The 144,179-nt window shown below is 35.6% G+C and overlaps 1 protein-coding gene across 1 annotated transcript; it reads left to right on the top strand.

Moving 5' to 3' along the window:
- The first annotated feature begins 30,961 nt into the window (after positions 1-30,961).
- On the top strand, positions 30,962-137,541 carry ADGRL4 (adhesion G protein-coupled receptor L4). The gene is made up of 16 exons (XM_046645735.1): positions 30,962-31,216; positions 32,551-32,700; positions 88,572-88,724; positions 95,196-95,345; positions 96,079-96,146; positions 96,960-97,139; positions 97,251-97,434; positions 98,519-98,635; positions 102,590-102,795; positions 108,090-108,263; positions 109,575-109,778; positions 111,865-112,085; positions 112,215-112,281; positions 134,146-134,237; positions 135,597-135,765; positions 136,125-137,541. The coding sequence occupies exons 1-16, from the start codon at positions 31,195-31,197 to the stop codon at positions 136,185-136,187; spliced, it is 2,220 nt and encodes a 739-aa protein (XP_046501691.1). The 5' UTR covers positions 30,962-31,194; the 3' UTR covers positions 136,188-137,541.
- The last annotated feature ends 6,638 nt before the right edge of the window (positions 137,542-144,179 follow it).

The following is a 144,179-nucleotide window of genomic DNA, read 5'->3' as shown; positions in this document are numbered from 1 at the left end:
CATATTATCAAGTCCATGCCAACATTTTCTTTAGGAACCACCCAAAATGCTGACTTACAAGTCCAACACGGCATGTTGGAACTGGGAAGAAGTAAGAACTAAGGACAATTTCTAGGAAATTAAGTTAGACAAGACACTACTGGCTTCTGGGCAGGAATAAGTCAAGTTTTAATTAAATTACACTTTACCTGTAAAATAATGTTCTGACATTTTAAAACAACATTTTAAATTAATTTGCTTTGTATCTGCACAGCTTTGAATTTATCATGTTGTACATCAGTAAATTTAACATCAAAAAACATTTTGCTGGATGAAAGATTTTGGACAAAGCATTAACACTCTCTAAAATGCAATGAAACTTGTATTTTGTGCTATTTTTGCTATTATTGACTGAAGTTATATATGTAAAATACACTGTCAAATAAAGGTCTATGCTAATATAGTGGATTATGGTCCTGATGATGATTAATATTTTTTTGCTAATTTAAGTGGATACATTTTCATCCAATTTTAACACACTTTTGGTAGTTAAAACTCCCTGCTTAAACTAGATAAAATATCTATATTTATCAGAGAATTGAGTCTTAATGGAAATCCGTTGACAATAATAAAGCAGTGAATTAATATACAAGTCGACGCATCTTAACAAAGTGAATATACATTGAAGTAAGTCTGGAATTTTGAGATCTAGTCACCAAGAAATCATGGACTCAGTTTTTCTTGTTCAGTAAAATATACGGATTGGATACAGGTCCCCAAATTTCTATCCAGCATTAAAGTTCCAGGCTAATGGTCAGAATCAGAAATGAATATTGTTTTACAGATCACTAACAGCAGTCATACTGACAGTAAGCTGCACTTTTTTTGACGCAAACATAATTTTATATCTATTATCTCAAATGATCCTCACTCCATCTCCAGAAAAAAAAGTCGCGAGGGAGCCAGAGCAGACACTACTATCTTCATTTTACAGATAAGAAAACTAATGCTAAATGAGGCTGCATAATATGCCGTGGATAAAAACAGAAGATGCTCAGCTGGGGCTGAGAATCCAGATTTCTTTCATCCCAAGAGAATGAAAGTATTTCAGGATGACATATTCTCTCAAAAAGAAAAAATCATTGATTATAGAGCACTTAATTTCTATTAAAAGTAAAATTTCCAATGACTTAAGGGATAGATTAAAATATACAAAGGTTGAAATGTTCTATTCTGCATGTTAATACACAAAACTAACCCTATTTATTTATTCTTCATTAAATATTTTTAGCTCAAGGTGCGAAAATGACCATTTAAGGTTTGAAGTATTAGGCACTCCTCCTTAATAAATTGTACTTGCATTTCAAACTGTATATCAGAAATGAAAAATACATATAATTATTATGATGTTTAAAAGTATTCATTTTTCTCTGGATTCAAATATGAGTAAATAAATAATATTCTAACCATAAAACTTCTAGAGTTGAATTGAATCAAGTTTAATCATACTCATTTTATTTTAAAGCCAATTAATTCACTTAATAGAAATGTACTCATGTTGTTAATACCAATTGCTTTTAAATATCTTATATTAATATTTCTTTGATACAAAAGAATAATCATTTCTTGAGGTTGCTTTAAGACACCATGTAAATAAATATTTTAGAAACATGATCTACAGCTCTGTGCCTGAAATTTCATGTTCTATAATATGTCATGAGTTTTGATGTAGCTCATCAAATTTGAAATACAGTGATAGAGACTGTGTATCATTTAGATGTCAAAGACATTTGAATGTTAACTCTTGAAAATTTTCTTTCATCCCTAGTACTGATTTCCTGGTGAAAAAATAATATATTATAATAAATTGCAGGTAGCTGAACAGGTACCACAAATTAAGACACTGTGAATCCTACTTCTTTCAATAAGCTCAATTTAGGTAGAAAACTCATGACAACTGGTAGATTTTCTTTTTTTCTGGTTGAGTGACAGAGAGTAACAGTATATAACTGCCAAAAGTTTATTAGCATATAGACCGAGAAGAGACTATTTTTGATTTGCTAAAACTTAAATTTTCCAGCGCAACTTTAAAACTTATTCCCGCATGGCTCTATTCCTTATTTTAGTAAACTGGAATTGTCTTTTAACTCAGAACATAGTGAATGCATCTATTGCATTTTAATACATACTTTCTATAAAATTTATGAAAATAAAATCTCATCATAATAGCTTTTGAGAGCATTGTGACTTCTTCAATTACGAAGCGAACTGAAAGGAAGGGAGGGAGTGAGACATGCAGGGAGACAGGGAAGGCAAAGGGAAGCGGGAGGGGCGTGGTGGGGAGGGGAAAGATGAGGAAGGAAAGTAATCCTGATGCCCTAATCACCAAACTTACGACCATCGCCTGTATTCCATCTCCTTGAGCACTTTGTCAGTTGGCCGAATGAAGAAGTAATTCACAGGTTCTGTAGATTCCAGCCATGCTCACCTGAATGGAGCCTGGGCTTCCTAGGAACTCACTGAGAAGATAAAACTTGGCAGGACCCATGGGGAAATTTGTTTTATCTGTTTTCATTTTATACCGTCTATCATGTATTTTTGAGGACTAAATGGAAAAAAAATGAAATTCTGCCATACGAGTTTCTATTAAATATCATTTTAGCTATCAGTTGTCACACCTGTTATTTGACGCATTCCAGTCAATTGACATAATTATACATTTTTGCAACCTACATCATTCTATGAAGGCTTATTTATTTTGCAATAAATCCAATTTATTAAAAATTTGGTCAAACATCACATACTAAATATTTGTTACCAATATATTTAAATATCCTTCAGTCTGAATCTATAAGGGATTGATAACATGTGGCTGTTTTTAAGTGAAAACGAGTCACAGTTTTCCATGATAATGTCCTGACAGGTCTGTAGGCTCTCTTTAGCAACATACAGGCCAGCACACACACTTAGATTGAACGCAATTTCAGGAAGTTTTGAGGCTTCCTGCTATCTCTTCACAAACCCTTCCTGGGTTCTGAAGCTCCATCAAACCTCCACAGTCTACCAGTTGCCTCCAAAATTCCATCATTAGACTTGCATATTCAGTATGTCTTTTAGTATCACCCAATATATATATATATATATTTATGTATAATACCAAGCAGAATAAATCTCTTAATATAGCATAAACATATGCAAAGGTAGATTTTAAAAAACGAAACAAAGATTCAGTGAATAATACTTTACTGCTTCCTTATTGATATGGATTCAGAGTATTATGACATATATTTTTTGATGTGATTCATAATTAATAGTAGTATGTCATGTAAAATCTTGTTTCAAAACAGTTCTTGAATTTTTTGGTTTTTGGCCAAATTTTACCTCCTAAAATGACTCATAGTACGAACGTCAACATCACTTTCAAAACCAGCAGCCTATACATTACAAAAATTATGTCCATATATACCAGGTTATATGCATACCTCTGAGTTATTATTATGGACTTCACGGAGATGGCTCATCAACCAATCACATTTCTGACTAGGTAGAATCTTGCTTGAATAGGAATTTCTCAGTGAGATGCTGAAAACAGAAATATCCTTACATGTACATTTCAATTTCTTTAGTCATAGTCAACTTTAAATAATTCTTTAAATGCTTCCATCTTGACTTCTTTAAATATTTCCTGGAATAAGTACTCTAAATATGCACCTTACTGAAAATGTTTAAGATGACTTACTGGACTTCTGTTTTCAAACTCACATGACATCTTATTTAGCTCTTTTTCTTTGGCTGCATCATTGGATAGAGAGAAAGAATAAAAGAGAATATACAAAGATATTCTCTTTGCATATTCAAATTTGTATATTTGTATAATACAAAATAATAAAAATGCTTTGTATATTCAGATTTGTATATTTGTGTAATACAAAGATATTCTGTTTTGAATTTCCCTTTCAAATATTTATTTGATATCATGTGCAAAGTTTTCTTTTGTGAAAAAAAACCATATTTTACATTATCCATTTCTCAACATTCACTTATTAAAAATATATTTGAATGCTTGTGATTTATGAGCACCGTGCTAGGTACTGTAGATTCCTTTTGCAAAAGTTGATAACTACTTCCTTCCTTCATATAATAACTCTCAGTCTTAAATTAATTGAATTAACAGGGTACCACCCAAATTTCCTCTGACAGTTTTTGCTACCGCAAATGCACTTTTCCTAAGCGAGTAGAAAATAGGTAGTGCTTATCAACCACAAAGAATTCCTTAACTGTGTATGAATGGGGACATAAGAATCAGTCTCCACCCTCACAATCTGAGTTTACAATAAATCCTGGAAATTGTGCTCATTTTATCAGGGAATATGAAAGTTGACATTTCTATAGTTAGCCTGCTTATTCTTTAGTGGTGATAGAAAAGAAAAAAAAGGACTGATCTAATCATTCCAGTATTCCAAATTACATCATAGATAGTGACTCTTAAAATGAAAACATTCTTCACAGACCCACTCTGTAAGGTTTATATTCTGTATTGTGACAGAGTATTTTGGGATTGAAAATGACAGATGTGAGGTACATTAGCAAAATGAATAGTCACTTCTTCCCACCAGATGAAGCACTTTTATCACAGCAATTTATCATGAACTAGATAGTGATTTAAGAGGAAACATTTGAACTACAGTATATACTGCAGAGGAAGTTAGCAAATTTGAAATTATGACTACAAAACTGGTAAGCATTTTCACTGCTGATTTTGATATTTTGAAATTAAACTCCATCACTTAAGAGGTGAAGCGGTGGAAAAATACAGTTATCAAAATACTTCAGGTAGAAGTTAGGAAGGAAGAAAGTTTAACCCTGATGTAGTCAGTAATTGCTCGCATTTCTCACCCAGCATTTGCACACCTGTGTTTTCAGGGATCGCTAGGCTCTTTCCACTGCTTGAGGCATTGGTTAAAATTTCCACTGTTCCTGATCAAACATTTTAGAAATAAATACAAGCCTAAATTCAAAATCCAAATGCTTAAACCACAGAGAGTTTTCTACTAATTCTATTTGTTTCATTTCATTATTCTTATTAATAGCTGTTGACGTTCAGGAAGTTATGTTAAGCCCACATGAGTCCAAGAAGAGCTCTAGAGATAAATATACATAGCAAATTCTGATAAATGGCAAAATTCCGAAATGGAAACATGCTTTGGTCAGGGCAAAGCATTCAATCCTTCAGTCTTTCACCCACTTCATTAGACAGAAGGACCCTCTCGTGCTAGGTTCCAGGATGCAGACATAAGAAAGACACAGCCCAGGCCCTCAGTTCACCGAAAAATGGGTACACAAAGACAGACATTTCCTCTTTCAGCCTTTGCATGTCACTGTGAGAAGGTGGCATGCTAAAAGCTGCCACCATTTTGTTACCATTCGAGGATGAAGTAAGAAAGAAAAATTGAGGAGGTCCATTAAACTGAGCACGGTGCAAAGCTTCCTGAGTTCCACATTGCATTTGCAAGCGAAATGAATCTGACAGCGTTACTGACTGGGCAAGAGAATACAAAAGAGTAAAACATAAGTAAGAATATATACCTTCTAGTTATCTCACCATCAACATAATTAAAGTCAGCCAAAGAGGGAGACAGAACAGGCAGGTAAAAATGAGAACCCATCCTTTACCGATCTCTCTAGTCCTAAAATTTTACCCTAAGTGATCCATTTCTTTGTCTTGATATAAAAGCTTAAACGACCTTGCACAGGCTCAGTTATAATTAGCCAATGTAAGAATGCATACCATATACATTATTACATGGTGTAGTAATGTAGTTGGTCAAGTGTAGAGAGGGGTGGTTGATGTGTGGGAGAGGGCTAGAAGCAGGGATACAAACCAAAGGAATGGCAAGAGTAGAAGTGAAGTCAGAATAGAGACCAGATTTGCCTGTGTTATAATTTTGTCTAACTCTGGTCCTAAACATAATCTTTGAGCTAAATTCTCTTTCATTACAGAAAGATAAATTTTATATCTAAAATTGCTTTTCTATTTCTTCATTAGTCAAATCTTTTGTCAACAGGGGGCCAGTTGAAAGTATTCCACAACAGTATTTGCAGGTCTATTATGAAATAATGATTGCAAATTGCTGCCATTATTGAAAATACCACATGCAAGAATTGTGCTTGATATGTATTATCTCATTTAATACTCCTAGCAAAACTATGAGGCTGATATAAAACTATGAGGCTGACCTTTATATTCCCCAATAAAACTAACACTCTGTTGTCCAAGATCACAGAACTTGCAAGCAGCAAAAGCGAGATTCGAACCCAGGCTTTCTGAACACAAAGGCTGTACTTTTAGCTACTAGGTGTGGATGTACTGCTCTGAGGAAGAAACATGTCAGTAAGTAGCAATCTGACACCTCTTTGCTCTAGAGACAATTATTTCAGTGTCTTATTTCTGAGTGCTGAAGTGATCTGTGGTGGTGTTTCTAAATTTTCTTATGGTTCACTCACATGAAATTTCCTCATCAAGAAATGCTAACACTGCTTTTTAACTGAGTACAGACTAAGTATTTGCAAAGATTAATAATTTAGTCCAATAACACCCCAAAATACTCCTATAAAAACGGATCACCAATTTCCTTCCAATGATACACATTTATAAAAATGAGTATTTTTAAAGTTATATTAGGATAGTAATGGTAACAACCTCTCTTGAAATTGTATGGGAACCAATGAGTTAACATTCATAAAATACTTTGTATTCCTAGTTTAAAGTTGCTTGATTTAAAAAATATATAGACTCTCATAAAAAGGTCAAGTATGAAATTTATTGAACTAAAAGGGAGTTCTCCTTTATGTGTAATTAATCATGGAATGTATTGACACGAACTGAAAAACAGTGTGCCTCATTGCAATTCAACCTCACTAGGAAAGTTAAATGAGAAAACAAATTGTCCAAGTAACATCAGCCTAAAGAACACAACGGAACCTAACATAAGCTTAAATGTCATAATTGCCATCATTTAATATTTGCTGGCTGCCTGCTGGGTGGGTATAACAGTGATAAATGCTTTAAGAGTTTTGAAGAGAGAGAGGGCATTATGGGTCAACAGCATAGGAAAAGTAAGTTACATGATATGAATTTAATAGTTCTAGAGTATAGACCCTCTTTCATTTGCAGCAAGCATTACTCACAATTTCATTCTTTTGTTTATATTTTGTTCTTTATTTTTATTATGAAATATTCAATACAGATGAAAAACCATGTACAAGTATATACAAGCTATAAGAATAAACTAGATACCACCATATATCTTGTCTATTCCTCCTGTATCTCTTATTTTTATCTCTCACCCAGAAGTAAACGCTATCCTAAGTTTTTTAAGTATGATTCCCTGCTTTTTATGGTTTTAGCACACATGTATCACTGAACAATAATTTAGTTTACTTGGTCTTGACCTTTATAAAAATGGCATCATACTTTATGTCATCTCTAGTGCCTTGTTTTCTCTCCTCATTACGTTTCTAAGACTTATCCATTTGTTTTATTTATTTTCCTTACTGAATAATATTTCATTCTGGGAATATACTTCAGCTTATTTATCAGTTCTTTTCGCTCTCTTCAGGTAGGGTGTTTCCAGTATTTCGTTTTTTGTTCATTTCGTTTTGGTATTTCAAACTGAGCTGCTATGAACAGTTTTGTATCTGTCTTCTAGGGCTTATGGGCAAGAGTTCCTCATATTACATATCTAGGAATAGAATTGCTAAGGGTGTAGATACTAATTCTTTTTCCTAAGTAGATACGTTAAAATATAAAATTTCACTGGGTCTACACCCATACCAACTCTTGATACTGTCAGGCTTCTTACTTGTTGCCAACCTGCACTTGTCCCAATAACGTTGGAACAACTTTATTGCTGTTTTTTTAAAATTCTATTGGGATTTTGTTTCCAATTTAATTGAATCTATGGATCATTTTTGTAAAGAAATGACAAGCTTATATCTCTTGATTTGTTTTAATTTTCTATACACATTACTATAAGATTTCATAATATTCTCCATACAGCTCTCCCAAATTGTATTATATATGCTAAGTTACCTGGGTTTTTTGTTGATAGTGTAAATGGTATGTAAAAATGCACTTGATTTTTATATATTGATCGTGTATCTAGCCACTTTGTAAATCTTTTTAAAAATTTCTAATAATGCATATACTCTAAGATCATATGTCTATAATAGCAGCTTTGTTTATTATTTTCAATCCTAATACATTGCATTTCTTTTTCTTACCCTATTGGCCAGGCTTTCAGTGCAATGTTTCAAAGAAGTGGAAATAAGTCATTTTTGTCTTTTTTTCCTGAATTTAAAGCAAATGTTATTAATGTTTCCCATTCAGAATATTTGTGTAATCTAAACGTATTCTATTATACATTTTTTTAAAAAAAACAAGAATGAGCATTGAGTTTAATCGAATGATTCTTCTATACCTATTGAGCCCATTTTATTATTTTTTTCTTCTCTAGCCAGTTAATCTGATAAATTCAGTTAAAGATTTTTCTGAAGTTTCATTCTTGGGCTAAAACCAAACTGGCCTTTTCTTATACATCAGTGTATTTGACTGTTACTATTTTTTTTTTGTACTATCTTGCTTAGTTTTCATTTCAGTGTTATACAGGCCTTATAGACTGGGTTGCCTCTTTATTCTCTATTCTCTAAATGTTTGTATAGGATTGATTAAAATGACATGTTCCTTGAAAATTTGATAAAACTCATCTATAAAATTATCTGCATTTGATTTTTTTTTCTGTGAGATGACTTCTAAATACTATGAAAATTGCTATAGGACTATCCCAACTTTGTATTTCCTTAGTCAGTCAAGAAAAACTGTTTTTGTCTTGAAATACATCTTTTTGGCCAAACATTACAAATCAATTGGAAGAAAATGATTTATAATACTGCCTTAACTTTCTTCTGCTGAAAAACCACCTTTCTTGGCAACAATAACAGGAGTTAACCCAAAGTGCTTACTGAAAGTTCTAAGTGCCTGCATATAACTCATATAATCCTTGTAACAATCTTGGAGGCAATGTATTATCATTATGCCATTTTAAAGATGAAGAAACTGAGGCATGGAAAAGATTGCTCAGCTCATCAGTGGTAAAGTCATAAATCACATCTAGACAGATATGCTCCAGAGCCCCAGAGCCCCTGTCCACCAGAACTGTCTGTCCATTAGAAATCCTGTGTTTTAAATCTTTTGTCTTGCATTGGTAAGTTTCCATCTTTCTCTTTCCATTTAAACAATTTTGAGAAAGGTCTTCAATTGGATTATGTTATTTTCCACTCAAGTATGGTGAAGATGTCAGGGTCTGTAGAAACATGGCTGCTCCCATTCTTACCATGTGATTGGAGTGGAATTAAAAGAAGCCCTCAAAATAAAGAAAGTTGTATTTCCAGAAGATGCTCAAGGTTCTGGGCTGACAGAGGCATTAGACTAGGAAAAATATCTGAATAACAGAAATCATGCTATACTCAGAAGAAATCTTTACCTTTTACAAATGGATCTTTGTGTGTAGTAAAGAATTTCACTTCACCCAAAGAGAGATCTGGCCTTTGCCCTTGGTTCCAAGAAGGTAATCGCTAAGCTCTTGGAATGTCTTGCCTGATACAAGTGTATTTTTTTAAGTGGAGGCCTTGGGCCATATCAAATAGTCTATGCCAATGATGCGACTTATGGTGGGGACTTTGGGTTATGCTGTATCAACGTGACCACCAAAGGGACTGGAGAGAAAATTCAGTCACATAGTCTACCAACCGTCTCTATGTGCCCAATATGTAACTTCTGGACACTTAGGCTTGTGTGAACTTCCATGTTTGGTAATGCTCTGTGCACGTTTTCATGCCATTGCTGGAGGAGTTAACACTTCAATGACTCCCCTGGGAGAGGACAACCAGAAGCTCCACTTTGGGAACTCTCCTGGACTCAGCCTCAAGTCTCTCTTCCCTTGGCTGATTTTAATCTGTATCCTTTCGTTATAATAAACTATAACATGAGTTTAACAACTTTTGGTGAGTTCTGGGAAATGTTTTAGTGAATTATCAAACCTGAGGGTGATCTAAGGAACCCTTGAAGCCTGCAGGTGACATCAGAAATGAGAGAGATAATTGCTTGTTTAATGATCTCTCCTTCTAAACTGTGAACTCCAGAAAGCAATAATCTTATCTATCTTATTCATTCACAGGGTTTTTATTCATTTACCATTCAAATTACATGGATTTATTGATTGGTTATTTTATCTGATCATTCAGTGAATATTTATTGTCTGTTATCGGCCAGGTACTGTCCTACGTGCTGTGGGTCCATCAGGAAAGAGTTCAATTAGACCAAAGTCTCTACCCTCATAGATCTTACAATCTATCAAGAAAAAATATATAAACACAGTAAAAAATTGAAATATATGGTTTAATTAGATTAAACTATTAGTTAAAATTTAAGTTAATAATTAAAATGTATCTTCATAGAATATATAATTAAAATATGCAGTAAAAGTAGGAATCAAACATCATTGGAAAATTTGGAGTAGGGGTCAGAAACAAGGCAGGAAACTGGCTCATGGAATTCTATGAAGCCAATAATCTGTCCCTCACAGATACATGCTTCAAGCAACCAAACAGACAACTGTCTACGTGGATATCACCAAATGGCCAATATAGAAGTCAAATAGACTATGTAATTGGAAGCAGGAGATGGACAAGCTGTATTCTCTCTGCCAAAACAAGACCAGGAGCAGATTGTGGTCCTGACCATGAACTGTTAACATCAAACATCAGAGTAAAGCTGAGGAAGAGCACTGGAAGAATCCTAGTGCCAAAATATAACGTGAACCGCATTCTCAATGAATTTAGAGTCCACAGAAACAGCAGATTTGCATTGTTAAATTTAATTGACCAAGCACCAGAAGAACTAAGGACTGAAAACAGAAATACTACTAAGGAAGAATGCAAAAGACAATGCCTGAAGCAAAAAGAAAAGAAAAATTGAGGTGGATGACAGAAGAAACGCTAAAAATTAAGGACAGGTGAGAAGCCAAACTAGAAGTTGGCAAAAGTAGGGTTAGAATCCTCAACACAGTTTTTCAGCAACCGTCATAAAGGGATGAAGAGAACTGATATAATGGTCAATGCAAAGAGATAGTAGGAAACAATAAAAGAGGAAGAACAAGAGGTTTCTTCCAGAAGATTCAAGAAATCAAAGAGAAATTTAAACCTAAATTAGGAATGCTGAACTACCTACAGGGAAGCACACTATTTGATCGGGAGAAAATAAAGGGAAAGTGAAAACAGCACACTGAAGATCTACACAGAAGAGACAAAAGGATGACAGATGCCTTTGAGGGAGAAGTGGAGATTTTAGAAAGTGAAGTGAAAGCTGCCCTGAGAGTACTGGGAAGAAATACATCAGCAGGGGTCGATGGGAGATCCATAGAATTACTTCAAGCCACAGAAACTGAATCTGTCAAAATCCTAAAAAGAATATGCCAACAAACGTGGAAAACAAAACAATGACCTACAGATGGGAAATGCTTAATATGTATCCCAATCCCCAAGAAAGGAGATGCCAAGGAGCGCAGTAACTGTAGGACCATTTCTCTAATCTCCCATGCAAGTAAAGTGATGCTCAAAGTGCTGCAACAAAGGCTGTTACCTCACACGGAGCAGAAATGCCTGATGTCCACGCTGGACTTTGAAAAGGAAGAGGCACAAGAGATCTAATCGCGATTATCCATCAGCTACTGTAGTGCTCCAAAGAATTTCAGAAGAAGGTTCGTCGATGTTTTATAGATCACAGTAATGCCTTTGACTCCATGGGTCAGGGAAAGCTGTGGGCTGCTCTGAAAGAACTGGGCGTGCCTCAGCACCTGATTGTCCTGATGGGTAACCTGTATGGTGGACAAGAAGTCTCTGTCAGCACAAGATATGGACAGACAGATGGTTTCCTATAGGCAAAGGTGTCAGACGAGGGTGCATTTTATTTCCCTATCCGTTTAATCTGTATGTAGAACATATCACTGTATGCAGAACATATCGTATGAAAACCAGGCTAGACTCAGATGTAGGAGGAGTGGAATTTGGTGGAAGAAATAACACCAATCTAAGATACGTAGATGACATCATCTCACTGGCAGAAAGTGTGATGACTTAAAACAAGTCCTGACGAAATTGAAAGAAGAAAGTGCCAAAGCAGGACTGCATTCGAGCATCAAGACAAAAATCATGACTACAGAAGAACTACGTAACTTGAATGTAGCCAACGAAGAGATTGAAATTGTTAAAGATTTTGTTTACCTTATTTCAGCCATCACTTTAAGCGGACATTGCAGCCAAGAAATCAAGAGAAGACTGAGACTTGGAAGGGCAGCAATGAAAGAATTAGAAAAGATCGTCAAGTGTAAGGAAGTGTCATCAGAGACTAAGGTCAAGATTAACCACACCCTCATATTCCCGATTACTATGTACGGGTGTGAAAGCGAGACAGTGAGGAAGACTGACAGGAAAAAAATCGATTTATTTGAAATACGGTATTGGAGGAGAGCTCTATGGATACCCCGGACTGCCAAAAAGATGAACAAGTGGGTCCTAGAGCAAATTAAGCCTGAATAGGCAAAAATGATAGAACTGAGCCTGTCCTGCTTTGGGCACATCATGAGAAGGCAGGATTCTTTGGAAAAGGCAATAATGCAGGGAAAAGTAGAAGGCAGCAGGAAAAGAGGAAGACCAAATATGAGATGGGTTAACTCCATAAAGGAAGCCATAGGCATGAGTCTACAGGAGCTGAGTAGGGCTGTTGAGGACAGACGTTGTGGACATCACTCATTCATAAAGTCACTAGGAGTCAGAGCCAACTTGATGGCATGTAGCAACAAATACAGTTTTTCCGATGATGGTAAATGCTGTGGAGAAAAATAAGAAAGAGAAAGGGGGAAAAACGAGTGATAAATTTAGGACTGTGGTTTTAGAGTAGTCAGAAGGAATCTCACTCATAAGGTAACATTTCAAAAAATATCTGAAGTGCAAAAGCAATATGTCAAAGCTGAGCAGATGACTGAGATAGACAAAGCAATGTGAAAACTAGGAAGGAAACATTTTCAGATGGCAGATTTGTAAGAATAAATTTCCCAGTGAGGACGGTACTGATTGAGTTGAATGGGAGAGAGAGAGAGAGAGAGACAAGAATTCTAGGAAGTGAAGTTAGAGAGGTAAAAATGAGTATGCACTATATAAGGCCCTGTGGGTCAGAGGAAGAACTTTGGCTTCAGTTCTGAATGAACATAGATTGTCATTAGATGATTTTGAGCGGAGGAGGCTCAGGATACAAGTCACATTTTAAAAAGGTCTCTGCCTGCTATATTGAGAACAGATTATATGAGGGCCAAAGGTGAGAAGAGAAAGTCCAGTTAAGAGACGTATGGAGAAATCCGGGAGAAAGACGATGGCAGCTTGGACCAGGATCAAGGTGTTGATGGCAGTCAAAAGTAGAATGATTCTAAATAGATTCTGAAGGTAGAACTCAAAGAATTTGCTAATGAGTTAGATGTTGGATGTGAGCGAGAGGAGCCAAGGGTGAGTCCAACGCTTGTGTCTCACTTGAGTAACAGGACGGAATTGTCTTTAACTTAAATGTGGAAGTGGACACAATTTCAGATCTTTTCTTTGGGGAGATAGAGGAAAATAGAGAAGTTTAATTCTGGAAAGTGTTATAGAGATTCAAATGACATATCTAAGTAAGTGGTTCTTGGTGCTAGGAATGTAGCTTAAACATGAAAAGGATAAACATCAAAGACGGCAGCCTCGTCGGGCTTCGGCTTGTGCAAGGTCACATCCCCATCATCTTGCATAGTGCATTGCTCTTAGGTGCTCAATAAATATTCTACATATGAAGGAACAAATTTTTTATTATGCAAATCTAAAATCCTGCCATAATTTTACCTCCATGGGAGCTGCGCAGTGGGAGTACTTGAGGATAGGGTCAGGAATTTCCTCAGAATGCAACTTTCAGATCTATTAGTTTCTGACGTCTATCCACTAAGTAACTTGCTTCCTGTAACATGTTTGATTTTGAAAGTGATATTCACGTGAGTCGGCTAGGATGTTAGTCAGAAAACAGACCTCCACATAAGTAAACGAGTTAAGTGGAACACAGTTCAGTTTTATCTATTAGAATACCAGGTCATTTAGTGTAAAACAATAACTCTGATTTTTCCATAATTGATAGTGAAATGTTTTCCTGACAATAATAGGCCAAGATATTTGGCCACTTCTTGAGACCACTCCTGGAAAGAGGAAGTTTGTTTTCCTGTTGCTCTGACAGGAAGAGGTGGGTCTGCTTCATCAAAATGCAGTACCAAATTGCATGTTAGGACACAAGCTAAAAAGGATGGGTAAGGTAGTGTATGGTTCTCTTTAAAGTCATAACTCCAAATATACCAAGTTATGTGTGTGCTTATGTGTGTGTCCACGTACTGAGTTTGCACAGCTAAACAAATCTCTTATTATGGGTTGCAGGCAAACCAATTTTCAAATGCTGATGTGACAGGTGAAACAAGGGCTGTGAGATGGGATCCAGACACTGCCACTCGCTGCTAGATGACATTGGACACTTTGTTCTTGCTAGGCCCCAGATCTTCACCTCTAAAACGGTAATGCACATTTAGCTCATGGAGTTATCTCAAAATGTACATGAGTTTGCATCCACCAAATGCTTTAAAGTGGCTGATGTACAGCAAACATTTACTACATGGTAGTTATTATTGTTAATACTATTGTGTATGCAACTTTGTATCTTTCTGTTCTTTACTTAGAATTATACTATACTCTTCTTCCATGTCACTGAACAGGCTTTACAAGCAACGTTTAAAATAGTGTTTGCAATACTCACTGTGTTCAGTTATTCCAGTATTGGGGGTTATTTTTAAGAATTAATACACTGGTCTGTTTTGTTAGCATTATATCATTATGTTGGCATTGTAAAAATCTGAAATCTGTAGATTATTTTATCCAGTTAAAGATCTCTGACTCTATTATATGATTAATGTGAAAAGACAAATCAGTAACTAGTCCACAAGCCTAGCCAGTTCTGTGTCAGAGAATCGAAATAGGCAAATGTATTGTGATATAGCAAATTTTCTTTTTCAAGAAGAATTCTTACTCTACGTCAAAGACATTCCAAATAAACAGAATACGAACATAGTGATACTGACACTGTTACATAGGTAAGTCTTCATCAAAACTTCCATTTATCAGTGATAAACTAAAGAAAAGGACAAACCAGGAAACTGCTCTTTGTAACAAAAACAAAATGTATAGCTTGCCATCAGTAAAAAGAGTAAAGACAGGAAAAGAAATCCTAAAATCTTATTTTAAATGATCTCAAAGTTGTCAACTAAGGGATGTATTATTTCAAGATGAAAGATTTAGAATGAAGTATTTGGAGTTATTTTATAGCCTGTCTCTGCATCATTGTCTTGACGAGTGCAGTCAGAAAGAGCTTCTTCAGCAGCAGGAAATAATCTTCACAAAAATATACTTATGAGTTATCATTGATGGCATTGACAATTTTTTTGATAGTGACTTTTAAAAAGAGGTCAAATATTTTACTGTAAGTATTTCATAATTAAATCTATTTTTTCACTTTATATTGTTTTTGGTTCACTGAAAATACTTTATGGTAACTTATATTTGACTGGAAAATATAAACTGGCAATTTTACTCCATGACATTATATATTTATAATTTATTGCAGTTGAAATGTATCATGTATTACTCTCATTTTATTTTATAAATCCCAAACTATTTATTTATAAAATAAAGTAGCACTGATATTAGCATTTTGAAATTCAAAAAAATACCAAGAAATCAATTTTGCCCCACTATTACTATCCCTAATATTTTTGGCCATATGCTATGACATTGACTGGTGTGGCATCGTTTCCTTAATTATTTCCTCTTTTTTTTGAGTTTTTAAATTGTTTCCAATATTTGAATGCTGTAATTAAAGTGGCTGTCTATACCTTGGTGCACAAAACTTGTCAAAATCTAGGGGGTGTTTGTTGTGTTTTTTTTACAATATATGTAAAGAATGGAAACTACTGAGTCAAAAGGTGAGAGATTTTTAAGGCTGTTGATGCACAGTGAGAAATTGTTTTCAAAGTCAGTTTAGGTGTTTGCTTTTGTTTTGTTGGTTGGTTGGTTGGTTTAATAATTAATTAACTGACAACTGCCAAGAATTTGCAGTACTCGGCCCCTGTGTCAAGTCATTCTTAAATAGTGTTGCTGTGACAATATCCACATGATAGATTTTCATAGTGGGCAGCAATGAGAAAGCACAGGATATGACTCAAAATGACATATGTATAGCTGCACAAGGCAGGCTTTGTCCCTGAGGGCACTCACTGGCTAATGTGGGGCATTCTACATAAGTATCAATGCTGAGGCAGACCATGGTAGGAGTGAAAAGAGAGAAATAAAGCCAGGCAGACTGGGAGAACGAAGAAATTAAATTCCATAAAGAATCATAAATCACAGAGCAAATGCTGTTCCTCCTCACTAATGTGTGCTCATAATGTGAAAAGGCTTTTAGAGTATTCTTATTCTGTTCCTTAATTGATCATTATATGGAATCTTTATTTTATTTATAAATGAAAAACATACTTCAAATTTTTCTTCATGTTTTCCCCCAAATTTATTTTTCAATGAATCTTATCCATATCAACACATTTCTAAGATAATATGAATTGTAAAGAAATAATTTATTTATGATCATGCAAAATAAATCCAATATAGAGCAAAAGACAGTGTGCTTGATAAAAACTATAAAGAGACTTGTAAAGATCAAAATGTTATCTTTTTTAACCTTGAATGAAAATCCACCAATATCTGTAAGCTAACATTATCTAATGACTGCATTTGACAGGAAAACCAGAACTGACAATTTTACAAATAAAGCTATTAGTTCGTAGTATTTTACTTAAGATGTCAACTACTTAGAAACCAAAAGACTTTATCAATAAGCCACATTTGCTTTACTCAAAGCCCAGGATTGTGTGACAAACACCCCAAGTGATAGTAATGAATTAACAAATTTCCCATTATCACCTGCAGTATGCTGGGATGCTTTTTTCCTGTTACTCTGATAAATACTATCTTATTTTTTTAATGACCATCTTCATAATCTATAAAAGCCACCATGTCAACTCTCTGGAAATATTTCAGTAACACTTTGATTGAACAAAATCCTTATGGGTTTCTTTGAAATCAGGAAGGCTTGTCATTATTTCTAATAGATTAAGCAAAGCACTCAGATGGAGTCGTGAGCAGTTAAATCACTCAGATTTGGGCTTGCCACACTGAGGCACTTTCACGCGGCATTTATGTTTTAATCAGAGATGATCTTTTTAATTTAATTTACAGCTTGAGGATCCGTTATAATAAGCTCAGTATGCTTAAAGAATTTAGATAAAGAGAGATCTAACATTAAACCTATTGTCTTGTAATAAATACTGAGAAAACACCTATTTGCCCTTATTTTGTTTTAATCTCTGAACTCAATAAATAAATAAAAAATATATGAAAATAAAGATTCTAATTTTGGATATTTTTGTTGTACTTATGTATGAAAAGAAGTTACAGTTTCAAAAATTTACCTTACTTGTGTCTATCTAGAAATATATGTATACACATACACATCTACACACATGGATACATATATACGTGTATACACATAGGTACATATACACATACGTATACATTCATATTTATATGCGTGTGTATGTGTGTATTTAATTCCCTAAACTGCACTTCAGGGCCATGGAATAGCTCTGTCTTACCCTTATGCTCTTACTTCCTACTGGAGCCTCTGTCTTCCTTGGCTGACAGTCTCCAATCATTACCTACTGGGAATCAAGAACAAGTTAGATCAAGCCCTGTGTTATGTCAGTAAAGGTGCACCTGCAGACTGCCAAGGCAGTGACAACACACCTCTGTCCCCTTCTCCAGCCCTTTCGAATCCGAATCGCTGATAGTTCTGAAAATGTTATCTGTTGGAATTGGGTTTATTTATGCTTAAGAGTAAATCGCAGAATAACAATGACTCAAACACGATAGGAGGTTATTTTTCTCGCATTAAAGAAGAGGCGTAGCCAATTCTGCCAGTCCCGGGAAGCTCCCCTGACTCTACAGTACTCTGGGAGGATTCTAGTTTATCTGTCCACCGTCATGAGGCTGCGACTCTTTCTCTCAGCCCAGGATAAGTGTGAGAGGTCCGACTTTGACCACTGTGTCATAAGCAGCAAGATGGAAAACGCAGGGAGAAGCACAGTCTATTTTGAGGAGGTTTCTAAGAGTGAAATCCAAAGCTTGTGCTTATACCTCAATGACCGGAGCTTACTCTCAGCAGTCCCAGCAGCAAGGTAGACGAGAAAATGCAATTTTTACTTCAGTACACCAAGGTCACAGCTTCAAGTATAGGGTACCATTATTAGGAAAGATGGAAAGAAACATTTGTCAGGGAAGCAACCAGCAATCCCTGCCACACCCTCAATGACAGGCTCCAGTCTGTGTACCATCATTGACAATTATTTCTTGGTATTAAAATTTAGGGTTTATCCTTGCTTACCTCTGGCATTACTGAAGTCAGGAACATGTCATGTCAAGTTTCATAGTGTGAGAAGCAGGACTGCCTGGAACTTACCCTGAAGATCCCTTCTGGGTTGTCCAGCAAGACAGCTTGCATTAGCTTCTCCCTCTCCCATCAGGAGGCAGTTTTCTTTCCCACCCCAACCAGCCACAGGAGGAGTTACAACCTCTCGAGGGCGCTAAAGTCCCTGCTCTTAGTCAGCTACTACCTTGGCTCCCAGGAGTCTGCTTCCTCTGAGGTTGCCCTATAAGAAGGGAGAACAGAGAACCAAGGCTCCTTCACTGGAATCCAAACCCATACAGTGTGTCCTGACAAGCAGCTATCCAGGTAAATTTACAAGCCAAGGGTCAGCAATCAAAGAGACGTCACAGGCCTTCCAGTCTTCCTGTCATCCCCAGGAGGGGGCTGCAGGTCCCGGCCTTTCTGCTGCACATGAAGTACAGACGTACCTTCTAGTGCTTTCCCCTTTGGAGGGGTGAGTAAGAGATCCATCTTATCAGTTGTAGAGAAAGGAATTATCAGTCAATTTGGTCACCAGGAAGTCTGAATTTTGATATCAGCTGTTGACAAAGTTGTCTGGGAAGGTACCTGGATACCTTGGGGCCCCATGGAAGTCAGGTTTGACACTGCATCCCCTAATGATAAAAGCAGAGGTGCATCTCCAAGTCCCACCTGGCTCATTGTCTAGGAAACCCAGAATTAGCCCCTAGGATTGTTTTGGGATGTTTCTGCTTCTCATGCTATAATTTTGAATCTCCAGAGTGTCACACAGATTACGACATATAGTAGACACTCAGTAAAGTTGATTAGAGATATAATGAATGCTTAGAGGATACCCGATGCTACACTGGAAAGTAATATTGAGAAATACATTAATGCTTGAATTATTTGCTTCTTTATTTAAATGAAAAAAAAAAGGTCACCTTTATGTAGATTTGCTGAACCATCAGTATGTATTTTCTCATGAAAGACAAAATCTTTCTATGACTCTATCAAAGGAAATATGGAGTGAGTTCTGCTGGAGTAATGCTAAGAGCCTTTGTCTTAGGAATTGCTCATCAGAATGAAAGCTTATTCTAGGCTCTTCTTTTTAACTTACTGTATTTCTTTCAATTTGATTCCAATTAGCTAATTAGAATAGTTTCCCTTAATCATAAAGAAAAAATACTCATTATAAAACAACTTCTCAGTGAGGATATAAGGGATAAACAGGCCATTGCAACTGGTTTTGAGGCACAAGGAAGAGCAGGAAGGATGGGCAGGGACATTGCTGAGTTTCTTGTTCTGATATAGATATGAGGCCAGGTAGATGAAGCAATGCCTTTGGCTTCAGGACATAAAGAAGTTTGACATTGCTTGGACTTACATGAAGTCACCGGGAGCCAATGAGGATGTTACTGTAGCAGTGATAAATGTGAACCAGAGCACAGCTCTGCAGATAAAGCAGGCACTTCGGAGATATTTATATTCCATTGTTCCTAGTGTCTTAGTTACTTATTAGACATATAGACTACTGCTTTCATTGGATATTAATATTTGGAGATGATTCAGTGTTAGAGTGATTTGACACTCTAGTAACAGATTATTTGGTTGAGAGTTAGATAATATATGGGTGCACCTTGTTTTATTGTGCTTCACTTTAACGTGCTTCCAGATATTGTGTTTTTTACAAATTGAAGGTTTCTGGCAATGCTGTATATAGCAAGTCTATTGGTACCATTTTTCCCAGTATTTGCTCGCTTCATGTCTCTGTGCCACATTTTGGTAATTCTCGCAATATATGAAACTTTTTCATTATTGTTACATTTGTTACGGTGATCTGAGATGAGAGATCTTTGATGCTACTATTGTAATTGTTTGTCAGCACTATGAATCACGCCCATATAAGATGGCAAACATAATAGATTTTGTGTGTGTTCTTACTGCTCCACCAACCAGCCATTCCCCATCTCTCTCTCTCTCCTCAGGTCTCCCTATTCCCTGAGAAACAACAATATTAAATTAGGCTAATTAATAGTCCTACAATGGCCTGTAAGTGTTCAAGTGAAAAGAAGAGCCACATGTCTCACTTTAAATCAAAAGCTAGAAATAATTAAGCTTAGCGAGGAAGGCATGCAGAAAGGCAAGATAGGCTGAAAACCGGGCCTCCTGCGCCAGTTAGCCAAGTCATGAATGAAAAGAAAAAGTTCTTAAACATTAAGAATTGAATGTTTTAGGAAATTAAAACACACTCCAGTGAGCACATGGATGATAAGAAAGTGAAACAGCCTAATTGCTGATGTGGAGAAATTTTTAGTGGTCTTGATAGAAGATCAAACCAGCCACAACATTCCCTCAAGTCAAAGCCTGATCCAGAGCCAGGCCCTCACTCTCTTCAATTCTGTGAAGGCTGAGAGAGGTGAGGAGGCTTCATAAGAAAAGTCTGAAGCTAGCAGAGGTTGGTTCATGAGGGTTAAGGTAAGAAGAAATCTCTATAACATAAAAGTGCAAGGGGAAGAAGCAAGTGCTGATGTAGAAGCTGCAGCAAGTTATCTAGAAAATCTAGCTCAGATAATTAGCCAGGGTGGCTACACTAAACAACAGATTTTCAGTGTAGACGAAATAGCCTTCTATTGGAAGTACATGCCATCTAGGACTTTCATAGCTAGAGAGGAGAAGTCAATGCCTGGCTTCAAAGTTTCAAAGGACAAGCTGACTCTCTTGTTAGGGGCTAATGCAGCTGGTGACTTTGAGTGGAAGCCAATGCTCATTTACCATTCTGAAAATCCTAGGGCCCTTAAGAGTTATGCTAAATCTAGTCTGCCTGCTCTCTATAAATGGAACAACAAAGCCTGGATAACAGCACATCTACAATGTAGTTTAACGAATATTTTAAGCCCACTGTTGAGACCTACTGCTCAGAAAAAAGATTCTTTTCAAAATATTTCTGCTCATTGACAATGTACCTGGTCACCCAAGAGCTCTAATGGAGATGTACAATGAGATTAATGTTGCTTTCAGGCCTGCTAACACAACATCCATCCTGAAGCCCACAGCTCAAGGAGTAATTTTGACTTTCAAGCCTTAATATTTAAGAAATATGCTTGGTAAGGCTATTGCTGCCATAGATAGTGATTCCTGTGATGGAGCTGAGCAAAGTGTATTGAAAACCTTCTGGAAAGAATTCACCATTCTAGATGCCATTAAGAAATTTTGTGATTCATAGAAAGAGGGCAAAATATCAACATTAACAGGTGTTTGGAAGAAGCTGATTCCAGTGACAACATGGATGGACCTTGAGGGTATTATGCTAATCAAAATAAGTCAGAAGGAGAAAGTCAAATGTCATATGATCTCACTCATAAGTAGAAGATAAAAACAACGACAAACACTCAACAACCAAAAATCAAACAACCCAATCAAAAAATGGGCAGGGGACATGAACAGACATTTTTCCAAAGAAGATATATGGATGGCCAATAGGCACGTGAAAAGATGTTCATCATCACTGATCATCACGGAAATGCAAATCAAAACTACACCAAGATACCATCTTACACCCATTAGAATGGCAAAAATAACCAAAACAAAAAGTAACAAATGTTGGAGAGGTTGTGGAGAAAAAGGAACCCTCATACACTGCTGGTGGGAATGCAAACTGGTGCAGCCACTATGGAAAACAGTATGGAGATTTCTCGAAAAATTAAAAATAGAAATATCGTATGACCCAGCCATCCCACTACTGGGCATCTACCCAAAGAACTTGAAATCAGCAATTCCAAAAGTCCCATGCACCCCTATGTTCATTGCAGCATTATTTACAATAGCCAAGAGGTGGAAGCAACCTAAGTGCCCATCAACTGATGATTGGATAAAGAAGAAATGGTATATATATACAATGGAATACTACTCATCCATAAAAATGGATGCTATTGTCCCATTCACAACAACACAGATGGACCTTGAGGGTATTATGTTAAGTGAAATAAGCCAGATAGAGAAAGATAATCTCTGTATGACTCCATTCATATGTGGAAGTTAAACATGTAGACAAAGAGAACAGATTAGTGGCTACCAGGGGAAAGGGGGAGGAGGTGAGGGGTGGGCACAAAGTGTGAAGTGGTGTACCTACAACATGACTGACAAACAATAATGTACAACCGAAATTTCATAAGATTGTAAACTATCATAATCTCAATAAAAAGTTAAAAACAACCACCACCACAACAAACAAACACATAGAGACAGAGATTAGATTGGTGGTTGCCAGAGGGGAAGGGGGGAGGGAATAGGGCAAAAGGGGTGATTAAGCACATGTGTGTGGTGATGGATTGTAATTAGTCTTTGGGGGGTGAACATGATGTAATCTGCACAGAAATTGAAATATAATGATGTAAACCTGAAATTTGTATAATATTGTAAGCCAGTGTCACAGCAATAATAAGTAAGTAAAAGAAGTTGATTCCAACCGTCATCAATGAGTTCAGTGGAGGAAGCAACTGCAGATGTGGTGGAAATAGCAAGAGAACGAGAAATAGAAGTGGGGCCTGAAGACATGACTGAATTGCTGCGATCCCATAACAAAACTTTAAAGGATGAGGAGTTGCTTCTTATCAACGAGCAAAGAAAGTGGTTTCTTGAGACAGAATCTACTCCTGGTGAAGATGCTGTGAAGATTGTTGAAATAACAACAAAGGATTTCTAATATGACATAAACTTAGTTGATAATGCAGCAGCAGGGTTTGAGAGAACTGACTCTAATTTTGAAAGAAATTTTACTGTGGGTAAAATGCTGTCAAACAGCACTGCATGCTACAGAGATATCCTTCTTGAAAGGAAGAGTCAATCGATGCAGCAAATTTCATTGCTGTCTTCTTTCAAAAAGTCTCCACAGCCACTCCAACCTTCAGCAACCACCACCCTGATCGGTCAGAAGCCATCGACAGTGAGGCAAGATCCTCCACCAGCAAAAAGATTACGACTTGCTGAAGGATCAGATGATGGTTAGCATTTTTTAGCAATAAAGTACTTTTTAATTAAGCTATGTAAATTGGTTTTTTAGACATAATACTATTGCATAATTAATAGACTGCAGTATAGTGTAAATATAACTTTTGTATACGCTGGGAAACCAAAAAATTCATGTGACTTGCCTTATTGCAATATGTGCTTCATGGCAGTGGTTTGGAACCAAACTTACATATCTCTGAGATGTGACGGTACATACTTTTTTAGTGCTATGTAGCATTCAGCACGAAGCAGGAAGTTACCATTTAAAGATTCTGATAAGAATAGATTAATTCTCTTGGCACATTACCACTCAGTAAAGTTTTTGCACAGTGAAAGTATGAGGTATACTGTAAATTCAAGGATAACTCTTTGTTAGGATTGAACATTTTGTGATGGCAGAATACAAAATTTATCCATATTGTTGACAGCCTTCTAAGTCCTTCAGAAAAAATAAAAACAAAAAGAAAAAGAAAAAGATGAGATTTAGCCATTCTACTGACAAGAATAGTAGGAAAATGGAACAAAATTAGTATATTTACAGGACAACCTCCAAGACCATAATCATATGGTTCCTCTCAAATGCTATGGTAATGGACCACAGCACAGTGGAAACAAGACACATCACTTAAAAATTGTACACATCAACCTTAGCAATCTTAGCACTGAAAGTATAAACAATACACAATATTAATTTCACCCTTCAAAAACAAGAAGACAGTCAAAAGAGGATTCACGATTTTAAAGTGGTATGCATTATTATAAAGTTTTCAAAAGTACTTTCTTACGAGTATAAATAAAACTTTAATTCTCGAAAATATTGAGACAATGAAGGACATATTTACAAGGTAAATTGCTCACTATAGAATACTGAAATTATTAGAAACAAAATGAAGAATAGTCATAAAAATGAAATCTGGCCAATAGCATAAAATAACATAATAGAAATCAAATAAAAACTACTTAAGAAAGTGTTTAATATGTAGCTCAATTTTTTTTAAGAAGTGGAGGTGCCTAGATTAATGAAAATGTTAACTGCTTACACTGGAATCTTATTTTTATCTTCTAATTTAATTAGATGAAATGCAAAAATACTTTAAAATAGAATCTCAACCTCAGGATTAAAGGGTCAATTATGTTGATAATAATTTAACCATAACTTCTCTCTTTCACAGCTAAACAAGTTGACATCTAAACAATGTCATGACAATTGCAGTTTAGAATTCTTTTCATTTAAAACATATGCATTTTTAGTAAGAAAGTTACTTATAAATATCTGGAAAATCTACATATGAAAAACTAACTCTTCATTCTTCCAATGTTCTAAGTTCACCAACCACATTTGTCACGAAAATGAAATAATGTGAGAATTTTTTCCATATCTTCATGCTTTGCACTTTAAAAAATTTTGCTTACATTTCAAAAACAAGATTCACTTTGAAAACACAGCATTTAAAATATTTTTTCCCTCTCTGGAAATGCATTCAAAGAAAGAAATGTTCTTGGAACCATCAGCAAAACTGATGATCGTCCTAGATTTCCATTACTTTCTTGTAAGGCATTAGAATAAAACAAATGTATTAATATAATTTCATATGACAAGGAAACATTCTTATTCATAGATTTTAAAAATTAAAATATACCATGTTACAAGAGAAAGTAGTAGTATCTGGTGTAATTAAAATTTGCAAAATCAATATCTATCTAAGAATTTTGAAAGGGAAACTAGTGCAACTGGTTTGTGAATAATGTTTAAGACATATGTGAGAACTAAGCTCTGTATCTTAGCCCTTGTTTTAAAATGTTGATTTACAAGTTATGTGTCTATGATGCCTTACATCACCCCGAGACTTTTAGACGAGTAAGGGGTTACCTCTAATGTTGTCTTGTTATTTCTGTGTGGGCAAAATGGTATTAGCAATTGGTTGGAAACAACACTATTTATCTTCATTTACGGTTATAGATGGAGATGTGGGGAAAACTCACGGCTTGATGTCCACTTTTAATAGAAAAATTTTAAGAATGAGATAAATTACAAAGGATTATAAGCTAACATATTTTATTTAGACTTCCAAATAGCTTTCTATTTTTTGAGCTGGTCCTTTCTCATGGAAGGCTATTAATAAAACAGATTACAATAGGAAAATTAAATCTTGTCTGAGATTAAAGATTTGTGACAAAGTAGGACGTAGAGAGTAAGAACAAAAAGATAATTCTCTAAGTGGTAGGAATTAATAATGATGTTCCCTGGAGATTTGAACCAGAGACTTGTATCTTCAATATACATGTTAACAAGAATGGTTGATAGTGAATAATAAGCAGCTGAAATACGCTGACAGTACATAATTACAATATTTAATTTTCCTTAAAAAAATTGAGCAATTGTGGGGAATTGTAAGAAGGTATACTAAACTGGTGATTGAAGAACGCAAAGATAGATGAAACGTAATGTAAAGTACAACGCATTACACACCTAAAGAAATAATTTAAATTGCCTGTATATCCTGATGGATTCTGTGACCTCTCAGGGTATCATTTTGGACAACTCAATGAGGAACAATCAACTGTGAATAAATCAATGCTACAACATGTTAAAAAGCACAGCTAAAAAGTGTAACAATACTAAATAGCAGGTGATTTTAGCATGGTTTCTATTTTAGAAGCAGTGCCCTTTTAAAAAATGAGGTCAGTTTAATATTTTTGTAACATGGAAAAGGTCCAAACAAAGGAAAATACATTAATAAAATAATTTACAAGTCAGTGATAACGCACACAATTAGCATAATGAACTTTTTTTTAAATCAATGTCTGGCTTAAAAATATAAGTTGTTAAGCATGGGTGCTAACTTATAAATCTTTATGAAGAGGAAGGAGAGAGAAAAATTCATAGAAAACAGGGACATTTGCAAATGTTAAAGAGAATAATGGAAAGATTTAGTGAGTTTTCTGAAGGTCACGAAACAATTGAATGACCAGGCTGGGAAGGAACTCCGATCTCCTCCCTTCCAGGCAACGCTGAAAGTTACCAGATGCTTCTTGCACCTTCTTCCACTAAAAAAATTAGCAGCATAAAAGCCAATCAAACCTTTCTGTTCATAGTTTTGGAAACTCAATTTTTAAAATATTCTTTTAAACACTAACTCGAGCTTTATAATTAGAGGATAAAGTTATTAAAAATGCCTAAGTGGAAATGTACATTAAAACGTTATCATTTATATTTGATACAAAATGTTGACAGACATTAAATAGACTCAGTATAGATTAAACAGACATGAATTTCCAGATGGCTGGGTTTGCAAATGGCAGTGTCTCTCTCCTGACTATTTGAGATGATGAGTTTAACAGCAGACAAAAAACATAGTTCCCTACTGTTTGAGAACTATGAATTACTGTACAAATAACTAAGAGTTTTCCTTTAAATTTAAATGCAAAAGATTGAGATTTGCCAAATTCCAGTAACATGAAATACATCTAGAAACTTAAAAGACCTTTTAGGCAAACAATTTGCAGCTCATCTCCAAAAATAGATTTCCACTTTTGATAAATTTTACTATGCACAGTTCTAGATATTTATTGATTTATTCATTCACTCAATCAGCACATTTTTTATCACTTACCTATCCTCCTTGAGGCACTGTGTAAGGTGTCATGGAGGGAAAAAAAAACCTGTTTCTCACCTTCAAGTTCTAAGAGACCAGATTAAGAACCATTAACAGACACGTACACCCTGTAGAACTTCAATCCTTACCCATTCACGACAGTTCCCTTACACTGAGGGGCTGATGTCCCACTTTCAAAAGCTTTTCTTGGTTTCAGCATTGAGTATGTTGCCATCAGATTACTCTTCTCAACCTTACACATAATGCAATTTTCCTTTTTTACCTTTTACGCTTTTGCCAAGTGTCCATCGTTGATGCTGAGCTTGACTAAAACAGACCTGTGGTGGACAAATCTATTGGTAAATTGTAATCCTATTGAGGGTACTATGGAAATAGAGATAATATGAAGGAGTGAGGAACTACCTTAACTAACAAATTGGTGACAAACTTTCCGTAAGTTGAGAAAAGTCAAATGATGTGTGAGAAATGACAACATTTGGAGGTATAGTCACAGAGCTGGCCAAACACTCAGAACCCAATCACGTTATTAACGCTTGGGTGAGGAATTAGATGCTGTCGCAGAGGCCTCGTGAAGGGAGTCCAGACACAGCGTGTGTTTCTTGTGCCAGTTTCTGTGGACACCAGAAATACACCTTTGGAGAATGTCTTCATTTCAATTGTGCATTAATTTCCTATATTTACATGTGTTGAATATTAAAGGTATAGAAAACAGTGCTGACCTGTATATTAATAACCTTAGCAACCCACCGTGATCTAGGAGGGCAGGCCTTATTATTTCCATGTTGCAATAGTGAACGGGGCCCCAAAGAAGTTGAAGAACCTATTCAAGACAAAAGCCAGAGGTAAACCCGGGTCTTCCCAGTTAGTGTGCACTGTCCATGGCGAACTCCAACCTGACCAAGAACCTTTCAGGGAAATCCTGTTTAATTTGGCACGTTATAGACAGACCCAAGATAGAATTAATCACGGATTTGATAAGATCTCACGAGGCAGAATGAGTGTTCATACAGTGCATTAAAACCACAATTGGGTAGGTAGCTTAAAATGACATAACTTCCATGTGTGTAGGCCAAAATCAAGCTCTAAGGGATTATTTTATCTTCCAAAGTTAGACATGTCTGAATGATACCCAAGTGAAGATCATTGATAAAAGGTTAAACTTAAAGTTCCATATTCCTGTAAGAGTACTTCTTTAAAATAACGCTTTTTTCCTCACAATTAAAATATTTGCTTGAATTGAAAATTCCAAATGGTTCTTTTTCAGTAATGTAAAGACAATGGATCCAAAAGTATGCAGTTATCTTATGTCTATTTCTTAAGAAAACAGACTTCTCCAAGTAACAAATTTTTAAGTAATTTTGATTTTTACAAAGAACAATCTTAAAACTATAAGCATCATTAAATACTTCATGCCCATTCTTTTCTCCTGTATTTTCCTGATAAAAATACACGAACAAACTTTTACTTTTTAAAAAGAACACCCATACAAAAGGAAAGATGGGAAAATATTTTTTTAATTCACTTTTGTACATTTTTTAAGCAATCTATTGAAAAGAATAAGATCTTTTAAAAATTGGCTGTTTTCTATTTTCTTTAGAATAAAAATAAAGAGTTAGTATGTGTGGCTGATATGTGGAGTAAACTATTTTAGGGTAATGATTTTGAAAATAGCTATTGTGTTTCAGTTTATAACTTGTCTCAGAAAATAATACATTTCTATACTTATGTCTTTTGAATGATGAGTATATTCAACGACTTCATATGAGGAGTATTTGCAATGACTTTGGGAAAACTAGCTGAATGAAGTCAGGTCATTGGAACTCCTTGAATTTTATATCCTAAAACTGGGCGCATTACTTGTTTCCCTTCAAAGCCAGTCCTCATCCCACCTTTCCTATTTTTGTGAATGCTTGCCACCTTCTTCCGCTCATGCAGCTGGAAAACCTTTACACTCTTTTTGTCTCAAACATATCCCTCAACCTTAGCAAGTCAACCAGACATCAATTTGTCTTTATCTAACCCTTTCTGGAATGTCTCCCTATCTCGTCATCCAAAGACGTCTCCCCTTGTCCAGGCATTTGTAGTCTGCTTCCTGGACCCCTCTGGCTTCCCAGTCTTTGATGTCTCCTTAACATCCCTCATTCAAACAGCTGCCAGAATTTCTTCACTGAATCACTGTCTAGTTTTCTTAAAGGAAAAAAAAAGGAAAGAAAGTACTCTTTAAAAGAAAACCAATTAACAACAGAATAAAGTCCCAAACTTATTTTTCGTGGCATTTAGGGCATTTAAATCACCTTTTTAAACTCCTTGACTAGTAATAACTGGTGACTCCTCACTTTTGCACCACCCTTCTGAGGATGGGACCACTATAGAAGGAACATAGCAAGTTGACTGAGAGTGCTGGCTCAGGAGCAAATAGCCTGGGTTTGAATCAAACCAGTCGCTGAGACTAGCCGTGTGACTCTGGGCAAGTCACACAACACCTCTGTTCCTCTTTTCCCCCTTCTGTTGTGGTACTACTGTCAGGAGGTTTTGCAAGAATTAAATTCAGCCAGAAAGCGTCTAGGAAAATGCAGTGGAGGGCAAGGGAAATGGGTCTATACTTCTGTCATGGTGACTAGTTTTAGCTGTTGCCCCACTAGTTTACAATCTTTTTGGAGTCTGAGGGCCATGACTTATTCATCTTTGTCAGCGTACTCTCTTTACAAAGCAGATGCTCAGTAGATGTTCGTTAGATTAAACAGAATCTGAATGAAATGTGACAGAGGAGAGCCCAACTGTTTAAAGATAAAATGACCTGTGTTGATGGCACAAACATCAGTCAGCTCTTTAAACCAACTTTATTGAGGTATTACTTATAAAATGTACCAATTTTATGAGTACCAATCTAAGAGTTCCGACAAACACACACATTCATGTAAGCACTATTCCAATCAAGACACAGAATATTCCCGTTACCCCCAAATTTTCCTTGGTGCATCTGCAGTCAGTCCCCGCTTCCCACCCCAACCTCAGGCGACCTCTTTCTGTCATTACAGATTAACTGTGCCTGCCATTTACTTTTTAAGTTTTATATTAGAATTGTTTCTATCTTTCAACCTGAACGATCTGTTTCTATATAATCAACTCATAAACACTAACATGCAAAAGGAAAACTATGTCTCAGGCACCACTTGTTCTAGGGCTGGATGGGGGTTGAGGGTACCAGCAAATTGAAAATGGAAAACAGTATTTGCACTTCCATAGCCATTTAATTCTTGAAACTTGGCTTTTTTGTTTTTACTAGGCCGTTTTAGGCACAGTCCTAACCTGTAGGGAAGAGAGAGTATGTCCTTATTTAACGCCCTGTAGCCCTGAATCCCTGTAAGGCGAGGACTGAATCCTGGCCGTGAAGGCCCTGTTGCTGGGAATCAGAGCTCCTGCCTGCTTCTCGGCCCTTCCTTCTCCATGGAAATTCATTCGTGACCAGAAGAACGCCGCGTCCTGGAATTGAGGCTATAGGAAGGACCCCAAGACCTTTGCAGTTCTGGACGCTCTCAGGAGGGACATTTCATGGGTCTCCAGCGCTTTGGCTGTTGAGCACAGGCTTTGAGGACGGCACTCCGGTCGCTGCACCTGGGGCCAAAATGACCCCGCAAAGGGTCTGCAGGAGAGCTCAGGGCTGGTGGCCAAGAGGCAGGGGATGAAGTCAGGGTGGCGTGGGGGCAGGGGCTGGGGCCGGACGTGACCAGCTGACTTAGGACTTGACACACACACAGACACACACACACACACGCACACAAAAGAGGCCGGAAAGTGTCCGGAGGAAGCCCGCGCGTCACGGGGCACGGAGCCGGGAGCCTGGCGCGCCCGCCCAGCCGCGTCCCGGGAACAGGCCCGCAGAGCCCCCGAGTCCCGCCACCGCCACCGCCGCGGCCGCCGCCAATGAGACTCCTCCCGCTCTTCGGTGAGTGCCCGCGCCCGCCGGAGGCTGCGGAGGGGCCCGCGGCGCCAGGGGAGGGGGTTTTCCAGGTGAAGCTCAGGTGCCCAGCGGATCTGACCAAGCCGCCCACGAGAGTTGATGCAGTACTTCCCAGGATGTTTTTCTCCTTGGCCTTTCAACTCTGGAGTTCGATATTTAGGGCCCAGGGACGAAGTCACCTTTTCATTCCTTCTGACAAAGTCCCCAAAGTCTCCGACTTTGACCTTTCTTCTGATCTCCCCGCAAGAAATTTGGGAAACTCCAAAACATTAAGACTTGTGGGAGGTTTCCTGACATTTTAAGGGGACTGCCAGCCCAGACTTTGGGTTCATTTAAAATACTCTTTTGATGATGCTGTGCAGAAAGACAGTAAATCACATATTTGAAGGCGAATTAATTCTGGTTTAGACAGTATATACAGCCCTTTGTGAGGCTGGGATGTAGAATCGAATGTTTCAGAATCTCTTTTTACCAGATAAGGACAATTTATCTCCGATGACTGTTTTCAGAACAATAACTTGCATGATTCATAACTGTTCATCCCCAAGTGGGCTTGTCTTGAGACGGCCTGGGACAACCATTAAAAAATGAGCTCTTACGCTTTTCCTTATCTTTTCCTACCAGCCCGCAAAATACCATTTCCAACTTTGTTTTCAGCACATCTGAAATAAAGTCTTGTTCTCTCACATGCTGCATTTTGTTGGTTGTGTTTGTGGGGTGTTCCGTTTCCAGATCAATCTTTGACCAGTGTGTTGAGTTTTCCTTTAATTTCCCCTAACGGGAGAAAATGTGAAAGCAATTTTATTATGGAAAAGGAAGAATTTAAAAGAGGATTAAAGCACAGAAAAAACAATAATTGCATTTGTCTTCCTGTATGTTATCACTTGTTGCTCTCATTTTAAAATAACACAGATTTGAATTTGAAAAGACCCAGATACTTACTTTACCTTGGTTTCTGCACAGAATCATCCCCAAAGAAGGGAAATTGCTTTACCATCATGTAGTTACCTTAAAATTAACTCACGTCAGGGCGAAGGGTCCAATGATCTAGGAATGCTGCTTTCTTTATAAAGCTGTGTTGTTTACTACATTTTAGCTTTGTGGAGATTTGCTTGATAAACATTGAGATTGAAGAAAAGCATTACTCTTTTTACTTACTTGCTCTGTGCTATTATTTAGCTAAATGCTCCCTTGGGAAATTCTCATAATCCATTTATCTAAATAGAAAGAAAGAAGAGGATTTGTGTTTATTGCAGTCTCACTCAACAATGGGGGGAGTCTTTTCTTTCTGAAAAATTGTGTTTCTCTATTTTCCTTAGTGGGTTTTTCCACTTTGCTGAATTGTGCCTGCCCTCAGAATTGCACCAACACCGCTTGTCTCCCAAATGCAAAATGTGAGATACGGAATGGAGCTGAAGGCTGTTACTGCAACATGGGGTTTTCGGGAAACGGTGTCTCAATTTGTGAAGGTAAACAATCTTCATGACTGCTTTTGGATTTTATTGTAAGATTAAATTCTGATATGATTACTTCTCCTTTGTCCAGAAATTAAGTTGCTTCACATTATACTGTTTGATTTCATACAACTGATTAAAAAAAAGTTTAATTACTGAAACAATAAATTTGAACTTCCAATCTCAAAATTTATACTTGATTATTGATTGTTGATGACTCCACGTATATCTTATCTTTGGTGCGAATATTAAAGAGTGCCTTAGAACTTAAGCTGGAACACTAAGTTGCAGAGAGTCGAGTCAATACTTTTGGGAACTACGGAACCCAGAGTTCGTGAAGGTCAGGTTATACTGGGATGTGTGGCATCACATGCCTTCTTTAGTCCTTGACTACCTAAATTTGAGGATAATGTGAAGAGCTTTGAGGTTTTCTCCTGCATACCCTGAGTGTAGAAATGAAAGAGAAAGAGAGAGAGAGAAAAGAAAGGGAATTTTGAAAATTCGTTCTTTTCTGAAAAAGTGGATCCTCTTTATAAGACTTTAGGCGAGAGGCCAGAGCAAGAATGCCAGAAAGAGTCCTTCTAGGGTGCAGTTTAGCCCATTGACTTGATAGAACACCATCCGATCATCAGATTTAAGTGATTTCTTGTCTGTGGTCCCCACCACCACCTCTGCTCCTGTTTCCTCAAGCCTCGCTCAATCTTTCTTTATTCTCTTTCATTTTTAGCAGAATCTAGTTTTAACTGGGTCAATAGAACAACATCCTGGGTAGGAGAGAGAGAAAAAAGTTCCAAGTCGTATAAATTAGTTTTAGAATATAATTAAATGGCAAGTTCAAATTAGAACTGTGTGGTGTTATACTCCTAAATGTATTTAAGATAACATGGACTTTTTCTAATTAAGCCAGGATATTGTGCATTGTTAATATTGCATGTGTTTGCTTATAGCGTAAACAAGTTGTATCTCGTGATTCAATTTGATAGGCTCTTAAAAAAGATTAAATATGCAGTATAGAGTAAGACCAAGCCTCATCATAATTAGTTTAATGTTTTAAAAATGTAGAGGAAAGCTACAGCTTTTTTATGGTGCATTAGATCAGGCGTTTCTGCTTGTACACACAGCCAGGATTTGTAATATGCTGTTCTACAAGCACTACAAAATTCTTTCCATAAATAATCTTAGATTTTTATTGTATATTTAATTGAATGGCATTATGGCAAGTTGCTAGTTGAGTGACCTTCAAAATCTTGCTGCAAACATATTAGTGTGCTCTCCAGCAATCATTACAAGTCGTGCCATAGTCCTTTATAAGCTGTGTTGTCTTTCTGTTATTCAGATACTTTTCAACTGTCATCATTAGCATCAATAACTTTTCACAATTTGGACCTGCAAAAGCCAACTAGATTATAATCATGTTTCTAATGATTTCTTTTGAAAGTATTTTTCCCATTATCCAGTGTAGTTGTTTTTTTCCCCCACCGCCTAGTCAATGGCCCGCTGAAGGACAGAAAATATTTTCTGTTGAAAAGAAATACTTCAAGACCTTTGGGCCTGCAATTTCTTTTCACAAAGAACACAACTTACAATGGGAATTTTTTTTTTTCTTTTCAAGTTCATTTTTAACTTAAATCCCCTTCTTGTTTAAAGAAAGTTATATATTTACTTGTTTCAATGCTTACTATTTGATGATGTCCTCTTCAAACTACTCAAAGGTTTGTGATGTCTTCTTAAGACTGTTCAGTTTCGCCTTTAATTCACTGATAGAGTTTTGATATTTTTTTCAGTACGTATATTTAATATGTTTCAGAATTAAACTTAAAACCTTGTATTCTCAACTGCTGAATAGTCTACGTTATATTTTGGGTTTAAAAACTCTTGTTAGCTTTTTTCATCTCTAAAAAGATTCCCCACTTTTTCTGTCTTTCTCTAAGATTGGTATTAGGTTAACAAAAAAAAATGACTGGACAGGAGTTTTGTTACAGAGGATGCCTACTTTGGGAGGAATAAAAGTTTTTTTTTTTCTTTTTGGTGTCATTACTGTCATCTTCATAAAATTTGGCTCCCGCAGAGACCTGCCAAATAAATGTTGTGGTAATAACTCAACCTCGCTAAATGTACTCTGTTTGAAGAGGTAATTTTGAACAAGTTGTTTAGAATTTGGATTACATAGTCAAACAGAAACAAGTTTTAATAGTAGTGAATTTATTTCATTTTCTTATTGAATAAATATTTATTGAGCACTTTCATCACCATCATCAGGATAGCTAAATCTACTGTACCTTGAGTCCGAGATATTCATTGGCACAATACCTTAATCTGCTATTAGTCCCATTTTATCTATAAGGAAATAGAGTCTTAGAAAGGTTAAGTGAACATCTCAGTTGATACAATAAATAAGCGGTGGAGCCAAGATTTGAACTAAGGTCTAACTCCAGCGCTTGTATCTTGCTCTTTATCTTTGACCATAAGGCCTCTGCTTAATAGGTACTACTATGCCCTTGGACTGAAATAATGAATAAGAAATTGGCTTTTATTTTCAGTTTATCTAGAGATAGTTACAAAACTGTATTAATCATTTGATGCAATGTTATAAAAGTCATAAATAGAGGTAAATTTGAGATGTTCTACCAACTACAGGAAAACCTTCCAAGTCAAGGTGACATTTAAGCTGAGAATTGAAGAATATATAGTGTTTATCAATGGTATTGACAAAGTGGCAGAGAAGTCAGGCAAAAGGGATCAGTCTTAACAAAGGCGTAGAAGTTGAACATGGATGGTACGTTTTAAGGAGCTCCGAGTATTTCCTGCAGGGTGTATATCACAGGGTGTATTAGTCGAGGGGTCAGGGGAATTAAATCAAGATGTCAAGAGTATGGGCTTTATCCTGTTAACAAAGAGCCATTGGCAGGTATTTGGTAGCTGAGTTACATGATAAATTATGTGTATTAGAAAGATGACCCTGTTAGGGAGAGGAGGAATGGATTAGCCAGGGTCAACCTATAAAAGCAATAGTGACTTTATATTTGTACTTATATTTGTACAGTTTGTGTCACTTCTACCCAATATATCTTCAATTATCATATCAAGCTTTTGAAATAAAAAGTACAGATGGTATCTTTTGTTTACAAACACCCTTATGACTGGTCATAACCAGTTGTCTTGAGCTCCATGCTACAGCGTTTTGTGTCTGAGAGAAACAAACTTTTTATTAAGATTATCATAGTTTACAACCTTGTGAAATCAAATGGGTATCTTTTGAATATTTGTTTTCATTTCTCATCAGGCATTCTGAGCTCTTCTGATGGTTCATCTGCAACTTCTCTTGGCCTTTTACGTTTATTACACTTTTGTAGTATTGAGTTGCAGGAGTAGAGAGTTGAGTAACAGCTGGAGTGAGCATTTTCTTTTCTTCCTTCCCGCTCTCCCCCCCTCCTCTCTTTCTTCTCCTTTCCTTTCTTTCTTTCTTTTTTCAATCCTCAGATGGAAGTTGTTCCTGATTTTTAAGTAATATTTAAAGAATATTTGAAGAATTGGAAATATAGATCACAATAACATTATATATGCATCTTCCTTCACATATAATATGTTACTAATAATCATTGAGGAAGCAAATGTTTTTTGTAAAACCAATGTGTTTTTACACACTCCAGAGGAACTTCTTAGGTAAATGAATACCAATACCAGCTTGAAAAAGTGTGAACTCTGATGTGCTTCTAGATAGCTGTGTGTCAGATTTGTTTTAAAGTGAGGTGCATATTTCCATAGAATTTCTTGTACTGCATGGAAAATGTAACCTATTTAAGAAGTGACAGTCTAAATGAACCCAAGGCTTACATTCCAGGATGCACGATTTCTGTGAACTTCATCCAAATAAATAAAATACCTTTGCCAGTTTCAGAAATCCTTTTCCTTGTACTAGAAATATGACCTCTTTTGTCCGTTGACAAGAAGAGTTACACAATAGAGAGAACAAAATCTACCACAGTAATTAGGTGGAACTTCCTCAAAAATATCCACTCCATAAGATTACAAATTCCTTCAACAGATAGAAAGAGAAAATAAAACAATAAACCATTATAAAGATTTCTTTTAGGCTAACGGGTTTTTTTTAAAAAGGAGAAGAAAAATAGGACTTGTGTCCTTTGAGTTTTGCTGATCAACTCCACAATTTTAAAGTGAAAAACTTCTCTGTTCTGATTTGACAATGTCGTTTTTTCAGTCTGAATTTCAGGAATCATTTTTCTAAGCCATCTTGTTTCATGTTTATCTCACAGGACAATTATGAGAATTAATGAGATACAAACAAAGAAATATCTTGAGATCTCGAAGATTTAATATGAACATAAGATTTTGGATTTTCCCAACTAATTTATAATGAAACATCATGAAAATTTTTCTTGGCGCAGAAGTCTTATTTATTTTTAATCACTTTTTAATCAGTGTTATCGAGATGGATTCATTGCATATTTAGAATCATAAAAGTAATATCAGATAGCTAATGACACAGAGAATTAAACTGAAATAGTAAAAGTTAACACACAGCTTCTGAGTTCTAATTTCAACAGTCGAAAAGTTATTCAAACTTCTGTGTTAAATCAATTCTAAATAAGACACCATCTGACTTCACATTATTAGAGTGCTGATTTTTTTTCAAGTGGAAACTACCATTGTTTGTTTTTACTTCAGCCTACAACATTAATTCATAATGTATATGCTATATAATATGTGTGGATGATGATGCATCAATGGCAATAAAAATTGGGTATCGTTTTTCCAGAATTAGCTTTCATTTTGCATGTGAAGTGAACATGACAGCTGTACTGTCTTATATTTTCTCTCCAGCCATATCTTTAGGAGCTACTACGAAATTAAAATTAAATCAAAATTGTGCTGTATGTGGAATTTGCATACATTTTAATCCTCTGTTTCTTTTTAAGAAAAATACTGGTAGAAAGAAGAGAAAGGGACAATAGCAATAGCACCTTCAATACCAGGAAGTAACTTATGAGTCAGTTGTTCTGCTTTGTTTATTACAGCTCCACTCTTTTGATGATATTCTAAGATTGCCAACTTTATTTTGCAAAACATGATTTTTTGTTGTTGTTCTGGGAATGTCAGTTATCTATAATCCCAGTTTGTAGGGCATCAACATACTTTATAGCCAATACCTAGTTATTTCAAAAGCAAATTAACCTTCTGATTGTCCATTTTCCCATTTTTTTCTCTTCTTCCTTAGTTTCTTTAATGCTTAAATAAGTAACTTTCAGATTTACAGCTTATTCACAAGTAGAGTAATAATATTGATGTTAATTTTAGTGCTTTCTGTGAGCTGGAGACTATTATAAGCACTTTACATGAATTTATGAATTTAATTCTCATAAAAACTCTCTAAAGGCTAGTATTATCCTCAATTTATAAATTAAGTAATTTTCCCAGAGAAAGTACAAACAATTGCCTCATGTGATCCTCAAACTACTCCGTGAGGTAAGTCTGCAAGTAAGGATTGAATCTCATTGAGATGAAATGAATTATTTTGGTTGTACCCCCCATCCATGAATCTGCTTTTTTCCCACTACATTATCAAAACAATTGATTAAAAAGAAAAAATTACGTGGTGTGTATGTTTAAGATACCTTAGGAATAAGTGCATGCAAGTTAAAACTATTTACAAGTTTCAATATCTTGATGAAATTCATAGGTCAGTTACAATTGTTTGACGCCTGTTCGTCCGCAGACTTCAAGGCCAATGTACTCACAATAAAATCAATGAAATCAGAGTGGGACCATGAGAAGTCTACTCATTAAGACTGAACTCCTCAAAGCAGGATCCAGTGCTACAAAAGGGGGCAGTTCAGTGTCCACAGAGAAGGCTGCAGTGAAGATGGTGGCGTTTCCTGGTGTTGGTGATTTCCTATCCTTTTCCCAGAGAGAGGACATCTAGGCGATAGGTTGAGACAGTATTTCCCAAAGGTTACACAGTTTGGGCTCCTGTTTCCTATCAGTGTGTGCTCCCAGGTAAAGCCAAGAAAATATTCTCAAAGGAAACTCTGTGATCTGCGTGAAAGGAACTCTTGAGAGTGAAAATTGATGCCACCTTTCTGCCTACTTTTTTATACCTTTGCTGGAATAATGCCTGAAAAGTGCTGTGCCCACCCACATAGACAGAGAACTCTGCACTCTCTTGCACTAAAGAGGTTGTAATGGCTGGTAGGCAAAACCTGGGCCAAGCTACCCCAATTAATCAACATCGTTATTGAATTATAAACATGAGGGTCATTTAAGGATAACTAGGCATTGGAGAAAGGCCAATAATACAAACACAAAGATGACTAAATAGAACAATTGGCCAGGAAAATGATACTTTTAGGAAGAGAAAAGAGGTTGAGGGAAAAAGTCCAACTTATACTGTCAAAGAAATTCTGGAAAATTTGGCACCCAAATAAACACAACAGAAAAGTAGAATAGGCTTCTACATAAAAAAGAGCTATCACACCACAAAAATACATTCTTCTTCAATATACCCTAAAACCTTTGTGTTCCTCAGTCCCTGGTACCTCCTTTCTCCTCTTGTTCCTCTCCTTTTGTAGCAAGAAGGGTCAAGACAATAAGCTGGTAAAATTGTCAGTAAGGCAAACCAGTGCTTAAAAACCACCAGAAGATTGAGGCTAAAGTCTCCATTCCTGTGTTTCCTCTCCTACAAGGAAGACCACACCTAGAACAGGGAAGCAACAAATAAATTTCTTTATACTTCAGTAGAAGATAGTCAAACTATTCTTGACTCGTCAAGGGGATTTAATCCCCCTTTTTAAGATAACCTAATTTCACCCCTTGTGATCTTCTGCTTTACCTGTGCCCAAACCTCTCCCAAATTCCTCTCCTCCCTGCTTTATCTCAAAGGTGAAACGAGGTAGCCAATGTGTCTTCTAAACCTAATTGCATGATTTGCCTGTGGTTTTTCATGTTATAATGTCATTAATATGGGGATGGAGCCCGTATGTGGTAACCAGGAATAGTGGATTGTTATTGGAGAACCTCAGCTCCATTTGATTAGGCCCAAACTTTGTTTTTGACTCACTTATAACTTTTGTGGTTATAATATTGTAATCGTCTGCAGTCTCCCTATGTTGTCTGTTTTCCAAAGAGATTTACAGAATTCCCTGGCTAATACTTTTGATATAAACCTAACATATTTTTCTCCTCCAGTAAAATATATTTGTCTTCTGATAAATGTTATTCCAAAATTGAGGCAATAACCTATAACAGAACGGCTGAAATATAATATCCAAAGAATTGCAGAACTAAAAAGCTAAGATGAAAAATATGAGAACAAAACTGAGGAACAGAGGACCAGACATGGGGAACCTAATTTCCATCTAGCAGAAGTTCTTACTGAAGAAGGCATCCAACAAGATTTAGCAGAGGAAATAATAAAAAATACGACAATTTTCCCAGAGCTTGAGAAAGACATGAGTCTTCAAGTGAAAGAGCACTTTAGTGCCTGCCTATCTTGGACAGAACGTTTGTGCCTTCACTTCTCATGTTCTTATGTTTAAGGAATATCTATTGATCAATATCCTGCTATAAAAGAGGAGTATAGTTTACTTAATAATCTGTCACTTTTATTTATACATTCAAGTTGATTATTACCTTTATATCCTTGAATAATAATGGAATATACTGGCTGACTTAACATCAGGCTGCTCCATTCCTGGAGCCTAGGGTGAAAATCTATTCAGATCATAGGGACAGAGTGAGAGAAACCGGTTTTCAAAAGGACGTTTAGGTAACTGTTAGCATCAGGGGAGTGAATAGATGCCAAGCAGCCAAAAAACGTAGATGACCACTATAAGCTAAGTTTCTATCAGTTCTTTGAGCCACCATTTCTCCATTCATCCACTTTTCTTTAATCTCTACTTCATTTAATTACTTTTCTGAGACCAATTCTAGCCCAAGGAAGGGGGGGGGGTCACATTTTAGAAATACTGTCATATTATCTCATCATCTTAAAAATAATTTCTCGATCAAAGTGTTATCCTTTAGGTTCCCATTATTGAATCTTTCTTATATCCTTTTATCCCAGTAACTAAGACCCAGCCCTGTAAATTGGAACCTTCCTAGTATCCCCCACCCTAGATTCTCTGGTAATAAGTTCTAATATCACTGAGCCAAGGTCTCCAAACTTGTTATGTACAGACTAGCTCTGTTCAGCTGGGATTTTCATGATAAGTTGCAAAGAGCATCTGAGCCTCAGTTTCTCTGTAAAATGAGCAGATTTCACTAGGATCATTATTAATGTCTCTCCCAGCTTTAAAATTCTTTGATTCTATTATTGTGAGACATTTATTTGAATTGTAGTCAATTTCCAATTCAATCACTTTTGGGGGAAGTAGCCTGGATTTGGGGCTTAATTTAAAACATGAAAATGAAAAGTACGGATTTTGGTCTCTTGCCTCTAAACTCAGTGCACTTTCCACTTTACTATGCTGTATTTTTATCTCCGATCTCTAGAGCTGGCATGACCAACGAAGACAATGCTTTCCTCTACTCCTATGCTTCCTCCTCCCTGCTTGGGACCATGACACATCATGATACTATTTCCTGCTGAGTCGCAATGTGACCTCCAAGTTCTCCAGGCAGATGCTACAAATCAGGAGAGGTTGGCACATAAATGAAACTTATTTTCCATATTTTCTCTGGTGGCTTCCACCCTTGGAAGGAATTTCTGGACCAATCTTCAGTGGGCCCTCTTGTATTACAGTGCTGAAAAGTAAGGTATTCAATATAATATGATGAGCAAAAGAAGTACAATATTGGAGTCACTTGAACCATTAAAAACAAACAAGAAGGCTGTAAAACCTTGATTTTATATTTGCTTCCCTATCAGAGAGATTTAGTTACTGTTATACGTGATTGAGAGTACCCCTTTGAATACGATGGTGTGCGTATCGATTTTAGGGGGCGGAGGGTTGTGATTCACGTGATTTTTTTTAACCAACATTTAACGGCTATCTGGAACAAACTGCCACAAAATGGAACTTGTCCTTGTGTTGCAATTCCAAAAGAACCTTGATGATTGTGTGCTTGTGAGGGTGTGATGAGACAGGGGTGGTGAGAGTGCAGTTGATCAGAGGGGCAGTCTTCTCAGCTGGAAACCAGTAGCTAAATTTCTCCCTTCTGAGGACTACATGTATCTACAGACATCAAAATACCCTTGTGTCAGGCTCAATGGATAGAATAGGATAATTAGTTATGTGTGCTCAGGGGAGAAATTGAGCACTTTCAATGTTGGAAGTATTACAAGTTGAGACTTATTGTCTAAGACCCAATACACATCACTTTCTTTGCAAGGCCTTTCTCATTTCCATCTGTTAAGAATAAGCATTTGTGGAGCCGGCCTGGCGGTGCAGCAGTTAAGTTCGCATGTCCTGCTTTAGCAGCCCCGGGTTTGCAGTTCAGATCCCGGGTGTGGACATGGCACCTCTTGGGAAGCTGTGCTGTGGTAGGCATCCCACATATAAAGTAGAGGAAGATGGGCATGGATGTTAGCTCAGGGCCAGTCTTCCTCAGTAAAAAGAGGAGGATTGGTGGCAGATGTTAGCTTCAGGGCTAATCTTCCTCCGAAAAAAAAAAAAAGAAAAGAAAAAAGTGCTGTTTGTCGTGTTCTACTCATAATTCCTTTTTATTTTTGCATTAATACATAAGTTTTGATGGAGTCTGCCTACTTTTCAATAGCTGCAGGGGAATATCAAAAATGAGTGCTGTTTGAGGACAGTGACTAGTTCTTATTCTTGATTGTGTCCTTGGAAACTACCAAACTGGTTTGGGTCCAATCTGTAAAATACTATGGATTGTTTCTGAGTGACTGCTCTGATTGGTTGGTGCCTCATTCTTATTGTTCCTTACCTATGCTGAATTTATTAATACGTTATGGATCATATTCCTGCTTTGCAGGAATCAGCCCTCAGATTTGGTTGAATTTTATACATTGTAAAGACCAGTGTAGCAAGATGATCTTAGGCATGATCTCATCCCAAATATTTTGCTGTAAATAAAGAGTATCCATTATAGCCCGATGGAAAATTTGCATGAATGATCATAAACTTGACATTGATTTTCTCTGGGCTATCTTTATGTTCCTATTTCATTTTGAGTGATCAATATACAAGACTGAATTTTTGTTAACTTGTTTATTGCTCTTTTGAACATTTTCATGAATTGGGAAGCAGTGTCCTAAGGCAGGATCAGTTGCAATATTGGTACTAATCCCTCATGATGGTCCCCAGTTTTGAGGCACTTTGGTCCTAACCTTTAGTCCCATGTTGACTATGGTATTGCCTTCTGTGTCTTATGTATCAAATATGCCTTTTTCACAAAAATCATAAGAAGTGTGAAATCATTGACACTTAGAAACGTGATATTTTTACTTCTAATTGTATTAGTACTTTGACAGTTCTTTCTATAATTGCTAAAAGGAATTTTAGTCTGCATTGTTGAAAATACTTGTCTCCCATTTATCACTGCTTCCAATGAATTGATCTTTTTAAATGCTTTACGTGAAGCGGTATTTATTCTTTAGTTAACTGTTTAAGATGAAGTTTTATCTTTTTTTGCATTAATATGTACAAAGTTAAGGACTGTTATTAAAATAAATTTTTTGGTTTTTATCAAGCTCTAAGTTTGGTTAAAATAGAATAAATTATCTCATAAATGAATTGGGAAGGAATCCTATTTTCTTGCTCTCTAAATTTGAATCATTTCATTAGAATTTTGATACTTCCATTATATGAGAATTATGAATAAAATATTATCTCCATCCACGAAAACATTTTGTTTAATTTAAAAATATATATTTTAACCCTTCCAAAGAATTATTCACTTCCTTGCTCTAGGAAAGAATCTTTTCATTCCATGTGGCAGTGCTGAAATCAACTAAAAGATTATGTGTTTAGGAGGATGTGGGAAAACTGACTTGAAAAACTCTAAAGGAATTATTTCAGATAATTTTCTACTTCCTGTCTGCTTGAGATATGATCTTATATCCTGTATTTAACCAACCATAAAACATTAAATTGATCCCAAGGATATGAATTTACCTGAATTTACATAAATCTGTATGATTTGTTAGTCAGCTGTATCAGAGAACACCACTACGTAATGTATATTATACACTATTTATACAAATGTCTCAAACATTCAGAATGTTAAAAAACATAGAACAAAACTTATTTGTCTGGCATGAAATATAATTTTCTGAATATTAAAACATTAAGGCAAGATCATTGAAATAGTTCAGCTCCTTTAACTATTTTGGTCCATTGCCATTGAGTATAGGTGAAAGGTACCAATGCTTAAATTACTGTAGTCTCGTGTGTAGTTGTGAATAGAATGTGAATGAGGATATTAGGAGAAAAAAAATTCTGTTTAAAAAAATTGGATATAGAGAAAGAACTCCAAACACCTGAATGTAACAGATGATGGTATTTGATATTCAAGTCGAAGAGTTTTCATTAAAAATGTGATTATCTTGAGTGTCGTTGGTCAGACAAGCTCAATTCCTGCCAAGTTCTTTTACGTGGGATTTACTGCAAGGTGATGCTATTTTCCATATTAACATGATTTTTCCCTGCAATTTTATGTTCAGATACTTAATTTTTATTACCAAGAAATCCGGATTAGTATACAGCTTCATAGATTCTCTTTATAATTGTTTAAAAGTTCCCAAATAAATTGCTGGAAGATAGAATGTCAGAACCATTCAAACCTTGTACTTATTTTAAGGAGGAAATTAACACTTTGGTCCTTTATTTGCCATGGAAAGAGATAATGACTTTCTCTAGGAAGATTAGAATCTAACCAAACATTGTGGGCTATATATAGCATACAAAACCCTGTGCCATTTGTGAAAATGCTATCAGGGAGAAAACCCAGTGACTGAGTTTCTGTACTGTATTTTTTAGGTACACAGATTTAATTTAGAGATTATGGTTTGAAAATAAAATTTACTGTATGAGTGTTTTTGGCTGATAAGAAATTGATTTTGTGACCTTGCTACACATTAATTGAAATATCTGGCAATGTGTCTTGACTGGGTTTAAGGAACCATGCGTTCTTGGAACCATATTATTCCTTCACGTTGAACTCGAAAGTTAATCACTTTGTTACCGTTATAGGAAAGGAAACTACTTTTTGCCACTGTGGGGTCTGAATAACCTCCTTCTATTGCATGACAAGTGGGTTTTACAGAATAGACATTATATTTAGTTGGTTCACTATATTAAAGGTGGAGGCTTTTAATTTACTTAAGAGTGATATTACTTACACATTAAACATAGTACTTTGTATTTTGTAATATTTTAAGGGTTATATTTATAAAATCAAAAATAAGGAATTATGTGCACATGAGCCTGTTTAGACATAAATAGAGGTTACTTGTTATTTAAATTATTCGGTAAATTTTAGAATGTAGTTTATGAGAAGTTACAATAGAATGAAGGTAGTTAGGTTGTCATTGTTCTCCATACGTCTTCAATGTTAATTTATTTAACAGATATTGACTCAGGTTGCGTTTACATAGGAAAAAAATAGACTGCAAAGGAGAGTTAAAACAAATTGTGAAATTTGTAAAATCTTCCCAAGGAACGCCAAAATATATACTTTCTATGAGGGTCTTTGGGAACGATGAAGAAGGCCAGTTATCTACACGATAATTATCCAGCCAAGTGAACCTCTCCGCTTTACTTCTCTTTTGTGGATATAACATCAGAATCAAAATTGGGCCACATTTATTTGGTGACTTCATTTTATTGCCCTCTGCTCAACAAGAACACATCCTGAGTATTAAGGAATTTATCATTAAAAATGTAATTGAAGTTGTATTTAACATTTAGAACTCGAATTAAGGAAGAGTATGCTGTTTTTTGTGCATCTTTGGTAATTAAAGTTGACAGGTACAGACAACTCTATCAATTTTGATGATTGAACAGCGTTTAGGTATTTGTGGGAAATTTTTAGTATTTTGAAATAAGAGAGTTGTATATCCTCTGTATCAAAAGGATTCTTATGCCAGGTTTCTTGATGCCGTATGGAGGATAAGTTCTGAAGATAATTTCTGGACCTTTATAAACATGCAAACATAAAGAGAATGCTGAAAAAACGTACAGCATATCTCTGTTGTATATGCATTGCAGGAGGGCGAGCAGATGCTTGATTATAGGGTTATGTTTGTTTGTTCAACTAATGTTATGTTCATTGCAACAGTTTCATAATGGAATACCATGTGGAGAAGAATCATTTTTAAATGTATTGTGGACTTTGAATTTCGGTTTATTAGTTGACAAATATGTCAGAAAATTTTCAGTAGAGGCATTAATTGTTGTTTTATAGTCAATAATCTCTTTATCCTTACCCTTTGGAAAAAAGTCATGCTTTAAGAATAAAGTATAGAGTTAATCTGAATTTAAGGAATTCTTTAGATTATAACCCTGAGCACAATTTCATTATTATGTTGAGAAGAGAAAGCCTAAGTCTTATCAATTATTGGTGATAGAGTTTTAATAAAAAATTCCAGTGATTCATACATTGTGATCCAAGGACTTACTATTACTAATGCCTTAATATTTGCAGATAGATTCTTTTATTAATGGAAAAGAAATTGTCATTATAACAATATTTAAAATTGAATGGAAATATGATACACTTGGAGAGCAGAATTTAAAAAAAATTTTGGTATATGATAAGTATTCGACACTAGGATATCAAGTACAGATAATAAATGTAAGAGAGAAAAAAATGGCTATTGTTAATTTCAAAGTAGATTTCAGAAGGTGAAGCATTTTGATGGAAACACACTTTGGAAACCTGGGGCTCAGCTTTTTAGATTCAGCAACTGTTGATGGTTTCAACCAAGATGGATCAAAAGTGGAATCACAGCTTATTGTGGGAAGCAGGCCCACGGAAGCAGCAGCGCCTCTGAGGAAGCCATGTGTAAAATCAAATCCTAGGTTTGTCATTTACCAGCTATAAGATTTGGACCAGTTTCTACATATTTGGAATATAAATAGTTTTATAGACAACACCAAAATAGTTTTTGAGGATTAAAGAAGATAATACAAATGCAACACTGAGCTATGGTACCTGCCGTACAGAACGGCCTCAGTAAGTGATAACTGTTATTAATGTAGATCTGTCAGTCACTTTCTGCCAAATTGTTTTGGGTAGGTTCATTCTCTTTCTCCTTTCCCAAGTCATCCAGGAAACCAGATGAAGATCATCTAGGTGCTGTGGCTAATGTTACACATAGAATAACAAGAAGCTCTTCTTCTTTCCCCAACTCTATGAACACATGGCATATGTGCACTTCAGCATATACCTGGAATCAGGGTGGATTACTCCCTGCTCGTCAATGGTTCATTAATCCTTAATTTACATATTAGGTTTGCTGTGTCTGAAGGAAAACAAATTTTTACTTATGAGTCAGCTTTCTTTGAAAAGGGAGTTTCATTAAATTCCTTTGTGCTAATCACCTGGTCAGCAAGGTGAAAGACCAAATTTAAAGTAGAAATGTGTTTAAAAAAGAATCTTGGAACTAAATTCTCTCCAATTTTATATATATATAATAATATACATGTATTTTATATATGTGTGTGTATGTATATATACACCAATAAACAAAATTATATAAAAAATGCCTAGCATTGAAGACATGGTACTTAATGGAAGATATAAAGTACAGTAAGAAACAGATTAATAAGTGTAAATTCTGGGGCTGGCCCCGTGATCTAGTGGTTAAGCTCAGTGTGCTGTGCTTCGGTGGCCTGGGTTTGTGGGCACAGACCCACACTACTCATTGGCCATGCAGTGGAGGTGACCTACATGTAAAAAGTGGAGGAAGATTGGCACGGATGTTAGCTCAGGGCTAATATTCCTCAAGCCAAAAAAAGGTGTAAATTCTCAGAAAATAGTTTATTTACTGTGAATATTTATCATAATTGACTAAAAAATATTTTAATATCCATCTCATTTTTTATTGCTTGAAAACTATAGGGTTTACATGAAAACTTAAACAAAACTCTGTATTATGAACAGGTAGGTATTTTTGTTTTAGCTTAACAAATCTCCCACTGACATTAGTTGTTTAAAAATATTTGAAGGTAGATAGACACAGAAAAATACATAGATGATAGATATTTCTCTATATGAAGTTTCTATCAATTATTATGCAATTTTTTAAAAAGACTTGCAGGATACTTTGGCATAGAGCTCATTAGAATAGAGCAGCATATGTGTGTATATATATGTCTGTGTGTATATATAAAATAGAATCATTTTATATGAAATAAGATTCATTTCTCATTGAATAAGACCATTCTGAGAAAAATGTAAAGGAAAATAATTTTGCAGAGGATTGAATATTTGGCACAGCTTTGCTTCAAAGACAATAATTTGGTGTCTTACCTCTCAAGTGATCTGTATAATCTGAAAGTAGCTTCTTAAACTCTGAGAGAAATCACAGATCCATAGAATAACATCATGAGACAGCACTTATAAGATTTTCAGTGCCTGGAAGAAGTGACCATGTTCATTGATAGAACTGGTTGAGAAGATGATTGGAATTACTCTATCATGATTCTTTATTTCTGTGGTTGTTCAGGCATTCATCAGTGTAATATCTCATCCTGAATAAAGATAGATTTGAATGGAAATATGTCAAAACACCTTTATTCAGTCCAGCAACATTTCTGAGTTACGGTTTAACTTATGTCAACTCAAGATGATCAAATATTTTCTCACTGCATTTGAACCCTTTGTAATTCCTTGGAAACCTTCCCAAGAAAATGAAAAGCAGGGAGGCTAACTTGCAAATTCAATTGATTAAAAATGAAAATTCATCCTTTTGAAACTAAATCTCAACTTAATATTTTGTACAAGCTAAAATAGACCTCTTATACTGGGCCGGTGATAGAAACTCACATCAGGTTCTCTGAAGTCTAAATTTACTTCTCTCTAATTTTTCAACCTGTCATTTCAAAGTTATTATCAAGGAGCTGATGATCAATTTAACTTTTTCAAAATGTCCTGAAATAAAGTGTTTAAAGCCTTAATATAATTACATTTGATTTTCATTACTTTAATTTTGTAATTTACAAGAAAGTACTAGGTTATAACTTAAATTTCTTTACTTTTTACATTTGTTATTTTTAATTCTAATATATTTTGCAACTTTCATTCTAATTTGTCAATATTCCTAAATTGCAGACACAAAATTTGCAGTTGCTATGTAAAACATATTTGAAATAGTATGATAAATAATCCCTTATCATGAATCTAAAAATCTATAATTAGTGTAGATAAATTTTTTTCAACAATAGAGCAATAAGGTTGAATCAAATTGGAAGCTCTTTTGTTTAAGTTATTATTCATTAATTCATGCATTCACTCACTCAAGAAATACTTGTTGAGCACCTTCGATATGTTAGGCACTTTATAAAGGTAAATATGAAGCAATGAACCAGTATATGTGGCCCTCAAGGATTCTAGAAGGATAGAGAGACATTAAAAACACAATGACACAAATTGTCACTTAATCAGTTGAGTGGTCTGAGTGGTCTGAGTGCTTATGGGAGCTTCCTAAGGAGGCAATGTTTCAACCGAGAGTTGAACTGGGCATTAGCTTCATGAAGCATTTGCTTTGGGATAGGAATGGGTGGTAAGAATGATCATTACATGCACTTAGGAAAGCTCTGATGAATGATAAAGACATGCAAAAATAAGTTGCTGAAGTATAGTGAGGGGAGTGCTATAATTGTAGAAGATATATCTAAAAAGTTGATCAATGGGCACAGTATCTAGGGTCCTGATGTCATCCATAGAAAAATTGGACTCTATTTTCAAACATTTGCATTTTTGAAGATCGCATTATCTTCTACAAGGGAAATGAACTGGAGGCCAGCAAAGTGTGGATGCAAGCTCATTGGGTTGAGGTTGTTGAATCGGTGGGGGAGAGAGAATATTGGCTTATTCAAGATTAGTGACCAAAAAGATGAAAGAAGACTGAGAGAAGTGATATATAAATTGTAGGGATCTCTACGTCTTGATGATGAATTGGTATCCAGGTGAGAGCGAGAGATGTGAAGCATATCTCTTAGGTTTGTAGTATAAACAATTGGGTGGATGTTGATGCTTCTGATGAGAAAAGGAAATGTATATGGAGAAAAATGATTAGTTCTGTTTTGGATATGGTATGACTGACAAGTTAATCTTATATCTAAGTGGAGACGATAGTGTACATTGGTCTGAAACTTAGAAAAGTCTTGAGAAAATTTTTGGAGTCATTAGCAGGATGTTGATGTTAATGGAAACCATGAAAGCAAATACAATTACCTATAGAGACCACATAAAGGGAGATCATAGAATGAAAATAAAGAGGAACTAAGCCCAAGTCCTAAGAGACTCAAATTCTTAATCAGTAGAGAAAGTAAGGAAAGTTGACATGGGAGATTTAGAGATGTGGCCTTAAAGGTAGGGAGAACATATACATTATCATTTAAGCTAAGGGAATGGGTACTTCAAGGCAGAAGGAGGGTTCACAGTTTCAAATGCTAATGAGAGGCACAATGAAAACTGAAAATGCCTAATAACTCTTTTAGTAGAGTGATCAATGGTGACATTAGTAAGAACTGCTTTGGTGAAATTTTTATGACTGAATCCAATCTAGAATGGGCTGAGTAGTGCTTGAGAAGTAAAGAAATCCTTTTAAGTAGTTTGGCTATGAAGGTAAACAGAAAAGCCAATGTGGAAATTGACCAAATGTAAAGGCCATTGGAAAGAATTGAGTCTTAGAGAAAGAGTAGAAGATGAGACAAAAGGACTAGAAGAAAGAGTTGATAAAGACAAAAATGGATGGATCTTGAGCATAGGAAAAGGACCCCAGGCTAAGTAAGGGTTTAGGGAAGGAGAAGATTCTGGCTTACTTGTAGACACAGGCACAGGTTTGGCATCTAGAGCATCCTCATGTGTTTCTAGTCCCTGAGTGGTGGGAGACAAAAAAGGGAATAAATGTGGCCTGTCTAGGAAAATAATAGGAGTCTTGTAATGTTGAAAAAGATAATATAGCAGCAAAGAAATTGCACATGAAATAACTAAGCAATGTTTGCCAATGCCTAGAGCAGGGTGCCATATCGTGCTTCCCATGATGCCATGCTTCCTATCTTCTCCCATAGATAATCATCACGATTCAGTCTTAGTTGAGGACGCCATAACAAATACCATAGACTGGGTGGCTTAAACAGCATTTACGTCTCACAGTTCTCGAGGCTGGGAAGTTCAAGATCAAGGTGCCAGCAGATTAGGTGTCTGGTGAGAACACTCTTTCTGGTTTGCAGATGGCCATCTTCTTGTCTCCTCATTCAGCAGAGAGAGGGAACGCTCTAGTCCCTCAGCCCCTTTAAAAGACACTCATCCCACTCATAAGGGCTTTACCCTCATAATCTAATTACCTCCCACAGCCCTTAACTCCAAATACCACCACGTTAGGATTTCAACATACGAATTTTGGGGGGATACGTTCAATCCATAACAGTATCCTTTACCATAATTGGCTGAACATTGCCTTCGAATTTTACTCAGAATGGTGTACTGAGCAATAACTACCAAATAATGAGAATTGGTATGGGAATCAATCCCATTCTAATTGATGATGAAGAATTTTTTTTTTGATCCTGCATTTATGTCATAAATTAGAATTTTTCAGACTGCACATCCTATATATGTCTTTGTTTATTAATTATATTCACACCACTTGAAATTATGAAACACCCTAAAATAGAAATGTGAAAAAGATAAAACATAAATAAATGAAGAAATGTTAACATTTTTTCCTGTATATGAATGGATTGTTTTGCATACATTTTTGGGTACATTTCTGTAGTCTGGAAACAACTGGTACTGATGAAGTCCTCTTTGACAAGTATACCACGGTAGCCTGGTATATATATATATATAGTGTGTCTCTCTTAAATCATGCATGGAAATTGTAACGATTGTGCTTTCTGTTAGATATTGGTTTAGGTAATCAGATTTGCAGCTACTTTTAACATGTTCTTGGTAGTGAAAAATATTCATCTGGGATTGAAAATCTACTATTAAAAATAGCACTGACAGCTCCTTCTAAAATATCCTTTTTAAATGATGCCATCATGCCATGATTTATCTATTTTTGTTCCATGGCACATGTAATGAGATGAAAGTGCCTTCAAGGCATCTTGTTGCTACAGAACACCTCCCTTATGGTCAAATTCATTTTTAGACTCTTTATCCAATCTCTTTTCCAAGATACATTTTTTCTATTTTTGATAATCTTTTGAGGCTTTAACTTAGATTGTTTACAGCCATTTCAAATAGGACACCAGCTGCTTTTAGTTACGATGAGTCAACAACTTGGAAAATATTTGAATTTGAGTGGGAACACAGTCTACATTTGGATTTCAATTTCATTTTATTAGTTGCACATATTATTCCACAGCCCATCTTTTGAAAGTTTGAATAAGAGAAGAAAAAATAATGCATATTGCTTTTTTAAAAATTGACATCTTTGCTGCAGATTTCATTGCCAAAAAGACAGAGTCAATTAGTCATAGTTCTGCTATATGAAAACTTTATGAATCATATTTTTCATATACTGCTTAAGCTTTGACACTCATAGCTTCCACCATTTAATGTTCTTATATGTAATTTTTGTCTTATCTTCATTTAGAAGGGAAATAAGAAATTATGCAATAGCCATCGACCCATCTGAAATTACCATTGGAGAAAGCGTATTTTGTTAGTTATACAAAACAACTAAAAAGTCAAAATTAGGATACTCTTGTTAAATTTATCATATAAGGAATAAACTCTATTCTTTTGTTTAATAATATTATTTTAGAATAGCATTTTGTATTTATAAAAGCAATATATACTCATAAAAATTTCATCCATTTAAAACATACACAGGAGAAAGCAAGACATCACTCAGATCTCCACACCCCCAAACCAGCTTTTGTGTATTTAAAGAACATTATTCTGGGGATCTTTCTATGGACGCCTATAAGAGGATATTATAGATAAGGTAAATGACTGGTAAATGATAGGTAAAGAGAGACATAGATGTATAGATGACAAACTATCATAACAGTTGGGTTATTATTTTACTGAAAGTGCTCACTCATTTTTCTAGAAGTGAGCAGACGACAAAGAAACTGAAACGAAACTGAAAGAATTACTGATGGCAGATTTCTCTTTTCAACCATAAGTGAAATAAACTTTAAAAGAACTGTGTACATATAGGAAAAAATGTATGAATAGAATCAGACTGCTGAGATAATTTTTTTAAGCATCATTTTAATTTCAGACAGTACTGGTTTGCCCATTGCTATGAAAGCTGAATGGATTCTCACAGTAGCACTTTCTACTTCGTTCTTCCCTTTTTACCTGGTTTTGGTTGCTTAACTATTTTTACTTTGGCAAGGCTTATAACTTGATATTCTATTCTACCATAATCCCCATAGAAGTGTAGTCTTGATTTTATGTTTTGAGATTTTAGTGTTTCCTTTGAGTAATTTTCACTATAGATTCTCCATTTCTGGGGATTTAAAAAACCTCTCTTCCTAATTAGCTGAATTTCATCATTGAATATGTTTTTTCAAGAAGAATTTCTGGCCTCTCTATTCTCTACGTTCTTCTGTATTTGAAAATGTCTAGCTGCTCCTTTTATACTTGAAAATCTGTCTGGACATAGTATTTTTAAGTCCAAGTGTTTTTTCATTAGAACTTGCACACCACATTTTGTGTCTTCTGGCAGTGACAGCTGTCATGTCAAAGACTGAGGCCAGCCTAACTTTTCCCTCTCATAGATGACATGCCTTTTCTGCCTAGATGGCTACATTCAAAATTTATCCAGACTATGTCCTGGCAGACATTTTCCCTTTGTTCCTTTTCCTTTCGTAGAATTCTTAATTTTTAGCTTGCATAATTAACTAAACAAGCCAAAGATAATCAATATCTCTTATAACTCTCAAAATACAAGAACTTAAATATTTCAATTTCAATCACTCACCTATTGTCTTGTTATTGTAGTCTGGTATTTTTTTTGTTCCTCAAATTAGTCAATATTATTTTAAAGTAATAGTCATAATAATAGCAATAATAAGAGCTATAAACTGCTTACTTTGTGCCGGGAACTGATCTAGCATTTGTGCTTATATTAACTCATACAGTCTTCATAGTAGCTAGCTTTCAGATGTGGAAGCTGATTTATCGCCAAAGATCACCCAGATAGCTAGTGAGTGGATGGGATTTAAAACCCAGGCAGACCAGAGCCAGAAAATCTGTTCTGATCTGCTACTCTAGCGTCTCTTCGAGTGTACTGTTTGTATAACAAGTGGGTTTAGAGCTACCTGGCTATGTATCCATTTCTTTCCTTCATGTTTGCCATACTTTCCTTCTCTGTTCCATATTCTTTGCCCTGAGGTTCACCACTGGTGGTAAATTGTACAGTGTTTGTTTATCTGAAGATGTCTGTATTTTTTTCTTGTTCTTTAATTTAATGTAACATTCCGAGTTAGCAGACAATTTTGTTAACTAAGAACTTTGAAGACTTGTGATTTACTCTTTTTTAGTTGTGCTGTTTAAAAAGTCTGCAATCATCTACCTTTGTAGTTCATCTGTCTCTTATCTATAGCTGTGTGTATTAGTCAGCTTACATTGCCATAACAAAATACCACCGACTGGGTGGCTTCAAGCACAGGAATTTATTTTCTCCCAGTTCTGGAGGCTGGAGTCTGAGATCAGGGTGCCAGCTGGGTCGGGCTCTGGTGAGGGCTCTCTCCCTGGCTTGCAGATGGTCACCTTCTAGCTTTGTCTTCACATGGCAGGAAGAGAGAGAGAGAGAGCTCTCTGACGTTGCTTCTTGTGGGGCACTAATCCCGTCAACCCAGGGTCTCACCCTCATGACATCATTTAACCCCAGTTACCTCCCAAGAGCCTCATCTCCAAATATCATCTCGTTAGGAGTTAGGGCTTCAATATATGAATTTTGGGGGACACAAACATTCAGTCCATGACACTGTTTATAAGATCATCTGTTTATAGGATCATCTCTGTAGTTTCACAGTGATGTGTCCAGGCTTAGATTTCTTTCCATTTATCTTGCTTGGAATTCTATTTCCTGTATTTAAATATTCTTGTCTTCAATTAGCTCTTAAAATAATGACTCTTCCCTCATTTACTCTCATTGGAATTACAGTAGAATATTCTTTTTCTTTCTATCCTTTGAGTCTCTTAAACTTTTTTTCATTTCCCATCTCTTTGCTTATAGACGCTACGTTAGGTGATTTCTTCAGATCTAGCTTGTACATCAGTTTTTTACAGCTGTATCTAATCTATTGTATAACCAGTTCACTATATTAACAACTCCAACTATTATTTTTTTATTCTAGAACTTCTACTTAGTTCTTAACAGAACCCTGCTTGTTGCTTTCACACATTTTAAAATCCGTCTCTTATCTCTTTAATGTCTTAAACATAGTTACTTTATAAACTGTATCCAATAATTCCATTTGTAAAAGATCCTAAATTTGCTACTTATTTTTCCTGCTGATCCTCACTCATGGTGGGGTTTTGCATTTGCGTGTGTGTGTTTAGTTTTAGATGTAGAATTTCTTTTAGCCAGTCTTTATGTGTGGGAAGCCTGCGGTCCCTGTGTCAAGGGTCTTTCTATGCCGGAAGAATATCCATTTGCTCCTCCCAGCTACTGTCCCTTCATCACTATCCCCTCAGAGTTACTTTCTGCTTGTCAGCTTGGGATTTCCGTACCCACAAGCATGTAGTTATGAATTCTGAAATGACCTTTCTTCCTCCACACGTTAGGCCAAGGGATATAATTTTTTCTGTTTCCTGTTTTTTCTGGTGCATATCTTTTTAAAATCCTTCCTATCACTGCGTATGTAACCCTTGGTGGTCCAGACTTTAAACAATTGTTTTAGTCCTAGACCCGTGTGACACGAGTTCAGTCTTGGTCTCCTCTTGCAGAGAAGCTCTTGGAAATCTTGAGCCCTCGAAAAATCTTTTGAGGCTTAGTTTTACACCCTCGCTTTTATTTTTCTCTTTATTTTTGTCCCTGGAGATTTCTCTTACTTTGTAGACTGCTCAATTTTACCTTTAAGAGTTCATTTATTTTATTTGATTTATCTAGTATTTCTAGGTATCTTGTTGGAGAAAGATGTTAAGATGGTCTAATCCTTATATAGTTAGAAGAGAAATTTAAAGCTCAACGTAAGCCGTCTTTGTGACCATGAAGAAACCTAGCCCAAGAGAAAAAGCATCAATACTGTGGATCACAGCAGAAAGAGGAAATAAACTTGATAACATGGTTCCGCTACTAAATTAATCGACCAAGTAGTCAGTCTACTGCTACACTTTTTCTTTTGTGAGATAATTAATTGCCTTATGGTTTAAGTCACTTTGAAATCGGTTTTCTGTTTCTTATAGTCAAAAGCATCTTACAAGATCTGTAATCTGTTTGCTTTGATTTCTCAACTGTCCCCAGCTGTGCCCTGATCGTGAGGCCATATTGGCTTGAGCTGTGGGCACATGTTTCATGGGAGGACGTTAAAGCAAGGGGTTATCTGGCTCTAACAAAAATGGCACACGTATTTTGGAATGGTGCTTGCAAACATGGGAAATATAAGTGAGATTTTCAAGTTAGAAAGTTCACGTAAGCTTAAATTTAGGATTGCACAACAAATCAGAAAAAGAATTCCAAAAATATTATTTAAGTAAAATATATGAAGAGAAAAATTATATAAAGCTCAAAAAAAGAAAATTATACCGCCATATTTCCTAGAGATCCTAAAGATTGAACTCAAGGGGAAGTGAAATCGACAAGTGAGGCAGGTAGCAAAGTCTGAAAATAGAGTTTAAAAGTGAAAGTTGAAAATGAATTATAATGTATGGTACATGAAGTGAAAATAATAAAATGTTCTGTAATGATATTAAGGACGTTAAGGAACATAAACGAATATTTAATTATTTAAATAATTCAATTGGTATTTTTGTTTTATATTAATTATTGTATAAACAATTCATAACACAAGAGATATTAATGATTTTTAGCAGACACTTTTTCAAAACTGAGGAAAACTAGGATATCGAATAGACTTATATTTGTTTCTGTAAAACCATATTCCTAATCATATCAGAGCTTTTTAGAGAATTAAAATTATATGATATGGTTCATACATTTAAAGAGAATGAAGGATCATCAGTACTACCACAAACACTACTAATAATAATAACTAGCATTTACTGCACACCTACTCAGTGCAAGAACTCTTAATTCACTCACAGTATCCTTATCAATGCTATGAAGTAGGTATTCTTATTGTAACGGTGTTACCGGTGAAAATTTGGTTACAGTTTAACTTTTATGCCTGAATCAGTAGTGGAGTAAATTGATAGAAATAACTTGGAACATCATGAAGGGAATGGGCATGATAAAATCGTGGCTTTATAGGGGCTGGCCCTGTGGCCGAGTGGTTAAGTTCGCGCGCTCCGCTGCAGGCGGCCCAGTGTTTCGTTGGTTCGAATCCTGGGCGCGGACATGGCACTGCTCATCAAACCACGCTGAGGCAGCGTCCCACATACCACAACTAGAAGAACCCACAACGAAGAATATACAACTATGTACCGGGGGCTTTGGGGAGAAAAAGGAAAAAAATAAAATCTTTAAAAAAAAAAAAAAAAATCGTGGCTTTATAACCATCAATCTGTCTACATTAGTCTCTTCCTCTGCCTGAGTAAAACACTCCATATTAATTAATTTATTTTACTTTCAGTAGATCTTTTTTATATTTTCTTCTTTGAAATTTGCATGATAATGTGACCACTTTTGGGAGAAGGGCTTGGTGAGGGGCAGGAGTAGAAATTAGAAGGCTGTCATAGAGAGAGACTCATGCCTTCGGCAAGAATTCCAAGAGGTGGCACAAAGATTAACACAAGTTTGGAAAATGACTATTCAACCTTAGACAAAAGAAGTACTCGGGGCTCCAGTAATAGGCTTCACCGTACAAGCTGCTCACATGGAGGGGATTAACTTGCTCTTCTCAGGCTTAAACAGTGAAGGTGCAAGAGGAAACAGGTTTAAACTCCAGCAACAGAAATTTAGGTTGCCTTTAGGGAAAGATTTTTAGGGTGAAAGGTGTTAAGAGCTGGAATGAGTTACAAAGAGAAGTGTCATATCTACTTTCCTGGAGGTTTTTACAAAGAGTATAGCTTCTCAGCTCTCTGGGATGATTTAAACGTGAGAGATAAAGTAAGCAGCCTTTCTGGTTCATTTCCAACCTTGTAATTCTGTGAAGAAATAAAATATTTCTTCTGAACTGCTCATAAATTCCATTAGACTGCAGTTGGTACTCTCAATGGCAAACCAGTTGCTTGGGATTTCTTCTAAATTTTCTGACTTTACTGTATAAATAAAACCTTCACTCCTCAGGGACTATAAAATTTTCTGTTTTAAGAGTATTAGGTAAAACTCTTTTAATTAGAGAAGTCAGTACTGTTTTTCAGTGAAACACTCAAATGGACTTCATTTATAAGTCTCTATTGGAGATAGTGTTATATTGTAAGAAGCAGTGTTTTTTTTAAACTAAATATTAAATGTGTATTCTTAGCTGAAAAATCATTAGGCATTGGAAAGAAACAGTCATACTGATTCTAAAAATTGCTCCTGCTAGTGGTAAATGATAAGTATTAACAGCCCAAATTTAGAACGACATTAGATTACCAGTCTAATATATATATATAATATAATATGATATAATGAAATAATATAAAATAAATATGTTAGGATAGAGAAAAAAAAAGAATAAGATCTGTAGCATTAGATTAACTTGCGTCTTTGTCCTGACTCTGAGCTTTCCAGCTTTGTGAACTTTGAAAATTCAACCTCTTTGATCTAGTTTTCCAACTGGTGAAATAGAACTTATAAAATCTAACCCACAGGAATTTTCGTGAGGATCAGTTGAAACAACGCATATAAAGCACTTACAGATTTCAGCTCCTGGAAAGCACTTGATAAATGTTAGTCTGCTCTTGTGCATATTTGTAAAATGCACTAAGGTTTCTTAGGGAATCCTTCTCAAATGGAAGCATATATCGTATAATTATATATGTATACATTGAAGAGTAAGGTTATGAGAAAAAGATAATAAAAACAGAAATAACTGGTAACAATGGCTTGAGGATCACACAGTAGAGGAATTGAAACATTGATTATTGCACGCAATTTTCTACTTGGAAATTGTAGCTTTTCGTCTCCCATGTTCTTGTGGGCAAGGATAGGGCCGTTCACTTTTACAGTGTCAGCTGTAGGGTAGGCAATGCGTTGTTAATACAACAACAGTTGTGTGGGTTAAACGACCAGCTATGCCAATAGATGGTCTACAGTGATCCTTGTGGAGGTCAGGAAAATCCCCCAAGAGTACCCAAGCTCCAGAAATTTGAAACATGACAATAGGCACAGGGGCTAGAGTGGGGAATAGAGATCAAAATGGCTACTTTTAAACTGGAAGGGAACCATAAAGATGATAATTTGATACATGATTCAAGGTCCAAAAGCCAAGTGGAAGTCTTATTATTTTCGATGCCAAAGAAGCTGATTCTCTAATCTTTTCCACATGGTCAAGGTAAATGAGGAGATAGAGCAGAGGGGGCAATGGTTATGGACATTTTTATGGTTGCAAAATTTGGTGGGGAGAATACTATTAATTTGGTTACTAATTTAGAAATGTTAGTGACTTCTTAAATTTCTTACTTGATGAATTTTTTTTCTGGTCCAGTGGCTTATATTTCTTTGCTAGTATTTTCTACCACAAATGCATAATAGGGATGACTGTCTACTATTTTGATTGTGTTAGTCTTTGCTAGTTAATTCCACTTACAGGTTATACCTATGTTGTAAAATGTATTCACTAGCCTAAATAGTCTATAGCTAAGTTCTGGTAGTGCCAGATGAAAAATAGCACTTACTCTCCAAACTGCTCACCAATATACACACACTACTACTATTACTATTGCGACTACCACTACTATAGACACACTTACTTGCACATGGATCGGTTTCCGGGTTCTCTATTTAAAAATTTCACTGATGTCTTAGTCTGTCCTTGCAACAGCATCTCATGGTCTTGATTACTGTAACTTTATATTAAGTCTCTACTGGTAAAGTCATTTCATTTTATTTTCTTCTCTTCAAGAGTATCTTAGAAGTATTTAGACTTTTGCATTTTTTAAAATTAACTTTATTGAAGCATAATTTGCATAGAATGATATTCACCCATTTTAAATTTACAGTTGATAAGTTTGATAAATTTATAAGGTCCTGTAATCAATATATAAAAAATTTCAATCACCCCAAAAAATCCCCATCATAATCAATGTTGTCCCCACCCCAAAACCAGACCTGAGGCAACCAGATTGACTTTCTGTCACCATAGGCTGGATCTATCTCAAATGCATGCAATCATAAAATATGTACTTTTGTGAATATGGCTTCTTTTTCTCAGCATAGTGATTTTGAGAATCATCCATGTTGTGGGATATATTGGTACTTTATTCCTTTTTCTTTCTGAGTAATATTCAGAATTTATTAATCATTCACTGTTAATGGTCATTTGGGTTGTTTATAGTTTGGGATTATTATGAATAAAACTGCTATGAAAATTCATATAGAAGTCTTAGTGTGGACACATATTTCTCTTGAGTAAGTGCTAGGAAATAGAATTGCTGGTTTATTTGGTAAGTGTATGTTTATAAGAAACTGACAAAATGTTTTGCAAAATAGTTAAACCATTTACTTGCCCATAGATAATGTATGAGAGATCCAGTTTTTCTACATTCTCATCAACATTCAGTATGATCCATCATTTTAATTTCATCTTTTCTCTTAGATGTGTAGTGGTAGCTCATCATGGTGTTAATTTGCATATCCCAAGTTACTAATGATGTTGAGCATCTTTTCGCAAGCTTCTTTGCTATCTCTGTCTTTGGTGAAGTGTCTCTTCAAATATTTTGCCCAAAATTATTAGCTTGTTTTCTTGTTATTGAATTTTGACAGTTTTTTTTAAAATATATTATGGATACAAGTATTTTGCGACATATATTCTTTATGAATATTTTCTCCTTTAGTCTATGACTTTACATTTTCTTAATGTCTTTCAAAGAGTAGAATTTTTGGTGAGCTCTAATTTATCAGTTTGATGTTTTATGGATTGTGCTTTTTGTGCTGTATCTAAAAGATATTTTTATAATCCAAGTCACAAAGATTCATCCTGTTTGATTTCATGTTGTAGCTTATGGTCCATTTTGAGTTAATTTTTTACATATGATGTGAGATATGGATTAAAATTTTATTTTTTTTAGTATGAGTATCCAACTATTTCGTTACCTTTTGCTAAAAAGACTATTTTCTTCCAAATAGATGATTATATCACCTGCAAATAAAGACAGTTTTACGTCATCCTTTACTTTGCCTCCTCTTACTTCTTCCTTTCCAACTTAAATGCCCTTGGTTTCCTTGTCCTGCCTTATTGGACCTGCTAAAACCTTCAGTTCAATGTTGAATAGAAGTAATGAGAGCAGACATTTTCATTTTGTTATTCATCTTACAGGAAAACATTTGGTCTTTCACTGTTAAATATGGTTCCAGATTTTTTTTGTAGATATCCTTTATGGGTTGAAGAAGTTTCTTTCTATTTCCACTTTGCTGAAAGTTGGTTTATCAGAAATGGATTTTCAATTTTGTCAAACGCTTTATCTGCATTTATAGAGATAATCAGATTTTTTTTTCTTTTTTAGTTGATTAATATAGTGAGTTATATTGATTGATTTTCAAAAGTTAAACTATGCTTATTCCCTTGGAATAAACCCAACTGCTCATGATATATTACACTTTGTATGTAGGGTTGGATTAAATAGGCTACAAATGTATTTAGAATTTTTATATCTGTGTTCATAAGGGATATTGTTATGAGGTTTTCTTGTAATGTCTTTATTTGATTTTGGTATCAGGGTAATGGTGACCTCATAGAATGAATTAGAAAGGATTTTCTTCTCTTGAATTTTCCCTAAGAGTTTGTATAGAATTGGTATTTATTTCTTACATTTTTGGAAGAATTTACCATTGGAGCCATTTGAGCCTCGAGTTATTTTTCTGTGAAGGATTTTGATTACAAAACTGATTTCTTCAATAAACATAGGACTGTTCAGATTATCTATTTTTTCCTTCATGAGCTTTGATAGTTTGTATTTTATAAGAAATTTTTCCATTTCATTTAAGTCAAGCTTTGCCAAACTTTTCCATAAAGATCCAGAAAGTAAATATTTCAAGCTATGCAGGACAAAATCAAGGCTTTTATGTATGTAATTTATTTAATCATTGACATGATTATGTATGTATATTGTATATGTAACATATAATCATTTACTATGTAATCACTTTAGATTATAAAAACCATCCTTAGCTCATGGACCATAAAAACAGAACTAAAACCAAATTAAAATGAAAACAGGGTATTTTGCACCTCAGACACTGAAGGTTTTATCTCTAGAATTTTTATTTTTAATTTTCCATATCTGTATGTAATTTTTGAACATATGGGAGAACCTTCTGAAGCCCAAAACTATTAAACATTCTACCCAATGTCCTGTGTTCCATCTGGCTTGTGGGAACAGAACTGTTGCTGTGTGAGCAAGGGGTACTGTTCTCTTATTTTTTCAGATGGTTCTTTCTTTGACTATTCAATACTTTGCTCAACCTCTAAGGGGAAACTTTGTAGTTCTCTAGTCTTCTCTCTCTCTCTGCAGCATTTTTTTTTTCTGTCCTGCAAACTGTAGCCACTTTGGTCTCCCAGGACTGTTAGCTCCATCTGCTCCACCGAGGGAATTCATCAGGTTGCATCAGGATCATGGCCAAGAAACTCTCTCAAGGCAGTAAACTTACCTCATTTTTCTTTATTCGTCTCCTAGGAATTAGTGTCTTTTGATCTGTTGTCCAGTGTCCTGAAAACCATTGTTTCATATATTTTTCCTGTTTTTTTTGCCTTTGTTAATGTTGGTTATTTCTGGCAGGGGAGTAAATCTGATCTCTGTTATTATTTCCAGCCCTTTGTATTTTTATGTAAATTTTAAAAAAACAACATGGTAGTTCCACGAAAGTTTGATCTTTTTGGTTGGGATTTTGTTTCAAAATGCAGTGAGTCTATATATCAGGTTGAAATGGATGTCTTTATAATATTGAGGTCACCAGTCCATGAACATGGTACATGCCTGTTTTACAATAATTCAGTATTTTTTGGTAGTAGTTAATCATCTTTGTAGGGAGCTTACACATTTTTTTAGATTTATTTCTAGATATCTATTAATTTTTTGTATTTTCAATGATATTTTAATTTTACTGCTTATTAATGTAACAAATGAATACAATTGATTTTTTATCTTGACTTTATATCTAATGAGCTTGCTACATTTATTTATATTTCTGACAGTTTATCAAATCATCTACTATTTTATTTTTTCCTTTTAATACTTATATCTTTTTTAGCTCTTTTTGTTGCCTCACTGGATCTCCAGTACAATGATGAACAGATGTGGTAAAGGCACACATCCTTGTCTGATTTCTTATCTCAAAAGAAAAACTTTCTTTTCACCATTAAATATTGCCTTTTCTGTATCACCCCTTTTATTCCCAGCTTGTCACAATTTTCATCAAGATGTTGAATTTGATAAAATTCTTACTCTTTATATCTTAAGATAATTATGCAATTTTTTTGTTTATACTACTAGTGTGGTAAATTACGGTGATTTTCAAATGTTAAACCATCTTGGTTTTCTTGGAATAAATCAAAGTTAGCAGTCACATATTATCCACTTTTATATTTTACTAGATTGAATTTGCTGCTACTTTGTTTAGCATTTTGGCATCAGTGTTTATGAATGAGGCTGATCTGTAATTTTTCTTTCTCATAATGTCCTTGACAGGATTTTATGTTTTAAGGTTTCTCTGGCTTCTTAGGATTAGTTGAATAGTATTCCATCTTTTCTGTTCTCTGAAAGGATTTTTGAAATGCATTATTTCATTATGTCATCAAGATAGTACACCATACAGGCCTGGTATTTTGTTTATGTGGGAACTTTTAATTACAGATTCAATTTTATTTATTTATTTATTTATTTATTTTTTTTGCTGAGGAGGATTTGCCCTGAGCCAATATCTGTTGCCAATCTTCCTCTTTTTTTTGTCTGTGAGCCACCACGACAGCATGGCCACTGACCAATGAGTCCAGTGAGGCCAAAGAGTGGTGTAGGTCCATCCCTGGGAACTGAACCCAGGCTTCGAAAGTGGAGTGCACCAAACTTAACCACTAGGCTACCAGGGCTGGTCCCAGAGTCAATTCTTTAATAGTTAATTCTATATTTCTTGTCCATGCTTATTTTGATTTACAATAAGAGAGGTACTAAAGACACTGGAGAAAGAATAGTTTTTTCAGTAAATGTTGATAAAACAAGTGTATATCCATGCGGAAAAATGAAAAGTATGCCCTCTATTCATATCATGTAAATAGTTAGTTCCAGTTGAATTGTAAATCTTTCTATGAATTGCAAATCAGAACAGCTTGTAGAAGATTGAGAGGTTAGGAAATGATTTCTTAAACAAGAGAAAATATTAGTAACCATAAAGGTAAATATAAATGGAACTAAATTAAAATTCAATATATTTTTTCTTCAACTGACATCATTAATGAAGAAGTAAGCCATCCAGTGAGAGAAGATGTACGCAATGTGTGTAATCCATCAGTGACTTTTACATAGGATATGTAAAGAACTTCTGCAAAATAATAATAAGGCAAGGAAACCAATAGAAAATGGACAACAGACTTGAGTAGGAAGTCCATGAAAGAAGATATCCAGTGCCCTGTAAACATAAAAAAAGGTGCTCACATTTACTAATAATCACAGAGCTTAAAAGTAAACAACAATTCATCAATACTACATACCTAGCAGGATGGATTAAAGTTTAAAAGATTGTCAAGGTCAAATGTTAGTGAAATTTTGAGACAATGGGAACTCTCATCATTGCTAGTTTGAATATGCAATGCTATAACCACCTTGGAAAACACTTTGGCATTATCTAGTGTATTTGAAGATAAGCCATCCTACTACTTATGCCCAAAAGACATAAAAATATTCATAGCAGCAATATTTAAAACTGCAAACCATCCGGGGCCAGCCTGGTGGCTGAGTGGTTAAGTTTGCGTGCTCCACTGCAGGCGGCCCAGTGTTTCGTCAGTTCAAATCCTGGGCGCGGACATGGCACTGTTTATCAAGCCACTCTGAGGCAGCATCCCACATGCCACAACTAGAAGGACCCACAACTAGGAACATACAACTATGTACCAGGGGGGCTTTGGGGAGAAAAAGGAAAAAATAAAATCTTTAAAAAAAAAAAAATTGCGAACCATCCAATTGACCATCATCAGTAGAAGATATAAATCAATGGAGGCGTATTTATATAATGGAATAATTATTAAATAAAATCATAAAAATAGATAAAGCAAAGCTATGCATACAGCCATATTAGTGATTCCCACAAATATAATTTCGAGTTAAAAAAATAACAGACCTAACAGAATATATATTGCATTATAAACTTTAGGACTTGGCAAATTTGTATAGTGTTTAGGTAACCATGCTTGTGCAATAAAATTATAAAGACAAGCAGCAATGTGATTCTATGAAAGTCAGGATAGGTGTTACCTCTAGGAGAGAATTGGGATAGTAATCAGGAGGAAGTACTGGGGTCTTATGGGATGCAGGTAATGTTCTCTTTCTCTACCTGAGTGTTTACTACATAAATATTTCTCTTATGAAAAACCACTGACCTTTACATCTTTATTTTGTTCACTTTTCTATATATATGCAAAATAAAAGTTTTCGTACCAAAAAAAAAGTGTTTCAAAACCTTATGTTTCTATAAATATATTCCTTTCATACTCAAACATCAGGTTGCTCTGATGCATTATCCACAAAATGTGCATAATAATTACTAGTGCACTGCCTGGCACGAAATAATGACTCTGTAGAGGTTAGCTGCCAGAACATTTTTATTTTTTTATTTTTTATTTTTTGGTGAGAAACGTCACTGAGCTACCATCTGTGCCAGTCTTCCTCTGTTTTGTATGTGGGACACCACCGCAGCATGGCTTGATGAGCGTGTGTAGGACCACACCTGGGATCTGAACCTGCAAACCCTGGGCTACTGAAGCAGAGCACACGAACTTAACCACTACACCGCCGAGTTGGCCCCTCTGCCAGAATATTTTTGACAAGTGCATACTCTTCAGATATTGGTTGAAGTATTTTATATGTCATAGCTCATTTAAATAGCGAGACAATTTTGAGTTAGATTTTTATCTCCATTTTAGAGCCTAGGAAATTGCTGCAGTGACAAAGTCGGAGGTCAACCTGGGTCCGTCTAATTGAATATGGTCAAATGGAGAGTTCATATAAGACCCTTTAAGAGGGCTTATCAGGATGATGGAGAGTTGAGGTGGAGAGATAATTGTATCAGTGGCAAAGAACACTTTTTAACTTCTTAACACTTAGGCCTTTCTCACAACCCACGTAGGTGAATAAGGTGTATCAGAGTCCTCATTTGTAAAATGAGAATGTGATATCAGTGTAGGCTTAAGTTCTTTCTGCTCTGAAATTTGGCAACTTTATTTCCTTGTTGTTTTGTTATTTTAACTACAGATTTTCCTATCATTGTTTCTATGCTATAGTTGTCATATCATTAATTTTTCATAAGATATTTATTCCAAGCAATAATTAATGTTCCCTCCATCAGAGTTATAATTCGGAAACCATTTTTGTTCTATTTATCAGAGTTATATCCAGAAACAAATGGTGGTCAAGAGTGAGAATTGCTTGATAATAACGTAAAGAAACTCCCAGTCTTAGTTTCGCGCTAAAAAGAAAAGTTAGTTCATTTATTCACTTTTTTTCTCTGTGATTGTAATAGGATCTGAAAGACAGAGGTTTTCACCCATCCACTGCAGTCTATTTGCTGGTTTTATTAGTGTTTCTCCACCATATTAAAATAGGTAACTGGTAGGCAGAATAATGACCCCCAAAGATACCCATGCCCTAATCCTCAGAACATGTAAATCTGTTACGGTACCTGGTGAAGGAGCTAAGGTTGCTAATCATGTGACCTTCAGGTAGGGCAACTATCCTAGACTATCTGGGCAGGCCCGACGTAATTTCACAGGTGTCCTAAAATGTGGAAGAGGGTGGCAGAAGTGTCGGTGTCAGAGTGAGGACACGTGAGAAAGACTCAACTAGCCGTTTCTGGCTTTGATGATGGAAGGGAGCCGTGAGCCAAAGATTGCTGCTGGCCTCCAGAAGCTAGAAAGGCAAGAATATGCGTTCTCTCCTAGAGCTTCCTGAAGGGAACTCAGTCTGGCTGACACATTGTAGCCCAGTGAGACCCATTTCAGACTCCAACCTATAAAACTATAAAATAATAAATTTGTGTTATTTATAACAACAGTAGGAAATTAATACAGTAATTGAGCATGTTTCCTTGGGTATAATATTGTATAAGCATGAAAAGCATCACTGGATGTATTTTTCTTTTTTTCTTTTACTCATGTGACTTTGAAGTCATATTTTTAAAAGAAACACTATAAAAATTATTTAAAGCCAAATGGCATGATTGGGTCACCATTAAATACTTGGAAAAGTAGAAAAATATAGATTGTAGTACTAGAATTTACCTGTGCCCACAGACATGTCCTAAATTTTGTGCCCTAAAATTCACCTGAATCCACAGGCAGATGTACACAGAAGGGGGTGACTTTAAATCAGGCCTCTTAATTTCAAGTTCATGTGCCTGATGCACAGCAAGCCAAACTCTGAGACATCCGTGCTTGGAGATGGAGAAAGATTTATTTGAATGGACCAAAATGAATAGGTGGGAGCCTGGGTTCGCTCAAATCTGCCTCCCCAAGAACAGAAAGCAGGGGTGTTTTATAGAGCTCAGGGGCTTGGCAGCAGAAGCTTCTGGGAAACAAAGGGGCCACTCCTGATAAGTCCCTGGGCAATCTGACTCCTAGGCATCAAGGGCTGCTGAGGGCCAGCCATCTGATGATCGCAGCCTCCCCAAACCCTTCTCTTTCTTCTGCAAAACAAGCTCACAAATCCTCTAGAAAACAAGCTCACAACTCCTGAGACCCCTGAGTCATCCCTCAAGTTAAACAGGAAAACAGACAATTGGTTTAGTTTCTACAGTAACCCTCAGGTACCCCGCTTCAACTTTTTCCTCCAATTTTGTAGGTAATTATTAAATAATAATTTAAAATCAGAGTAGTTACCCCAAGAGTAGAAATGAAGTAGAAGACTTTGCAGTAAAAATGAATTGGAAAAAAAGAAAAATATTTGTGTTTGTGTGTATAAAAGGCAACAACAGGGCAGGTAGGATCACATGAGGAAGATAGCCGCGGCTGGGCATGCTAGTATGGGGTGCAGGAAGGAAGTGTGTTGCGGGGGGTGGTATTCAATATACTGATCAAGCGAAGAAAAGACAGTATATTTTCCTTTAAAGATCGTTATCAATATACTCTCAATGATTCAATAATGAAATCCAAGTTAAAGCTCGTGAATTAATACCTAAAGATTTTGTCAGTTGCTCTAACTTTAATTCGTTTATTAAATTAATCAGAACTCTTCTTGGACTTGTTGAAAAGAGGAATTATGGAATATGAATGAATATATATAAGACAACATAAAACAGAAACCCGTTAGCACTAATGGATATTTTAGCACATTTTACAAGTGGAGAAGGATAACAAGCAGGTTAATTTATCATAAAGCTTTTAGATGGCAAAAACTGTCGGAAAATATGTTTTATGTGTTCAAGCTAACATTATATAAATAGCCTTCCTTTTTCACTTATTTCTATTGACATCTAACTATGTTCATATATGATACATCTCATATCAGGGGAAAATGATATGTGTCACATTTTATTCAAATTGTATTTTCAATATATTGAACTTACTCATAAAATATTCCTTATTTGAAACTTTAAGTATAGTCATCAGAATATATTTGAAAACCATACATATTTATGTGAAAGATTGTAAAATAATATTTTTAATTATAAGCAGAACAGTCACTCAGAATCCTTCATTTCTTTTAAACTGAAGGCCATCTCTCTCTCTATATATAGTTTATTTATAATGCCTATACATATATGAAGGGAGTTACTAGATATTTGTCCTGTTACATGGAGCAAAAATAAACTCATTTTAAAAAGACTTATAAGTTAGGTGGTACGGCGTTCTTGTTTTAATGCTAAACTTTGACCAAAATTAAGAAACTTCTTAAAAAAATGCTTTGAAACTAACTCATAAGGAAAGAAAAGAAGGCGAAATCTGGAAGGAAGACAAAGAAGTAAAGTACAGAAAACTGGATACTTGAGAGAAAATGCAAATGCTAACAACCTAAGGGTACCACCTGTCTGGCTTCCTTTAAAACCACAGAAATGTGTGCTTTGCAACTGAACTCAGTCTGCCTGCCATTCGTAGCTGAGAGGCCCACACCTGTTGGGAGCAGGGTCCAATGGCAGTCTTACTCCTCAACCAGACTTCCCACCTTTTGGTGCAGAAAGGGCGAGGTGGCAACAACAGATGGAATATCTCTGTGGTACAAAAAACAGTCGGGGAAACACGTGCAGATGTATGTTGGCCGTGAAACGATGTGAAAGATCTTATAATTTGAGAGATTAATCAGAAAACAGAACTGCTGCCTAGAAGTTGAGAAAGTTTTAGCAATAAGCAGATTATATTTGTGAAGCCAAATAGCCAACACTGTCCTCGTTGTCTTTCAAATAATAAATTTTATTTCCCAACGTGTTCCCTTTCTAATTCACCAAATTCACGTCAGTGTACTAGTGTTGAATGCATACAGTCCTCAAATTACAAAGAGTTGGAACTATTTTTTTATGTAAGTTTCTCATGTTTGGATTTTATTGTTTTTAACATATTTGCAATTTTTGTTTGTTCTAAATATGCTATGCTAGAAAATTATGAGTCAATAAGATTTACAATGAGATCTGTTAATTCTAATCTTAGAATTACACAGCAATGTGTAAGCTTCTCTTTACTGTCTTAATGGTTTGACCATAAACATTAGACCAAACTTTCATATTGATAAAAAAATCCAGTCAGACTTTCTCATCATGATGATATGGTATGGTGATAAATACATGCTTTACGTGAATAGAAATAGGATTCGGTAACCTAGGCCGTGGGTTACAAATAATTATTAACTTTCCTACATAGTTATTGAAAAGTTAGCATGCTTTGTTATCCATAACATTTGTATGTGTACCAAGGGTTCCAAGTACTACCTGAGGATATTTCATGTTTCCATTTTTAAATTTATATTTTAGGGCAGTTTTAGGTTCACAGAAAATTGAGAGGAAGGTACAGAGGTGTCCCCTGCACCCCTTAACCCCACACCTGCCCAGCCTCCTCTATCATCAATATCCCCACCAGAGTGGTCCATTTGTTACAACTGATGAACCTACATGGACACATCATTATCTCGCAAAGTCCATAGCTTACATAAGGTTTGCTCTTGGTGTACATTCTGTGGGTTTGGAAAAATGGGTAATGAAATTTATCCACCATTACATATCATACAGACCATTTCATAGACCCAGAAAATCCTCTGTGATTTGCCTATTTATCCCTCCTTCTTCTCTTTGATACTTTTTAAATCTTTACAAAAACCCTACAGTGAACATCATTTTTAATTCCATTTTGCTGAAGGGGAAATTAAAATTTGGATAAGTCACATAAGCTTCAAACTTTGTTCTGTATGACTCTTCAATCTGCTTTTTTCCCCCCAATCTCATGATGGCTTTTTGCAACCAAGATTCCAAATAACAGCTTCATGTTTTTGGTTCTGTGATATCATGACTATTAAACTAAAATAAATTTTACTTTCTCATTGAAGACTAGTTCTTTTGGCACCATCTTCATTGGAGAGAATACAAATCTTGCTTCTTTCTTTTCCCTTTTTTTGTGAGGAAGGTTGGCCCTGAGCTAACATTTGTGCCACTCTTCTTCTGTTTTGTGTATGGGATGCCACCACAGCATGGCTTGATGAACCATGTGTAGGTCTGTGCCCAGGAGCTGAACCCACAAACCCAGGACTGCCAAAGCAGAACGTGTGAACTTGACCACTAAGCCACCAGGCTGGCTCCCAAATCTTATTTATTTTTAATGTTAGCTGAGCTGTCAGATTTAAAACCCAGCTCTGACATTCTAATGCTATGTCCCTCAGTGTGTTGCTTAACATCTCTGTGCTTTCAGTATTTTCATCTTTAAAATGGGGGCAATGTCATTGCAAAGCTTTGTTTTGATATTTAAATGACATAGCTAATGTAACTGTCTAGCACATAATAAGCACTCAATTAATGTTAGTGATTACTTTCTTATTATAAGAGATAGGTGGAAATGGATACAGTGATTGAGTACTTACAATCTCCTGTTCTTTCCAGCTATTGGTGTTTGGAGTAGGTTATTTAAAAGAGAATGAGAGCTATGTTTGTTCTTGGTAAATCATTTTATTGTTTGCTACAAAATTGTTAGGTTGTGAGGTCAGGAAATGCTCCATTTTTTCCCTTAAATTAACACCTCATTGTTTGGGTATCTCCAGGAATACTATAAAAACTGAAATGTTAGCATGTTGTTTTATAGTATTTATTTTTATGTTAGCCTGCAAGGTTTCCCTGCTCTAAACAAGCAAGTATAAGGAGTTAGTGCTCCAAATATCTCCTTTAGTACGGTTGAAATTGAATCATTAGTTAACTTTTCACTTAAATATTATTTTTATGACAAAGTATTATACAGATTATAGGTGTTTGTCATATTTGTGTGATTATTTAAAAATTTAAAACAATTTAAATTATTTTAGCTTTTACATTTAAAAAGGAATCTCCCAAAATATATGTTTGCATTTTATCAGAACTCTGGACTAAATACTCATAAACATTAATTAGATTTCTATACTATGAGTTACATGAATTCCTATTTAAAATACTAGGAATAAAATAGCTTCACAGTTTTACTTATTCAAGTCCATTTACAGCCACTATCTTATTTATCGCTGAAAACAATTCTACAGAAGTTTAGAAAGGTGCCGTGTTAATATCACCACTTTGTAGGTGCGAAAACAGACATAAAATAGAACTAAGTCTCCTGCCGGAAGTAAAACTGGTTGGAAATCAACCCAGGACTGGGGTTTATCTTCCTGATTTAAAGTCTTCGAACTTTTAACACACTAATAAGCAGAGTTGTATTCTGATTACACATCTTTCCTCTTCCAAAATATCTAATATGAGTCATTTAGCCAGAACCAGGAAGTTCCCATTTTCCTAAGTCCGCACAACGAAGTCATTAGGCATAACTAACTGCTGTCACAAACGTCTTTAAATGGGCTTCGAAAGAAACAGCTTTGAGACTGTAACAGAAAACACCACAGAAGCAGAAAACAGTATTTTATTTGATGATTTTAACAAGATCTCAACTAATAAATTGGCTGTCATCCTTGCCCGGTGTGGAGATAAGGGGACAGGGGCATGTGGATGCCCTTTTTGGCATGCCAATTGGCAATTACCCCTTGACAGAGCACAATTTTACTATGATTGATGAAACATTTTAGAAAAAAAGGACTTAAATGGAAGAATTTTATTAGGTTTTGAAATGACATTGCTAACAGTAGAGCTGGGCGAAGTATAAACATGAAACATTTCAAGTAGATAGTAGGCACGCCAGCTAATCCAAGCTGCCTGGAATGTCCTTGCTGTTTGCTGTTACTTTTGCATCCTATATGGGATGTAAACAACTTAATTCTAAGGTTATTGTTGCAACCTTTTCTGCTTTGTACTTTGATCAGAAAGCGTCTGAAATAAAAATGAGATGACTCTAAGACTTCAGTGGCTTGTCATAAGAGGATGTTATTAAACATAAAAAAATGCAGTAACTGCATACTCTGAGCTAGAAAAGCACGAGTGATAAAGAAACATTCATGATACAGTACTATCAGGATCACTCCGATCTTGAAAGCTCGTTTTCAAGTTGGACAAAGTTTGCGAATCAGTCTCCTTTGCTCTTAAGTGTTCATATCTCCAGTTGTACAATCAGTTTTACCATCCCACACTGGGTCAGGTCACTGGTCCAGAAAATAAGGCATCATGTCTTTTCCTGGGTCTGTACTATTAGCTAAATCATCTTCACACAGCTCAGTGTACCTAAGCAGTGGTTTCAGGCTGCAAAAGTGATACAGGATAGCAATTTCTAACTGACCCCGAGGGCAATTATTCTAGGGTGGGGAGCGTGATATTTGATTATACCTAGTATGACTTTCAATTTAAATAGCTGTAAATTACTCACACCCTTTTTTGAATACAATGTGTAAATCAAGAATTTGTAAATCAATGAACTCTTCCAAGAACTGAAGAAATGTCCATTTGTTTATTATATGCCCCATAAAATGGCGTTTCTTTATGTGCTTTAATTATTTCTTGGGGCCTTGATTTTATTATGGGTAAATTTATTTTTATTTTTTTTACTAAGAAATTGTGTAAAACAGTCAAGTGACTGATGATTTGAGACCAGCCAGAAAATAATGATAAAAGAATAGTTTTGTGGCATGATTTAGGATAAAGGCAGATTTGTCTTAAAGTATAAATAAATGTCATGTTTAATCCTGCTAGTACGAAAACTAGAAATACAAGATTCATTTTCCACGGTCCCAACGTAGACCTTAAATATGCAAATCCAATTAGAGGTTTCCGTCTCGCTAAAGAGACTTCAAAAGACAGAGGAAGATAATTTTGGCAGCACCTTTGGAGAGAGGATACTCCTAACCAGACAGTCTCCTTAGCTCTTTCTGGGAGTTTGGGATCAGGTAAGCAAGCAATTAGGTTCACAAAGTAGCAAAGCGGGATTGAGACAAAGGAAATATAGACTGTGCACTGCCTACTGAGCAGCACGGCCTCTGTGTGGCAGTTTGAACACTAGTATGGTTTATACCTCCTACACGTCCCATAGCAAGTTTTAAAAAGTTTGTCAATAAAAGATATATGACCTACTCAGATCAGAGTGTAAGCAAGAAGACTCAACATTGTGGTCTCCTCATTGAACAAGCATTTATTGTTTATCTACTGTATTCGAGATACGTGCACGTCTGAAAATACAAATATTGACAATTTATGGTCCTTTTCCTTGAGAATCTCACAGTTTAAAATAGAGGACATATTTGTAGAGTTCATCCATTTATAATAATAAATATGGAAACAAATAATAATAAAATATGAAAACAAGCTTTTGTACATACTATAGTTTTGCATATAAGGTTTGCTTAAGAAAAGGTAAGCTTCCATGGCCATTTTTCGCAATTAGTTTGGCACCATTTTTTGTACTATTTGTTTCATTTTGTATTGGTCAAAATTTATTTGATTATATGTAGCCATAGGTTTTAAATATGTCCTCACCATTATTGCACTTTATTTTGTACATAATGAGCTATGTCAGATTTGAAAGGATACACTACCAGAAAGATGGAAAAACCATTGAAATTAAATTTCTGTAATTAAAACCACATGTAATAAAATGCATAAATAATGTTCCACTATAATTTTTGATAAATGTTTGGTATGCTTTTTGGGAAATATCTAAAGAAAAAGATGTCATCTTAACATTGTCAAGATAAAGTTTGTGCTTGGATGGAGAAGACGGGAGAGAAAGGAATCTGAGATGTCTTCGACACGGGTCTGCAGGAGGACTCGTGAATGATGATGTGAATAAAGGGAACTCAAGGGAGGCAAAATGGCTGTCATCCTTGAAGAGGACGGTAATAAATTAAGACTTCCCGTATTTAATGTAGGGAAGTGTTGGGAGAGGTAAGTAGGAATATCTAGTAGCTATGGAATTAAGATGCGGTGAGAGATCAAGGGTGGGAAAAAATGTAGGAATGTCCCCTAGGAATGTGACCCCTAAGGGGAAGGACAAAAGGGCTGCTGACTGAGGCATGTTAGCGATGCATTAATGTTGATTGCAATATAGCCTGAAATCCTGCTGCTGCTCTGCTCTCCAGGCCCTGTGCCATGAGGCGGGACTGCTTTTGCATGGAGGAAAGGATGCTTTTTTCAATTGGTGCCAAGGCTCCATATGCTCACCTACTCATGCACCTGCAAAGCCATGTCCACCCAGAAAGGGCATCTTTTTCTAATACCTACAGTGGTGCCATATCAAGAACATCAGGGCTCTCCATGCAGCCCTGATGTCCATACTTTAGGGTCGTTGTAACTGCCAGTGAAAAACATTGTTGGCCTCTGGCATGCAGTGGCGTTCATCAACAAATGGTGCCCGTAGAGTGTGGAACTTACCTTAAACAGAATCAAGTGACTTGAGCCATTTATGCTAGCTCAAACTGTAGGCGAAGACCCATTAAGAGGCCACACGGTCAATGCAGTGGATCATGATCAGCATTTTAAAACACACTGAAGTAATATAGAATGGCAAATGTCAGAGCACATTACATGACAAATGGGTATTTTTTATGGAAAAGTTGTCTCAATTTATTTATAATTACGTCTGCATGTGGATGTGTAAAGTGCTTTTTTTTTACTGTAGGTGATTGTCAAAAGAAAAATAGTTTGCAAAACCTTAACCTAGGAAATACACAGTGAAGTGAAAGAGTCGTGACAATATCTCAGATTTTTCTGACTTCCCATCTTAATCATAGTTGGCTCTGCGATCTACCTGGTCTGGGATACAAGATAATTATGGTAGGTCACTCAATAAGGGTGTCAGGACTAGAATTACATTTCAAGAGCAAGGAATCCTTGTCGTATTTATGGTATATCCCAAAGGCCTATGGTTACCAGTAACCTAATTTAAGTATTTATTGTGGCATTTGTGTGATAATTTCTAACTCTAGATATTAGCTGCAACATACAGTATATAAAATCATGAACGGCCATGGATACAGATACAGTTCGAAAAACATCTGAATAGCTTTTGTAAAATTTAATAGTTTTAGAAAAATCATGCTGTAAGCAGATGCTTTTAAAAGAAGCCACATTTATATTTCAGCAAAACAGTTCACATGAGAATATGCCTCCGAGTAAGATTGGTAAAAGATGCCAGAGAGATTTCAACTAATGAGTAAGCATGGGAGGTGGGATTCCTCTTTGTGTTTTTCAGGATGTTTCACTTATTAAACTATGGATAGTGTATAAAGTTAGCCAATATTCTTCAAAATGTTATTTTGAATGGTTGTGAATTATCACATAATTCAAAATATTTTTATTGGGTATTTAGGCTTTTACTTATTCTTACCATTGTATTACTTCAGTGAATATTCTGGTTTATAACTTTTGCTGGATCTCTGAACCTCAGAATTATTACCTAGAAGGGAGAATCCTGGGAGAAAGGAGACGGCCATTTTTAGGGCTCTTGGTATAAAAGAGTAGATACTTCTGTTAGCAGGATGTATGAGTGCTCTGATTATATCGTCTCTGGTTCAGTATTCTCTTAAGTTATTATATTTTCTCATTTACAGTTACGGAAAATTAAAATGTTAAAGTAATGTAAAATGAGTTCAGGCCCACAAAATCAAAGAAATACAAGTTGAATCTCATTACTTCTGTAAATTGCTATTTTTTTTAAAAAGATTGTAATACCAGGCTGCTGACCAGTCCATACACTATTCTGACACTTTCCCTAGGAGGAAAAAAACTTATCCAAAGGTCACAGTGGGGGCGGAACTGGAGTAAGATGTTAAGGAAGATAGCCATGTGTCTTTGCTTCCTGCCATATGCCTCAGCCTGGTTTAAAAACTTCTGTACTGGCAAATGGTGGAATACCATGTGGGATAGTGTCATAACCAATTTGACTATTTATTAATCACAAGATAATGACAAATCTCTAGCTTTTAAAAAAGTGATGATAAATTTTAAATATACCTTGCCAATTTTAAAGATGATAATTGACCTTGCATTTGCTATTTTAATTTGAGTTCCTTTGTTTACTGGTAAGGATAAATATTTTTTTACAGAGCAATTAGATATTTCTTTTGTGAATTATATACTCTAGTGTCCAAAGGTTATAAAAATTTCCATTATGATTTCTAATTTCTTCTGTGTCCTATGCATTATTTAGAAGTTCTTGGTTTTTTGTTGTTTTCTAAAACATTGGATAATTTTAATTAAAAAATTTTGTTAACTTTTTATGATATTGATACCTAATTTAATTCGCTATTGTCAGCAATATTACTCTATATCATATATTATGAAAAATAATAGTGGGGTAACCTAATTTTTCCAGAAAGAATTGAAAAATAGAGGGACACTAAATTAGATTGAGGGATTTGAAAAATGCGTGTTAGGCTCTTGCCTTGCCAAAAATAAAAAAGTAACATAGACTTGAACATTAGACAAATGCTATTTTTCTATATTAGTCAGTCTGATATTAAGATGAACTTGTTGGCTGATAAAGAAATAAGTTGTAAGTTCATTGCCATTTCTTGCTCGGATATTAGCACAATCATATCTCTAGGAATGGGTAATAAAATGTGCGAGGCCAGGTGAAGTTGGTACAGCCAACGTACGTGCCAGGAAGGAGTATCCACGAGGCCTGGGACATCTATCTGTCACAGCTTAAAGCTGAGTGCTGGGGAACTTCTGTACATTTTCACTGCTTTGCAATGTGGCCAAAGGGAAAGGAGCAAAATCCTAGTTTAGCTAAAAAGAAAATGCAGACAAAACTGATAGTTTTTGCATTTCAGTAATATCTGTCACACCTAAATGTAGTACATAGGTCAAGTTATGATCACAAGTTCCGGAAGGCAGCATATCATCGTGATCCTATGTACTCTTGGACGCCAAAGGGAATTCCAAATAATTGTAGAATATAATGTGAAAAGCAATTAGCGTCAATTTTATGATACAGGAAAGAAAGTGCTACATAGTTGTATGGATAAATGTTTAAATTTTGAGCAAGTGTAGGTTGGATATAGTTTTTATTTTTCTCCAAACTATTTTATCACATTGTTGAAGTGTCATAAAGTGTATGACATCTTAAAATCAAGGAAATAAAGTCGCGTTAATAATTGTCAGGCTGGCAGTGATGTAGGTACATACTTTGATATTAAATGTGCCATCCCTATTTTCTTTGTCCTTCAATTTATCATTAAGACTGCTTTAATTTAAACTTTAAGTAGGTTTATTATTAACAAAATATAGTTAGATTTCATTTGTAATCTAATCTAACAAGTCATGTCTTATATTGGGGTAATATGGGTCTTTCCCATTTACCAGTTGATATATTTGCTTGATACTTTTATTTCACCAAAATTATTTCATGTTAGCTATTTTATTTTTACTTATAGTTTCATTTTCTTCCTAATTTCAACTTTGTCACTATACTTTTCATCCCTTTTTCTTTTGCTTTTTTGAGAGTTCAACTGTGACTTTTCAGTTCATTTCCTATTCCTGATGCTTATAATGAAATATATTTTTTTGGGCTTTACTAAAACTAGGTGACAACATGTCATCTCTGCAGTGTACTGTACCTGCCTACTGTACTCTAGCCTCACCCTGACCAAAAATCATATGAACTCTATAAATCCTACTGTGTCCAGACTATATATTAGCTTTTCCTTTTGGCAAATATTTTATTTTTTTAACTTTTTTTTTTTTTTTTGCTGAGGAAGATTTGCCCTGAGCTCACATCCACTGCCAATCTTCCTCTTTTTGTTTGTGAGCCACCGCCACACTATGGCCACTGACAGATGAGTGGTGCAGGTCCATACCCAGGAAATGAACCTGGGCCACCAAAGTGGGGTGCGCTGAACTTAATCACTAGGCCACTGGGACTGGCCCTCAGTAAATATTTTATAAGAATTCTAATTATCTCTTATATGACACATTCATAACCATACAGTAATCATTCATTTGAGTTTACCTATTGCAGGGTTTATTGTCCACCACTGTTTACACCTCTATCTAATTTTCCCCTGCATTGAGGTCTGTCTTCTAAATTCATTGTTACTTGATTAGAACACTATCTTGAATGTTTCCTTCACTCAGAGAGCATAGGGGATGTACTCGCTGAATCTATGTATTTCTACAAATGTTTTTCACCCTGATAAGTGAAAGATTTCTTTAGCTGGTTAGAGAATTATAGGATCACAGTCATTTTATCTCAATGACTTACACACGCTACCCCACTGTCTCTCAGTTATGTTAATGAGAATCTGATACTAGTCTAATCATTTTTCCTTTGTAAACTGACAAGTCTTTTTGCAACTGAGAACTTGTAAGATTCTTCAGTCATCGATTTGATTTTCCCCTTGAATGTGCATTACTTTAACGATTAGAAACAAAAATCAATAAAACTAGTTTCTCAAAAACAATTTCATCACCACCACTCAAGTACCAGAAAGACTAGAAGAATATTATTCATCTTTACTAATACAGTTGATAGATCCAATGGAATGAAAAAAATTTCAGAATTGTTGATTCATAATTTGAAATAAATGTATGAGAATTTTTATCCTATCCTCCGCATCCAATGAACAAGAAAGGTGGTTTCCAGTGTCTAGAGAAATAAGATGGGTTCTTTTTCTTCTATGTGCCCACTATTGCTTGTTTCCTCTGAAGTCTGTTCTTTAATAGTTCTGACAAAGAGAGGACCAAAAAATGACAGTCGTATAAACTGGGAACATTTTTTTCTGTGCTACATTACCCTCAGAATACAAGTAAATGCAAAAACAGCAACAGAGACTATTCTATATGTTCTTTTGTTTTTTCCTGGCTTATCTATCCTTTGCAAAATCTGATCCTTTCAAAAAAAACTTGAAATTGTACTTGTTGTTTTACACAGTTAAAAAAAAAAAAACATTTCCACTAAAGAAGTTTTAAAAAATAATAAATACTCAGCATAAACACTTTATTCTTGTGTAATTCTCCTTTCTTTACCATGATAATTCTAACGTTTTACATTTGATGTGTCTGACTTTTCCTGTACTGAATGGGACTCATTAAATCCACAGTCATGGGAAATGTGAGTTTACACTATGTGTTTTTTAATCAACAGTGGAAAAGTGGGAAGTATATCTTCTGGACTGGATTTATTTTTTTATCCATCATAATACTTCTGCGTATGTGAATACGTATATATGGAGGGGTGGGTTATGTGTGTATTGTACTCGTAGTCTGGCCTGCACTTAAAGATTCAGGTGCAGAAGAAATTCCCAGAGGGGAAAAAAGATGTAATTCTATGTTTTTCCTTTGGTACCTTTCCTTGTCTTATATAGAGGATGGTAATGACAGGTCCAGCGTGGAAGCAGTAACTCCGTTACTTTTCTTGACTGACCGAATTCATTCTAGTTTCATTGCAGTTCGCCTTTATTTCTTTTCCTTCTGCTGACCTTTCCTTCCCTCTTACCTCCTTACCTATGTATTTATCTTGATATTCCCAAGAAAAATACAAACCATTGAAAGTCCATAATTGAGGAGGCTAACAATGATGATTTTTCTAAGTTCATTAGAGTGCTGGATATGAGAAGAGAATTGCCAGTGCTACTGAAAACAAATGAGCCCAGCAGGCTGCCTTGGGGAGAAATAGAAAAAAAACTTCCACATTGCTCCACCTTTGACATAGAGGGCCTGTTTCACAGGGAATCACATAATGGTTATAGTCATTTTAGTGTTCAAATTTACGGAGCAATACTGCAATCATGTCCAGAGGGAAAATGTGTGTAAGAGTGATGCTGCTGTTAACCTTCCTTGGCTTTCCAGTTGTTATAATCAATTTGAGCCCCGCTAATAATATCTCAGGTGCTAGGAAAAGAGGGGGAATATTTTCTCTTTTTACATTATTTTTCCCCGTCTGTGGTCAATAGATTGAAAAATGGAATACAAACTAGAATCTTGTTCAGATTCTGGAATGCCAGTGTCTTATAAAACCAGTATATTCTACTTTGTTGCACGGAAAGTAATATAACTATATGGTTTGTTGCCATAAATATGTCATTACTAGGGTACTTAGTATCACTCTTGAATTTGGAGAATTAGATGCCCACTACTTGGGCCTTGTTTGGAAGCATGCTTTATGACAATGTACACTTGGTTCAACAAGGCAAAGATACAACTTGGTCTTTAAAGCCAAGCAATCTTAAGCATAAAAATCTTGTCCAAGAGATTCTCTCTCTAAACTTGCATGATTTAATCCATCTAAGCTTTAGTCTCCTCATAAATAAAATGGAAATGATATCAATCATTGTGTTATGATAATGATTAAATAAAATAAAATAAACCATCTAGCAGAATACCTGACAAATGTTTCCTCTCTTCTTTCAGATTCCTAGGTATAAATCACACTCATCCAGTTTTAATATAAGCCCACAGGTAACCACCAACCACAGGAACAAGCTGCCCAAAAATACATTGAGAGAGGCTATTTCTGGCATATGCCTGTGCTTATTATTGTAAACTCCTGTGCGGTTTTTTGGTGAGCTAGACTGAACCAGGTGGAACCCCAAGGATTTTTCTGGTCAACAGTGGGAAGAAAAATAAGTTAAGGGTTTCCTTGGTTCTTTTTCTCTACTCTTACATCCTAACCTCAGGATTTTATCACTCAGTTGGTAGGAAGGGGCAAACCCAAGTAAAAGCATGCCAAAAACAAAAGGAAGAGCAAGAGTGCAATAATGCCCACAGCAAAGTTCATCTAAACTACTGAGCTCAAAGCAGGCAGAGTCAGGAGAGAGGGCCATCCAGAGACGAGTGCAAAGACAGCAGGCTTGCCCCTTGCTCTGGACCTGGTAAATGCCAGGCTCTTGATTTGGATGCATCCTCTGGAAGAGAAGAAAGGGGTCTTGAGCTCCACCTTGTGCTTAAACAATTTATGGACACACGGTTGACTATCCAACTGTTGATACTCTTATCTGAGTGTCCTACAGGCACCTCAGCCTTTCCATGCCCAAAAGTAAACTCACCCTCTTAGCCCCAAAGACAGGTCCTCTTCTGCTTCTCCCTGTCCTGATTAATGGGTCAATTTATCCATCCGGTTCCTCCAAGTCAGACCCTAGGAGTCATCCTTGCTCCCTCTCTCTCTAACTAACTCATATCCAGTTAGTCTCCAAGCCTCACTAATATTTTTTAAATTATTTTATTATGAAAAATTTCAAACACACAGAAGTAAAAATAATAATATAAAGATCTGCGTGTAGCTTATCCAGATCACACAGTTTTCAATTCGTACCTAATCTAGTTTAATCCTACCCACTTTCCTGTGTCTCCTCAGATCACTGAATTTTAACACCTAAATATTTCTAAAATATCGCCCACCCCTCTTTCTCCTTGACTCTGCTTTTGTGGGTTCTTCGTGTCTTACAGTGTTTTAGCAGATCTGCCTGGATCTTAGCTAATTTTCCTTATATTTCAAAAACTGTTTTGAAATTCAAATCCAATCAGATTTCTCCACTACATAAAATCTGATGATGGCCATCCTTTACCCACTGAATATAGTCCCAAATTCTTAGCAAATGTTTTCCCAGCAGCGATTGTCTTGCCCTACAGCCTCTACCCTCATGCCTAGTATTCAACAATATTATTCTCCTCTAAATAATCCTGCTCCTGAGGGCTTCCAGGCATTTAGGTAAGCTCTTTCCTTTGTCTAAATGGATTATTGGGGCCCTTCTGTTTGTCTAAATTCTTCTTATACTTCAATGCCCGGCTCCCGCATCTCCACGTCTTCTAACTCTTCCTGCAAGTAGCCTTCACCCTTTTACCCGGAAAACTTGCCGGGGAAATTATTCTCTTCTCTGAGTTACCACCGTCCTGCTGAATACCTCTTTTATTTATTACACACATTACATTTTAATAATTGGAATCTTTGTCCATCTTCTCCGGTAGCCATGGATCCTATTATGTTACAGGCTGTGTGCAGGCCTTTGTCCTTGCAATGCTGACTGAACTCAGCATATTAGACATGAGCCAGTAACAATTTTTGCTGAAAGAATGCCAATTATTTCTGTTTATTAGCATTTTTTTAATAAATTTTAAAAATTTATCTCAAATTTAACTGTTACAATGAATTTTTCAAATGACATCCTAATCTATAATCCCACAAGAAGGATTAAATATGGAGTTACAGAGAATGGATAGCATAACTGGTAAATTGATTTGAACAATGGAAATAAGAGCGCAAAAGAAGGAGGTTTCTATTTTCCTCTAGCATACCCATCCAAAGAAATTTTCTCCTTGAAAATTAATTATAAAGCTGGACACTGGAATGTTTAAGGCTATTTAAATAATTCAAATTTATATATTACTTCACAAAGACTGTTTTTTGCCTGTCTCCACTATCTTGGGGGAAGAGATGAAGTTACTCTCAGATAAGTGGTATTTTACCGAACAAAATTTGAGTCAGACCATTAGGGAATTCGTCCATATTTTATATCCAGTCCAGAAGATTGGGAGATAGATAAGGAAATATTTTTATTTCCAAATTCTTGTTAAGAAACCTAAGAGGTCAAGTGCTCAAAACCACACAGTAGGGAGAGACACAAAAATCAGTGTCAATCTTTGTTTTTTCTGCCTATTAATATGTTACCCAAGACTTTTAAAAATATGTTGGAGTCAAATAACATATTGGTATGTTAATTTATTTTTAGACACACAGTCAGGTGCTAAAAAGTGGTTCATTTTCTTGGACTGTGACCAGTTCCTCAGACCTACTGAGTCCTTTTCCTCTGTATTTTCGCATATCATTTTTGCAGCTATAAACCACAAGAGACACAATCTTCATCATTCTCTATATTACCAATAACTGATATGAAAGCAGAATTCCTTCTAAAGTTAATATAAACTTCTCCCAGTATGCCGTGAAGGGAGTCAAATTTTGAGATAAAAATGGAAACTTTTATTTTAATAAGAACTCAATTACATGCTCCTGTGTTAACTTACTTTAGAATGTGAACTCTGACAGCAGGGCACAGATCTTGACTTTTTGATTAATTTTTACTTATTTCCCAGTATAGCCATATTCGCACTGGGGAACTGGAAAACTCCATAAATATTTGAGTAACTGAATGATTGAATCAAACCCAACGTGTGTGAAATATTTTTCTTTAACTTGATTTAGATGCTTGTGTTCAATTTGTGAGCTACTCTCAGGTAATTTTAATAAACTAGACTGACTTCTTTTGAATGTATGCATGAACATATATGTTCGCTTTCTGAGCATCTAAGTACATATGGTCATCTAGAGTCACATATCTCTGTATACAGAATACATAGATTAATAATTAAATGCACACATGTTAATAAGATATTAACTCTTCAGCATTTTATATAAGGCCATTTGCAAATTGTTTTACTTTATTATCGTTTTTTCAGCAATTTTCCTCAACTACTCCAACCTCTACATGCTTTAGTTTAGGGGAGAAAAATGCATGGCCAAATGCTAAATCTGAAAAAAGTGTTTTAAGTATGCTTTTTAAATTTTTAAAATTTTAAATGCTTTAGGTGAGCTGTGTACTTCTCGGTATCATAAGGCTCAGCACCTTCTATCGTCTGGCATCTGGTGGAGTCAAACTTTCAGTTCCCTGCTTTGCCTATGCAAGCTTTTGAGAGCTCAGCTTTTGCTCTTACATGTCTCCAAGCTGCTGGCCTCAAGGGGTTGCTCAAAACTCTTCTCTTGCTGCCCTGTCCTTCTATTTACCCAAGAATAAATCAGGTCACAAGCTGGGGATTAGGACTTTCAAGACGGCAAGGGGTAGAACTCAAAAGTCAGAGAGGTGCCAATGGTAAGGTAAAAAGAGATCTGATACCATAACATGAAAAACCCTTAGGTGTGAGGCCTGGCCTAGCTTTGCTGGTGATGATGGAGAAAATGATCTTGCTTCTCACAGGCTGACTGATTTTCCTCTTGGACTGCTTTTTCCAAGCAGTTGAAATGGTAGTGTGTCCAAAGTCGAGATTTGGGTGTGTGCTCAGAGCTAAAGGCACTCTAGGTGCTGCTTGCTTCTTCTGTTTAGGGACAGGACTGCTTCAGGCCTAGCAAAGGAGGCTAACCCAGGGTCCTGCCGGTCTCACCATGAGATAGATCTGAATTCAAGGGTATCCTCAGGGTAATGAAGATCTTACATTTGTGGAGCTGTGGACCTCATGATTAACAGTCAATGCCGGGTCTCAAATATTTGAAAGTCTGTTTCCAGAGAGCTATTGTAAAGTAAATTATATTTTTTGTACATCATAAAATGAAATAGCACCATTTTCTTGATGTTTTGGATAGCTTTTAATAACATGGAATAATTCCTGGGAAAAAATGTTAATATAATGGTACTTCATAAAGCCATATACAGAAGTGGATATTTTACCCAATCTGAATTATCTTTAAAATGGAAGTGCCTCAAAGGATGAGTGGTTGCTTTGTGTAATAGCATTACAAATGATTTTTATGTTCTCTCTTTTTTTCCAGCAATCTGTTAAAGAATTATAAAGAGCAGCATTAAATTATTGGAATTTTAAAAACTGAATTATGGGGAAACTAATTTTGATCTTTTTTTGTGTTTAATATGAATATACCCTGTTCATACTGATGCAATCCCTGAACATTTTGAGATTGTACAGCATAGATTCTTTATAAATATCTTTGTTATTATGTATGTGTGAGGATGATTGACTTAGACTGGTTCCCGGACTTTGGGAGCTCACTTCTCCATAGAGAAGGGACAAGTCTCATTCACTTATGAAGGACCTTACATTACGTACTAAAGCCCAGAATTTTAAGGAGGGTGTAACAGGACCAGATTTATACTAACTTAAATAGCAATAATAATATTTTAAAAATAATAATAAGATTAGCATACCTGTATGGAAGCTCCAAGGCAGGAAACCAACCTACCCTCAGGTGGGAGGTGAAAAGACCTCAATGACATTATTTTCTTCTCTGTTCACAACATCTTTTAACTGTTCCATAATATGTAAAATTCCATCCAAAGAGAATTATGTAAAAATGTAATGCAGGAAAACCTCATCTTTCAAGACTCAATGAAATCTTCTCTGACCTTTCTCCCCACTCAAGTAAATTGAATGAGTCCGTTATTCACCTTTGCAGGCTTCCTTCACCACTCTCACACTTCACTCTTCCGCTTTGCTTACATCTCCGTCCTCTCATCAAGATACTCGTGTTCTGGAAGTCAGCGGCAGTGCCGTGGTTCTCCTTTCATCTCCCATCAGAGACACAAAACCAAAATATCAACACAAATTAAAAACAGATGTAAAATAAATGGTTGGCCAAGGAAAGAGTAAAAGCTATTAATGCAGTGAATGTACCTAATTCAAATGATTTTTTTGATTAAGAAAATTAAAATAGCATTACGAGTATAATGTTATCTTCCCTTTTGTGTTCCCATCAATTATTTTATTTTGGTTTGGTATTAATCAAAATGATTTTCTTATATTTGGTAACTTTTTTGATGTTTGTCTATATATGTATCTGGTTTCATTATATGAGTATCATTATCCTTGTGAAAGAATAAGTCTGGCAGAGAACTCTTGCTGTTCGCAGTCTCTTCTTTCTTCTTCCTGGGCACGCAGCCGGCCTCCAGCGTCTCTTGTAGTTAGGTGTGGCTGTTTGAATGAATTCTAGTGAAGACAATGTGGACCAAAGTGATGGGTGTCATTTATAGCCATGGCTCATAACTTTCCTACCCTCTATTCGACTCCCACTCCCCACCTGGATGAATACAGAGGGCTTGGAGGCCCTATGAGGTGGTGGAGCCATTAGATGAAATAAGCCCGAGTCCCTGAACCATTGTGGAAGAAGCCACACCATCGACCTGAACACTAATCCTAGTCTCTGACTGGAGCCGTAACAAATCTTTCATTGTGCTGAGCTGTTACATATTTAGAAATATTTGTAGCAATTGGCCTGTTATAATTAATATAATAAGTCAAAGTGATAACACATATAAATAGTAAGGTAAAATTATGGGATGAAACTAATAGGTTGAATATCTTGGAAGAATGGGATTTGCAAACTTACCTGACCTGTCCATAGTAATTATGTGTGAAAAGAGAGAGGAATTCTCCTCAAGCTGTCTGTCATATGTTAGCTTCTTTAATTCTATCTGTAATGTTTGAAAATGGATAAGTGGAAATAAAATTTAAGTTAAAGATAGAATATAAAGTTTCTATTTACCTTCTGAAATCGCTACCTTAATATCTTTCCTTCTCCCACAATAGACCCATAATTCATTCAATACATTCTTATCTTACATTTTGACTTTTTAAAATGATCCTCGCAGAGACAGCAGGATGCAACAATTAAGAAAACAGCCTTTGGAGCCAAACTAACTGGCTCTGCACCTGAATGACCATGTGATGCTGGCAAGTCACTTTTCTTCTCTATGCCTTATTTTCCTCCTCAGTTATAGAGGATAACAATGGTACCGACTTCCTACAGTTTATGTAAGGATCAAGTGATTAATATTTGTAAAACATTTGGAAGGTCTCCAACTCTTAGTTATCACTGTATGTGTGCAATAGCCTATGTATGAATTAAATGCTGTACAGTTCATTCTTTAAAAAGAAGTTAAACTTGGTTTGATTAAAAGGGAGAATCAAAATACAAGACATTTTTCAAACTTGACTTGTGTTTACAACCATTCCCCTATGATTTCTCTCTGTGCTCCCCAATCAGGCTTCCCTTTACCTTCAGAAATGGCTCAGCTACCCTTTGCTTTCATCTTTGCCCAACATTTTGTATTCCTTATGATGACTTTCCTTCTCTTTGTCTTAACTGATACTCACCTATCCCAGATTGGCCAGCTGGGTCTATTAGTTTCCTTGGGCTCCACTAACAAACTAGCACAGAAGATGCTATTTCCAAATAAAGTCACATTCACAGAGATGGAATTAAGACTTGAACGTGTCTTTCTGGGAAACACAATTCAACCCACAACAGGATTTAATGTCACCTGAAAATATTCTCTTTCTCCTCTAGCCCATCCTAATCCTTTCTATTTCATTTATTTGACAGATAATATAAATCTGCTTTCTGATTTTTATAAAGGGTTTATGAATCTATATCTTTTCTTAGAAATTGTATTATAAGTGCATAACGGTAAGGACAATGGATCATGATATAATTCTCTTTTTTGGTATTTGTGTACTTTTCTATAGGACAATATAATGCATATAGTATTGAATAAATGCATTAATGGACCAATGAAGGGGTGCAGACCTAGCAATGCACAATTCTTCCAGCGAATAAGTAATAAAAAGAAATGGTACATGATTAGAGCATGTCAATTTTAAAGCTCTGATTTTTCATTTTTAACTTATGATATGCGTTTGACCAATTATAAAAAGTAATATAAATTCACAAATGAGTATAGATTGATTGACGTTATTATAATTAAATTACATATAGAATTTGAAAAATATGCCAATATAGATTCAATGGCTATATTGAGCACTTTTGAAGTAAGAGATTCTATTTGGCTTTGCAGCTACAAAGAAGACTTCACATTTTAAACAAGAATAAGACAAACGTGGAATGTGGGTTCTTCAGTACGAACTTGTCTTAGAAATAAACGTTTTATTACCTTAAACAATTTAACAGTCAAAATCTCTGAATACTGATGGAAAATATTAGGAATTCATCTCAGCTATATAATAATAATGCTTTAAATTGCTCCGTCCGCAGATGACAATGAGTGTGGAAATTTGACGCAGTCCTGTGGTGAACATGCTAACTGCACTAACACGGAGGGAAGTTACTACTGTATGTGTGTGCCTGGGTTTAAATCCAGCAGTAACCAAGAGAGGTTTATCACTAATGATGGAACCATCTGCATAGGTAAGTTCAACTCTCTCGTTTAAAATTTGTACCTATCTCCTATTGCTCCAGAGATTCAATTATATTCCACCCAAATTCTGCCAGTCACTGATTGTACCCTACTTTAAATACTTTCAGAAGCTTCATTAATTCCTGTAGTTCTCCAGCTTTGTATAACCAGTTACTATGGAATATTTATCCAAGAATATAAGAAAAAGCGATTTTGGGGGAAAAAAAATCAAGCAGTTTACAAAAAAATCTTCATGAAATTATGAGATATACCACGGTAGCACAGAATAGGATAAATATTTACACTTAAAAATAATATGTTAACTCAAGAAAATATCATTTGTGTGAAAAGATATTGCTGCTTTTATAAATATGCACTCTGAGATGGGCTTTACGTTTACTTAGAAAATGTTCAGGAAGGCATTATTTCTGAAAGAATTGTCTTAGTGCTTTTACTATTGTCTGCTGAGAGTTAGTGACACTTCAGATCTGCATTAAGTTTTTCTTTTCTTTTTTTTTTTTGAGGAAGATTAGCCCTGAACTAACATCCATTGCCAATACTCCTCTTTTTGCTGAGGAAGATTGGCCCTGAGCTAACATCTGTGACCATCTTCCACTATTTTTATATGTGGGATGCCTGCCACAGCATGGCTTGATAAGCAGTGTGTAGGCCCACGCCCAAGATCCGAACCAGCGAACCCTGGGCAGCCTAAGTGGAGTACGAAAACTTAACCACTAGGCCACCAGGCTGGCCCCTGCTTTAAGTTTTTCTGAACACTAGAGTTCTATTTAGAAAACCATTTTAGTTTCACCAAAATGTCCTTTGGAGGGATAATAATTTCAGTTCATTCCCTAGGTGAAATGTAATTCTGAGTCTGAAGAGAGTAGAAGATGTTTTTAAATATCCTTCTATTGTAATTTGGTCCAAGGATTTACCAGATCGTGCATTGGGTTTACCAGATCCTATAGAATTGGGATTACAGTCTGAGAAAAAAAGATCAGAGGCAAATTCTCCGAAGCCAAGGAGTTTAACTTTGAAAATAAATTATAAATCATCTTAATCATTTTTGGTTTCTAAAAAATTGTCCGATTTGTCCACTAGTATAATTAATCATGATTGACAATAATCTACAAAATCAATAGATGAACTGAGGCCCTGAGAGTTAAGTCACAGAGCCAGGGGTAGATACGGGATGGGAACTCAGAACTCTATGCAACACGGACAGGAATATAGTGCTGCTTCTACTTTATGTAGATAAAGAGACAGATCCAAGGTAATCTAGAGCACATTAAAGCCTTGGATTACCTCCCGAGTGAGATTCTTATCAGTAAGCTAAGGAGAAGTCTGGCAATGTTATTATTAATACACGATAAGTTAGAAGATAATGCTCGAAGAAAACTGCTCAGTGAAATGTCAGTCTCAAAGAAATTATCCTGTCTTGTGTACCTGTGGTTCATAACATCTAGTCTGCTATGTGAGCAGGGAAGATTTTATTCTCCTCATTTTCTAGCCAAGGGAAGTGCAATGCTACTCCAGGTCCAAGGCTACATTTAGGGGAAAGGGAGGGTTAGAATCACAGTCTTGTGTCTAGAAAGCGATTGTCGTTTCCACAGGAGACTAAAGTGAGCGGGCCATTTAAATCTTGCACGTTGATCTGAATCATGCAAATACAGTGGATCAAGCTTTGCAAGAGCAGAAAAGATGTAGACTATGAGAAAATAATGCTATTTCTGTTGAACGATAATTTTATCTTTAGTGTTTGCAGCAAACCTTTGTATTGGAATAGCATTACCGTATATTCAGGAACCGGGAATCTATGAAGTTCTGCCCAGAAAACTGACAGCATCTCACTATTGGTTCTTCTCAAGCCTGGATTCTCATTGCTAGTCTTAGACTGTTACATAATGCATCTATGTTATCTTTAGTAGTTAAGTTCTAAGTATGTCATTCTGTAAGCTTTACTAGACATGTTCCAGTTAGTGAAGAAATCTAACTTGTAATGTCTTAATCACTGGAATTTAATACAATTTTAACTCTGCTCTCCATTCCCTCTTGTCTCTAGAAGATATCTGTCTTTTCATCTGATCATGTTTACTTTTCATACACCTCAATTCACAGAGGGCTATATTTTTCTGTCTGTGTTTCTTACAAGTAGAGAATTCCTGTATTAGAAAAAACTGAATCTCAGACACAGAGAAAACACACAGACGCAAAGATGATTGAATGCCAACATTTTATGTACTTGTAATTTAAGACTCTTTCTCCCAATACTCATTTATCATTGAGATACTGTGGAGTGGCCGTAAGTTTTTGCTAATTCCCTTTTTACCTGTTTTAGGTAATCAGTAAACACAGCGACTATATTAAGACTCAATACCCAATATAGAATCCTTCAGTTTCTACCTATTTTGTTTGATGGATTATTCAGTGAAAAAACTCCTTCTCTGAAAAATTGTTACTTCTCACCAATTTGTTGTCGTTAAGGATTAAGCCTTTTTGAGAAGCAGAGCAGCTCTTTCTCTGTTTTTTTCCCCAGTGTGTAGTAATTTTCGTTGCGCACTATGATAATCCTCAGGGAATTTGAACAGAAAACCATAATTCTATTCCCTTTTCACATTACTATATCCCCTTGTAGTGTATTGCTTCTGATTTGAACGTTTAGCTGATCCTTAAATTTGACATGTCTGGTAATTATAGTCATTAAGCACCTCTATAAGTAAATAATGAAAAACTCCAATTCAGGGCCAGAAATGACCCAAGCAAAATTCTTTGCCTTTAGTCTATATTCAAATACAATTTTCCACAGATAAGGGAATTTTGTTGCAGAAAGCTTTGAGTGAGGTTTGGCATTGTGCACATTTTTCTTCCCTTTGGCATCACAGTAACCAGAACTTCAGATTCCCAGTTCCCAAGAGACTTAGTTCCAGACTCGAATTTCACAGATGGGGAAACTGAGGCATCTAATAATAAAGTGATTCTCCCACGGCTAGATGAGTAGAACCCAAGAACTCCACGTTCACCGAGTGCTGAAGAGCAGTGTTTACTGCTTGTAATTTTTTACATTCTCTTGCCTTAGGCGCTCTGGTAACTTTAGATATTTTCATGGCTTTGAATAATATTAGCATTTAATTTCGTCTTTGCAAATTACTCCCAGTAATTGGACATTTTATCTTTTCTTTGCAGTCTGTGAGTTAAACAACATTAGAAAATTCAGCTATTGATGAAAATTTAAGAATCAAAACAATCATATGGTCATGTTTTGAAAGATGATTATGATAAAATACCGCTGGGTTGGCTCGTTGTAGACATGAAAAACAAGCATGACCTTATTAATGAAAATGTAGCAAATGAGTTTTTTGATGTGCAAAACAAGCAAATGATTGTTATGGTGTGCGTACATTTAGTGAAATCAAGTTATTAGTATTAAGTCGAGTATTAGGTTGTTTATAGAAAAAGTGGATCAGTTATTAAATATGGTTTGTCAATTCTAGCTTGACCGCAGTAATTACATAGTAGCAATTTAGCTTTTATTAAGATAAGGGAGAGGGTTCTCTGGCTCTTTTACAGCTCCGGGGAATACCAAGACATGGCAGTCTAGTGAGACACTCGTTATCAATCTGTTTTCTCCAAACCTACGTATTCACAGGGCTCCTGCTATTAACACACAATACAAATAGAATCACTGGACCTGATCTCCAATGACAATATCAGGCACCTACTATATCTTAGGCACCACTCCAAACAGCTTCACATGCATTTGGTCATTTGTTATGAAAAATAATTCTTTTGAGTTAAAAAATATTTTTTACAATATTACCCAAGATCACCAAGCTAATGAGTATTAGAGTCAGGATTTGAATTAAGGTCTTCCACAGGGCCTTTACCTGTAGCGGGGAGGATGCATTGTGGTTTTATTACATCTGTCACAATCCTGCAAGAGATTATAAGAGAAGTTAGCATGGATCTTGCTGCAAAATGGCAGTCACATTCATTTTGGCTAGGCCGGTTTCATCTCCTTTGGGCGTGGCGTACTCCTTCAATATTTTATGATTCTCTCCATATTATAGGGAGCAGAGGGGCATAGAGTGATAGACTGAGGCTAGTGGAAGCTCTTTCACTGCCCCGGCCTGCAGCTGGCTGTGGTAGTCAGGCACTCCACTACTAAGTTAAAATCAATAAACTACTGCTGAGGCCCAGAATAAGAATGCTATCCGATTCAACAAACCTCGCTTCCACAATTTTAGTAGTAAGTTATGGAAATGAAAGTATAAACCAGGAAGGTATAAGCAATTTGGAAAACATTAGTGTGATGGGATGTTTAAGGTTTGAAAAGCATTACTTTGGTCAGATGTTTCTTTTATAACGTTTGGAGTCAGAATATAAAGATTCGTAGAATCCTAATTTTGAATGCTAGTCTCCTAGGACACTACCTCCTTATTATCCTCACAGATTAACATTTTGTCACTTAGTGAATTCAGAATCTGAAATACTCTACTTGGTCCGAGGCTGACGTGATGGATACCAGGCAGCTGAGCGAGTGGTGGTGGGAGGGCTTGAAGTAGAGCAGAGACCCCAGCACAAGCACAGCAGGGTGCGGAGGACACAGGGGAAAGCTGAGCACAGTCAATCTTGAGCACCAAGATATATATACCTGTGTCCAAACTGTAAACGGGAAGATGGAAATTGAGTTTGTAGAACCAAGATTTATGTGTTGCTCAGACTTTGAGTTTGGGATGAAGTTCCCCAGAAAAGTTACACTTTTAAATAATTTGGAAATTGAGAGAAATCAATACCTTATTTCCTGTTAGCCACAGAAGGCGTCTAAAAGTACAAAATGTGGGTATTCAAAAACATAGCTTTCTTATCCATGAAATGAATCGTTCTGTTTATGATCCTTCATAGGTCTGTTCACACCCTCCTTGGGGTGTTTTCCCCGTTTGGGTATGGCACATGCTGCTTTTTCAGCATTGCTCCAAAAGACTAGTCTTTTGCTTTTCATATTTTTTCTAACGTCATGGATTTCATGAAAAATAATAACTCTCATCTGCGCTCCCACCTGGATCCTTTTCTTCAGCCCAACCTGGAATGCTTTCTCTGATGGTTCTCCATATCCTACAAGTCAGTCTGCCATTACTCATCCTCTAGTTTATTTTCTGCCTTGTGTGCGTGTGTGTGTGCGTGTGTGAGCGGCAGTTTCTGAACATGGATATATGGAAGTGAGAGGAAGAGGGTGAGGGTACTGGGGCGGCATTCCTGGGTCTTTAAAAGTAGTGTACTTGGATTTCTGTGGCGAACAGATGGTGAATATAGAGACTTGGCAGGAGAACAAGGGGTTTTCTACCTTTTTTCTGGCCTGGGCTGTTAATTGTCTTCTTAAATCTAGTACCATCACCTTTCTAGCTAATGGAAATTTCTTCAAGAATTTGGCAAGAGGTTTATTGTCAGTTCCAGTTTTTCGTGGTGTGAGTTTTAATGTTTTTCTGTGTCTTTATTGCATCTTTAAAGTGAGAAATTAGGATCAGCTGCATTTAAGATAACTAGCTAGATGACGTTTTAAATTGGACTTTGATTACTCCCCCGTTTTTTATGGCAAACAGTATTGTGCCACTTAGAGTAGCTCTAAGATGGCAGAGCTAGGTGGGGAACACAAAAATCTTTGCATTAATTTAGGGTAATGATCTGGACTCTTCAGTTACTTGGAATCGTTCCCTATTGGAATTCTGCCTACTGGCAGAGTATTTATACTATATTTATAACTTTAAGACATGTTTCACTGTAGTATGTAAAATTTTAAATTAAGAATATAAATTATACAAGCTTATAATGTAGCATTTTTACTGTGGCTTTGATATATGACTACTGAAAATCTAAGACTTAATGCTGTACAATTTGTTACCTTATCTATGATGGCCGTACATTGAGAATCACAATAAAATATAACCTGAACAAAAGTAATAAGTTGTGGTAAAATTTTAAGGGAATTGAATCACACCTTCTGCTACATCGTAATTTTTAGGTTAACTTACATGCAAAAATGAAAGAAAATGGGCCACTCTGTTTTGTCCTCCAGACTACTCTAAACTGAGTTGTTACAATCAATTTAGTGTAATACTAGAAAGCAAAAAATTTTAAATGTATTTTAAAAATTGAGTCTTGATTAAATTAGGACTAAATGTTACATTGTCAATGATGGAAATTACTTTAATGACCTTGTTGATGAATCATGCTATTCAGAAAACAGTTTAAGAGTTTGGTCCTTAAATGAGATTTAACACTGTCAAATTGGGTCAATTAAATCAGAGTTAAAAAAATACAAAAATACGTGCAGCTAAGTTTGCTTTGTCATTCTCCAAATGATGGGGTTTTCTCTGCTTTCTTGTAAAATTTGGTATGAAATCACTCACCGTATGTAATACTATCATCAACAAGGTAGTAACTCTATGAGCACTAACTAAAAAATTTAATTTTTCAAATATTTCCAGATATAGATGAGTGCAGCGAATCCGCTGCCTGTGGTGATCACGCAGTGTGTGAAAACGTGGATGGTGGGTATAACTGCTCCTGCAAGGAAGGTTATCAGACATCCACAGGAAAATCACAGTTCACACCTAATGACGGCACTTACTGTCAAGGTAAATCATATTATTGAAGTTTAAATTTTATCAAAGAACTACGTAAATATGTATTGCACAGTTGTGAAGTATCAAAGAGCTACTCTTTCTAAGAAATGTGCCAGGGGCCGGCCCAGTGGCCAAGTGGTTACGTTCACAGCCCAGGGTTTCACCAGGTGAGATCCTGGGCGTGGACCTAGCATCACTCATCAAGCTGTGCTGAGGTGGCATCTCACATAGTGGAATTAGAAGGACCTACAACTAGAATATACAACTTCGTATTAGGGGGCTTTGGGGAGAAGAAGAAAAAAAAGAAAAGATTGGCAACAGATGTTAGCTCAGGGTCAATCTTAAAAAAAAAAAAAAAGAAATGTGCCAATATTCCCTTATCATCTATAAAATGAAACAAGAATAAAAAAAGGTATTGTTTTATTTAATAGAAGGTGTAGACCACATGTTTTATGCAGTTAACATACTCTATTCCTTAGTGTAACTACAGTCTTCCATTTTCCATGAAACATTGTGTATTTTAATGAATAAAAGTAAAAATTTTTATTATGAATAAAATTGTAAAACAAACAATAATGAAAAATTTTAAAAATAAATGAATTTTAATGAATAAAATGAAAAATAAAACATGTTAAAAATGTGTTTTTAATGTTTAAATAAGTGAGCAAAATCAGTGGAATCAATATGATCATCTTAGGAAAAAATATTTTTTAAAACTTACCATATAATTTTTCTTTTTCTACAGAAGTGAATGCAGACTGCCATTTAGACAATGTCTGCATTGCTGCAAATATTAATAAAACTTTAACAAAAGTAAGTAGACTAGTGGAATTATAAGTTTGTTTTATTTTGACATTTTGATTTCAGTTAAAATCCTTCCAATGTCACATTTTATAGAGTAACAAGCAGTTGATCTTCACGTAGAGTTGAAACTACTAACGTATAGAGCTCTAAGTATTTTGTTTGAGCTGCAGATATGATTAATTTGAAAATCCCCAAAGTATTGAAGAAGACTGTTACATATTTAACTTACGTTACTTTTTCACTATTCAGTTCACTGGAAAAGTCTTTTCAAAGTGTAGAGAAATTTGATGAATAAAATAGTAAAAACACACTTTGACCCCAGGCCCATTCCTACATTCTAAGGAGACATAGTTGAATGCAACTAGATTTTGTACTTCAAAGTAAAAATTTCAAAGAGCAGATAAAGTAGGACATTCGTAAAATTATTGTCATTTGATTGAAAGTATGAATCTCAACATGAGTAATTATCAGCTAAAGCAAATTTCTAGTTTATCACCTTGTAAGGAATTTTCTCTAGTTGATTGAAATATACCTCAAATTGTTATAACTGTTAAAAGCTAGCTTAACTTAAAAAATTGTCAATTCAAACATGCTATTTCTTTTCAGAAGAAATTTCTGTTCACTTTAGGTTATTTGCTGACCTTTTGTAAATACTTTCAGATTTCAGTACTGCATGGTATGCTTTAGGTTTAGTCTAATAACTTATTAATGTGTAGGACAAGAAAACCAAACTCAGAATAGATTTAACGTGCAACTTTATTCTTGAAAAGATCCAATAGTACTCTAAATTGGTTTTCTTTTTCTGGACTCATTTTTGTTCAGATTAGACCCATAAAAGAACCTGTGGCTTTGCTACAAGAAGTCTATAGAAATTCTGTGAAAGATCTGTCACCAACGGATATAATTACATATATAGAAGTATTAGCTGAATCATCCCCATTGCTGGGTTACGTGAATAGCACCAACTCAGCCAAGGACGCCCTTTCTAATTCAACTCTTACTGTAAGTATGTTGAGCTTTAACTCTTAATATAATTGAGCTTGAAAATTCTTCTTATATCTGTGATTAATGTAAGATTCCAACATTTTTAAAATACATACTTTTTTTCAACAGGAATTTGTAAAAACTGTGAATAATTTTGTTCAAAAAGATACATTTATAGTTTGGAACAAGTTATCTGTGAATCGTAGAAGAACTCATCTTATGAAACTGATGCATACTGCGGAACAAGCTACCTTAAGGATATCTCAGAACTTCCAGAAGACCACTCAGTTTGATGCTAATTCAAGTGATGTAGGTAAGAAGCTAAGGTCAATTTCTAAGCAGTAGAGTTTTCCAAACAAGCCATTCTCAAAAGGGAAGGAAAGTATTTTAAATACTGTTAAATTGGCAGTTGTTTTATCAATATAGAAATGAATAGTGATGCATATTATAAAAGTGATATGAATGAAGTACAAGTAAAAAAGATGGATGCATAAGCACTGCTCCCTCCCTACCATCTCCGCCTTTTCCTAGTCCTGAACTGTTCAGCATTTAAATGCTCAGAATACATTAGTGCCTTGTCATTTTGAGTTAGTCATCTCATGACTTATTACCTTGACCAGTGATAGTTACAGACAGATTTTCTGAATGTGGTATATTTAAGTTTCTCATTAGGAATCCTTTGACTTTTGATAATATGAAGCAATCAAAATAGTAAATTAGAATGTTTCCTGCTTCATGCACTCTCATACTTACAATATTAGGATCTTGGATCAAATTGAGGATGCCTGTAAAGTTGTTCCGAGGAAACAAGGTACATTTTCTGAAATAATAATTGCTTACATCTATATTATATTTTCTGGGTGACATCCTGCTATGCAATAGTAGATATACAGAAATCATTATCTCATCAGGATTCACCACTTACTCAAATTAAAGTAGCAAGCATTGTGACTAATATATAAGAGCCTACATTTCTATGATGTTCCTGCAAGAAAAAAAATGGAAATACACCAGATAAGGAAATTACCACTCAAGAATTTAATTCAATCATTCTCTGCTTCGTAAATTATATTGTAGATATCATCCTCTAAGACATTGTAGTTGCTTGTCTTTGCTTTAGTAATTATGATTTATAGCTCCCTTGTGTCCATACATATTTTGTCTTTAATTCAATAAAGATAAAATTAAACCATAAGTGCCATAGTGAAATCAAAAAATTAAACTTGAATCAGATTTTAAGATAAAAATTATAACATTGAAACATGTTCACAATATGTTTGTTCTACCCACCGTAAATAAGAAGTTGAAATACAATGATGATGGACAAAATTGTCTCTAATTAAATAAATACATTGATTAATTTCAGAGAATTCATGATTTTTATGGTTTTGTTTCAGCTCTCAAAGCTTTCTTTTTTAATTCGTATCACATGAAACATATTCATCCCCATATGAATGTCGACGGAGATTATATAAAGATATTTCCAAAGAGAAAATCTGCATATGATTCAGATGGTAGGACATTGATTACCTTATTACAGTGTATCAGTGATTTGCAATAAATACTTATCATGCATTTGATTGTATCATATGTGCATACAACATGTGGTTTCCTATAGAAAAATAGTCTATGTTTATATCCAGAATTTGCATATTTGTACTTGAGCTTTTTATTGTGATATAAATACCTGAGGGGAATTTTAGGATCTGACAAGTCTAGATCCTTCTTGTCTTACCTCCACCCTCTGTAACTGTCAGATATTGTTAAGATTCTAACAAAAATATACAGGAGAATTGTGATTTTATGACTCTTTGTGCAGCAGTCAATAGATGCTATAATTTCCACAGAGTTCTTTTAGTAGTTCTTCAATAATCCTTCATATTCCTCATCGTGAGACTGAATTTGTCATTGCGTGAGGACAACAAATAGAGATAATGGTAAAAAGACAGAAAGTTGTTGTGTAGGCTTGGACTTCTCTTCCACTTCTCATTTCTGAGTCTTTTTACAGTAAACTGTCCAACTAAACTAAAGGCAGGATTAAGAAATGGAACCAGAGAATGTTAGGACTAGCAATTAATTTAATGACTATCTACCCTAATTTCTTCATTTTGTGTATAATGGAACTAAGGCACAAAGAAGTTAACAGATTTGTCTCCATGGACGTCAACAGATAGCACAGAACCTGCACTAGAATGGAGGCAGTTAGCAAAGAAACCAGGCTTGACCTGACCAGCCTTTTCCTTGTCACCTAACCACAGGCAAGCTAGCAGCTGCTATTTTAATTTAACTGTTTTTCTGCTCTCTTAGTGCAGTGACTTAGAAAAAAAATCTCTGCTGGTAGTAGATTTGTTGTTGTTGTTCCCCTATAGGTCAAAATATATTACCTCAGGAAAATATGAATTATAATATTTTCTCAAAGAATGCATGGGGGTCATAAATACAAATGAAAAATATATGCAATAACACACATATGTTCCCTTTAAGGATACCATTTCATAAAATGATATATTGTCTTTATTGTTAAAAAACATGCTGCACATTCATTCTTAGAAAACATCTTTTTAAAAAAACTTTTATAGTAATGTGGGATTCTTTTCTAATCCATTGATATCATCCTCTCCATTCTTTGTCATTTTTTGTTCAAAAGCACGAAACAGATGGCCATAAAACAAAGCAAAAATAACTAAGCCGTACTGCCACTGAACCCCTGGCTCATCCTCTATTACATCATATTCTAATTACCCAAGTACACATATAATATTTAGCAAAGAATGTGTTCAACTGTTGTATTTTCAAAGACAATTTGAGTAGTGTTTAGAAGTTGAGAATAAAGACATTGAAAGTACTTATAGTGCAGATGTGGAAATTGTCATGGAATTAATATTTCAAAGAGATCCTGTCTGAGTGTGTGGTAGTTTTGTTACATTTAATGATCACGATACAAACTCTGGCATTTGAAAGAGACAGTAATATCAGCTCTTGAGAAAGCGGAGGGAGAAAATTTGTCTTCCTCAAGGTTGCATCTTAAAAATAAGGGCAAGTCTAAACAACCGATGAGACTTGCTCAATGATGTCTACATGCGATTGTTCATTTATTGACAAAACCCGTTAATAAAAACATGCATTAGTTAAAAGCTGCATAGTGTCATTGGTAGGTAAATAAGAGAGGCACAGGTGGACTTTTAATTTTTTTAGTAGACTGAATCTTAGTCCCTGTCATTAGAGAATGAACTCCTAGTTTACTGAAAGAAGGTGCAGATCTGATAAGAGAGAGAAAAACTAGATCAGGCCTAGAATTAGTGAGAAATCATGGGAATTAAGAGGTACAGAGTCCAGCCTGGTGGCATAGCAGTTAAGCTTGCACACTTCACTTTGGTGCCCCAGAGTTCGCCGGTTCAGATCTCAGGCGCGTACCTATGCATTGCTTATGAAGCCATTCTGTGGCAGGCATCCCATATATAAAGTAGAGGAAGATGGGCTTGGATGTTCGCTCAGGGCCAATCTTCCTCAGCAAAAAGAGAAGGATTGGTGGTGGATGTTAGCTCAGGGCTAGTCTTCCTGGAAAATAAAAAAGGAGGTATGAAATGGTGAGAATGAACAAATACTGAAACAATATTCAGAAAGGAGGTTAAAAAGAGATTTTGGAGCGTTCTTTGTGGCATGAATCTCCTTTTACCCAAAGTCAAAAATTGCTGTTAAATAAAGATTTTTCTTTAGAAAGGATAAGAGTGATTAATAGAGTTTTAAAATCCATCTTATTTTTTTGGTACTTCCTTTGATTTTGGACTATCTCACACTGCAACCTCTGAGAAATCTCTGTTGCAGAAGCTGGTTCATCAACTAGGTGAGGTCAAGTTGACCGAAAAGTTTTCTGGGTCCTGTTTCAGGTCGTGGTCTGTCCATAGCAAAGACTGGGCTAGTTGTCATCTCTTAGAGTCATCATCATTTCACTAGCCCAACCATGTTATACTGACATTGTTTCTTTCTTTGATATAAATTTTCTAAACTGGCAGTCCAGGAAAATATTCTATGTAATGTATTTGAATTTTAGCAAGGCTCTTAGCAGTGACTCTTGTGGTGCCTTTTTAGATTAAAATAGAAAACATGAATAGCAATACACTTTGGCAACTTCTAGCTCACATAACCATATCCAAAGAATATTATTTATTGGTGTGATATTGTGATGTGGAGGGTTCCAGCCTTGTATCATAGTCCCATGTTTTTGATAGTATTATCAATATTTGTCTTTACGGTTTTGATTATTTTATGCTTGTCAAATTATTTCCTTGTGTCACAGACTTGAGGGAACAAATGAATATGATAGAGTTCTTCCTAAGTTGCCCAAGGATCGAAAGCAAACATATCATGTTTCTAATTAATAAGTATAACAGTAATCGTATGACTATAGCATTTTAAATTTTGCAGAAGATTCTCTCATGTATTATTCCATTTGGTCTCCACCTTATCCTAGTAAATAGCTAGGCTGAGTTTCACCACCATCATTTTCTGAGGGAGAAAGCTGAAGTTCAAAGCTGTTACCTGCTTTACCCATGGCCACATGAGTGGGAGCAATGACTGAAACCAGAACTTCTAATTCCAAGAGTAAATTTGGAATCTAAAGCTATAAATTTAGTGTTCATAATTCTGTGCAACAAATAGAGAAGGAATATGACCTAAATGGAAACAGGAATTTTAAAAGGTAATAGATCTAGCTGTTGAGTTGTTCATACACTTAGTATCAGTGATAATAAGCTGCTACGAAAACCAAGGTAATTCGAGACCCGTGAATATAGGTGTAGTGTCCAGGCTAAGGGAAAGATAATCACCTGATAGGCTATACTGATCAGGTTACGTTTCTAGTGTTGGGTCGTGTGCAGATGTACTGCATTTGAGGAGTGTCGGGGAGCGTGGACAGATGGCTGCCACAAAAGGCAATACATTTCCTACCCTGGGACTGCACAACTATCTGTCATCAATATTAAATAGGAAACATTTCAGGGGACATGAGGTTGAACTCAGTGGCATCTCACAACTCGTTCAATTCTAAACTTTCTTAATACTGTAAGTCAGTGATAATTTTCTCCCAATATCTTTCTAATTCATATATTTGCACAATGAAGTAATAACTCAAATTTTATCTTGCCAGTGAATACATTTCACACTTTGGTTCTTAATCATTATTTGGATGTAAATTTATCTAAAGCCTTTTTTCTCTTAAATATAGTTTGTACAAAGGGGATGCTACAGTCCATGATCAGTTTCAGAGTCATAGAGGTCAGAGAATATGTCTTAATATGATGTGATGATGTAGGCGTGTACTTATTATGATTCACATTTCAGTATCTGGGTATTTGTATGATTCCCCTAGAGTAAAAATTTTGTGTGTTCAATTTTCATGTTTATTTTAAGAGCTTAAATACATTTTTGTTTTGTAAGAATTTCACTAAATACACCTATTTGATTGATAGGCAATGCTACAGTTGCATTTTTATATTATAAGAGTGTTGGTCCTTTGTTTTCATCATCTGACAACCTCTTATTGGAATCTCAAAGTCATGATAATTCTGAAGAGGAAGAAAGAGTCATCTCTTCAGTAATTTCGGTCTCAATTAGCTCGAACCCACCCACATTGTATGAACTGGAAAAAATAACATTTACGTTAAGCCACATAAAGGTAAGTTGTTTTTCTGGTGATTATTGGTTATGATTGTGAAACATTCACAGAAGTGGACATTTTTTGCTGTGTCACTTTAATTAGCTGTGAGTTCTTGAGTTTAAAAATACAGGTTTGGGCCAGCCCCCGTGGCCTAATGGTTCAGTTTGGCATGCTCTGTTTTGGAGGCATGGGTTTGGGTCCTGGGCACAAACCTGCATCACTCATCTGTCAGAGGCCATGCTGTGGTGGCGGCTCACATAAAAAATAGAGGAAGATTGGCAACAGATGTTAGCTCAGGGCAAATCTTCCTCAGCAAAAAAAAAAAAAAAGATTCAAAATTAAAATAAAATAATAAAATGGTTTCAACTAATTTATCTTTAAAATATTTTTGTACACTTAGTGCTCTTTAACCTTTCTAATAAACACCAAACAATTTCACATATTTGATTCTCTGAAATTAAGCTACATTTCAGTTTTATTTTTAAGTACTTATTCTTTTTAGAAGTCTCCATACTTTCAAGGAAGGAGTTATAAAAACATATCAGAGCCAAAGAGATAAATGTTACTCGTGTAATGAGGGAAGTGTTTGGTTAATAATTGTCATTTAAAATAATGTTTGCAGGGATTTGGCTGGTGACTAAAATAAAATCACAGAGAAGTTTACAATATTTTATAAAGAAATTAGCTGAGACCATCTTGCTCTTTTATTGTTATTCTAAATCTTTTTTTAAACTCATATGTTATTGACATTATACAATTAAAAAAATGATTAAAAATAACCAAGAACTTAAGTGTTTTTGTATTCCTAAAAGTGAATGGGGAAACTCAAAATCATGGCTTGTTTGCTGCCATTTTGCAGTTGATGGTTTCTTGAGCTTTCAACTGAATTTCACTCCTAATATGTGATTAAAGTACGCTCCATTCGGAGAACACTTGAAGCTGAACGATTGTGTTTGCATGTTTATGGGGGAGAGAGGGAGCAAAAAGACCATACGCGCTTACACACAATACAGATGACTCACTGTAAAGAAAGATATCCAACGTAGAGAGAAAACAAATGTATAGGAAATGCAAGAATATAGTAGCTCAAACTTCAACATTGGTAGGCATTATGTTGAGGGAAAAAGAAGGTGTGAAATGTTTTAAGAATGGAAACTAAACTTAGACGTTTTCAGATGCTGAATGCAAATGACCTTTTGACACTACAGTCCAAACATTGTTCTTTTATGTGGTCTGATGGGTTTTCTACAGTTTTTATTAAAGGAATGTTTTGGCAGCAGAAGAGAGGCCAAGGACAGCCCACTTGACTCATCTCTGTTTGACATGACAACAAAACAAAATACACATCTAAACAAAAATTCTTCACCATAATTAATGGGAAAACTTGATGGTCCTTAATCTTCCTCTCTGTTCAAATCTTTTTCCCATTCACAGGAATGAGTACCATCAAATTTCATCCTGTTGTGCTGACAACACACCTACCTAACCCCTGGTTCCCCTCTCTCTGAGAATAAAATTTAGATCAGATCCCGTTTTGTTTTCTCTGAAAAAATAGAAGCTATCGCCTATAGAACACCTTCAGTTTTCTGATTCCCTGATAATTTATTTGCTTGCAGCTTCACCAGTTAATATATATTTCTCTATTACCTCAGAGGAATATTAGTAGTAGTCTTCATAACAATACTGATAATGATAATGATAATAATGATAGCACCCAGTACTTATATAGTGTTTATAGTGGACCAGGCTATGTTATAAGTTATTTACTTAAAAAAAAAAAAACTCCTGTAATCCTCACAAGGGCCCTATGAGTCATGTACCATTATCTCCATTTTACAGATAAGGGAACTGAGACTCAGAGATTAAATAACTTGCCCACGATCACCCAGCAACCGACTGGTAGAACAAAGTCTCATTCCCACGGAGTCTTCCTCCAGAAGCCATGCTTCCGGCAGCTGTGATACTCTCCCGCCCAATCCTGTCCTCTGAACTCCTCCTCCATCCACCAACCAGGAAATTACGTTTCATCCCTATTCTCATCTTTCCTGCATCTCTCCACGATGGCGCCAGTGTCTCACGTAGTAAATAGGCTCAAGTTTCTGACTTCTTACCATACAGGGTAAACATTCTTTATCGGCCCTGTATCTCCTTCACCCAAAACTCAGTAAATCCTGTTCATTTTAAGTTTCTAGAAAATAGATATTATCTATTGCCTTCTGTCTATGGAAAATTTGGATTTAGTTTGCTTACACACATCTTCCACCATGATACACACACTCCCCCCAACTATCCATCCTCTCATGCTGACATCAAATTTTTGGCTAAATCAGTTTTTAATTAGCATATTATTATAATTTTGTATGTGTTCTTCACAACTGAATCATGAGGCTGAACCATTTTCCCAATGTTAGTAAACTCCTCTAGCTTACCTTGCTTAGTTTCAATTTATCCATTGCTGATTTGTCCGCAAACTTTCTTCCAGTATTATAAATCTCCCCACAAAACATTCAAACCCATAAGATTATCTATCAGCTAATTTGTTGTCCTGGAGACATCCTTCCTAAGCCCCTGTGAACTTGATCCTGTCCACATGGTCTACTCTTCGGCCTGCTGCACAGCTATCAGCCCAGACATGCCTTTCACCATCATCCTGGACATGCAACTCAATCTCTCTCCTGTGTCAGATTCAATGTTTTCTTGAGCCAATGTTTCCTCTTTCTTTCTGTATTTTGGTGGCATATTCTCTAGTGGCTTCTTCAGAAAAGGTGCATAAAAGGCCAGTTTTTTGAGCCTTCAGGTGATCTATGTATCTTATCTTTATACTTGTTAGATAAAGTCCATGGTATAGAGTTATAAATTGTAAATCATTTTTTCTTCAGAATTTTCTAGACCTTGCTCAGTTGTCTTCTAGCTTTCAAAGTTAACCTGCAGAAGTTGAATGCAATTAATATTTTACTGAAAATACGCAGTCTTTTGCATGTGATCAGTGTCTTCCTCTGTCTCAAACCTTTGAGATCTTATCTTTATTCTCAAGAATTCTGATCTAAGATGAACTGTGGTGTGGGTCTTTGTTAATTGTACTAGGCATGATGTCTGTTCAGTCTGAAAATGAATGGCCTTCAGTTCTGGGGAATCTTCTGATATTATTTCTTTGGTAATTTCTTCTTCTCTGGGGTCTCTATACTCTTCTCCTGTTACTCCTATTATTTGAGTATTAGACTTCCCAGCTGAGCCTGTAAGGTGTTTTTTTAATTTTTTTTACCATTTTTAATTTCTTTTTTTCTGCCAACATTTTTTTATTTCAACGTTATACTTAATTATCATTGAAAACCTTATTTTATTTTTTATCGTTGCTTTTGTTTAATGGATGCAGCGTCTCTCTCTGAGATATTATTTGTTTTTTTTAAAAAAACTGTTTTCTGCTCTCAATATTGTGTTGCTTCTGATTCCCTTTGTTTGCTTGTTTGCCTTTGTTCTCTGTCTTTCATGTTAGAGCTCGTCCTCAGAGGTTTGGCGGTTCATGACTGTCCATTCACACCTAATAATGAGGCCTTTGAAAGATGACTGCACACGCAGGTGGCTTGTGGCAGTGATGTGCTTCACTAGAGAGTGGCCCTCAGGCTGGTTTCTAGTCTTTGCATTGGAAGGTCCTGAAGGTCACTACCTAATAGTCATTTCCCTTGGGTCTATCAGTTTCACGAAAGAAACTTTGTAGTCTCCTGCCTTAAGACAGAAGCTTGGCTGCAAGATTAGGGGAATGAGGAAAATGTGGCGGGTGATGTGGGGCTCAGCATGTAGACTCTCACAGAACTCCTTGTTTTTTAAATGGCGCTCACACTCTCAGCTGACGACTCTGGTTCCCCAATTCCAGAGTCCCTCTGCTTCCTCTGGCTTATGTTTTCCATCAAGAGCGGGGTTGGGCATTTTCCTGGCTGCTTTTAGGGAACTGGATATAGAATTTCAGTTTTCTTCACATAGCTTGACTTCTTTGAAAAAATTCTTGTCATCTCTCCAATTTTAGCTCAATCGCTGTCTTCCTAGACTCACCCCAATCAAATTCAGTCCATCTTCGCCAGTGTTCCAACTGTTGGTCCAAGTGTTGGATTTAGTATATTTCCTGTTAAAGCAGTTGTCTTATTGTATTAAAAATCATCTGGGTTTCTACCCTCCTTGAGGACAGATGCTTTATTTTTTTAACTGAGAATCCTTGGCTCCTCACATAGTGTCTATCACATATTTGATATTCAATTGATATTTTCTTTAATAAATAGTTGTCTGAAGATTTGGGTTTGATGCTGTTACTCCACTTATCAATGGTTAGTCTTGAATATAAGTTTTGACATCTCTTGGCCACTTAAGACAATACCTACCTCACAGGGCTCTTTTGAGGATCAAATTAAACAAAGCAGGTGAGAAAACACCTAGTTAACTGTAAATTGTTATATAATTATAAATAGCTTTTTTATTTCTACAAGATACAAGTATAGGGTGTTCAACATTCTATGAATAAATTGTTATTACAACTTACAGTGCATTAGGTATCATATTATTATTAGTTAATATAAATATATGATAAAGAGAGCTCTACTACTCATTGAACAACCGTCCTGCAGTCTATGTGATCAGTCCCTGTCTACTTCTGATCATGTCATCACTACTCTTCACTTCATTCACCGTGCTCAAACTATTCTGGCTTCTAGATGTTTCTGGAAGATCCTGTTGAGTCTCACTTCACAACAGTTCCATTTTCCATTCCAACTGTCCAGAACCCTCTGGGCCCAAGTGTTTAGGACTCACTCTTTCACTTCACTGAGATATTTGCTTAAATGTCATCTCATGGGAAAGTCCTCTGCAGACTACTTTCTTTTTCTTTTCCCTGGCTTATTTTTCTTCTTTCATCATTTCTCATCTCCTAACTAGAATGTAAGGTCAACAGTGCAAATACTTTTTCTGTTTTGTCCAGTGTTGCATTTTTAGCACCCAGATCAAAGACTGATATCTAGTGTATACTCAGTAAACCTTTATTGAAGTTAACATGATAATTATATGTCATGCACTGTTCTAAATGACATATGCATGATTTCATTTGATAGTAAATAATTCTCACAACACAGGATTGATAAAGTATAGCATTTTTGCGACATAAACTTCAATGCTCCCACATAACAGCAGCGTTCGTGTATTAGCATTGACTTTCTGCTTTACTTGTGGGCACGGTTTTGATTATATTGATATGCAAAATGGTATTTTAAATATGACCATATGTGTAACTTTTTCTCTTTTTTTCCATCAGTAAAATGTCTCTTTTTCAGACCACAGATAACTCTAGGAGTCAGTGTGCATTTTGGAACTACTCTCCTGACACCATGAACGGCAGCTGGTCCTCGGAGGGCTGCGAGCTGACATACTCTAATGAGACCCACACCTCGTGCCGCTGTAACCACCTGACACATTTTGCAATTTTGATGTCCTCTGGTCCTTCCATTGTAAGGCAATTTTCCACTTCATATTTATATATCTGCCTGTTCTTTTTTCCTTTTTTTTGCAACAATGGAAAAAATAATTAATTTTTATATGTTTTCTTTGGGTGTAAATAGCATATTTCATTAATTGATAAAACCCTAAGATTATCTTTTTTTTTAGTCTTTGTTTTCCTACCTGCCTTCTATGACATATCTAGTCTGGATTTTAGGCTATTTTTAGTCTAGGACTTATCTAGACTGTAATATCTAGTAGATTGTGTTTTAAATATCTACCCATTGACTCTTAGTTTTTAATGCTACTTTTAAGGACCATTTTAATGTATCGTGGACTTTAAGGGCCTTTGACGAATTAGTTAAAAATATTTGATACTTTGCTAATATTTGATAATTTTTGAAAATTTAATCCCTAGATAATTTGATAATACTTGACACAATATTTGAAATACTGACCAAAAATATTTGGTCAATAAGTATTGGTACATTTATAACTAATACCGTGTTTTAATAATGTAGAACCCCCATAAGATTTAAATATGAAAAACCTTTCTTAGGTGAAAAGCTTTATAATATACATTTTACATCAGTAATATCTTACTTTTACATTATATAATTTCTTATTTATATCTCCGTATCATAGTCTTTATTAGATCACGGGTTTATTTCCACATATACTTAGAAGCCATCAAATATATAAAGTGGCCAGATAAATCTGCCTGACCATAATGTCAGTCATAAAGATGATTTTTTTTCTGAATGTTAAATAAGCAAAGAAGCCTCTATTCTGTATATAAAAAATAAATATTCATCTGATTAGAATAAAATGAACCATTCCCATTTCAAAGTCTTCAACTATACTACTTTGATAGTCTATATAGTCAGCATTTCTGATACCTCTGTTTAACAGGTTTAATACCTTTGTTTTAGATGAATCGCTGCATAGAACCAGCTTGTTCTTACCACTGATGAATGTTTTAATTAAGCATTTTCACATTACAATAATGAATTGCCTTTCTGATATCATGGAACTGATGACAATAACATTGTTAAATCATATACTAATATATACTATGCCTAGAAAAAAATCACTAATTATAGAACTTTTAAAGTGCTACATGATTTATATCAGATTTCTTTGAACATTGAGCATTTTCAAAAGTATGAAATTCTTCTCATCTAAACGCACATTTGTATTTTTCCATTTATATGAACATTTTGATTAATGTTTCACCTAAAAAGGAAGTTCATTGTATTTGCAGTTTCTTTGACAAGTTACTGAGTTATTCTCTTAACAGTTTTATTATTATTTTCCCTTAGGGTATTAAAGATTATAATATTCTTACAAGGATCACTCAACTAGGAATAATTATTTCACTGATTTGCCTTGCCATATGCATTTTCACCTTCTGGTTCTTCAGTGAAATTCAAAGCACCAGGACAACAATTCACAAAAATCTCTGCTGTAACTTATTCCTCGCTGAGCTTGTTTTTCTCGTTGGGATCAACACAAATACTAATAAGGTATGTACCTTGTTCTTAGTCTCTCTGTTTATTTTCTGAATTTGTACTTTCCTAAATACATATGTCATAGAAACATGAATTATAACTAAGGGCTTAATGGGGTAAACACTCTATATGCTTTGTTCTTAAGTCTTTTCTAAGTTTGATAATGTCAACTTATCTAAGCAACCTGCTTACCACTTCCATTAGCCACAAGGTCCCTCATTACGATGAACTATTGGGACAAATGAAAACTTTGTAACAAACTGAAGAAATAACTTTTTTTGCTTTGTTTTTACGTGGATATTAAATAAAGACAGAAGAGAGAGAGAATTGGAAGTAAAGATTATCTTAACACAGGGACTTAAAAGCAGCCAGCGTTCATAGGCTGAAATATGATAAATTGGCTCTCCCTCATAACTGCACTTCCCTAACTACCCATTTCCCTCCATTATTGATGTAGGGCCTTACCAAATAGTTTCCATATTGTGTTAGTCTGCGTCCTCCTAGAAGCAGACACTAAAATGGGATGAAATACGCAATAAATTTATTAGGCGGCATGGTTGTGAGAGAAAATGGGAAGAGAGACGAGGAGAGCCATTAGACCAAGATGCAGGTCTGACTCTGAACGATGGAGAAAAGGAGGAAAGGATGAGTGGGTGGAGGTGTTTGACACAGCAGTGCAGTTCTAAGGAAAGTTCAGCGTGGTTGTCAAGGAGTCCTTTGAGAAGACCATGAGCCAGAGTCACATGGCAGAGGAATCCTTGTCTGTCAACAACAGGAATGTCCTAGTAACTCCGCTGTGCTCAGTCACTGGCCGGCAGCGGCCTGTGGGAAATGTGAACACAGCAGTGGCTTTCCAGGTGCAGCACCTGGAGCCCCAGGTCCATTACCCTCCCTGCAGTTGGAGATTGGAGAGGTGCATTCTCAGAAAACATTAAATTGCCTCTATATTTCCATCCCTGTTAGAAATCTTTCAAGTAGTAAAACTAGCCATCAGTTATCAATGTTTTCTTCTGAATCAGATGCCACAAAGCATCTATTTTAAATGGCATACACTAGGCAATAGACTCCATATCTGTTTTTTGTTTGACACTGGTATTCATAACACCTTTCCATTTTATATACTTCCCTCTATCCTACAATGCCTATCTCCTCCTTCAGCTTTGTCCCAGCATCATCCTCACCCCAAACTGTTCCTTATAGTGTTTATTTTCAATTCTATTTCACCTATCAAATTCTTCCCGTTTTCAAGCGATATTTCAAATCTCACTTCCTCACTAAAATGGTTCCCAAATTTTAATCACCAGTGATCCCTCTGTTCCCAACTGTCTATAATATTCTCTGATATATTTTATAACTTGTTATGCTTGAATTAGACTCTGTTTTAATAAGTGCAATAGGTATGTAAGTGTGTATTAAGTTATCTCTCCAGTAATAGACAGTGCTGGTTCTATTAATACAGAAATGTATAATGGCTTGTTCTGTTATTCCTTATAAGCCTAACTCCCGTTCTTGGTGTGAAGTAAGTACTAAGAAATAATATTAAATGAAATCCATCTCAGATTTACCTGAAAATCTTATAGCTTAAAGTGACTTTATAATGGATATTTTTGTAAAATATATCAATCATTTGGCTGTTTTCAAATTCATCATTTGTCAACTAATCAAAATGTTTGTTATGTTTGTTTAGCATAGTATTAACAGTAATTTTCATTCTTTGAGCATAAATAAAATAAAGGAGAGTAAAGGCATCTCAAAAACAGAAATCAACTTAAATCACAACATATTCACTAAGATATCATGGTTTACATGTGAATAAGCCACAATTTATCACATAACATAAATGTATAAAAAGTACAAATCTCTAAACAAGAACGGTAACTTCCTTCTGTCACAGGATGGGTAAATGCGTCACATCCATGAAGCATAGATTTAAAAGAAATCAGCTGGGAATAGTACATCCTAAACTGACACTTGACAGGGATATTTTAATGTGATCAAGCACTATAGAAAGTGGCATAGCTTATGGAGAAAGTCCAGGTCTTATGTTATGATAGTGTTAAAGCAAACGTTGCTATGGTTTCTTCCCTTCTTTGGTTTCCAGCTCTTCTGTTCCATCATCGCCGGGCTGCTGCATTACTTCTTTCTGGCCGCCTTTGCGTGGATGTGCATTGAAGGCATCCACCTCTACCTCATCGTCGTAGGAGTCATCTACAACAAGGGGTTTTTGCACAAGAATTTTTACATCTTCGGCTATCTCAGCCCAGCTGTGGTAGTTGGATTTTCAGCCTCGTTAGGATATAGATATTATGGCACCACCAAAGTGTAAGTTCAGACGATCTCTTAGGTATTTGAAATGTAATTGTAAATATGCTTTGTAATCATTGAAAATTTTGCTTTGTGGAACTCCTTTCAAATTCATTTATAGGTTTTTATCTATTGTTTACTTTTCAGATGTTGGCTTAGCACAGAAAACAACTTTATTTGGAGTTTCATAGGACCGGCATGTCTAATCATTCTTGTACGTATATTTAAGATTGTTGTTTGTTAGAACTCAAAAAATAATTAGAAGGTGCTTAAAACTCTTGGCGATTGGCATTACTCTGAGGGAAAAAAATAATTTTGAGCACTTTACCGTATGTCGTTTACTAACATTTTACATATATTGTATCACTATGGAGAAAAAATATATACATCTTTAAACTCAAAGCTCTTACAATTTCTTTGCCCCTCTTGGAGGAGGATATATTTCTGCACAACATATAGGAAAAGCATTGTTCACTTATCAGTAGTATCTCAGCATGCTTCAACACCGAGAGTGTGCCAGCAAGCTGATAATCTGGCCTTTCCGGGGTTTATGTTATTTAATCTTCTATTGATGATCAGTGATCTTTGAAGATTAGACTGTCATCTTTATAGTTTTCTCATCCTTATGTACCCTGTCATCATGAAAGTGATTTTAAACTAAATTGCGACGTCAGAGACAAGAACCCACTATTTCTCCTGAGCCGACAAGTCATATTGATAGTCCTATTTCAGCTAGGAAGAGGGCCTTTTAATTCTTATTGGAAGTGGTTTCAAACCTACAAATTTGGCAGGTGTTATATGTTCCATTCTAAATAAAGACATTTTTATACGTCTCAAGAGCATTTCTAAGTGCTGTAAGTTTTCAAAGCCATTCTAAATATAATGGTCTGTCAATGAATCTGGGAGGTCTGACAAGGCTCTAGAATGGAATGAATTGTCAGTGGAGGAGTTGTGACAATGTTTTGGACAACTTTTTCACATATGTTTTGACCATAAGCTAGCTATCTTTTTTGAATTTTTTTCCTCTCATTCTTTCCCCATGATTTTTATGGTTGTGAGGAAACTGCTAAATGGAGAAAGACTTGAAATGCAAAGCAGAGAATTTTCATCAAGGTTTATTTTTTAATGGTGTGGGAGAAATAAAGTGCATTCTGACGCTATATTTCCTAATCATCGCAGAAACTTGTTTATAATTCTCACAGTGAATCTGGAAATATAAAACGAAGCCATTGGCTAGATTTCAACTGAAACAGAGTTAGTTTACTATAATTCCAAAATTTTCAGCCCACATGAGAATTCAGACTGAATGATGTCCCATTCACATATTTTCATGTGTTGCCCCTATGAGTATTTTGTGTGAAAACACTTTGTACATATTCTAATTTTACTGATTCCATCTCTACTGAGTGGACCATCTCTGATACTGTTTTGTGCACGACAAAGATCTATGCATCAGTCATTCTTCTAGTTTGGATGAAAAGTAGTGGGCTAGAAATTATATTGAAAACAGGAAAAATAGAATCGTATTTCTCTAAAGTAAGAAAGGGAAAGTGTTCTCTGAAATGGTTTTTAACTTTTGCTTCTGTAAGGGAAAAGATAACTTTGGATTATATTATAGTAGAGTCCACAGACTTTAGATGGGGCTTATCTAAAAATGAGTCCTGCAAACCTTCGCAGAAGCCTAAATGAACAATGTCACACTGTTCTAGTCTGGAGTTAATGAACCAATTTATCTTCCATACAGTTTCAGTATGATAATCATTCCGTTTAACCAGAGGGTCAGGCTACTTAAGAAATGGATGAGGTACCTCAGTTTTACTTTAAAACTGCATATGGTTTATCTTTTTTTGGTATCATTAAAAATAGCAGAAATTCCTTAAATAATTACTAAATTGAAGTGAATTCATTTACTCTAGTTATCCCTGGCTTTCTGTGCTAATGCTGGCATGTTCTTATTATTATACAGCTGTGCGATGCAGCATTAACTGAGACTTTTGCTGCTGTCCCAGAATAGTATCGAGTTCAAAGATAAAGTCAAAGAAATACTGAGCACCAAACAAATTGAGCCACTGACAATTTAGGCTTGACGCTTCCCACAGTTCTTACAAAGAGACAATAGGACCAGCTGTAGCCTAGTAACAGGACCGGAGAAGGGGACCCGACGGGTAGTGGCTCAGAGTTAGGAGCCCTTGACCTTTGGAAGAATACAATGTTCCCTTGTAAAGCTTTTCCCTGCCAGTCAGGAAAAAAGTTAGTTTCTTCCCCATCTCCTTGAAGATAAGTTGTGGAGGAGTACCCCAAAAGTTTTGTAGAGAATGCAATCAGAAATAGTAAGAGTAAAATTATCATCCTGATCCCAGATTAAATGCTAGTGTAACTGGAATATTCATGTCTTCTTCATATATAAGAAGAGCAGAGCGTGATGAGCAAATTTTTATGAGAGTTTGACATATGTTCCTTGACTTTGGGTCAAATGTGAACATAGAGACTAGACCTTATTTGCAGTTTCCTGCAGGCTGCATGCTCACTGGACTATCCCTTGACAGCAGGGAAGTAAAAGGATTATTATATAGTGTGGCTAGGAATAAAATTATGAGGGAACACACAAAGACTCAGCTATCCTATAAGCACAGAAAATTTACAGAAGTAGTTGGACTACCCAGAAGGTTGTCAAGTCAAGTGAAGCTATACACAACAAGAGAAATGAGTTGAATATAGGTGAGGTTGAATGGTGACATGGCTGTCACTCTCTGAAGGATAGAAGGGGTCAAGATGGAAATGAAATACTATGAACACCAAGAAAATCACATATACCATCTAAGTGGAAGCCATCACATAAGCCAAGATTACTAGCAGTAATAGAAAACAAATTAAACCCAAGTGATGTCATGAAGTTCCCTCCATCACCGAAAGGTGTTCACCTCCCTCTAGCCCCCAACAGCAGAGGAGTTGAACTTTGTCAATGGAGGGGCAGTAGCCTAGAACCAACCATACGGCCACCACACTTGTCTACACAGATCTACTGAATCGAAAATCATCATCCTATGTTTGGGGATATTCTGGTAGTAAGTAAGACCACCTATGTTAATTGAGTAGTCCGGGCATGATGGGAGTACAAAAGAAATATAAGAATTATCCCGTACTGGCTATAGTATCAATGAGGAGAAAGCAAGATAAATAAATGACAAAGGACAATATATAATTAAATATAAGTGATACTGATGAGATGTGGGAGAGATCCGTAGGGGCTGTGATAATCATTCAACAAGTCTTCATTGAGATGGAGGGACTTATTTGTAGATGGGGCAAGAGCAGCTTCTGCTTTAAATGATAAGGAATTGGCAGAAGATTCTTAGTGTAAGCTTGCCAGATTCCCTCTGAGGGAAAACATAGGATGTAGAGAAATAGTTGCCGTTATAAACAGGATAATACCAGAAATCACCAAAGTATCTGTCTGTTGTTAAGAGTATTCAAGAATCATCTTTTCCTAGATCATCACTCTCTAGTCTAGATGTCATTAATTAATCAAATTTTTACCTCCATAAACGTATCCATTTCTTCTCCTCTACTCTCATAGTCAGGCCACTGCTATCCCTTACTAAGAGTCTAGTATTAATAACAATAAAGCATTATTAATAACAGTAATAGGGCTTTTAAAAATATACAGTCTATTGAGCTACTACTTTTGAAATGCACAGCTAATATTTTAACACTCAATCTCTTTAAATCATTTACATAGTTATTATCACACTTTATAGTTAACAAAAAATAGGATCTGATTCAAAATGTTAAGTGATTGGCCCAAAGCTTTAAGTCCACAAATAAATACTGAGGCTAGAACTTGAAACTATTTCTGTCTTAATCTAATGCCCGCCTTTTCATACTACCTTGCCACTTTTGCAGTTGCCTTCTAATCTATCATTCTGCTGTCATTCTGTCCCATTTCATTTTAATTTATCCATAATAAACTGCCACAAACTCAGTTCAGATAATGGGAAGTATTAATAAGAAAAATAAGATCAGTAACGTTAAGCGCTAGTGTATTCTTGGCACTAATCGATACATTCTCCATGTGTTAGTGCATTTAATACAATCCTTCAAACAACTGTTAAACAACAAAATTCAAGGGAGTAAACTTTAAAGATCTTATGGGCTTTATTCAACAATTCATGAATTGGGCAGCATCCAACCTAGCAGACAGAAAGAAGCTCTCAGGAGGTGTACAAAATGAAAGACTCTTATAGGCAGAAGAGAGCAGGAACAAGGAAGTTATACTAGGCAAAACATAGGTTGGTTATTGTGTGGTTACTTTGCTTTAGAGGATAGCAGGGGTCTCTCAGGCAGATTACCTAACTAGAGCTGGTCAGGCAATTCCTAAATGATTGGTTTAAGATTCTATTTCTCGAAGAGCCAAAACTATAATTAAGTCTCAGTTTGGTGATGTGGGGTTTAGCACAAGCAACTCCATTTTGAGCCTGTTGTCTTGTTTTTAACACAACTCAAAAATAGCTCTGTGTATGTGACATTTACTTGATTTTGAAGTTAGAGAAATTGAGGCATAGAGTGATCACATACCTTACTCGATAGCTAGTAAGTAACTGAGCTGAAAGTCACATTCGTGAACTTGAATCCATGGCCTGCCTTCTTAATTGCAGTGGGAGGTCCCCTTTGCCTGTAGTCCAAACACCATAGACTGGTCCTCAGTAATCCAGCTGAACCTTGCCGATTTTCAGCGTTTTTCACACTGTGCACCTCCACAAAAGAGCTCCTCTGAGACCTTTATCCTCCGTAGAATACCTGCTGTGCCTGGATATTTTCTTTTTCCTTTACACTCAATAATCCTGCCACCTTGTACAAGGTTCCGCTGCCCGAAATCTTATCGTTAATTAATTCACAGCCTCATGAAAACCTTTCCAGCTTTGCAACTAATCTCTTTCTCCACATGCTCCCATAGAATCTCCATTCTAACCCTGTGTGGTACTTTTAATGTTCTATTTTGTTGCACATGATAATTTTCTGCATGCGTTATTCTACCAATCCCCCACATCCAAACACCAGGACATTGAACCATGAGTTTCGTGATTCATTGACCATATATTGCTCAGTAATGCCACTCTGTTGCATGACCTTAAGGGCCACCATTGCACAGATTGCAATGTGATTCTCTATGGAGCAACGTTCATGTTGCATTCTGTTAATGATGAACCCTAGACAGTAAACTATGTGGCCCTCTTTTTGGTCACCTCATAACATAGAAGTACTTTGTCTTCAGTAATTATCTGTGTATTTTAATTGATCTGTTAATAAAGACCATGGTAATAAATGAGGCAGGAAGAAACACCATGTGAACTTTCTCAAGCTATGTGACTACTCATAGCTTCAGAAAGATCACATGGTGTTTCTAACTTGTAAAATGAAGATAATGATGCCAACCCTACACAACAGGCTATGGTAAAAACAAGATAAAATTTTTATAAGAAGTATCCATGCTTTAAAAATTAAAAAAGAAAAATACACAATAATTGGAGGACAATTTTATGACTCTCTTATTTTTACCTTTTGCATTAAAAATTAAATCAAAAAACTAATTTTAAAACCATGATTTGTACAGCCAAAAATTGTATGCAAGGGAATGTATGTGTGGCCAATATATTGTGTGTGTATATAAATGTGTGTATGTGTGTATATATATATATACATATATAAATATCTATTTAGGCGTAGATCCTAATTTTTTAAATATTGGTGAAGATGTGACAGCTTGTTTAATTACAGCAAGATATGATTATAATATGTGTGCATGTTTCTTCATGGAATTTGTTAGAAGTACACCCTGCTAGAAAAAGTTTAACTGTTGCTGAGCAAGGGCTCGCCACCCAATGCACACAGAAGCTGACACCATGGCACACCAGCTTTTGAGGAAAGAAAGGCTTTGTTCAAGGTCAACATGCAAGGAGATAGGATGCCAAGCTCTCCAATCTGTCTCACCCATCCAGGGGTATAGAGTTGCAGGCATTAGGGAAGGGCTGCCTGGTATGCAAGGACAGGCAGGATGAGTTTCAATTGGCAGGTCAAAATTTTCTCTTCTGTACATGCTCCTGGCTGGTTTGCAGCCCCTGAGAAATAGCTTTAACATTGTGTTGTTAAGATGGGGTCAGTTATGGGAGGTTACCGCAAAAGTACAGTAACAAGGGTAAAGTTGTTATACAGATTTAAGGCATTGCCTTCTTCAGTGATAAGAGTTTCTAAAGATTGAGTGTCATCCTCCTCTTCATGGCACAGAGAGGGAGACACCCTTACAAATGGAGATTTCTGTTATAAATGTAAGTTTCCCTTACACAAGTAAGCTTCTGCTAGGTTTGCAGAGCTCTTCCTGCGTTGGCTGTTTCTTAATAATCACCAGCTCAAAATAGCCCTTATGCCAAACAGGCATATTCTGGGGTGGCAAATTCTGTTCCTGGTTTTATGGTTACATAACTAAAATAAAGTATGGACTATTTTAAAGAAAAACAATAGAAATTTAATAGAATAAATAGTATTAATTTTCCAGAATAAAGACAAAATGTAAATAAATCTTCAAATTTAAAGAATTAGTGATGACTTTGTTATGCCTGGCCTTAAATGAGGGATAAAATTGCTTTCACAGCTTTCTCTGAGCAAATCTGGGAAGACTTGTACCCCAGAGAAGATGTTTCTGTAGAACAACTAGCAGTAGCTTTCATTTTTATATGGAATCCTTGCATTTCTTCTGTAGAGTAAATGATATTTGCTTGTTTTTATGAATGGAGCCCTGGTTTGGGATTATAATGTGAAATGCCTTTAAAACAATATGTAAACGAGTAAGAACTGAATTAGTTCAGCACTGGTGGCTTTTTCTACCCTAGGTGTGTGGTTTCAAAGGAAGATGCAAGCTTTCAATCTACTCTGATAAATGTCAACTACTTAGATTTTTGAGCAGCAATATTTTCTGCATTGATCAACTGAAAGTACTTCCTCAAGTGTTGACTCATTAATATTAAGAATTTCTTAGAATTCTGAAGCATGAACCAGCGACCCCACTGATTCCATCTACGAATCAGTACATTTAGAGTGTTAAGATTATAACTATACATGAAAAGGCCTAGCCATGCTTTTGAAAGACTGAGCTGTACAAGAAAGAGGCTTCTAAATCTTTGCAAAGCAAGCTGCAAACTGAAGATAATTTCCATAATTTATTTCTTTCTCCAATATTTTTAATCTTTAATGCTGAATTCTTTCAACTAAAACTGTGCAAGTGATTAGATTCAAGTATACAAATACAAAGAAGAGTTTGTGAAAATAATTTAACTTTTAAGTAGAAATTGAAGTTTTCCATAGACATGTTCAGTTTTGAAGAATAGCATGTGCTTGATTGAGGCAAACACTAATTAAGCCATGTCCAAATAAGGCGCTTTCCTTAAAAAATGAGAGCTTTCATGGGAATTTCAATCACAGCTCTTGTAACTGAGTGTTTCTACATTGCTAGTCTTTTCCACTTCTTAGATTTGCCCAGAATTTCACTCAGCTTTTTGTAGCAGACTCCTCTACATGTTCTTTCTGTGTCGACAGTCTCTTAATTCCCTTTCACCAGGAAACACCGATTACAACCTACTCAAAAATGAATTCCTCGCATAACCTTTACAAGATGCACCATGTCTACATATTTATTATTGTGATGTATTCATATTACTTTTTTAATTTTACAGATTGCCCAAGCTTGAAAGAAATGCAAATATTACAAGACTATGTAAAGTAAAAAGTGAACATTTCATCTCACACTTAAATCCTCAATGACTAACTACCCTTTTTCTTAATATTTACTGTATACCCTTTGGGACCTTTGTATGCATACACACACACACATATGCATATATGTATACATATATATAAATTTAAGCAAAAAATTTGATTACAAATTCAAATAACCTGAATTATTTATAATTTGCAATATAATATATTCACTCTTCCTGTTAAATTATACAACTCTACCAGTTTTTTATCATTGCATGAGTATGCTCTAATTTATTTAACCACTTCCTTATTGATGAACATTTAATTTGTTTCCAACATTTCTTTATTACAAATAATACTGCACAGAGAATCCTTGTTCCCGTGTAGTTACTAAATCTATTATATAAAATCGTTAGGAAGTGCCTCTTGGAAACGCGAGTAGAGGCAGATTTTTAAATTTGCAAAATGCCTCCAAAACATTGACTTCAACTGATACTTCCATCAACAATATATAGAATGTTCTTTTTATGACATTTTTGCCAACGCTGGATATTATTATCTGTCGTGGTGTCTAACTAGCTAGGTTGGAATCTATAAACCAAAATGAAGGATTATGATAGACTAAGGTTCTGCCGCAGTGGCGCCATTCACACTTTGGACCTAATCTTTGTTGCGGGGCCTGTCCTGTGTATTATAGGGAGCTTAGTAGCATCTCTGGCTTCTACTTGACAGATGCCAGTGGCACCACCATCACCTAGTTATGACAACCAAAATGTCTCCAGACACAACCAAGCGTCCCATGGGAAATAATATCCTCAGTTCTTTTCATTGGGAACCACTGGTCGAGACTTGGATATTAAGTATCTTGTATAGGAGTACATTTTGCAGCTTTCTTTAGATGGTATAAATATAAGAAAGGAAATTAAAACCATGGTTTGGGCAATGTCCTTTAGATAACCCCGTTGAAGCTATATTAGAAATACCACCCATTGTAAATTTTAAATATTGTGGATAACAGAATCAACATTTTAATTACATGTTTTAATTCAATGGCATCATATTTGTTAAATGCATTTTTTAGTGACCTCTGTAGTTCAAGGCACTTTCGTATTCTAACCTTTCCTCCGTATTATGTATTAATAAGCATTTCAGTGCCTGTAACATTTAGCTACTTTTTTCATATTATTCTGACCTTCTTGAAACTATAGGTAGCTGGAATTTTAAAAAGTGTAGTTAAAAAAAAACAACATAAATAATACATTTGTAGTTTTCAATGTATTTCTATACACGGGAGTTATATTCTTACTGGAAATACCTTCACAGATAATCTCCTCGGGACTTGTACTAGAAAATTTCTTAAAAATTGAATACCTTTACAGAAATTAGATATCTCAAAAAATATTGAAAAACAAATCCCTTGGGTCTCTCAAAACCAATTAAAAATACCTGGCTAAAGTGAAGTTCATCACTGGTATCTTTTTATAAATGTAGCTTCACAGTGAGAGATGTCACTTAATGATATGGTGAAAGGGAAACACGACAGATGTTGGTAGAGAAGGACAGTCATCAGAATTATTATCTCTTTACATTTCTATAGTCTTTTCATCTTTCCAAAACTCTTTTAACATCTCTTTTAATTTTCGCAAAAGCTTTGTTAATATATCAAAATAAAAACAATAGCATTTAGTAAGAGACAATGTTTTACTAGACTTTCACTAGATCTGGTAACTATATAATCTAGATTTGTCTGTTGATAAGTGCCTATGAGGGTTCTGTTATTAACAACTTGTTAAAGAAGTGTAGGTCTGGCTACACTAAAGCAAATTATGTACATTCTTAGGTAGGTAACAGATAAAATCTTCAAGCTTCTCTCACTAAGAATTCATAAAAATTCTCAAACTTGACCACGAACACGGGAAACGTTCTGATCATTCTGATACTTCTGATCATCCTCTGAGTGTGACACACTGCCCTTGCCCAAGCTGGTCTGCGACGAGAGGGAGTCCTTCTCTGAATCAGTCTTTATCAACGTTAGCAGAGCTCTTCTTCAACACACCTGAAAATATTTAATCTTCCCTACAAGTATCCCTCTGTCCCCTTCAGTATTCTCTGCAAAGTATGAACTGCTCATTCTGAGAGAATGGACTATCTATGTGGCTCTGTCTTGATTTCTGTTCCTCATATGAAAATGTTGTGTCTAGTTTTAGGGCTTCTCAAGAAACATTGAAAATTTCTTCTGATAAAAAAAAAACATGCTTCCTGATGGTATCTGATCAAACAGAGAGCCCAAGTTGTTTAGTGTTAGGGCACAGCCTTTGGTTATTCAAGTTAATTCACACTTATTTGGGTAAGAGCCACCACTTCATCTGTATTTTAAATAAGCGGAAACTAAAGGCCTTTATCGAGCTTAAGCAATTTCCTCAGGATCACCCAGCTGCTGAGTGGTGGGAGGCAAGCTCCCGCTTTCTGAATTCACATTCTGTTCTGTTTCACTGCTGCACATCCTTTCATCTTTCCATGCGCCAGAGTGAAGGGAGTAGATCTTTGTTAGGTCCGTGAAAAAGTTGTTCCTATCTCCTAGATTCCACAAATGGTTTCAGGGTGAGTGGTGAGAGACCTAGCAACTGCAGAGTTTCTAAAACTAATTTATAAACTTTCAATTCTTTATTTTACTTAGTGAAGATATCAAAATAAATGACCTTCCATCTTGCTGAAAATGAGAGGAATCCTGTTTACTATAAATATTTCTTCCCCCACTTTGTATTGCTTTATCTAAATACTTGCCTAGAATATTCAACAATTAACCAAAATATCCTACCTAAAATCCTGACTATATTAGACTATAGATCAATATGTGGAATACAGATAGTCTGGATGTTTATTGTTCTTTTAATTGATTTTCATCAATAAGTAATTTCCAATGTTGTGTATGCCATCTAATTGCTCAAATTCCTTTTTTAATTTTCTCTCATCAAAAAAAAGCTGAAAGGTGAATTTAGTGCTTCACTCATTTTTAACTCTCTTTAATTTCACACTTTTAATTAGCAAAATTATTTTCTTTAGGAAAAGATGTGTTCTTTTGGATTCTTTGAAAAATCCATATGATTTTCTTTAACTAATATTTCTCTATCAGTATAGGTAGTATTAAATCAAAATAAAAATGCAACTAATGTGAAAATAAAAAATCTGGGGAAAAATAGGTACAACACTTCAAATATTTTTAGAATAGGTTAAAACTTTATTAAGCATCAGAGCCTCGATAAGGTTGTGCTAGGAACTGAGGGGTCATAAATGGAGAGATTATCAGGTTGACATATGTAAACAAACAACTCTAAGACAACACATTACTAAGCTTGAGGTAGGATTTTGGAAAAGCAAATCTGAACATCTCTTCACCTCCTGTTTACATCTTTCTTGGCTTCACATTGCTCTTGGGGTCAAGTCTAAAACCTTTATCAAAGTCTGTGATCAGGGTGCCATGTTAGTTTACCATCAAAATGATCTTTTCAGCAGTAAAAATGAGTAATAAAAATGCTTCAAATTGGTTTCATTATATTGGTGAACCTATAAAACAGCTCTATTCAAACATCTGGGTTCAAGGGGTTATTTTCCCCCACAAGGTAACAATTATTTAGAATATAGCACCACGTGCCTGACAATGACGGCCATTTTGAATCCTTTTTCCACTACCCTCTGATAGGTATGTGAAGGAGGTAGCTGTCCCTAACGCCTGTGCCTGAGCGCTGAGAGGAAGGTGATGCTTACACTGCTCTGGATGGGGTCTGGAAGGAGAGGCAGGATATTGCTGGTTGTCTTCCATGTTTAAGCACGTGGGAAAGAATGGGTATTGCACATGTGACTCTCACACAGTGCCCAGGAGACACGGCAGAAGCTGGAAGGGGAGCTTAGCAAACCTATCTAAGCTTATCTCAGATGTAAACAAATAAGAAACTCAGATAAATGCTAAACGGAATAGAACACTGGGCAACAGGCAAAAAATACTGGGCCTGGCAAACAGGGGTAAAGTGGACACTTGAGCCAGAAGGCACTGCATGTTCTGGCCCCTGTCTGCAACTCAGACTCATCTCACATGACTCTCCCATGGGCTTTTGTGCTTGAATCAGCTGCTTTACAGTTTCTCAGAGGTTCTCTGTACCTTCCCATCTCAGCCCCTCTGCGCTACAACACTCCCTATCACTTCCCTCTGGCCGTCCCTTCATCTGGCTAACTCTCATTTGTCTTTTGGATATCAATGCAAACATCACTTTCTGACTCACTGGCCTATAATATATCTTTTTGTTATATGCCTTCATAGAAGCCCCCTTTTTTTTCTGAATACTTTCCTCCATTTATAATTACACATGTGTTAGTATGAGTGACTGATTTGTAACTGATTCATACCTGTCTCCTCCAGAAGACTGTGAGCTCTTTCGAGAGTAAAATCTTCTGGATTTTCTCCCGCTGTATTACCCTTGAGGTTTACCAGGTAGTAATCACTCAAGTGATACTATTGGATGAATAAATAAATGATGTGCTAAACATAGTAGTTAGTAAAAAATGTTAATTCCTTTCTACTAAAGGAAATTTCAAGAAGTCATCATCACCATGGAAATGGGATTATTTTGAGAAGAATTCACAGAAGAGATAACGCCTGAAGCATTCCTTATAGCCTATCACTGTTACTTTATTTCCTTTCTCCTTAGGAATGATTGCTGTATCTATCTACATCAATCTATCTATCGATGGCATACTTTCACTAGGAATTTTAACATTTCTTACACTTAACTGAATAAAATGAGGTCCTGGCCAAATAATGTCAGAGGTTTTCAAAAGCGATATGATTGGTAAAAAGTACACACCATAGGTCCTTTCTGTGCCCTGGGTTTATAGTATGTACATGGAGGATAATGATGCCAACTCCGTATTACAGAGCTACTGTAAAAAAAGAAATAAAATTAAAAGAATAAAAGCATCCTTTAAGAGTTAAAAAAAGAAAATGTTTAATAATTTGGGACAATCGTCTCTCTTCTTCTACTTTTACCTTTTAAATTGGCAATGATTTTAGATACATCTTTGAATTTAAGAGCCTCATGCTCTATCAACTGAGCTAGTCAGGCGATCATCATCTTCAAATTTAATTGTGCAAGATCTAGCTTAGATGCTCAGTAATAGTCAAATGATTTATGTAAGTTTGCATAAAGTTTTTTCATTCTCACTAACCTCTATCCTCATTTTATACAGCAAATATATACAAAGAACATTTTTCCTTATATCTTAACAAAACAGAGTTCATCACTCAGGTTTCATTGTCACATTTAATTGAAAAATTGTTGTAAATACTCCACAACTAGAGTTTTTCTCCTTCATCTTTTTTCCTTTTCTGGTATCTTCCTATGGCTTATAACCATCTACAGTTAAAACCAGCTATAAAAATAAGCCCATGAAATTCACTTACACCCACGGAGGTCACTTTATCCTTCATGTTTATAAATTTCTAGTTCTCTCCACCTTTGAACTCTGTTTTGGAGACTAGTAAATTATTTTCTCAAACATAGAAAAAATATTCAGTTATTAAAATGTTCCTAAAGGAAACATGTTAAAAATATGAAGTGTGAATATTTTTTAATGCCTAAGATGATTAAATATTGGGATGGGATTTTAGCCATAAGAAAATAGAGCAATTATTTAGCTATTACTTCATGGGATGTGGGAAGATATTTTCCTAATGAGGCGGTATTCTGCCTACTTGTTGACTGAGACTTTTGCTGTGGCCTACCTGTGAGCCCAAGTCTGTGATTAAGGCACATACATCATAAAATCCAAGGCTCTGTGGTTTCTGTTAGATGCAAAACATCGCATATATCCCAAGGTATCCATAAAATAAAGGAGGTAAAACTTCATCTTTTTCCTCCACTCAGAGTCACTCCTAGAGGGTCATTATGTTTTGGTAATTTATAATGTATCTCTCAGTTTCCATTGGTATATCTATCCATAAATAATAGATTTCTAATGAGGTATTATTTTGTCAAAATCTGCAAACTTTGAGACAAAACAAAAAATATAATTTTAAAAATGTTTAATCAATGTAATGGTTGAGTGCTCCTTTAATAGGCCATTAAGGATACCTGGGACTTGGGTATACCATCCTTCATCATTCTATTCATTCAACAAATGTTTATTAAGCATCTTTTATATGCCAGACATTGTTCTAGGCCTTGGGAATACACCATGAATAAAAGAGGAAAAAGTTCTCACCCATAATGAGATTCTAGAGCAGGAGTCAGCAATGACCACAGCCTGTTTCTGTAAATAAAGTTTTATTGGGATGCAGTCACATTCATTTGCATGTTGTCTAAGGCTGCTTTAATGGTATGGCAAAGTTGAGTATTTGTGATAGAGATCATACGACCCTCAAAAACTAAACTATTTTCTATCTGGCCCTTTTCCCCAAAAAGTTTCCTGACCCCTGTGCTACACTAGAGTGTTATAAGGAAAGATAGTTATCCTCTCCCATAAAATGTTACAGAATATCACACTGGATTCATGAAGAATATGTTTCTTATATTTAAGGTATCTGATAATTTTACCTTCTTGAACATAACCAAGTTTTTGATCTGGAAATTTTAATTCTACCCTAACGGGAGTTTCAACAAAGATAAGAAATCATTTATATGAACAATAAATACTTGAGTTATTGTCGAATTATATATATTTAAGTATTTGTTTTGCTGACATTAGCTTAGGGGAAAGTCCTGAAAGTGGAAAAAGACCTCCTATTTTCTGCTGAGGTTGTATTACCCAAAATAAAAACTGACAGATATAAGTTCTGATATTTTAAGGTGCTATTTATAGATCCAATGAGACTATATCACAAAATAATGCTTATCTAGTTGTTGAATAAATATATATTTATCACTGGGCCTTTCAAAATTGAGACAATTTGGAAGAACATGCTTCTATATCAATGTCATAACCATTAGGGATAATAATTGATGTTCGTTGAGAACTTATATGTTGAGCACTATTATAAGTACTTTACACTAATTATGTAATTTAATACACACAAGTGTAAGTGCTAATGTTATCCATATTTTACACACAAGCAAAGCGAAATATGAAGAGTTAAATAAATTGCTCAGTTATCACGTGTCAGAGCTGGAATTTGAGTCCTTGAAGTGTGGCTCTAGAGTCTATTTATTCTATTTATTCTGAAGATGCATCTGTTGCTTTTTTGAAACTGTCAAATCATATAAGGCGGTGCTCTCCAAACTTTTTTAACTAAAGAGCCCAAGAGTAAAAGATGTACCTCAATAAATGTATGTTTACATCTTGAAAAATTATATACACTTACTAGTTTACTGTTTTATGTGCATTACATTATACAATATACAATGCACATTATAAATCACGCTGAAAATATGAATTTAAAAGATTAAAGATGAAATAACAGTATTTAAATTTGTTCAATATGATCCTCACTAAAATATTATTAGTGTTTTTTTTAAAAAATGAAACATTGATTACACTTTTAATCGGTAATCCAAAGGTATAGATCTAAGTTGAGTTTAATACTTGGTTTTAATGGTTATCAGGCTGAAACCTCACAAAGATACATTAAATCTATACTTAGTGTGACTAAGTTTAAATTTTTATTTAAAAAGTAGGAAACACTGTAATTATAAGGTATTTCATAGATACAGATACACAGTTATACGCCACAGCACAACATTTCAGTCAATGACGGATCACATATACGACAGCGATCCCATATTAGCACCATATAGCCCAGGTGTGGTAGGCTAGGCTTGTGTAAGGACACTCTATGATGTTCACACAATGATGAAATCGCCTAACAATGCATTTCTCAGAAAATATCCCCGTCATTAATCAATGCATGACTGTGTATAATTAGCATTAGAAAACTAATTATTTAGTGTTCTCTATTAGTTTTCCATTGCTGTCGTAACAAATTATCCCAAAGTTAGTGGCTTAAAACAACACTTGTCTGTTAGCTCACAGTTTTGTAGGTGGGAAGCCTGATTACAGAGTGGCTCAGCTGGTTCCCCTGCTTAGAATCTCACTGGGCTAAAATCACGGCTTCGGCCATCCTGGAGGCTCTGGGTGAGAACTTATTTCTGTTCTTGTCCAGGTCTTTGGCCAAATTCAGTTTTATGCAGTTGATTTCTTTGCTAGCTGTCAGACAGGGTCAGTCTCAGCTTGCAGAGGCCTCCCACATTTCCTGACTCATGGCCCCCTTTGTCTTCCATTCTCTCTGATCTCATGTCTCCTGCGTCTCTTCTGGTGCATCTCTCTGCTGAATCTCTTCTGCTTTTCTCTTTTATTTTTAAGGGCTCACATGTTTACATTGGGTCCAACAGGGTAATCCTGGATAACTTCCGTATCTTAAAGTCCGTAACCTTAATTCCATCTGTGAAATCCCTTTTGCCATATTCACGAGTTCCAGACATGAGGGTGTGGACTTTTTTTGGAGGCAAGATGTTATTCTGCTTACCACCTATCCCAATTTTTCTAATATTCCATGTGATTAGCATTATAAGGCAATTAAAGGGGTGATTCCAGTTGAGAAATAATAAAAAAAGAAAATCAGGCAAAAGACAAAATTCCAACTACTTGATTCCAAACTAGCTAGTAGACAATTTCTTTAAATTAATCGATCATATCTTTTCATTTTAAAGCTTAAATTGAAAACTACTTAGCCGTCTCTGCAGTGGTCTAGGGATTGAGAATGAGTCACTGTTTTTCTTTAGGGACTCTCTGCAGGCGGGTAGAAACCTACCCTTTGTCCGTGGCAGAAGCAAGTCTGCCGTAGGGCAATTAATTTAAAGGTAATAAAACTATTTGAAAGGACATAGCAGTTGTGATCATGACACATTCTTAAATGAACCAGATTCCATTTGATATATATGAAAAATTAAAGCATGGGTCTCAAAGTGCTGTTAAGAGAAATTTTCTCATTCTTTTTGGTATGATCTGACATTAGCATGTAGATGGCTTCATCAATTATTGAGACAAAGACTAAGAAAGGAAAAATGACTGATTGGGACGCTTCATTTTGAAGTCTGAATAGGAAGCCCTTGGGTTGAATGTACCTGTAGGTCTAAATCTTTCAGAATTAGTTCCCACTCTCTCGCTAGCTCATCTATTTAAATCTCTTGTTTAAAAAAAAATAAGGCACTTAAAAATGTTTAACACGCTCTGTCAAACATCAGAACATGTGTGCCAAACTTTGAAGTCACTACATATGTCAACGGAGTTAAGAAACGTATCTGTGTAGATAAATATTCCTTAAGATGAAGCAAGAAGAATGATTTTAAATTTAAAATATTACTGTCTCTTAAGGGTTAAGTTTTCATGACTTTGAATAATTTTTTTCTCCACAGCTGTTTTCCTTCTCGTCTGTATTCTAAAGTGCAGCAAGGAATTTCAGAGTTCTTATGCTTACATCTAATGTCCTTGTCTTGTTTATTACTAGAAAAGTATTAGGGACTCCTGGTTGACAAACTAAAAATGTTTTTTAAAACTTGAGACAAAAATGATAATGAATGACTTTGTTCATTTGCAAGTCATTAATTAGCCCCTGTGCTTTTGTGGCACTCACATTTAGAGATAAATAATAAGGGGACCACAGCTGATAAAACTAGCGCATATCGGTAAACACTAATGAGCAAAAGTGTGAGTCATTTTAAAGACAGCACTTTCTTAATTAAGGTTGATATTAGTGATTTTTCTTATGTTTCAAATAATTACTCAAGTATTCAAGTCGCTTATCATTGATGTAGTCATTGCCTGTAAACACAGTTTTCATGGTATTTTTCCAACTATTTAACCTATAATGCAAGTATTTTCTCTATCTATCCTCAAAGTCATTACTTCATGAATAATTGCAAGCTATTTCTTATTATCAGAAATACTTTTTAATTCTATATAATCTTGTTTTCAGCTTTGGTTTTTGTCTCCTCTCACACTGTTCATACTTATTTCATAAAAGATTTCCTCCCAGAAGATACTTTTCCATATTGTCTAAAATGCATAGAGTTTCAACTTAATTTCCACCTCTAAGTAAGTAAAGTGATGTGCCTTTAGGTGATACTGATTCTTTATTTATATTTATGAATAAAGAGAGAATGCAGACAGTGTAAAAGGAGCAAATGCAGTTTTTTCCATTTATCCAGAATTTGCTAAATCTTATAATATGACATTGGATTAGGCTCTGAGTTTTGTTAAAGAAAAAAATTATTCTGACACTTGTTAAAATGGTAAGGAAGACTTTATTCGGGACTATAGTGATGTGTCAAATCTGTTGCAATTGGGGAGAGAGATTCAGCTCAACTCTGAATATAATGAAGACAGCTGGGGATTTATACCCAAGTAACAGGTTGTATGTGGGAGCAGGGGGTTGGTGGATGGAAAGTGACTAAGAGGAGCCATCCAGAGTAGGGAGGATTCTTGCTAAACTTACTTTAACAGGATTCTTGCTGAAAGGCAGGCCAGGATGAGCAGATATCAAGGGTGGGGGATGAGGATTTGACTAGATATTGAGAAGCATCAGATAGCAAGAGTGGAGAGATCTTCTCTAAGCTGACTTAGCAGGACTCTCACTCAAACAAGACACTGCAAGGATGGACGCTGAAGCCCAAGGTCAAGGCCCAGATGAGAAGCAGGTTCAGAGGAAGCTGACTAAAGTTTCATCCAGGAGTGTCTGTGAGTTTTCTAGTGACTAAGGCAAACGAAGGATACTGAAATTGCCTGGTCCAAAACAGAATACCATCTTTCTCTACATTTCCAGAGAATTGAACTGAGCTCTGGTTTTATCACCTGAGTTTCAGTTTTTCATGAGACTACGCTGGGAGGCAGGATGTAGATAAGGAGCATTTACACAGAGGTAGTGAGAGAATGAGCCATGGGAATATCTGAGGGCACAGCAAGCTCAACTGCCCTGAGACGTGCTTGCTGTGCCGGGAGGACAGAGAATCCAACGTGAGTGGAGTGAAATGATCAAAGGCTAGAGAAGTAGGACTCGAGGGAAGAAGTATTATCATTTCAGACCGTAGAGGCCGCTGTGAGATTGTCAGGTTTAACTCTGAGTGAGATGGGAAGCCATTGGAGGGTTCTGAACAGAGACATGGTCTGACTCACATTTTAAAGGGATCAATCTGACTCTGCAATGAGAGTAGATTGTAGGAAGACAAGGACGGGAGCAGGGAGACAATGAGGGGGCTTTCGCAGTCACCCAGGAGGGTCATGATGGCAGCCTCTTCCAGGATAGGAGCTGTGAAGATGGTAAGTTGTGGTCATATTCTGAATATGCTTTGAAGGTAGGGGTGAAGGATTTGCTGATGAATAAGGCTGGTCTTCTAAAAGGATGAGATCACTTTTTTTCTTTTTTTGAGGTGGGGAAGATTGCAACAAAAATAGATTCTTTACGGGGAGAATAGCAGCTTGGTTTTTGACATTTTTAACTCACGATGCCTATTAGACTTCCGGGTGGAGAACTCAGATAGGGCCCAAGGATAGTATATTGATCCACTGGGTCCGATCACCTAGGAAATGAGAGTACACAGGTGCACTGACTGAGATCCGAAGTAGGCACTTACTTTCTCGGGGCTGCCCTCCTTTGACTCTACTGGTCATTCAAGATTGGCTTAGAAATCATACGTTAGAATGTCATCACCTGTACTGCTCTGCTCTGCAAACCACTGCCTGGCACTCACTGAACAGTGTTGCACTTGCCTGTTGATGGCTCGTCTCGTCCATTAGGCTGTCAGTTCCTTGAGGAAAAGGTTTACAGTACACAAGTGATTCTTCTGTGAAAGCATAGATAAAAAAAAATCTGCTAGTGTATTATAATTCATCAGGTTCTGGTTTAAATGTTAAGTCTTAAGAGAAATATCTCCCAAACCTTCATTCTAATCCACCCCCATATTGTCTCTCCTAACACTCTAACTCTGTGATTTCATAGCGTTTATCACGGTTTGCAGATTTATAAGTATTTGTGTGATTATTCACTATCTATTTTCTTAATAAGTTTATGAGAACAAAGGACAATGTCCATTTTGTTCATTAGTGCGTACCCAGCCCTTACCACTATACCAGACACTGAACAGACCCTTCATAAAATGTGTAGAATAAAGGCAAATAAAAAGCTCCATATATGTGTATTATCATCAATGACTGTGGATAATACAATCAATTATTTGTGATTGTTTTCATTACATAAAATCATTATGCCTTTTGATAAAAATGTTTTAATCTGTTTTCTCTTACAATTGGGAAAATTTATGAGTTTATGGAATACGAATTAGTCTCCTACTTGTCCAGCAGCACCTGGTTTTTATAAGTATGTAAACATCTTCCCCTTGTGCAGAAAAAATGTACTTTCCAGAACTGGATCGCCCGTAGGGACTGTTCCTTTTCCACGCTTCACTATTTTAGCATATGGTACAGAAGAGCGTGTTTAAAATGTATATGCTCTCTGAGAAACCAGAGCAGTATGAGAAACTGTTTTTCAAATCTGTTTAAGAAAAAAACTTTAATAAGTATTGTACATCACTTAATGTGTAAAAATTATGGATTTGAGAATAATTTTTTTATCATTTAAAGTTATTTTATCTTATAACTCTTCTTTTGTTGAGATAACAAGTTCAACATAGATACCTCATAAAAATCCTTTGAAGATTTTCAAACCAATGATGTTTTGATTACTATTATTTATACTGACCAAATTTTAATACTTTTTATTATTTAAAAATATGCATATATTTATAAAATGTAATACAACTGTTGTTTCCAAATTTATTTAAAGAAGCTATAGCTATAAGAAACCTAGAAAATACTAAGCATCCCTCTTTCAGAAGTAGTAAAAATGATTTATAAAATTAAATATTATTAAATTGTCACTTCAGTTAGTCATTTGAGGACACCATAGGGTGAAACTGTCAATTAAATCAATTTAAATACACTTCATCTCCCCTCTTGCTGAAGTCTTTTCTTTGTATGGAAGCATTACTGTAATTAGAATTAATTAATCATATAATTAGAAGTAATGGACATTTGGAAGGAGGAAGAAGGGACTAGACTCTTATCTAAGATTTTCTCTCAAGAACTTCTCCATGGAGAAGTAACAACATGAAATTATCTGACCCATTATTTTATGCTGTTTTTTATAATACTAATTAGTAAATTTCATTTTGAGAAGCTATATAAAACTCCTTATGATATGCAAAAACAGAATTTTTTATAACTATAAGCTTTTGAAATACTAGTATAAGAATTAGCTGAAAATTAAAATATTGCACTCTGTTATTGTTCTTACTAAATAAATGGCTTTTGAAAAATCTGCTTTCATTAATGAAATATATTCAACAAAGGATTAATCTGTAGATGATGTCTATAATATTTAATATTTTAAATTATTAGTATGCTCATATTAAAATAAATATACATTTAAAATATGCCGCTCAATTAGTTCTCTGATGCTGCAAATATGACTTACAGGTTTCCAAAAATATAGGAAAAGGAAAAGAAAGAAGAAGAAACTTTCATAATGCAGTCACTTTTAAAGGGGTGAAAATTCTGTGTTTTCTATTTAGCCCATATTAGGAAATATAAATAAAATAATGATAAATGTTTATCAATAAAATGTATATGCCTTCAAATAAACATTTATTTTATTGATTAATATTTTGAAAGTTTATGAGGTTAAATCTGAGGAAAGGAAATCTCACTATAAATTTTAGGAGAGAGAGCTAAAGGAACCATGCAAAAGGAAACACACTCAGACATTTTCTAGCAATAGAAACTGAGGGTGTTTTGTCGAGTTTTTACATTTCCTTTCGATATCTCTTTTCCAGTTTAAATTTTTAAAGAGTTGACAGAATTATCACTAACACTTCTGCTCAGAGAAACAGCATACAATTTAATGAACAAAAAATTAATTTCCCAAGTGTTCTTAAAGTTTTTGAAACCAAAACTTATCTTAATATGTATATTAATCATCTTATTGGCAGCAGATGATACTCATCAATCTGTAGATGTGATCATAACATCTGAAGAAGTTTCTTGAACAGGTTGCTCAAGACAATCTGGCAAATTGTACTAACTACCATTTGTACTAACAATTTTCAGTGATATTGTAAAGATCAACCACAGATTTGTGTGCCTAAGTGTCCCAGAGGGTTTGTACTTTGTAATATACATCAAAATGTCATGAGTTTCTATTTATTTGAAATCTTTATTTGTTTATTTCCTTTGTATGTATCCAATTTACTATGAAAATTACCTCTTCTTTGAAACTCATTTATTTTCTCAGGTTAATCTCTTGGCTTTTGGATTTATCATATACAAAGTTTTTCGTCACACCGCAGGGGTGAAACCAGGAGTTAGTTGTTATGAGAACATAAGGTAAATGCTTCTGTAAGTCTACTTTCTGTAGTAATGGAAAGCTTTAGTAACTTAAAGTGCAAATAACTTTTTGGAAGGACAATTTTGTGAATGATTTTTTCACACTTTCTTCTGCCATATTTAAAATACTTATTGTTAAATAGCACTTAATAAGACCATAAACACCACAGATTAAATAGGAACCAAGCAATCTTTTCAAACACAGTTCCCTTTGAAAGAAAAGATGATGACTGTATTTTAAGGGAAAAGGAGGCCTTCATGATTTTCCTTTGCAAAACATTTCTCAGAGGTTAATATCTGTGTTTCTTTCTTGTGATTTCTAGTTTGCATGCTCCCACAATTTTTCCTTCAACCTCCTCTCTTTAAAACTGATTTATTGAGACCTTGAAAATGGTTTGTTCAGGAAAAACTGAAATTACCATAGGGAACATTAGAAATAACTAACATTTGTGTTGCCTGGGAACACTCCTATAGTTTCAATACCTTGCACAAGATTTATAGTTTGGATTTAGCTAATGCTTGATCGATTACTTTCTTTTACTCTTCACCATTCATAGTTTCATGTACTGTGCTGGTTTTAATAAAGTTGAAAATGACTCATTTTCTGAGGTACATTGCTAAAACATCTTCTGTAGTAAAGAATGATTGGACCAAGAATGAATGAGAAAATAATCATTAGTTGCTTCATTTTCAAAGCAATGTCCTCAGTGAACAGAGCTGAATGTTGTTTTACCAAAAGTCACAGGCAATAAGTTAAAAATATGTAACAGTGAGTATGTGTGTGTATTTTTTTTAATTTTTAAGAAATTGGTATTTCTGACATGAATTTATTTTGAGGTAACTATTGCAAAGCAAAACAAAAAAATCTAATTTTATATCTTACGCTTTCTTCTCTACTAACCCTAAAAGGAAAGCAGAAGCGTTCTTTGATGTCATGCTCATGTGCTGACCCAATTCACCTGGGATACTTTTCAAGGTTTCTTACGAAAAATACTTCCCAGTAGTTATATGTCTTACCTTCGAGAATTACTACAACGTTAGATTTGAAATCAAAGCATACACACTGCAGTACACGAGAGAAAAATATTTTTAGATTAAGAAAATTCCTTGAAAAGTGCCGTCCGTATTTTAATATGCTGCCTTGACTTGGGAAGCACATCCCTGCCACAGTGTAGCACCCTACCCTCAAGGCTGTCCCATGGAACTGGAGCACAGTTTGTCAGTTTCAAAATCATTATCGGTCTTTGCAAAAGATTTCTTGGCTATCCCAAAAACTCATTTCCCATATAATTTGAGGAATTTGGAGATGTGTTGAATATATATAGCCTTCTTAACTGACAGATTTCAAATGTATTCTAGGTCGTGTGCCAGAGGAGCCCTTGCTCTCCTGTTCCTTCTAGGCACCACCTGGATCTTTGGGGTTCTTCATGTTGTGCACGCATCCGTGGTGACAGCTTACCTCTTCACTGTCAGCAATGCCTTCCAGGGGATGTTCATTTTCTTATTCCTGTGTGTTTTATCTAGAAAGGTAAGCAATTTGCTATTTTGGTCAACTCTATAGTATATTCACATAGCATCAGTTACCAAATTGATAAAAATTCTTCTTCTCATAGATTTATGACTCCTGCCTTTATTACCTAAATGCAGTACATTTTAGCATCGAGATAATCAGAACACGTAGCTGATCACAGGGAAATATACTTTTAAAAACTTGCTATTAGGAATGTAAATGTAGTTTGTGTTCACTTGAGCATATTCTGACAGATAATCAGAAAACAATAATAGTTTAGAAAACCAAATACAACAACTTAATGTGATTTCAAAATAATTTGATGTGGTTGTTGCAATTACATTTAACATGCCTTCCTTTCTTATTCTTTTTTTCAGATCCAAGAAGAATATTATAGATTGTTCAAAAATGTCCCATGTTGTTTTGGATGTTTAAGGTAAACAGAGAGAACTATGGATAAATATGCTACACAAAAATAAAATGACCGTGCTGTGGATGGCCAAAATATAAAAATGACTCAAATCATCCAATGGTTAATTACTAGATAATCAAATATTTTAAATCAGTTTCTCCGTTTACAGTGTAGGACCTGTAGATAGTAAGAGGTAAAAGTATGTACCATATAGCCATAGTATGCTTTCCCGCGGGACTTTAGTTACGTGATGTCAAAAATAGTATTGCAGATATTCAGAAAGTAATTGGTTTCTCAGGAGTGATATCACCGCACCCAAGGAAAGATTTTCTTTCTAACACAAGAAATATGTGAATGTCCTGAAGGAAACCACTGGCTTGATATTTTTGTGACTCATGTTGCTTTTGAAAGTAGGCCCCTGTCACCTTGATAATGAGCTCTCTTACAGAAGGTGGAACATAAGAGAACGAAGGCGCAGAATATAAAACAGCAGAAAGGGAATGGCTATTTTAACCATGAAATGTATTTTGAGTAACTTTGTTCTTTTGTAAACGAGGTGAGAAAATTATAGAGATAAAGAATTGAGTAAACACGTCTTACCATTTTGTCACTTGTTCTGAACTTAAATTCCCACTAAAACTACTTAGACTTGTGCTTGCTATATGCATTTTCTTTTCTAATATTCTAAAAAAACAGAAAACTTCACAAAAGGAAAAACCAAACATTTCTGTTCTATTTTTAGGTTAACATTAGAATGACGTATATATTGTTGCTATACTTATTTCACAGATTGTGACTTCAAATGCTTGATCAGTAATACATAAATGTGTCAAAAAATAATATTGTTCATGCCTGTAAATGTAAAAATGGTGTATATAAAGCTATTCTATCACCTTTCAATGTAGTGAAAAATACAGTATCTCATTAGCCTAGTATATTTGAGTTCTTTATTTTTTTAATTTTAGAAATATTGTAATTCACTTTTCTATATTCCCTTTTAACTTACTATTTTTAAAAGGGCATTGTAAATATGAAAGTATTCATCAAGTGAATTGCTATTTTTTCTGTTCAGAAAAGTACACATTTAAAAATGTTATTTATAACAAAGAAATGGCTGAGAACTGTAGAAATTTTCACAGTGAGTCTATTCTCTGACAGTTTTCTACTATCTATTAAAGCGTAGCTGCTTAAATGGATGGCTTCTATCTATCCTCAAATCTCATTAAAATTTAGAAGCAGTGATTTTATTTCAAAAATATGTAATTGTTCTGCACCTCCATGTAAAAGTATGCTAATACACTAAAGGTTGTGATTTTAAATTAATTTCTTCAGCTGTTAAAATGAAGCCTGTCAAATCTTGCTCTAACAAATAAAATGTTATCTAAATGATACTGCTATGGCTGTGCTGAGTTGCTTTCTCAAGAAGGATGAGCTACCTGCCGATACGCCTTATGTTTTAGAGGATCCATGATAATAACTTTTCATTATATCTTCTGATCTCATATGGTAAGCCTGTGACCTATGATTATCGTTGTCATTATAAGACAGTGTTGTAGGAATGTAATATTGAAAAACCAATCTGTTTCATTAATGGAGTCAAGATGATGTGTGGTAGGCATAATAATGGCCCTCTCAAAATGTCCACGCCCTAACCTTCAGATCTGTGACTATGTTAGTTACAACGAGAGATTATCCTGGATTATCCAGCGAGGCCCAGTGTAATCACAAGGGGATCTTTATAAGTGGAAGAGGGAGTATGTCAGAGTGATGCAGCATGGGACATACTCAAACCAGCCATTGCTGGCTTTGAAGACAGAAACAGTCCACAAGCCAAGGAATACAGGCAGACTCTAGGAGCTGAAAAAGGCAAGAAGATTGATTCTCCAGTAGAGCCTCTAGAAGGAAATTAGTCCCGCTGATTGCTTTATTTTAGCCCAGGGAAATCCATTTCAGACTTCCAGCCTCCAGAACAGAAAGAGAAGAAATGCATGTTGTTTTAAGCCACCAAGTTACTTGATAATTTGTTACAGATTTGACAATTTTTTGCTAATTTGTTATTTCAGCCACAGGGAGCTAATGCTATGGAAATACGTATGTACTCACATCTTTAGAGATAAGCAGTTGTTCACATCATTAGGGCAAACCTTAATTCCAGGGTCCTGTGGTCATCAACCCTCCTGTAGATATCGTTGGATAAAGCCTGTATTCTTTAGCATGAGATTTCAGACCTTGTCATAGCTGCTTACCTCCCTGGTTTTCACTTTTGTCCTATATAAGTTTCTTCGGGCACACCTAAGCTGTTTATCTTTCCCAAAATTTCCCATGGTTTACCAAAGTCCCTATTTCTGGAATTTCCTCCTAGGTACCGTGATTGCTCCTATAAACAGCTACTTATTCCTAATGTACCTTTCTCTATGAAGCCATCCTTGACTCAAACAAGGAGTTAATAACTCCCACCTTGTGCCACCACTCCATCTAGTACTTAACCTATTTTAACATTTCACAGTGTATTGCAATTATTTAGCCCAAGCTCAGGACATTTATTGTACCCAGTTTTTTTCTTCCTTTAAAGAAAGTATCTTTTCTCTTTTTTGTTTCCTGCATCAATGTTACTGCCTTGTGACCACACGTGGGTACGATAAGAAGGTCTGGACCTTCTGAACAGTCTGGCTTTTGCCTTTAGCTTTAGGTCTCCCGTACTGGAAGTCCATTGGGCAAGCCAGCTTTCTCAAGCAAAGCTCCTCCGAGCTTGTCTGGAACTGTCATGCAGTCCGTGGGAAGACATGGTCCAGCCATCTCAAATTGGTGAAGGAGAGCAGGCCGAGGAACTAGGCCACCAGTGTAGCTTTGAGCTCATACAATGGCGTCAGTTCAGTTTTTCCAGGAAAGACCTTCATTGGGGATTTGTAAGGAGCTTGCCAAACTGCGAATAAAGAAGTGCTTCATTTTTCCATTTGCCTGTTATCCTTCTCCTACTTCCTCATTTGATAGTGAGTGGGGTAGACTTAGGGATTTTAGACTCAATCTCCTCAGCCTCTAAAATGTATCATAAATTCATCGATAAATGTTAATTTACAAATCCTTCTTCGTAAACAAATGGGCATGTGAAGGGTTATAAGATCTCAACAGATTCAATCAAAGAACTCAGTACTTTAAGTTTGGCCTCAAACGATGAGATGAATGGTCACCAAAGAAGTATAAGATAAATTCCTCGACTATGAAAACTTGCTATTATCTAGAGGCACCTTAATCCCCTAATAAAAAATATCTGTTGGTTGATTGAGTACACCGTGGTTAGGAAAAATATATTTACACAGAATACAACAATTAGAGAAAGTATAAGAAGGTCTATAAGCAAATGCTCCACAATCTGCATACTAGGCGTAATGAACAAATTGGACATATTAATTTGATGATGACATCATTTCTTTAGTCCTTTTCAATTCAATGCCACCCCCTAAAATCAAAGAGTAAGTCTGCATTTCTTAATTTTCTACATATCCAACCTAACTAATTGTACTCATCTTACAAAATTTGAGCCTTTTCTATGTATTATTATTATTCTCTAATTTCTTCTACAGGAAATCTTTGAGGAAAGCGTGAATTATGGATTCAGTATGGATCCAGAAAGAGTACTCATTGTTCAGATTTTTCCTCTACCTGAAATGTCTTCCGTCATGCAGATTCTACCCACCATTCAAGACCTCCCACCATGAAGCCTGTCTGATCAATTTGGTCCTTATTAATTTCCCCCAATCACTACAACTATAGCACTTACAGAGGGTACAAAATGACATCCCACTTAATAGGGGTCATTGTGAAGTCATCATGCAATGTCCAAACTTAAAACTTTTAGGTTTTAGATTATAGATATGAGAGAAATAAAGATGGCATTTAAAGGGGAAAAAAACGATTTCTTCCTGAAAGTTGATACATATGCAACTCTGTCCTCATTTTTCAATGTGAAATGTGCTCAGTGTCACTCAGCTAGGAAACTGCACAGTTGGTGTTCAGACTGAAAGCCCCTGCTCTTTCTGCTTCTGCTTGTGAACTCTGAGGAGCTTGCTCAGACTCTCAGGAAGTTAAATGACTGGATTCATACCCAAACTTTCGGCCTCTAAGTCTAGTGTGTGTTCCACTGTTCCATAGCTATAAACTCCTATAGCATAAGGACAATATTCCTGTTTACAATTACATTCTCTTGGAGGTGGAGGAGCCATGACATGCCTTTCCCGCCCCCCCCTCCCCCCGAGGAAGATTAGCCCTCTGCTAACATGTATGCCAATCTTGCCCTACTTTATATGTGGGTTGCTGCCCCAGCATGGCTGATGAGTGGCAGAAGTCTGCACCCAGGATCCAAACCTGGGTCGCCAAAGCATAGCATGTCAAACTTAACCACCATGCCCCAGGGCCAGCCCCATGACATGCTTTTTTAGCATAGCATTATAACGTATCTTTCCTATGTACATATGCAATTTGAAATAAGTGTGTATCATATGTTTTACAGTGAAGCATTTTTCTTCTTTTCTCTTTGCTTCCCTATCCTTTCCCTATTTATTTCTATTGCCCATCCCCACTCACACCCTCAACCAGGCAATTCATTTTAACTACATGCTATATATTCTTCTATATTTTTCTTTCTGTTCATATCATCATATTCAAAACATTAATATGAGATCACTTTATAAAAACATCTCTGTTACCTACTTTTTTCACTTGGAAAGCTAATGTGTGTAGCTCATTCATTCTTTTTATTGACTGAATAATATTCCATATTCAGGATGCCCATAAATTGCACAGCTGGTATGCAATCTGGACAAATGCAGTAATCCATTAGAAGACTTCAATATCTTTCAGAAATAACATTCTCCCCACCATGTGTCTTGGTTTTGTTGTTGAAAACACCAAATGCCAACAGTTACTTTTTATCCTATGAGAGATATAGACCCAGCTTGATAAGCCAAAACATCATAACCCTTTCAATCATGTAGAGATTGCTCATTATTTCTTGTAAGCATTCAGTGAAAACTATACCAGGGATTTGAGATCTGCAAAGCTCCTTGAGCATTTTCATTTAAGTGAAAGGATTTGAATTATTTACCTTAGATGGAAGGCTTGAACAAGCTTTAAGGTCAATAGGCAATCTGAAAGTACAGACCATTTTACTTGGTATTTCATTCAGACCTCACACATCATAGATTTGTATGTTAGTTATGATTTACAGAAAATGAGAGGGTTGGTTGAGAGGCACTGGATCTCTTCCAGCGCCAACATACCATAATTCTAATACCAACCCCCCACTTTGAGGCATTGTAAATAATAAAATCTATAAAGTATATTACAATTTTATACATTCAAAAATAAGGGAAAAAATAATAGGTTGCTTTCAAAATTGTCCTTAAGAAATGTGGTTTCATTCCCTATTGGGCTGCAATTTGCCATATATCATCATCCAAGGGCCAGGCTGCTCAACCTGAAAATGATTATTTCTTTCTTTTCCTTAACGTATCAGAAGTGGATCTAAAAGAACCTCCAGTATGCAGCGGGGTTAATTATCCTGGCAGTCAGTTAAGCTGTGGAAGTTTTAGGTAATAAGAACAGAGCCCTAAAAAGGACCCCCTGCCTCTGTTCCCTGCTGTGAAGAAAGAACCATGTGCTCCCACCGCTGCAAACATTGTTCAAATTACCCTACGTTCCCTTGGAGTTTCTGTGCATCCTGCCTCCTGGAGAGCGGCACTGTTCCAGTGAGTTCATTTATTCTGTCACTTCAGCCCACTCGGCAATCATGACAACTACATCTTTCACTCAATCTAATGCAGGAGGCTTTTCTGCAAGACCTTATGTGACCCAAGTAAAGAAAGTAATTATTCAAAACAACATTGCTTCTTGTTCCTCAAGTGCCGCCAACTCCTCTGCAGAACCACCTAAATGCCCCCTGATTTGATCTTCCCACTCAGATCAATTTCTCAGATTTTCCTAAAGGAATGTGTAAATAAACAGCCACCTCTCACATCTTACAACTTGACTTTCAAGGGGCAGTGCCGTGTAGGAGATACAAGCACAAATTCTGCAGTCAGACGGCCTGGGCTAGAATCCCATTTCTACATCTAGCAAGATATGTGATCATGGGCAAATTATGGCTGTGTTCCTCAGTTTCTCAAATAGGAAATGAAGATAACAGTATCTGAATTATAACGTTGTGAGAAATAAATCACTTGACATATGGAAGATAATTAGCACAGTGCTTAGCACATAACAAGTGACGTCAAAGTATTAGCTGTTATTATTATCACCTGGGTGACCAACAGTTGACTGTACACCTACCAGGTGCCAGTGGCTGTTCTAGGTGGGTGGTGAAATGCACTGGCAAAAATCAAACTAATAAAAAATAGACACGAATGTCTTATATAGGGTCAGAATTTCCACTTATTGATTTGTTGGCAAGTTGTTTCTGAAACAGGCGAGGAAACAGTAAAAATAAAAATCAGTGATGAGAAAGCCAAATTCAAAGTTTACTTTCTCTGTTTTATATAACGTCCCAATTTACTTCCTCTACCTCCATCCCACCCCGTTCAAAACCTCTGACCTCAAATTTCATTGCCACCCATTGTGGAGCTGGTAGGATGTCAGAGAGAATTCAAATGTTCCACGCTGTTGACATGTTCTTTGGATTGGGGTTCCAGTCCAGGCCCCACACAGCTCTGTGCATGTAAAATCTGTGCCCCTGCAGGGCTAATGTCCTACAATTTAATTTAAATGGCTTTCTTGTACAAAGGTGCATTGATATATTTTTATTTTAATATAAATACTATTAGCATTTACATGAGCTTGAAAAATGTAATCCCTTCTTTAAATAGTGCATATAAGCAAAGATAATTTGGTATTCGCAGCTTTCTAAAAATTCAAGCAAAGATAATTTGATATTTTCGGCTTTCCATATATTCCTATAAATGAGAGAGAAATTTATATGGCATGATTTGAGTACTTCATATTCTTCATTCAGGACATTTTGTGGTCATTTCATTTGCTCTTACCTAATGTAAAACCATAGAAACCATGCTCCTTGATTTCTTTAAAGGCAAAAGCAAATGAGCTATTTTAACACGAGAAAAAAAATACAGGAATCTTCAGTAGGAAGAAAGAAATATTCTTTAATAAATGTCTGTTACTCACATGTAAAATGCATTTGGTTTTACCTATTATTTGTGCTATTTACATGTTCAGCATTGTTTACAGAACAATAAGATATATTTGTTATTATGTAAAGGTAATTTCTAGTTTCCATATTTAGTAAACTAGATATTGCAAATTTTTGAGATAAATGAACTAGGAATTCTATTTGTTACTAATTTAGGAATTCAGACGTTTTGTTATATCTGTCACCCTCATCTGCATACCTCATCATTCTGATAAAGAATGCCTCAGAGGTCTGAAACGTAGTTCTTTATTCTTCTATCTGCTAAATTATAAGACACATTTGTCATTGTGTGATTTTTTTTTCCCCAAATAGATTTGCACGCATAGCTTGCATAAGCTGAATAATTCTACATAGCCATTTTTTTCTACTTTTTGGGACAAGTAGAATAGGAAACTCTCTCTTGCTCACCAAATCTCTATTTTCTTGAGACCAGGAGTATAATGTTGTTTCTTAGTATCCCTCTATTTTCTTTATAAAACTCAGAAAAGGTAAGTGGATTAATACATAGTTTTTGACTTGGCCATGATGTGAATTTTAAACACAAAGAATTATGTATACCCAGACTTCTTACAAAATGAGTTTAAGGCACTTTACAAAGATGGATGGAAGATAAACTAGATAGTACAAATGCAAAGTACATACAAGAGTTGAGTCAAAGGAAATACAAGAGTACAGCCATTAAATGGAGGTAAAAATGTAGCAAAACATGAGTACTTCAGTCATTCAAGTCCTGTCCTGTTATGTTGCTGTGTAACCACACCACTCCAAAACGTAATGCCTTAAAACCTCAGTTCTTATTGTTTCTCACATTTCTGTTGGTTG

This window comes from Equus quagga, chromosome 18 (assembly GCF_021613505.1).
Source record: "Equus quagga isolate Etosha38 chromosome 18, UCLA_HA_Equagga_1.0, whole genome shotgun sequence".
Lineage (NCBI taxonomy): Eukaryota > Metazoa > Chordata > Mammalia > Perissodactyla > Equidae > Equus > Equus quagga.
Note: the sequence above shows the minus strand (reverse complement) of the source record. Positions and strands in the feature narration are given on the sequence as shown.

Excerpts from the sequence above, each read along its gene's own strand:
- ADGRL4 (XM_046645735.1), top strand. The coding sequence starts at position 31,195 with ATGAGACTCCTCCCGCTCTTCG. Across the intron at positions 31,217-32,550 it reads GAGACTCCTCCCGCTCTTCG|TGGGTTTTTCCACTTTGCTG; the intron begins GTGAGTGCCCGC and ends TATTTTCCTTAG. Across the intron at positions 109,779-111,864 it reads TCAACACAAATACTAATAAG|CTCTTCTGTTCCATCATCGC; the intron begins GTATGTACCTTG and ends TTTGGTTTCCAG.